Source organism: Phyllobates terribilis, unplaced genomic scaffold, assembly GCF_046119375.1.
Source record: "Phyllobates terribilis strain yellow unplaced genomic scaffold, ASM4611937v1 Scaffold_8__6_contigs__length_399053987, whole genome shotgun sequence".
Classification (NCBI taxonomy): Eukaryota; Metazoa; Chordata; class Amphibia; order Anura; family Dendrobatidae; genus Phyllobates; species Phyllobates terribilis.
The window spans coordinates 73,921,854-74,066,032 of record NW_027362768.1 but is presented as its reverse complement, the minus strand read 5'-3'; positions in this window follow the sequence as shown (position 1 = coordinate 74,066,032).

Here is a 144,179-nt window from a genome sequence, read left to right as displayed (position 1 = left end):
CAATTTTACCCCCATGGGATATATATTCTACCCACACGCATTTGGAACTCTCCTGGGGTACCCTCACACATATTATTCCCTCATTTAGTGGATATTTTCACAAAAAAGTGAAATTTTCAAAAATTCTGAAAATTGGCTGAAAACAACTAAATATGAAGGATTCATCGGGGGAATCGCTCTGGAGCTGAAATCGGAACTCTCACTGACATTTCCCCTATCTGAAAGTCTGATAAACGCCAGAAAAATGACTAAGTCCAAAAAAAAATTTTTTTAAACTTTTTTCAATTTTACCCCCGTGGGATATATATTCTACCCACACACATGTGGAACTCTCCTGGGGTACCCTCACACATATTATTCCCTCATTTAGTGGATATTTTCACAAAAAAGTGAAATTTTCAAAAATTCTGAAAATTGGCTGAAAACGACTAAATATGAAGGACTCATCGGGCGAATCACTCTGGAACTGAAATCGGAATGCTCACTGACATTTCCCCTAGCTGAAAGTCTGATAAACGCCGGAAAAATGACTAAGTCTAAAAAAAAATGTTTTTAAACTTTTTTCAATTTAACCCCCGTGGGATATATATTCTACCCACACACATTTGGAACTCTCCTGGGGTACCCTCATACACATTATTCCCTCATTTAGTGGATATTTTCCCAAAAAAGTGAAATTTTCAAAATTTCAGAAAATTGGCTGAAAACGACTAAATATGAAGGATTCATCGGGCGAATCGCTCTGGAACTGAAATCGGAACGCTCACTAAAATTTCCCCTATCTGAAAGTCTGACAAATGCTGAAAACATGACTAAGTCCAAAAAAAAATTTTTTTTCAACTTTTTTCAATTTTACCCCCATGGGATATATATTCTACCCACACGCATTTGGAACTCTCCTGGGGTACCCTCACACATATTATTCCCTCATTTAGTGGATATTTTCACAAAAAAGTGAAATTTTCAAAAATTCTGAAAATTGGCTGAAAACGACTAAATATGAAGGACTCATCGGGCGAATCACTCTGGAACTGAAATCGGAACGCTCACTGACATTTCCCCTAGCTGAAAGTCTGATAAACGCCGGAAAAATGACTAAGTCTAAAAAAAAATTTTTTAAAACTTTTTTCAATTTAACCCCCGTGGGATATATATTCTACCCACACACATTTGGAACTCTCCTGGGGTACCCTCACACATATTATTCCCTCATTTAGTGGATATTTTCACAAAAAAGTGAAATTTTCAAAAATTCAGAAAATTGACTGAAAACGACTAAATATGAAGGACTCATCGGGCGAATCGCTCTGGAACTGAAATCGGAGCGCTCACTGACATTTCCCCTAGCTGAAAGTCTGATAAACGCCGGAAAAATGACTAAGTCTAAAAAAATTTTTTTTTAAACTTTTTTCAATTTAACCCCCGTGGGATATATATTCTACCCACACACATTTGGAACTCTCCTGGGGTACCCTCACACATATTATTCCCTCATTTAGTGGATATTTTCACAAAAAAGTGAAATTTTCAAAAATTCTGAAAATTGGCTGAAAACAACTAAATATGAAGGATTCATCGGGGGAATCGCTCTGGAACTGAAATCGGAACGCTCACTGACATTTCCCCTATCCGAAAGTCTGATAAACGCCAGAAAAATGACTAAGTCCAAAATAAAAATTTTTTAAACTTTTTTCAATTTTACCCCCGTGGGATATATATTCTACCCACACACATGTGGAACTCTCCTGGGGTACCCTCACACATTTTATTCCCTCATTTAGTGGATATTTTCACAAAAAAGTGAAATTTTCAAAAATTCTGAAAATTGGCTGAAAACGACTAAATATGAAGGACTCATCGGGCGAATCACTCTGGAACTGAAATCGGAATGCTCACTGACGTTTCCCCAAGCTGAAAGTCTGATAAACGCCGGAAAAATGACTAAGTCTAAAAAAAATTTTTTTTAAACTTTTTTCAATTTAACCCCCGTGGGATATATATTCTACCCACACACATTTGGAACTCTCCTGGGGTACCCTCATACACATTATTCCCTCATTTAGTGAATATTTTCCCAAAAAAGTGAAATTTTCAAAATTTCAGAAAATTGGCTGAAAACGACTAAATATGAAGGACTCATCGGGCGAATCGCTCTGGAACTGAAATCGGAACGCTCACTAAAATTTCCCCTATCTGAAAGTCTGACAAATGCTGAAAACATGACTAAGTCCAAAAAAAAAATTTTTTTCAACTTTTTTCAATTTTACCCCCATGGGATATATATTCTACCCACACACATTTGGAACTCTCCTGGGGTACCCTCACACATATTATTCCCTCATTTAGAGGATATTTTCACAAAAAAGTGAAATTTTCAAAAATTCAGAAAATTGGCTGAAATCAACTAAATATGAAGGATTCATCGGGGGAATCGCTCTGGAGCTGAAATCGGAACTCTCACTGACATTTCCCCTATCTGAAAGTCTGATAAACGCCAGAAAAATGACTAAGTCCAAAAAAAATTTTTTTTAAACTTTTTTCAATTTTACCCCCGTGGGATATATATTCTACCCACACACATGTGGAACTCTCCTGGGGTACCCTCACACATATTATTCCCTCATTTAGTGGATATTTTCACAAAAAAGTGAAATTTTCAAAAATTCTGAAAATTGGCTGAAAACGACTAAATATGAAGGACTCATCGGGCGAATCACTCTGGAACTGAAATCGGAATGCTCACTGACATTTCCCCTAGCTGAAAGTCTGATAAACGCCGGAAAAATGACTAAGTCTAAAAAAAAATGTTTTTAAACTTTTTTCAATTTAACCCCCGTGGGATATATATTCTACCCACACACATTTGGAACTCTCCTGGGGTACCCTCATACACATTATTCCCTCATTTAGTGGATATTTTCCCAAAAAAGTGAAATTTTCAAAATTTCAGAAAATTGGCTGAAAACGACTAAATATGAAGGACTCATCGGGCGAATCGCTCTGGAACTGAAATCGGAACACTCACTGAAATTTCCCCTATCTGAAAGTCTGACAAACGCTGAAAAAATGACTAAGTCCAAAAAAAATTTTTTTTAACTTTTTTCAATTTTACCCCCGTGGGATATATATTCTACGCACACACATTTGGAACTCTCCTGGGGTACCCTCACACATATTATTCCCTCATTTAGTGGATATTTTCACAAAAAAGTGAAATTTTCAAAAATTCTGAAAATTGGCTGAAAACAACAAATATGAAGGATTCATCGGGGGAATCGCTCTGGAACTGAAATCAGAACGCTCACTGACATTTCCCCTATCTGAAAGTCTGATAAACGCCAGAAAAATGACTAAGTCCAAAAAAAATTTTTTTTTCAACTTTTTTCAATTTTACCCCTGTGGGATATATATTCTACCAACACACATTTGGAACTCTCCTGGGGTACCCTCACACATATTATTCCCTCATTTAGAGGATATTTTCACAAAAAAGTGAAATTTTCAAAAATTCAGAAAATTGGCTGAAAACGACTAAATATGAAGGACTCATCGGGCGAATCGCTCTGGAACTGAAATCGGAATGCTCACTGACATTTCCCCTATCTGAAAGTCTGATAAACGCCAGAAAAATGACTAAGTCCAAAATAAATTTTTTTTCAACTTTTTTCAATTTTACCCCCGTGGGATATATATTCTACCCACACACATTTGGAACTCTCCTGGGGTACCCTCACACATATTATTCGCTCATTTAGAGGATATTTTCACAAAAAAGTGAAATTTTCAAAAATTCAGAAAATTGGCTGAAAACAACTAAATATGAAGGATTCATCGGGGGAATCGCTCTGGAGCTGAAATCGGAACACTCACTGACATTTCCCCTATCTGAAAGTCTGATAAACGCCAGAAAAATGACTAAGTCCAAAAAAAATTTTTTTTAAACTTTTTTCAATTTTACCCCCGTGGGATATATATTCTACCCACACACATGTGGAACTCTCCTGGGGTACCCTCACACATATTATTCCCTCATTTAGTGGATATTTTCACAAAAAAGTGAAATTTTCAAAAATTCTGAAAATTGGCTGAAAACGACTAAATATGAAGGACTCATCGGGCGAATCGCTCTGGAACTGAAATCGGAACGCTCACTAAAATTTCCCCTATCTGAAAGTCTGACAAATGCTGAAAACATGACTAAGTCCAAAAAAAAATTTTTTTTCAACTTTTTTCAATTTTACCCCCATGGGATATATATTCTACCCACACGCATTTGGAACTCTCCTGGGGTACCCTCACACATATTATTCCCTCATTTAGTGGATATTTTCACAAAAAAGTGAAATTTTCAAAAATTCTGAAAATTGGCTGAAAACAACTAAATATGAAGGATTCATCGGGGAAATCGCTCTGGAACTGAAATCAGAACGCTCACTGACATTTCCCCTATCTGAAAGTCTGATAAACGCCAGAAAAATGACTAAGTCCAAAATAAAAATTTTTTAAACTTTTTTCAATTTTACCCCCGTGGGATATATATTCTACCCACACACATGTGGAACTCTCCTGGGGTACCCTCACACATATTATTCCCTCATTTAGTGGATATTTTCACAAAAAAGTGAAATTTTCAAAAATTCTGAAAATTGGCTGAAAACGACTAAATATGAAGGACTCATCGGGCGAATCACTTTGGAACTGAAATCGGAACGCTCACTGACATTTCCCCTAGCTGAAAGTCTGATAAACGCCGGAAAAATGACTAAGTCTAAAAAAATTTTTTTTTAAACTTTTTTCAATTTAACCCCCGTGGGATATATATTCTACCCACACACATTTGGAACTCTCCTGGGGTACCCTCACACATATTATTCCATCATTTAGTGGATATTTTCACAAAAAAGTGAAATTTCCAAAAATTCTGAAAATTGGCTGAAAACGACTAAATATGAAGAATTCATCGGGGAATCGCTCTGGAACTGAAATCAGAACGCTCACTGAAAGTCTATCTGAACGCTATCTGAAAGTCTGATAAACGCCAGAAAAATGACTAAGTCCAAAAAAAAATTTTTTTCAACTTTTTTCAATTTTACCCCCGTGGGATATATATTCTACCCACACACATTTGGAACTCTCCTGGGATACCCTCACACATATTATTCCCTCATTTAGTGGATATTTTCACAAAAAAGTGAAATTTTCAAAAATTCAGAAAATTGGCTGCAAACAACTAAATATGAAGGATTCATCGGGGGAAGCGCTCTGGAACTGAAATCAGAACGCTCACTGACATTTCCCCTATCTGAAAGTCTGATAAACGCCAGAAAAATGACTAAGTCCAAAAAAAATTTTTTTCAACTTTTTTCAATTTTACCCCCGTGGGATATATATTCTACCCACACACATTTGGAACTCTCCTGGGTTACCCTCATACATATTATTCCCTCATTTAGTGGATATTTTCCCAAAAAAGTGAAATTTTCAAAAATTCAGAAAATTGGCTGAAAACGAATAAATATGAAGGACTCATCGGGCGAATCACTCTGGAACTGAAATCGGAACGCTCACTGACATTTCCCCTCTCTGAAAGTCTGATAAATGACGGAAAAATGACTAAGTCTAAAAAAAATTTTTTTAAAACTTTTTTCAATTTAACCCCCGTGGGATATATATTCTACCCACACACATTTGGAACTCTCCTGGGGTACCCTCACACATATTATTCCCTCATTTAGTGGATATTTTCACAAAAAAGTGAAATTTTCAAAAATTCAGAAAATTGGCTGAAAACGACTAAATATGAAGGACTCATCGGGCGAATCGCTCTGGAACTGAAATCGGAATGCTCACTGACATTTCCCCTATCTGAAAGTCTGATAAACGCCAGAAAAATGACTAAGTCCAAAATAAATTTTTTTTCAACTTTTTTCAATTTTACCCCCGTGGGATATATATTCTACCCACACACATTTGGAACTCTCCTGGGGTACCCTCACACATATTATTCCCTCATTTAGAGGATATTTTCACAAAAAAGTGAAATTTTCAAAAATTCAGAAAATTGGCTGAAAACAACTAAATATGAAGGATTCATCGGGGGAATCGCTCTGGAACTGAAATCGGAACGCTCACTGACATTTCCCCTCTCTGAAAGTCTGATAAATGACGGAAAAATGACTAAGTCTAAAAAAAATTTTTTTAAAACTTTTTTCAATTTAACCCCCGTGGGATATATATTCTACCCACACACATTTGGATCTCTCCTGGGGTACCCTCACACATATTATTCCCTCATTTAGTGGATATTTTCACAAAAAAGTGAAATTTTCAAAAATTCAGAAAATTGGCTGAAAACGACTAAATATGAAGGACTCATCGGGCGAATCGCTCTGGAACTGAAATCGGAACGCTCACTGACATTTCCCCTAGCTGAAAGTCTGATAAACGCCGGAAAAATGACTAAGTCTAAAAAAATTTTTTTTTAAACTTTTTTCAATTTAACCCCCGTGGGATATATATTCTACCCACAAACATTTGGAACTCTTCTGGGGTACCCTCATACATATTATTCCCTCATTTAGTGGATATTTTCCCAAAAAAGTGAAATTTTCAAAAATTCAGAAAATTGGCTGAAAACGACTAAATATGAAGGACTCATCGGGCGAATCGCTCTGGAACTGAAATCGGAACGCTCACTAAAATTTCCCCTATCTGAAAGTCTGACAAATGCTGAAAAAATGACTAAGTCCAAAAAAAAATTTTTTTTCAACTTTTTTCAATTTTACCCCCGTGGGATATATATTCTACGCACACACATTTGGAACTCTCCTGGGGTACCCTCACACATATTATTCCCTCATTTAGTGGATATTTTCACAAAAAAGTGAAATTTTCAAAAATTCAGAAAATTGGCTGAAAACAACTAAATATGAAGGATTCATCGGGGGAATCGCTCTGGAGCTGAAATCGGAACACTCACTGACATTTCCCCTATCTGAAAGTCTGATAAACGCCAGAAAAATGACTAAGTCCAAAAAAAATTTTTTTTCAACTTTTTTCAATTTTACCCCCATGGGATATATATTCTACCCACACACATTTGGAACTCTCCTGGGGTACCCTCACACATATTATTCCCTCATTTAGAGGATATTTTCACAAAAAAGTGAAATTTTCAAAAATTCAGAAAATTGGCTGAAAACGACTAAATATGAAGGACTCATCGGGCGAATCGCTCTGGAACTGAAATCGGAATGCTCACTGACATTTCCCCTATCTGAAAGTCTGATAAACGCCAGAAAAATGACTAAGTCCAAAATAAATTTTTTTTCAACTTTTTTCAATTTTACCCCCGTGGGATATATATTCTACCCACACACATTTGGAACTCTCCTGGGGTACCCTCACACATATTATTCCCTCATTTAGAGGATATTTTCACAAAAAAGTGAAATTTTCAAAAATTCAGAAAATTGGCTGAAAACAACTAAATATGAAGGATTCATCGGGGGAATCGCTCTGGAGCTGAAATCGGAACACTCACTGACATTTCCCCTATCTGAAAGTCTGATAAACGCCAGAAAAATGACTAAGTCCAAAAAAAATTTTTTTTCAACTTTTTTCAATTTTACCCCCATGGGATATATATTCTACCCACACACATTTGGAACTCTCCTGGGGTACCCTCACACATATTATTCCCTCATTTAGAGGATATTTTCACAAAAAAGTGAAATTTTCAAAAATTCAGAAAATTGGCTGAAAACGACTAAATATGAAGGACTCATCGGGCGAATCGCTCTGGAACTGAAATCGGAATGCTCACTGACATTTCCCCTATCTGAAAGTCTGATAAACGCCAGAAAAATGACTAAGTCCAAAATAAATTTTTTTTCAACTTTTTTCAATTTTACCCCCGTGGGATATATATTCTACCCACACACATTTGGAACTCTCCTGGGGTACCCTCACACATATTATTCCCTCATTTAGAGGATATTTTCACAAAAAAGTGAAATTTTCAAAAATTCAGAAAATTGGCTGAAAACAACTAAATATGAAGGATTCATCGGGGGAATCGCTCTGGAGCTGAAATCGGAACACTCACTGACATTTCCCCTATCTGAAAGTCTGATAAACGCCAGAAAAATGACTAAGTCCAAAAAAAATTTTTTTTCAACTTTTTTCAATTTTACCCCCATGGGATATATATTCTACCCACACACATTTGGAACTCTCCTGGGGTACCCTCATACATATTATTCCCTCATTTAGTGGATATTTTCCCAAAAAAGTGAAATTTTCAAAAATTCAGAAAATTGGCTGAAAACGACTAAATATGAAGGACTCATCGGGCGAATCGCTCTGGAACTGAAATCGGAACGCTCACTAAAATTTCCCCTATCTGAAAGTCTGATAAACGCCAGAAAAATGACTAAGTCCCAAAAAAATTTTTTTTCAACTTTTTTCAATTTTACCCCCGTGGGATATATATTCTACCCACACACATTTGGAACTCTCCTGGGGTACCCTCACACATATTATTCCCTCATTTAGAGGATATTTTCACAAAAAAGTGAAATTTTCAAAAATTCAGAAAATTGGCTGAAAACGACTAAATATGAAGGACTCATCGGGCGAATCGCTCTGGAACTGAAATCGGAATGCTCACTGACATTTCCCCTATCTGAAAGTCTGATAAACGCCAGAAAAATGACTAAGTCCAAAATAAATTTTTTTTCAACTTTTTTCAATTTTACCCCCGTGGGATATATATTCTACCCACACACATTTGGAACTCTCCTGGGGTACCCTCACACATATTATTCCCTCATTTAGAGGATATTTTCACAAAAAAGTGAAATTTTCAAAAATTCAGAAAATTGGCTGAAAACAACTAAATATGAAGGATTCATCGGGGGAATCGCTCTGGAGCTGAAATCGGAACACTCACTGACATTTCCCCTATCTGAAAGTCTGATAAACGCCAGAAAAATGACTAAGTCCAAAAAAATTTTTTTTTAAACTTTTTTCAATTTAACCCCCGTGGGATATATATTCTACCCACACACATTTGGAACTCTCCTGGGGTACCCTCACACATATTATTCCCTCATTTAGTGGATATTTTCACAAAAAAGTGAAATTTTCAAAAATTCTGAAAATTGGCTGAAAACGACTAAATATGAAGGACTCATCGGGCGAATCACTCTGGAACTGAAATCGGAATGCTCACTGACATTTCCCCTAGCTGAAAGTCTGATAAACGCCGGAAAAATGACTAAGTCTAAAAAAAATTTTTTTTTAACTTTTTTCAATTTAACCCCCGTGGGATATATATTCTACCCAAACACATTTGGAACTCTCCTGGGGTACCCTCACACATATTATTCCCTCATTTAGTGGATATTTTCACAAAAAAGTGAAATTTTCAAAAATTCTGAAAATTGGCTGAAAACGACTAAATATGAAGGACTCATAGGCGAATCGCTCTGGAACTGAAATCGGAACGCTCACTGACATTTCACCTAGCTGAAAGTCTGATAAACGCCGGAAAAAAGACTAAGTCTAAAAAAATTTTTTTTTAAACTTTTTTCAATTTAACCCCCGTGGGATATATATTCTACCCACACACATTTGGAACTCTCCTGGGGTACCCTCACACATATTATTCCCTCATTTAGTGGATATTTTCACAAAAAAGTGAAATTTTCAAAAATTCAGAAAATTGGCTGAAAACGACTAAATATGAAGGACTCATCGGGCTAATCGCTCTGGAACTGAACTCGGAACGCTCACTGACATTTCCCCTATCTAAAAGTCTGATAAACGGCGGAAAAATGACTAAGTCCAAAAAAAAATTTTTTTAAACTTTTTTCAATTTTACCCCCGTGGGATATATATTCTACCCACACATGTGGAACTCTCCTGGGGTACATATTATTCCCTCATTTAGTGGATATTTTCACAAAAAAGTGAAATTTTCAAAAATTCTGAAAATTGGCTGAAAACGACTAAATATGAAGGACTCATCGGGCGAATCGCTCTGGAACTGAAATCGGAACGCTCACTGACATTTCCCCTAGCTGAAAGTCTGATAAACGCCGGAAAAATGACTAAGTCTAAAAAAAATTTTTTAAAAACTTTTTTCAATTTAACCCCCGTGGGATATATATTCTACCAACACACATTTGGAACTCTCCTGGGGTACCCTCACCCATATTATTCCCACATTTTGTGGATATTTTCACAAAAAAGTGAAATTTTCAAAAATTCTGAAAATTGGCTGAAAACGACTAAATATGAAGGACTCATCGGGCGAATCACTCTGGAACTGAAATCGGAATGCTCACTGACATTTCCCCTAGCTGAAAGTCTGATAAACGCCGGAAAAATGACTAAGTCTAAAAAAAATTTTTTTTTAACTTTTTTCAATTTAACCCCCGTGGGATATATATTCTACCCAAACACATTTGGAACTCTCCTGGGGTACCCTCACACATATTATTCCCTCATTTAGTGGATATTTTCACAAAAAAGTGAAATTTTCAAAAATTCTGAAAATTGGCTGAAAACGACTAAATATGAAGGACTCATAGGCGAATCGCTCTGGAACTGAAATCGGAACGCTCACTGACATTTCACCTAGCTGAAAGTCTGATAAACGCCGGAAAAAAGACTAAGTCTAAAAAAATTTTTTTTTAAACTTTTTTCAATTTAACCCCCGTGGGATATATATTCTACCCACACACATTTGGAACTCTCCTGGGGTACCCTCACACATATTATTCCCTCATTTAGTGGATATTTTCACAAAAAAGTGAAATTTTCAAAAATTCAGAAAATTGGCTGAAAACGACTAAATATGAAGGACTCATCGGGCTAATCGCTCTGGAACTGAACTCGGAACGCTCACTGACATTTCCCCTATCTGAAAGTCTGATAAACGGCGGAAAAATGACTAAGTCCAAAAAAAAATTTTTTTAAACTTTTTTCAATTTTACCCCCGTGGGATATATATTCTACCCACACACATGTGGAACTCTCCTGGGGTACATATTATTCCCTCATTTAGTGGATATTTTCACAAAAAAGTGAAATTTTCAAAAATTCTGAAAATTGGCTGAAAACGACTAAATATGAAGGACTCATCGGGCGAATCGCTCTGGAACTGAAATCGGAACGCTCACTGACATTTCCCCTAGCTGAAAGTCTGATAAACGCCGGAAAAATGACTAAGTCTAAAAAAAATTTTTTAAAAACTTTTTTCAATTTAACCCCCGTGGGATATATATTCTACCCACACACATTTGGAACTCTCCTGGGGTACCCTCACCCATATTATTCCCACATTTTGTGGATATTTTCACAAAAAAGTGAAATTTTCAAAAATTCAGAAAATTGGCTGAAAATGACTAAATATGAAGGATTCATCGGGCGAATCGCTCTGGAACTGAAATCGGAACACTCACTGACATTTCCCCTATCTGAAAGTCTGATAAACGCCAGAAAAATGACTAAGTCCCAAAAAAATTTTTTTTCAACTTTTTTCAATTTTACCCCCGTGGGATATATATTCTACCCACACACATTTGGAACTCTCCTGGGGTACCCTCACACATATTATTCCCTCATTTTGTGGATATTTTCACAAAAAAGTGAAATTTCCAAAAATTCTGAAAATTGGCTGAAAACGACTAAATATGTAGGACTCATCGGGCGAATCACTCTGGAACTGAAATCGGAACGCTCACTGACATTTCCCCTAGCTGAAAGTCTGATAAACGTCGGAAAAATGACTACGTCTAAAAAAATTTTTTTTTAAACTTTTTTCAATTTAACCCCCGTGGGATATATATTCTACCCACACACATTTGGAACTCTCCTGGGGTACCCTCACACATATTATTCCCTCATTTAGTGGATATTTTCACAAAAAAGTGAAATTTTCAAAAATTCAGAAAATTCGCTGAAAACGACTAAATATGAAGGACTCATCGGGCTAATCGCTCTGGAACTGAACTCGGAACGCTCACTGACATTTCCCCTATCTGAAAGTCTGATAAACGGCGGAAAAATGACTAAGTCCAAAAAAAAATTTTTTTAAACTTTTTTCAATTTTACCCCCGTGGGATATATATTCTACCCACACACATGTGGAACTCTCCTGGGGTACCCTCACACATATTATTCCCTCATTTAGTGGATATTTTCACAAAAAAGTGAAATTTTCAAAAATTCTGAAAATTGGCTGAAAACGACTAAATATGAAGGACTCATCGGGCGAATCGCTCTGGAACTGAAATCGGAACGCTCACTGACATTTCCCCTAGCTGAAAGTCTGATAAACGCCGGAAAAATGACTAAGTCTAAAAAAAATTTTTTAAAAACTTTTTTCAATTTAACCCCCGTGGGATATATATTCTACCCACACACATTTGGAACTCTCCTGGGGTACCCTCACCCATATTATTCCCACATTTTGTGGATATTTTCACAAAAAAGTGAAATTTTCGAAAATTGGCTGAAAATGACTAAATATGAAGGATTCATCGGGCGAATCGCTCTGGAACTGAAATCGGAACACTCACTGACATTTCCCCTATCTGAAAGTCTGATAAACGCCAGAAAAATGACTAAGTCCCAAAAAAATTTTTTTCAACTTTTTTCAATTTTACCCCCGTGGGATATATATTCTACCCACACACATTTGGAACTCTCCTGGGGTACCCTCACACATATTATGCCCTCATTTTGTGGATATTTTCACAAAAAAGTGAAATTTCCAAAAATTCTGAAAATTGGCTGAAAACGACTAAATATGAAGGACTCATCGGGCGAAACGCTCTGGAACTGAAATCGGAACGCTCACTGACATTTCCCCTAGCTGAAAGTCTGATAAACGCCGGAAAAATGACTAAGTCTAAAAAAATTTTTTTTTAAACTTTTTTCAATTTAACCCCCGTGGGATATATATTCTACCCACACACATTTGGAACTCTCCTGGGGTACCCTCACACATATTATTCCCTCATTTAGTGGATATTTTCACAAAAAAGTGAAATTTTCAAAAATTCAGAAAATTGGCTGAAAACGACTAAATATGAAGGACTCATCGGGCTAATCGCTCTGGAACTGAAATCGGAACGCTCACTGACATTTCCCCTATCTGAAAGTCTGATAAACGGCGGAAAAATGACTAAGTCCAAAAAAAAATTTTTTTAAACTTTTTTCAATTTTACCCCCGTGGGATATATATTCTACCCACACACATGTGGAACTCTCCTGGGGTACCCTCACACATATTATTCCCTCATTTAGTGGATATTTTCACAAAAAAGTGAAATTTTCAAAAATTCTGAAAATTGGCTGAAAACGACTAAATATGAAGGACTCATCGGGCGAATCGCTCTGGAACTGAAATCGGAACGCTCACTGACATTTCCCCTAGCTGAAAGTCTGATAAACGCCGGAAAAATGACGAAGTCTAAAAAAAATTTTTTAAAAACTTTTTTCAATTTAACCCCCGTGGGATATATATTCTACCCACACACATTTGGAACTCTCCTGGGGTACCCTCACCCATATTATTCCCACATTTTGTGGATATTTTCACAAAAAAGTGAAATTTTCAAAAATTCAGAAAATTGGCTGAAAATGACTAAATATGAAGGATTCATCGGGCGAATCGCTCTGGAACTGAAATCGGAACACTCACTGACATTTCCCCTATCTGAAAGTCTGATAAACGCCAGAAAAATGACTAAGTCCCAAAAAAATTTTTTTCAACTTTTTTCAATTTTACCCCCGTGGGATATATATTCTACCCACACACATTTGGAACTCTCCTGGGGTACCCTCACACATATTATGCCCTCATTTTGTGGATATTTTCACAAAAAAGTGAAATTTCCAAAAATTCTGAAAATTGGCTGAAAACGACTAAATATGAAGGACTCATCGGGCGAAACGCTCTGGAACTGAAATCGGAACGCTCACTGACATTTCCCCTAGCTGAAAGTCTGATAAACGCCGGAAAAATGACTAAGTCTAAAAAAATTTTTTTTTAAACTTTTTTCAATTTAACCCCCGTGGGATATATATTCTACCCACACACATTTGGAACTCTCCTGGGGTACCCTCACACATATTATTCCCTCATTTAGTGGATATTTTCACAAAAAAGTGAAATTTTCAAAAATTCAGAAAATTGGCTGAAAACGACTAAATATGAAGGACTCATCGGGCTAATCGCTCTGGAACTGAAATCGGAACGCTCACTGACATTTCCCCTATCTGAAAGTCTGATAAACGGCGGAAAAATGACTAAGTCCAAAAAAAAATTTTTTTAAACTTTTTTCAATTTTACCCCCGTGGGATATATATTCTACCCACACACATGTGGAACTCTCCTGGGGTACCCTCACACATATTATTCCCTCATTTAGTGGATATTTTCACAAAAAAGTGAAATTTTCAAAAATTCAGAAAATTGGCTGAAAACGACTAAATATGAAGGACTCATCGGGCGAAACGCTCTGGAACTGAAATCGGAACGCTCACTGACATTTCCCCCAGCTGAAAGTCTGATAAACGCAGGAAAAATGACTAAGTCCAAAAAAAAATTTTTTTTCAACTTTTTTCAATTTTACCCCCGTGGGATATATATTCTACCCACACACATTTGGAACTCTCCTGGCGTACCCTCACACATATTATTCCCTCATTTAGTGGATATTTTCACAAAAAAGTGAAATTTTCAAAAATTCAGAAAATTGGCTGAAAATGACTAAATATGAAGGACTCATAGGGCGAATCGCTCTGGAACTGAAATCGGAACGCTCACTGACATTTCACCTAGCTGAAAGTCTGATAAACGCCGGAAAAAAGACTAAGTCTAAAAAAATTTTTTTTAAAACTTTTTTCAATTTAACCCCCGTGGGATATATATTCTACCCACACACATTTGGAACTCTCCTGGGGTACCCTCACACATATTATTCCCTCATTTAGTGGATATTTTCACAAAAAAGTGAAATTTTCAAAAATTCAGAAAATTGGCTGAAAACGACTAAATATGAAGGACTCATCGGGCGAATCGCTCTGGAACTGAAATCGGAATGGTCACTGAAATTTCCCCTATCTGAAAGTCTGACAAACGCTGAAAAAATGACTAAGTCCAAAAAAAATTTTTTTTTAACTTTTTTCAATTTTAGCCCCGTGGGATATATATTCTACCCACACACATTTGGAACTTTCCTGGGGTACCCTCACGCATATTATTCCCTCATTTAGTGGATATTTTCACAAAAAAGTGAAATTTTCAAAAATTCAGAAAATTGGCTGAAAACGACTAAATATGAAGGATTCATAGCGCGAATCGCTCTGGAACTGAAATCGGAACACTCACTGACATTTCCCCTATCTGAAAGTCTGATAAACGCCAGAAAAATGACTAAGTCCCAAAAAAATTTTTTTCAACTTTTTTCAATTTTACCCCCGTGGGATATATATTCTACCCACACACATTTGGAACTCTCCTGGGGTACCCTCACACATATTATGCCCTCATTTTGTGGATATTTTCACAAAAAAGTGAAATTTCCAAAAATTCTGAAAATTGGCTGAAAACGACTAAATATGAAGGACTCATCGGGCGAAACGCTCTGGAACTGAAATCGGAACGCTCACTGACATTTCCCCTAGCTGAAAGTCTGATAAACGCCGGAAAAATGACTAAGTCTAAAAAAATTTTTTTTTAAACTTTTTTCAATTTAACCCCCGTGGGATATATATTCTACCCACACACATTTGGAACTCTCCTGGGGTACCCTCACACATATTATTCCCTCATTTAGTGGATATTTTCACAAAAAAGTGAAATTTTCAAAAATTCAGAAAATTGGCTGAAAACGACTAAATATGAAGGACTCATCGGGCTAATCGCTCTGGAACTGAAATCGGAACGCTCACTGACATTTCCCCTATCTGAAAGTCTGATAAACGGCGGAAAAATGACTAAGTCCAAAAAAAAATTTTTTTAAACTTTTTTCAATTTTACCCCCGTGGGATATATATTCTACCCACACACATGTGGAACTCTCCTGGGGTACCCTCACACATATTATTCCCTCATTTAGTGGATATTTTCACAAAAAAAGTGAAATTTTCAAAAATTCAGAAAATTGGCTGAAAACGACTAAATATGAAGGACTCATCGGGCGAAACGCTCTGGAACTGAAATCGGAACGCTCACTGACATTTCCCCCAGCTGAAAGTCTGATAAACGCAGGAAAAATGACTAAGTCCAAAAAAAAATTTTTTTTCAACTTTTTTCAATTTTAGCCCCGTGGGATATATATTCTACCCACACACATTTGGAACTTTCCTGGGGTACCCTCACGCATATTATTCCCTCATTTAGTGGATATTTTCACAAAAAAGTGAAATTTTCAAAAATTCAGAAAATTGGCTGAAAACGACTAAATATGAAGGATTCATAGCGCGAATCGCTCTGGAACTGAAATCGGAATGCTCACTGACATTTCCCCTATCTGAAAGTCTGATAAACGCCGGAAAAATGACTAAGTCCAAAAAAAAAATTTTTTCAACTTTTTTCAATTTTACCCCCCGTGGGATATATATTCTACCCACACATATTTGGAACTCTCCTGGGGTACCCTCACACATATTATTCCCTCATTTAGTGGATATTTTCACAAAAAAGTGAAATTTTCAAAAATTCAGAAAATTGGCTGAAAACGACTAAATATGAAGGACTCATCGGGCGAATCGCTCTGGAACTGAAATCGGAACGCTCACTGACATTTCCCCTAGCTGAAAGTCTGATAAACGTCGGAAAAATGACTACGTCTAAAAAAATTTTTTTTTAAACTTTTTTCAATTTAACCCCCGTGGGATATATATTCTACCCACACACATTTGGAACTCTCCTGGGGTACCCTCACACATATTATTCCCTCATTTAGTGGATATTTTCACAAAAAAGTGAAATTTTCAAAAATTCAGAAAATTGGCTGAAAACGACTAAATATGAAGGACTCATCGGGCTAATCGCTCTGGAACTGAAATCGGAACGCTCACTGACATTTCCCCTATCTGAAAGTCTGATAAACGGCGGAAAAATGACTAAGTCCAAAAAAAAATTTTTTTAAACTTTTTTCAATTTTACCCCCGTGGGATATATATTCTACCCACACACATGTGGAACTCTCCTGGGGTACCCTCACACATATTATTCCCTCATTTAGCGGATATTTTCACAAAAAAGTGAAATTTTCAAAAATTCTGAAAATTGGCTGAAAACGACTAAATATGAAGGACTCATCGGGCGAAGCGCTCTGGAACTGAAATCGGAACGCTCACTGACATTTCCCCTAGCTGAAAGTCTGATAAACACCGGAAAAATGACTAAGTCTAAAAAAAATTTTTTAAAAACTTTTTTCAATTTAACCCCCGTGGGATATATATTCTACCCACACACATTTGGAACTCTCCTGGGGTACCCTCACCCATATTATTCCCACATTTAGTGGATATTTTCACAAAAAAGTGAAATTTTCAAAAATTCAGAAAATTGGCTGAAAACGACTAAATATGAAGGATTCATCGGGCGAATCGCTCTGGAACTGAAATCGGAACACTCACTGACATTTCCCCTATCTGAAAGTCTGATAAACGCCAGAAAAATGACTAAGTCCCAAAAAAATTTTTTTTCAACTTTTTTCAATTTTATCCCCGTGGGATATATATTCTACCCACACACATTTGGAACTCTCCTGGGGTACCCTCACACATATTATTCCCTCATTTAGTGAAATTTTTTCACAAAAAAGTGAAATTTTCAAAAATTCAGAAAATTGGCTGAAAACGACTAAATATGAAGGACTCATCGGGCGAATCGCTCTGGAACTGAAATCGGAGCGCTCACTGACATTTCCCCTAGCTGAAAGTCTGATAAACGCCGGAAAAATGACTAAGTCTAAAAAAATTTTTTTTTAAACTTTTTTCAATTTAACCCCCGTGGGATATATATTCTACCCACACACATTTGGAACTCTCCTGGGGTACCCTCACACATATTATTCCCTCATTTAGTGGATATTTTCACAAAAAAGTGAAATTTTCAAAAATTCTGAAAATTGGCTGAAAACAACTAAATATGAAGGATTCATCGGGCGAATCGCTCTGGAACTGAAATCGGAACGCTCACTGATATTTCCCCTATCTGAAAGTCTGACAAACGCTGAAAAAATGACTAAGTCCAAAAAAAATTTTTTTTTTAACTTTTTTCAATTTTACCCCCGTGGGATATATATTCTACCCACACACATTTGGAACTTTCCTGGGGTACCCTCACGCATATTATTCCCTCATTTAGTGGATATTTTCACAAAAAAGTGAAATTTTCAAAAATTCTTAAAATTGGCTGAAAATGACTAAATATGAAGGATTCATTGCGCGAATCGCTCTGGAACTGAAATCGGAATGCTCACTGACATTTCCCCCAGCTGAAAGTCTGATAAATGCAGGAAAAATGACTAAGTCCAAAAAAAAATTTTTTTCAACTTTTTTCAATTTTACCCCCGTGGGATATATATTCTACCCACACACATTTGGAACTCTCCTGGCGTACCCTCACACATATTATTCCCTCATTTAGTGGATATTTTCACAAAAAAGTGAAATTTTCAAAAATTCAGAAAATTGGCTGAAAACGACTAAATATGAAGGACTCGTCGGGCGAATTGCTCTGGAACTGAAATCAGAATGCTCACTGACATTTCCCCTAGCTGAAAGTCTGATAAACGCCGGAAAAATGACTAAGTCTAAAAAAAAATTTTTTTTAACTTTTTTCAATTTAACCCCCGTGGGATATATATTCTACCCACACACATTTGGAACTCTCCTGGGGTACCCTCACACATATTATTCCCTCATTTAGTGGATATTTTCACAAAAAAGTGAAATTTTCAAAAATTCTGAAAATTGGCTGAAAACGACTAAATATGAAGGACTCATCGGGCAAATCGCTCTGGAACTGAAATCGGAACGCTCACTGACATTTCCCCTAGCTGAAAGTCTGATAAACGCCGGAAAAATGACTAAGTCCAAAAAAAAAATTTTTTCAACTTTTTTCAATTTTACCCCCCGTGGGATATATATTCTAGCCACACATATTTGGAACTCTCCTGGGGTACCCTCACACATATTATTCCCTCATTTAGTGGATATTTTCACAAAAAAGTGAAATTTTCAAAAATTCAGAAAATTGGCTGAAAACGACTAAATATGAAGGACTCATCGGGCGAATCGCTCTGGAACTGAAATCGGAACGCTCACTGACATTTCCCCTAGCTGAAAGTCTGATAAACGTCGGAAAAATGACTACGTCTAAAAAAATTTTTTTTTAAACTTTTTTCAATTTAACCCCCGTGGGATATATATTCTACCCACACACATTTGGAACTCTCCTGGGGTACCCTCACACATATTATTCCCTCATTTAGTGGATATTTTCACAAAAAAGTGAAATTTTCAAAAATTCAGAAAATTGGCTGAAAACAACTAAATATGAAGGATTCATCGGGCGAATCGCTCTGGAACTGAAATCGGAACGCTCACTGACATTTCCCCTATCTGAAAGTCTGATAAACACCAGAAAAATGACTAAGTCCCTAAAAAAAATTTTTTCAACTTTTTTCAATTTTACCCCCGTGGGATATATATTCTACCCACACACATTTGGAACTCTCCTGGGGTACCCTCACACATATTATTCCCTCATTTAGTGGATATTTTCACAAAAAAGTGAAATTTCCAAAAATTCAGAAAATTGGGTGAAAACGACTAAATATGAAGGACTCATCGGGCGAATCGCTCTGGAACTGAAATCGGAATGCTCACTGAAATTTCCCCTATCTGAAAGTCTGACAAACGCTGAAAAAATGACTAAGTCCAAAAAAAATTTTTTTTTAACTTTTTTCAATTTTACCCCCGTGGGATATATATTCTACCCACACACATTTGGAACTTTCCTGGGGTACCCTCACGCATATTATTCCCTCATTTAGTGGATATTTTCACAAAAAAGTGAAATTTTCAAATATTCAGAAAATTGGCTGAAAACGACTAAATATGAAGGATTCATAGCGCGAATCGCTCTGGAACTGAAATCGGAATGCTCACTGACATTTCCCCTATCTGAAAGTCTGATAAACGCCGGAAAAATGACTAAGTCCAAAAAAAAAATTTTTTCAACTTTTTTCAATTTTACCCCCGTGGGATATATATTGTACCCACACACATTTGGAACTCTCCTGGGGTACCCTCACACATATTATTCCCTCATTTAGTGGATATTTTCACAAAAAAGTGAAATTTTCAAAAATTCAGAAAATTGGCTGAAAACGACTAAATATGAAGGACTCATCGGGCGAATCGCTCTGGAACTGAAATCAGAATGCTCACTGACATTTCCCCTAGCTGAAAGTCTGATAAACGCCGGAAAAATGACTAAGTCTAAAAAAAAATTTTTTTTAACTTTTTTCAATTTAACCCCCGTGGGATATATATTCTACCCACACACATTTGGAACTCTCCTGGGGTACCCTCACACATATTATTCCCTCATTTAGTGGATATTTTCACAAAAAAGTGAAATTTTCAAAAATTCTGAAAATTGGCTGAAAACGACTAAATATGAAGGACTCATCGGGCGAAACGCTCTGGAACTGAAATCGGAACGCTCACTGACATTTCCCCTAGCTGAAAGTCTGATAAACGCCGGAAAAATGACTAAGTCTAAAAAAAATTTTTTAAAAACTTTTTTCAATTTAACCCCCGTGGGATATATATTCTACCCACACACATTTGGAACTCTCCTGGGGTACCCTCACACATATTATTCCCTCATTTAGTGGATATTTTCACAAAAAAGTGAAATTTTCAAAAATTCAGAAAATTGGCTGAAAACAACTAAATATGTAGGATTCATCGGGCGAATCGCTCTGGAACTGAAATCGGAACGCTCACTGATATTTCCCCTATCTGAAAGTCTGACAAACGCTGAAAAAATGACTAAGTCCAAAAAAAATTTTTTTTTTAACTTTTTTCAATTTTACCCCCGTGGGATATATATTCTACCCACACACATTTGGAACTTTCCTGGGGTACCCTCACGCATATTATTCCCTCATTTAGTGGATATTTTCACAAAAAAGTGAAATTTTCAAAAATTCTTAAAATTGGCTGAAAACGACTAAATATGAAGGACTCGTCGGGCGAATCGCTCTGGAACTGAAATCAGAATGCTCACTGACATTTCCCCTAGCTGAAAGTCTGATAAACGCCGGAAAAATGACTAAGTCTAAAAAAAAATTTTTTTTAACTTTTTTCAATTTAACCCCCGTGGGATATATATTCTACCCACACACATTTGGAACTCTCCTGGGGTACCCTCACACATATTATTCCCTCATTTAGTGGATATTTTCACAAAAAAGTGAAATTTTCAAAAATTCTGAAAATTGGCTGAAAACGACTAAATATGAAGGACTCATCGGGCAAATCGCTCTGGAACTGAAATCGGAACGCTCACTGACATTTCCCCTAGCTGAAAGTCTGATAAACGCCGGAAAAATGACTAAGTCTAAAAAAAATTTTTTAAAAACTTTTTTCAATTTAACCCCCGTAGGATATATATTCTACCCACACACATTTGGAACTCTCCTGGGGTACCCTCACCCATATTATTCCCACATTTAGTGGATATTTTCACAAAAAAGTGAAATTTTCAAAAATTCAGAAAATTGGCTGAAAACGACTAAATATGAAGGATTCATCGGGCGAATCGCTCTGGAACTGAAATCGGAACACTCACTGACATTTCACCTATCTGAAAGTCTGATAAACGGCAGAAAAATGACTAAGTCCCAAAAAAATTTTTTTTCAACTTTTTTCAATTTTACCCCCGTGGGATATATATTCTACCCACACACATTTGGAACTCTCCTGGGGTACCCTCACACATATTATGCCCTCATTTTTTGGATATTTTCACAAAAAAGTGAAATTTCCGAAAATTCAGAAAATTGGGTGAAAACGACTAAATATGAAGGACTCATCGGGCGAATCGGTCTGGAACTGAAATCGGATTGCTCACTGAAATTTCCCCTATCTGAAAGTCTGACAAACGCTGAAAAAATGACTAAGTCCAAAAAAAATTTTTTTTTAACTCTTTTCAATTTTACCCCCATGGGATATATATTCTACCCACACACATTTGGAACTTTCCTGGGGTACCCTCATGCATATTATTCCCACATTTAGTGGATATTTTCACAAAAAAGTGAAATTTTCAAAAATTCAGAAAATTGGCTGAAAACGACTAAATATGAAGGATTCATCGGGCGAATCGCTCTGGAACTGAAATCGGAACGCTCAATGACATTTCCCCTACCTGAAAGTCTGATAAACGCCGGAAAAATGACTAAGTCCAAAAAAAAATTTTTTTAAACTTTTTTCAATTTTACCCCCGTGGGATATATATTCTACCCACACACATGTGGAACTCTCCTGGGGTACCCTCAAACATATTATTCCCTCATTTAGTGGATATTTTCACAAAAGAGTGAAATTTTCAAAAATTCAGAAAATTGGCTGAAAACGACTAAATATGAAGGATTCATCGGGCGAATCGCTCTGGAACTGAAATCGGAACACTCACTGCAATTTCCCCTATCTGAAAGTCTGATAAACGCTGAAAAAATGACTAAGTCCAAAAAAAAAATGTTTTAAACTTTTTTCAATTTTACCCCCGTGGGATATATATTCTACCCACACACATTTGGAACTCTCCTGGGGTACCCTCACACATATTATTCCCTCATTTAGTGGATATTTTCACAAAAGAGTCAAATTTTCAAAAATTCTGAAAATTGGCTGAAAACGACTAAATATGAAAGACACATCGGGCGAATCGCTCTGGAACTGAAATCGGAACGCTCACTGACATTTCCCCTGTCTGAAAGTCTGATAAACGGCGTAAAAATGACTAAGTCCAAAAAAAAACTTTTTAAACTTTTTTCAATTTTACCCCTGTGGGATATATATTCTACCCACACACATGTGGAACTCTCCTGGGGTACCCTCACGCATATTATTCCCTCATTTAGTGGAAGTGGATATTTTCACAAAAAAGTGAAATGTTCAAAAATTCTGAAAATTGGCAGAAAACAAATAAATATGAAGGATTCATCGGGCGAATCGCTCTGGAACTGAAATCGGAACGCTCACTGACATTTCCCCTATCTAAAAGTCTGATAAACGCCAGAAAAATGACTAAGTCCCTAAAAAAATTTTTTTCAACTTTTTTAAATTTTACCCCCGTGGGATATATATTCTACCCACACACATTTGGAACTTTCCTGGGGTACCCGCACACATATTATTCCCTCATTTAGTGGATATTTTCACAAAAGAGTGAAATTTTCAAAAATTCAGAAAATTGGCTGAAAACGACTAAATATGAAGGATTCATCGGGCGAATCGCTCTGGAACTGAAATCGGAACACTCACTGCAATTTCCCCTATCTGAAAGTCTGATAAACGCTGAAAAAATGACTAAGTCCAAAAAAAAAATGTTTTAAACTTTTTTCAATTTTACCCCCGTGGGATATATATTCTACCCACACACATTTGGAACTCTCCTGGGGTACCCTCACACATATTATTCCCTCATTTAGTGGATATTTTCACAAAAGAGTCAAATTTTCAAAAATTCTGAAAATTGGCTGAAAACGACTAAATATGAAAGACACATCGGGCGAATCGCTCTGGAACTGAAATCGGAACGCTCACTGACATTTCCCCTGTCTGAAAGTCTGATAAACGGCGTAAAAATGACTAAGTCCAAAAAAAAACTTTTTAAACTTTTTTCAATTTTACCCCTGTGGGATATATATTCTACCCACACACATGTGGAACTCTCCTGGGGTACCCTCACGCATATTATTCCCTCATTTAGTGGAAGTGGATATTTTCACAAAAAAGTGAAATTTTCAAAAATTCTGAAAATTGGCAGAAAACAAATAAATATGAAGGATTCATCGGGCGAATCGCTCTGGAACTGAAATCGGAACGCTCACTGACATTTCCCCTATCTGAAAGTCTGATAAACGCCAGAAAAATGACTAAGTCCCTAAAAAAATTTTTTTCAACTTTTTTAAATTTTACCCCCGTGGGATATATATTCTACCCACACACATTTGGAACTTTCCTGGGGTACCCGCACACATATTATTCCCTCATTTAGTGGATATTTTCACAAAAAAGTGAAATTTTCAAAAATTCAGAAAATTGGCTGAAAACGACTAAATATGAAGGACTCATCGGGCGAATCGCTCTGGAACTGAAATCGGAATGCTCACTGACATTTCCCCTCTCTGAAAGTCTGATAAACGGCGGAAAAATGACTAAGTGTAAAAAAAATTTTTTTTAACCTTTTTTCAATTTAACCCCCGTGGGATATATATTCTACCCACACACATTTGGAACTCTCCTGGGGTACCCTCACACATATTATTCCCTCATTTAGTGGATATTTTCACAAAAAAGTGAAATTTTCAAAAATTCGGAAAATTGGCTGAAAACGACTAAATATGAAGGACTCATGGGTCGAATCACTCTGGAACTGAAATCGGAACGCTCACTGAAATTTCCCCTATCTGAAAGTCTGACAAACGCTGAAAAAATGAGTAAGTCCAAAAAAAAATTTTTTTAAACTTTTTTCAATTTTACCCCCGTGGGATATATATTCTACCCACACACATTTGGAACTTTCCTGGAGTACCCTCACGCATATTATTCCCTCATTTAGTGGATATTTTCACAAAAAAGTGAAATTTTCAAAAATTCAGAAAATTGGCTGAAAACGACTAAATATGAAGGATTCAAAGGGCGAATCGCTCTGGAACTGAAATCGGAACGCTCACTGACATTTACCCTATCTGAAAGTCTGATAAACGCCGGAAAAATGACTAAGTCTAATAAAAAAAATTTTTAAACTTTTTTCAATTTAACCCCCGTGGGATATATATTCTACCCACACACATTTGGAACTCTCCTGGGGTACCCTCACACATATTATTCCCTCATTTAGTGGATATTTTCACAAAAAAGTGAAATTTTCAAAAATTCAGAAAATTGGCTGAAAACAACTAAATATGAAGGATTCATCAGGCGAATCATTCTGGAACTGAAATCGGAACGCTCACTGACATTTCCCCTATCTGAAAGTCTGATAAACGCCAGAAAAATGACTAAGTCCCTAAAAAAAATTTTTTCAACTTTTTTCAATTTTACCCCCGTTGGGATATATATTCTAACCACACACATTTGGAACTCTCCTGGGGTACCCTCACACATATTATTCCCTCATTTAGTGGATATTTTCACAAAAAAGTGAAATTTTCAAAAATTCAAAAAATTGGCTGAAAACGACTAAATATGAAGGACTCATCGGGCGAATCGCTCTGGAACTGAAATCGGAACGCTCACAAAAATTTCCCCTAGCTGAAAGTCTGATAAACGCCGGAAAAATGACTAAGTCTAAAAAAAAATTTTTTTAAACTTTTTTCAATTTAACCCCGTGGGATATATATTCTACCCACACACATTTGGAACTCACCTGGGGTACCCTCACACATATTATTCCCTCATTTAGTGGATATTTTCACAAAAAAGTGAAATTTTCAAAAATTCAGAAAATTGGCTGAAAACAACTAAATATGAAGGATTCATCGGGCGAATCGCTCTGGAACTGAAATCGGAACGCTCACTGACATTTCCCCTATCTGAAAGTCTGATAAAAGCCGGAAAAATGACTAAGTCCAAAGAAAAAATTTTTAAAACTTTTTTAAATTTTACCCCCGTGGGATATATATTCTACCCACACACATTTGGAACTTTCCTGGGGTACCCCCACACATATTATTCCCTCATTTAGTGGATATTTTCACAAAAAAGTGAAATTTTCAAAAATTCAGAAAATTGGCTGAAAACGACTAAATATGAAGGAATCATCGGGCGAATTGCTCTGGAACTGAAATCGGAACGCTCACTGACATTTCCCCTAGCTGAAAGTCTGAGAAACGCCGGAAAAATGACTAAGTCCAAAAAAAAATTTTTTAAAACTTTTTTAAATTTTACCCCGTGGGATATATATTCTACCCACACACATGTGGAACTCTCCTGGGGTACCCGCACACCTATTATTCCCTCATTTAGTGGATATTTTCACAAAAAAGTGAAATTTTCAAAAATTCAGAAAATTGGTTGAAAACGACTAAATATGAAGGACTCATCGGGCGAATCGCTCTGGAACTGAAATCGGAACGCTCACTGACATTTCCCCTAGCTGAAAGTCTGATAAACGCCGGAAAAATTACTAAGTCCAATAAAAAATTTTTTCAACTTTTTTCAATTTTACCCCCGTGGGATATATATGCTACCCACACACATTTTGAACTCTCCTGGGGTACCCTCACACATATTATTCCCTCATTTAGTGGATATTTTCACAAAAAAGTGAAATTTCCAAAAATTCAGAAAATTGGGTGAAAACGACTAAATATGAAGGACTCATCGGGCGAATCGCTCTGGAACTGAAATCGGAATGCTCACTGAAATTTCCCCTATCTGAAAGTCTGACAAATGCTGAAAAAATGACTAAGTCCAAAAAAAATTTTTTTTCAACTTTTTTCAATTTTACCCCCGTGGGATATATATTCTAACCACACACATTTGGAACTCTCCTGGGGTACCCTCACACATATTATTCCATCATTTAGTGGATATTTTCACAAAAAAGTGAAATTTTCAAAAATTCAGAAAATTGGCTGAAAACAACTATATATGAAGGATTCATCGGGGGAATCGCTCGGGAACTGAAATCGGAACGCTCACTGACATTTCCCCTATCTGAAAGTCTGATAAATGCCGGAAAAATGACTAAGTCCAAAAAAAAATTTTTTTAAACTTTTTTCAATTTTACCCCCGCGGGATATATATTCTACCCACACACATTTGGAACTCTCCTTGGGTACCCTCACACATATTATTCCCTCATTTAGTGGATATTTTCACAAAAAAGTGAAATTTTCAAAAATTCTGAAAATTGGCTGAAAACAACTATATATGAAGGATTCATCGGGGGAATCGCTCGGGAACTGAAATCGGAACGCTCACTGACATTTCCCCTAGCTGAAAGTCTGATAAACGCCAGAAAAATGACTAAGTACCCAAAAAAATTTTTTTCAACTTTTTTCAATTTTACCCCCGTGGGATATATATTCTACCCACACACATTTGGAACTCTCCTGGCGTACCCTCACACATATTATTCCCTTATTTAGTGGATATTTTCACAAAAAAGTGAAATTTTCAAAAATTCAGAAAATTGGCTGAAAACAACTAAATATGAAGGACTCATCGGACGAATCGCTCTGGAACTGAAATCGGAACGCTCACTAAAATTTCCCCTATCTGAAAGTCTGACAAATGCTGAAAAAATGACTAAGTCCAAAAAAAAATTTTTTTCAACTTTTTTCAATTTTACCCCCGTGGGATATATATTCTATCCACACACATTTGAAACTTTCCTGGGATACCCTCACACATATTATTCCCTCATTTAGTGGATATTTTCACAAAAAAGTGAAATTTTCAAAAATTCAGAAAATTGGCTGAAAACTACTAAATATGAAGGATTCATCGGGCGAATCGCTCTGGAACTGAAATCGGAACACTCACTGAAATTTCCCCTATCTGAAAGTCTGATAAACGCTGAAAAAATGACTAAGTCTAAAAAAAAATGTTTCAACTTTTTTCAATTTTACCGCCGTGGGATATATATTCTACCCACACCCATTTGGAACTCTCCTGGGATACCCTCACACATATTATTCCCTCATTTAGTGGATATTTTCACAAAAAAGTGAAATTTTCAAAAATTCTGAAAATTGGCTGAAAACAACTAAATATGAAGGATTCATCGGGGGAATCGCTCTGGAACTGAAATCGGAACGTTCACTGACATTTCCCCTAGCTGAAAGTCTGATAAACGCCGGAAAAATGACTAAGTCTAAAAAAATTTTTTTTTAAACTTTTTTCAATTTAACCCCCGTGGGATATATATTCTACCCAAACACATTTGTAACTCTCCTTGCGTACCCTCACACATATTATTCCCTCTTTTAGTGGATATTTTAACAAAAAAGTGAAATTTTCAAAAATTCAGAAAATTGGCTGAAAACGACTAAATATGAAGGATTCATAGGGTGAATCGCTCTGGAACTGAAATCAGAACGCTCACTGACATTTCCCCTATCTGAAAGTCTGATAAACGCCAGAAAAATGACTAATTTCCCAAAAAAATTTTTTTTAACTTTTTTCAATTTTACCCCCGTGGGATATCTATTCTACCCACACACATTTGGAACTCTCCTGGCGTACCCTCACACATATTATTCCCTCATTTAGTGGATATTTTCACAAAAAAGTGAAATTTTCAAAAATTCAGAAACTTGGCTGAAAACGACTAAATATGAAGGATTCATCAGGCGAATCGCTCTGGAATTGAAATCGGAACACTCACTGAAATTTCCCCTATCTGAAAGTCTGATAAACGCTGAAAAAATGACTAAGTCCATAAAAAAAATTTTTTCAACTTTTTTCAATTTTACCCCCGTGGGATATCTATTCTACCCACACACAATTGGAACTCTCCTGGGGTACCCTCACACATATTATTCCCTAATTTAGTGGATATTTTCACAAAAAAGTGAAATTTTCAAAAATTCGGAAAATTGGCTGAAAACGACTAAATATGAAGGACTCATTGGGCGAATTGCTCTGGAACTGAAATCGGAACGCTCACTGACATTTCCCCTATCTGAAAGTCTGAGAAACGCCGGAAAAATTACTAAGTCAAAAAAAAAATATTTTTTCAACTTTTTTCAATCTTACCCCCATGGGATATATATTCTACCCACACACATTTGGAACTCTCCTGGCGTACCCTCACACATATTATTCCCTCTTTTAGTGGATATTTTCACAAAAAAGTGAAATTTTCAAAAATTCTGAAAATTGGCTGAAAACGTCTAAATATGAAGGATTCATAGGGCGAATCTCTCTGGAACTGAAATCGGAACGCTCACTGACATTTCCCCTATCTGAAAGTCTGATAAACGCCGGAAAAATGACTAAGTCCCCAAAAAATTTTTTTTCAACTTTTTTCAATTTTACCCCCGTGGGATATATATTCTACCCACACACATTTGAAACTCTCCTGGGGTACCCTCACACATATTATTCCCTCATTTAGTGGATATTTTCACAAAAGAGTGAAATTTTCAAAAATTCAGAAAATTGGCTGAAAACGACTAAATATGAAGGATTCATAGGGCGAATCGCTCTGGAACTGAAAACGGAACACTCACTGAAATTTCCCCTATCTGAAAGTCTGATAAACGCTGAAAAAATGACTAAGTCCAAAAAAAAAATTTTTTCAACTTTTTTCAATTTTACCCCCGTGGGATATATATTCTACCCACACACATGTGGAACTCTCGTGGGGTACCCTCACACATATTATTCCCACATTTAGTGGATATTTTCACAAAAGAGTGAAATTTTCAAAAATTCAGAAAATTGGCTGAAAACGACTAAATATGAAGGATTCATCGGACGAAATGCTCTGGAACTGAAATCGGAACGCTCACTGACATTTCCCCTATCTGAAAGTCTGATAAATGCCGGAAAAATGACTAAGTCCAAAAAAAAATTTTTTAAACTTTTTTCAATTTTACCCCCGCGGGATATATATTCTACCCACACACATTTGGAACTCTCCTGGGGTACCCTCACACATATTATTCCCTAATTTAGTGGATATTTTCACAAAAAAGTGAAATTTTCAAAAATTCGGAAAATTGGCTGAAAACGACTAAATATGAAGGACTCATTGGGCGAATTGCTCTGGAACTGAAATCGGAACGCTCACTGACATTTCCCCTATCTGAAAGTCTGAGAAACGCCGGAAAAATTACTAAGTCAAAAAAAAAATATTTTTTCAACTTTTTTCAATCTTACCCCCATGGGATATATATTCTACCCACACACATTTGGAACTCTCCTGGCGTACCCTCACACATATTATTCCCTCTTTTAGTGGATATTTTCACAAAAAAGTGAAATTTTCAAAAATTCTGAAAATTGGCTGAAAACGTCTAAATATGAAGGATTCATAGGGCGAATCTCTCTGGAACTGAAATCGGAACGCTCACTGACATTTCCCCTATCTGAAAGTCTGATAAACGCCGGAAAAATGACTAAGTCCCCAAAAAATTTTTTTTCAACTTTTTTCAATTTTACCCCCGTGGGATATATATTCTACCCACACACATTTGAAACTCTCCTGGGGTACCCTCACACATATTATTCCCTCATTTAGTGGATATTTTCACAAAAGAGTGAAATTTTCAAAAATTCAGAAAATTGGCTGAAAACGACTAAATATGAAGGATTCATAGGGCGAATCGCTCTGGAACTGAAAACGGAACACTCACTGAAATTTCCCCTATCTGAAAGTCTGATAAACGCTGAAAAAATGACTAAGTCCAAAAAAAAAATTTTTTCAACTTTTTTCAATTTTACCCCCGTGGGATATATATTCTACCCACACACATGTGGAACTCTCGTGGGGTACCCTCACACATATTATTCCCACATTTAGTGGATATTTTCACAAAAGAGTGAAATTTTCAAAAATTCAGAAAATTGGCTGAAAACGACTAAATATGAAGGATTCATCGGACGAAATGCTCTGGAACTGAAATCGGAACGCTCACTGACATTTCCCCTATCTGAAAGTCTGATAAATGCCGGAAAAATGACTAAGTCCAAAAAAAAATTTTTTAAACTTTTTTCAATTTTACCCCCGCGGGATATATATTCTACCCACACACATTTGGAACTCTCCTGGGGTACCCTCACACATATTATTCCCTCATTTAGTGGATATTTTCACAAAAAAGTGAAATTTTCAAAAATTCAGAAAATTGGCTGAAAACGACTAAATATGAAGTATTCATAGGGCGAATCGCTCTGGAACTGAAATCGGAATGCTCACTGACATTTCCCCTATCTGAAAGTCTGATAAACGCCGGAAAAATGACTAAGTCCAAAAAAAAATTTTTTTCAACTTTTTTCAATTTTACCCCCGTGGGATATATATTCTACCCACACACATTTGGAACTCTCCTGGGGTACCCTCACACATATTATTCCCTCATTTATAGTGGATATTTTCACAAAAAAGTGAACTTTTCAAAAATTCAGAAAATTGGGTGAAAACGACTAAATATGAAGGACTCATCGGGCGAATCGCTCTGGAACTGAAATCGGAATGCTCACTGAAATTTCCGCTATCTGAAAGACTGACAAACGCTGAAAAAATGACTAAGTCCAAAAAAAAATTTTTTTAAACTTTTTTCAATTTTAGCCCCGTTGGATTTATATTCTACCCACAATTCAGAGCGATTCGACCGATGAATTCTTCATATTTAGTCGTTTTCAGCCAACTTTCTGAATTTTTGAAAATTTCAATTTTTGTGAAAATATCCACTAAATGAGGGAATAATATGTGTGAGGGTACCCCAGGAGAGTTCCAAATGTGTGTGGGTAGAATATATATCCCACAGGGGTAAAATTGAAAAAAGTTTAAAAAAATTTTTTTTTGGACTTAGTCATTTTTTCAGCGTTTATCAGACTTTCAGATAGGGGAAATGTCAGTGAGCGTTCCGATTTCAGTTCCAGAGCGATTCGCCCGATGATTACTTCATATTTAGTCGCTTTCAGCCAATTTTCTGAATTTTTGAAAATTTCACTTTTTTGTTAAAATATCCACTAAATGAGGGAATAATATGTCTGAGGGTACGCCAGGAGAGTTCCAAATGTGTGTGGGTAGAATATATATCCCACGGGGGTAAAATTGAAAAAAGTTTAAAAAAAAATTTTTTTGGACTTAGTCATTTTTATGGCGTTTATCAGACTTTCAGATAGGGGAAATGGCAGTGAGTCTTCCGATTTCAGTTCCAGAGCGATTCGCCCGATGAATCCTTCATATTTAGTCGTTTTCAGCCAATTTTCTGAATTTTTGAAAATTTCACTTTTTTGTGAAAATATCCACTAAATGAGGGAATAATATGTGTGAGGGTACGACAGGAGAGTTCCAAATGTGTGTGGGTAGAATATATATCCCACGGGGGTAAAATTGAAAAAAGTTGAAAAAAAATTTTTTTTGCCCCTAGTCATTTTTCCGGCGTTTATCAGACTTTCAGATAGGGGAAATGTCAGTGAGTGTTCCGATTTCAGTTCCAGAGCGATTCGCCCGATGAATCCTTCATATTTAGTCGTTTTCAGCCAATTTTCATAATTTTTGAAAATTTCACTTTTTTGTGAAAATATCCACTAAATGAGGGAATAATATGTGTGAGGGTACACCAGGAGAGTTCCAAATGTGTGTGGGTAGAATATATATCCCACGGGGGTAAAATTGAAAAAAGTTGAAATAAATTTTTTTTTGGACTTAGTCATTTTTCCGGCGTTTATCAGACTTTCAGATAGGGGAAATGTCAGTGAGCATTCCGATTTCAGTTCCAGAGCGATTTGCCCGATGAATCCTTCATATTTAGTTGTTTTCAGCCAATTTTCTGAATTTTACAAAATTTCACTTTTTTGTGAAAATATCCACTAAATGAGGGAATAATATGTGCGAGGGTACACCAGGAGAGTTCCAAATGTGTGTGGGTAGAATATATATCCCACGGGGGTAAAATTGAAAAAAGTTGAAAAAATTTTTTTTTTGGACTTAGTCATTTTTCCGGCGTTTATCAGACTTTCAGATTGGGGAAATGTCAGTGAGCGTTCCGATTTCAGTTCCAGAGCGATTCGCCCGATGAATCCTTCATATTTAGTCGCTTTCAGCCAATTTTCTGAATTTTTGAAAATTTCACTTTTTTGTGAAAATATCCACTAAATGAGGGAATAATATGTGTGAGGGTATGCCAGGAGAGTTCCAAATGTGTGTGGGTAGAATATATATCCCACGGGGGTAAAATTGAAAAAAGTTTAAAAAAAATTTTTTTTGGACTTAGTCATTTTTCCGGCGTTTATCAGACTTTCAGATAGGGGAAATGTCAGTGAGCGTTCCGATTTCAGTTCCAGAGCGATTCGCCCGATGAATCCTTCATATTTAGTCGTTTTCAGCCAATTTTCTGAATTTTTGAAAATTTCACTTTTTTGTGAAAATATCCACTAAATAAGGGAATAATATGTGTGAGGGTACGCCAGGAGAGTTCCAAATGTGTGTGGGTAGAATATATATCCCACGGGTGTAAAATTGAAAAAAGTTGAAAAAAATTTTTTTTTGCCCCTAGTCATTTTTCCGGCGTTTATCAGACTTTCAGATAGGGGAAATGTCAGTGAGTGTTCCGATTTCAGTTCCAGAGCGATTCGCCCGATGAATCCTTCATATTTAGTCGTTTTCAGCCAATTTTCATAATTTTTGAAAATTTCACTTTTTTGTGAAAATATCCACTAAATGAGGGAATAATATGTGTGAGGGTACACCAGGAGAGTTCCAAATGTGTGTGGGTAGAATATATATCCCACGGGGGTAAAATTGAAAAAAGTTGAAATAAATTTTTTTTTGGACTTAGTCATTTTTCCGGCGTTTATCAGACTTTCAGATAGGGGAAATGTCAGTGAGCGTTCCGATTTCAATTCCATAGCGATTCGCCCGATGAATCCTTCATATTTAGACGTTTTCAGCCAATTTTCTGAATTTTTGAAAATTTCACTTTTTTGTAAAAATATCCACTAAATGAGGGAATAATATGTGTGAGGGTATGCCAGGAGAGTTCCACATGTGTGTGGGTAGAATATATATCCCACGGGGGTAAAATTGAAAAAAGTTGAAAAAATTTTTTTTTTGCCCCTAGTCATTTTTCCGGCGTTTATCAGTCTTTCAGATAGGGGAAATGTCAGTGAGTGTTCCGATTTCAGTTCCAGAGCGATTCGCCCGATGAATCCTTCATATTTAGTCGTTTTCAGCCAATTTTCATAATTTTTGAAAATTTCACTTTTTTGTGAAAATATCCACTAAATGAGGGAATAATATGTGTGAGGGTACACCAGGAGAGTTCCAAATGTGTGTGGGTAGAATATATATCCCACGGGGGTAAAATTGAAAAAAGTTGAAATAAATTTTTTTTTGGACTTAGTCATTTTTCCGGCGTTTATCAGACTTTCAGATAGGGGAAATGTCAGTGAGCGTTCCGATTTCAATTCCATAGCGATTCGCCCGATGAATCCTTCATATTTAGACGTTTTCAGCCAATTTTCTGAATTTTTGAAAATTTCACTTTTTTGTAAAAATATCCACTAAATGAGGGAATAATATGTGTGAGGGTATGCCAGGAGAGTTCCAAATGTGTGTGGGTAGAATATATATCCCACGGGGGTAAAATTGAAAAAAGTTGAAAAAAATTTTTTTTTGGACTTAGTCATTTTTCCGGCGTTTATCAGACTTTCAGACAGGGGAAATGTCAGTGAGCATTCCGATTTCAGTTCCAGAGAGATTTGCCCGATGAATCCTTCATATTTAGTTGTTTTCAGCCAATTTTCTGAATTTTACAAAATTTCACTTTTTTGTAAAAATATACACTAAATGAGGGAATAATATGTGTGAGGGTACACCAGGAGAGTTCCAAATGTGTGTGGGTAGAATATATATCCCACGGGGGTAAAATTGAAAAAAGTTGAAAAAATTTTTTTTTTGGACTTAGTCATTTTTCCGGCGTTTATCAGACTTTCAGATTGGGGAAATGTCAGTGAGCGTTCCGATTTCAGTCCCAGAGCGATTCGCCCGATGAATCCTTCATATTTAGTCGCTTTCAGCCAATTTTCTGAATTTTTGAAAATTTCACTTTTTTGTGAAAATATCCACTAAATGAGGGAATAATATGTGTGAGGGTATGCCAGGAGAGTTCCAAATGTGTGTGGGTAAAATATATATCCCACGGGGGTAAAATTGAAAAAAGTTGAAATAATTTTTTTTTTGGACTTAGTCATTTTTCCGGCGTTTATCAGACTTTCAGATAGGGGAAATGTCAGTGAGAGTTCCGATTTCAGTTCCAGAGCGATTCGCCCGATGAATCCTTCATATTTAGTCGTTTTCAGCCAATTTTCTGAATTTTTGAAAATTTCACTTTTTTGTGAAAATATCCACTAAATGAGGGAATAATATGTGCGAGGGTACGCCAGGAGAGTTCTAAGCGTGTATGGGTACAATATATATCCCACGGGGGTAAAATTGAAAAAAGTTTAAAAAAAATTTTTTTTGGACTTAGTCATTTTTCCGGCGTTTATCAGACTTTCAGATAGGGGAAATTTCAGTGAGCGTTCCGATTTCAGTTCCAGAGCGATTCGCCCGATGAATCCTTCATATTTAGTCGTTTTCAGCCAATTTTCTGAATTTTTGAAAATTTCACTTTTTTGTGAAAATATCCACTAAATGAGGGAATAATATGTGTGAGGGTACACCAGGAGAGTTCCAAATGTGTGTGGGTAGAATATATATCCCACGGGGGTAAAATTGAAAAAAGTTGAAATAAATTTTTTTTTGGACTTAGTCATTTTTCCGGCGTTTATCAGACTTTCAGATAGGGGAAATGTCAGTGAGCATTCCGATTTCAGTTCCAGAGCGATTTGCCCGATGAATCCTTCATATTTAGTTGTTTTCAGCCAATTTTCTGAATTTTACAAAATTTCACTTTTTTGTGAAAATATCCACTAAATGAGGGAATAATATGTGCGAGGGTACACCAGAAGAGTTCCAAATGTGTGTGGGTAGAATATATATCCCACGGGGGTAAAATTGAAAAAAGTTGAAAAAATTTTTTTTTTGGACTTAGTCATTTTTCCGGCGTTTATCAGACTTTCAGATTGGGGAAATGTCAGTGAGCATTCCGATTTCAGTTCCAGAGCGATTCGCCCGATGAATCCTTCATATTTAGTCGCTTTCAGCCAATTTTCTGAATTTTTGAAAATTTCACTTTTTTGTGAAAATATCCACTAAATGAGGGAATAATATGTGTGAGGGTATGCCAGGAGAGTTCCAAATGTGTGTGGGTAGAATATATATCCCACGGGGGTAAAATTGAAAAAAGTTTAAAAAAAATTTTTTTTGGACTTAGTCATTTTTCCGGCGTTTATCAGACTTTCAGATAGGGGAAATGTCAGTGAGCGTTCCGATTTCAGTTCCAGAGCGATTCGCCCGATGAATCCTTCATATTTAGTCGTTTTCAGCCAATTTTCTGAATTTTTGAAAATTTCACTTTTTTGTGAAAATATCCACTAAATAAGGGAATAATATGTGTGAGGGAACGCCAGGAGAGTTCCAAATGTGTGTGGGTAGAATATATATCCCACGGGGGTAAAATTGAAAAAAGTTGAAAAAAATTTTTTTTTGCCCCTAGTCATTTTTCCGGCGTTTATCAGACTTTCAGATAGGGGAAATGTCAGTGAGTGTTCCGATTTCAGTTCCAGAGCGATTCGCCCGATGAATCCTTCATATTTAGTCGTTTTCAGCCAATTTTCATAATTTTTGAAAATTTCACTTTTTTGTGAAAATATCCACTAAATGAGGGAATAATATGTGTGAGGGTACACCAGGAGAGTTCCAAATGTGTGTGGGTAGAATATATATCCCACGGGGGTAAAATTGAAAAAAGTTGAAATAAATTTTTTTTTGGACTTAGTCATTTTTCCGGCGTTTATCAGACTTTCAGATAGGGGAAATGTCAGTGAGCGTTCCGATTTCAATTCCATAGCGATTCGCCCGATGAATCCTTCATATTTAGACGTTTTCAGCCAATTTTCTGAATTTTTGAAAATTTCACTTTTTTGTAAAAATATCCACTAAATGAGGGAATAATATGTGTGAGGGTATGCCAGGAGAGTTCCAAATGTGTGTGGGTAGAATATATATCCCACGGGGGTAAAATTGAAAAAAGTTGAAATAATTTTTTTTTTGGACTTAGTCATTTTTCCGGCGTTTATCAGACTTTCAGGTAGGGGAAATGTCAGTGAGCGTTCCGATTTCAGTTCCAGAGCGATTCGCCCGATGAATCCTTCATATTTAGTCGTTTTCAGCCAATTTTCTGAATTTTTGAAAATTTCACTTTTTTGTGAAAATATCCACTAAATGAGGAAATAATATGTGCGAGGGTACGCCAGGAGAGTTCTAAGCGTGTATGGGTACAATATATATCCCACGGGGGTAAAATTGAAAAAAGTTGAAAAAATTTTTTTTTTGGACTTAGTCATTTTTCCGGCGTTTATCAGACTTTCAGATTGGGGAAATGTCAGTGAGCGTTCCGATTTCAGTCCCAGAGCGATTCGCCCGATGAATCCTTCATATTTAGTCGCTTTCAGCCAATTTTCTGAATTTTTGAAAATTTCACTTTTTTGTGAAAATATCCACTAAATGAGGGAATAATATGTGTGAGGGTATGCCAGGAGAGTTCCAAATGTGTGTGGGTAAAATATATATCCCACGGGGGTAAAATTGAAAAAAGTTGAAATAATTTTTTTTTTGGACTTAGTCATTTTTCCGGCGTTTATCAGACTTTCAGATAGGGGAAATGTCAGTGTGAGTTCCGATTTCAGTTCCAGAGCGATTCGCCCGATGAATCCTTCATATTTAGTCGTTTTCAGCCAATTTTCTGAATTTTTGAAAATTTCACTTTTTTGTGAAAATATCCACTAAATGAGGGAATAATATGTGCGAGGGTACGCCAGGAGAGTTCTAAGCGTGTATGGGTACAATATATATCCCACGGGGGTAAAATTGAAAAAAGTTTAAAAAAAATTTTTTTTGGACTTAGTCATTTTTCCGGCGTTTATCAGACTTTCAGATAGGGGAAATTTCAGTGAGCGTTCCGATTTCAGTTCCAGAGCGATTCGCCCGATGAATCCTTCATATTTAGTCGTTTTCAGCCAATTTTCTGAATTTTTGAAAATTTCACTTTTTTGTGAAAATATCCACTAAATGAGGGAATAATATGTGTGAGGGTACACCAGGAGAGTTCCAAATGTGTGTGGGTAGAATATATATCCCACGGGGGTAAAATTGAAAAAAGTTGAAATAAATTTTTTTTTGGACTTAGTCATTTTTCCGGCGTTTATCAGACTTTCAGATAGGGGAAATGTCAGTGAGCATTCCGATTTCAGTTCCAGAGCGATTTGCCCGATGAATCCTTCATATTTAGTTGTTTTCAGCCAATTTTCTGAATTTTACAAAATTTCACTTTTTTGTGAAAATATCCACTAAATGAGGGAATAATATGTGCGAGGGTACACCAGAAGAGTTCCAAATGTGTGTGGGTAGAATATATATCCCACGGGGGTAAAATTGAAAAAAGTTGAAAAAATTTTTTTTTTGGACTTAGTCATTTTTCCGGCGTTTATCAGACTTTCAGATTGGGGAAATGTCAGTGAGCGTTCCGATTTCAGTTCCAGAGCGATTCGCCAGATGAATCCTTCATATTTAGTCGCTTTCAGCCAATTTTCTGAATTTTTGAAAATTTCACTTTTTTGTGAAAATATCCACTAAATGAGGGAATAATATGTGTGAGGGTATGCCAGGAGAGTTCCAAATGTGTGTGGGTAGAATATATATCCCACGGGGGTAAAATTGAAAAAAGTTTAAAAAAAATTTTTTTTGGACTTAGTCATTTTTCCGGCGTTTATCAGACTTTCAGATAGGGGAAATGTCAGTGAGCGTTCCGATTTCAGTTCCAGAGCGATTCGCCCGATGAATCCTTCATATTTAGTCGTTTTCAGCCAATTTTCTGAATTTTTGAAAATTTCACTTTTTTGTGAAAATATCCACTAAATAAGGGAATAATATGTGTGAGGGTACGCCAGGAGAGTTCCAAATGTGTGTGGGTAGAATATATATCCCACGGGGGTAAAATTGAAAAAAGTTGAAAAAAATTTTTTTTTGCCCCTAGTCATTTTTCCGGCGTTTATCAGACTTTCAGATAGGGGAAATGTCAGTGAGTGTTCCGATTTCAGTTCCAGAGCGATTCGCCCGATGAATCCTTCATATTTAGTCGTTTTCAGCCAATTTTCATAATTTTTGAAAATTTCACTTTTTTGTGAAAATATCCACTAAATGAGGGAATAATATGTGTGAGGGTACACCAGGAGAGTTCCAAATGTGTGTGGGTAGAATATATATCCCACGGGGGTAAAATTGAAAAAAGTTGAAATAAATTTTTTTTTGGACTTAGTCATTTTTCCGGCGTTTATCAGACTTTCAGATAGGGGAAATGTCAGTGAGCGTTCCGATTTCAATTCCATAGCGATTCGCCCGATGAATCCTTCATATTTAGACGTTTTCAGCCAATTTTCTGAATTTTTGAAAATTTCACTTTTTTGTAAAAATATCCACTAAATGAGGGAATAATATGTGTGAGGGTATGCCAGGAGAGTTCCACATGTGTGTGGGTAGAATATATATCCCACGGGGGTAAAATTGAAAAAAGTTGAAAAAATTTTTTTTTTGCCCCTAGTCATTTTTCCGGCGTTTATCAGTCTTTCAGATAGGGGAAATGTCAGTGAGTGTTCCGATTTCAGTTCCAGAGCGATTCGCCCGATGAATCCTTCATATTTAGTCGTTTTCAGCCAATTTTCATAATTTTTGAAAATTTCACTTTTTTGTGAAAATATCCACTAAATGAGGGAATAATATGTGTGAGGGTACACCAGGAGAGTTCCAAATGTGTGTGGGTAGAATATATATCCCACGGGGGTAAAATTGAAAAAAGTTGAAATAAATTTTTTTTTGGACTTAGTCATTTTTCCGGCGTTTATCAGACTTTCAGATAGGGGAAATGTCAGTGAGCGTTCCGATTTCAATTCCATAGCGATTCGCCCGATGAATCCTTCATATTTAGACGTTTTCAGCCAATTTTCTGAATTTTTGAAAATTTCACTTTTTTGTAAAAATATCCACTAAATGAGGGAATAATATGTGTGAGGGTATGCCAGGAGAGTTCCAAATGTGTGTGGGTAGAATATATATCCCACGGGGGTAAAATTGAAAAAAGTTGAAAAAAATTTTTTTTTGGACTTAGTCATTTTTCCGGCGTTTATCAGACTTTCAGACAGGGGAAATGTCAGTGAGCATTCCGATTTCAGTTCCAGAGAGATTTGCCCGATGAATCCTTCATATTTAGTTGTTTTCAGCCAATTTTCTGAATTTTACAAAATTTCACTTTTTTGTAAAAATATACACTAAATGAGGGAATAATATGTGTGAGGGTACACCAGGAGAGTTCCAAATGTGTGTGGGTAGAATATATATCCCACGGGGGTAAAATTGAAAAAAGTTGAAAAAATTTTTTTTTTGGACTTAGTCATTTTTCCGGCGTTCATCAGACTTTCAGATTGGGGAAATGTCAGTGAGCGTTCCGATTTCAGTCCCAGAGCGATTCGCCCGATGAATCCTTCATATTTAGTCGCTTTCAGCCAATTTTCTGAATTTTTGAAAATTTCACTTTTTTGTGAAAATATCCACTAAATGAGGGAATAATATGTGTGAGGGTATGCCAGGAGAGTTCCAAATGTGTGTGGGTAAAATATATATCCCACGGGGGTAAAATTGAAAAAAGTTGAAATAATTTTTTTTTTGGACTTAGTCATTTTTCCGGCGTTTATCAGACTTTCAGATAGGGGAAATGTCAGTGAGAGTTCCGATTTCAGTTCCAGAGCGATTCGCCCGATGAATCCTTCATATTTAGTCGTTTTCAGCCAATTTTCTGAATTTTTGAAAATTTCACTTTTTTGTGAAAATATCCACTAAATGAGGGAATAATATGTGCGAGGGTACGCCAGGAGAGTTCTAAGCGTGTATGGGTACAATATATATCCCACGGGGGTAAAATTGAAAAAAGTTTAAAAAAAATTTTTTTTGGACTTAGTCATTTTTCCGGCGTTTATCAGACTTTCAGATAGGGGAAATTTCAGTGAGCGTTCCGATTTCAGTTCCAGAGCGATTCGCCCGATGAATCCTTCATATTTAGTCGTTTTCAGCCAATTTTCTGAATTTTTGAAAATTTCACTTTTTTGTGAAAATATCCACTAAATGAGGGAATAATATGTGTGAGGGTACACCAGGAGAGTTCCAAATGTGTGTGGGTAGAATATATATCCCACGGGGGTAAAATTGAAAAAAGTTGAAATAAATTTTTTTTTGGACTTAGTCATTTTTCCGGCGTTTATCAGACTTTCAGATAGGGGAAATGTCAGTGAGCATTCCGATTTCAGTTCCAGAGCGATTTGCCCGATGAATCCTTCATATTTAGTTGTTTTCAGCCAATTTTCTGAATTTTACAAAATTTCACTTTTTTGTGAAAATATCCACTAAATGAGGGAATAATATGTGCGAGGGTACACCAGAAGAGTTCCAAATGTGTGTGGGTAGAATATATATCCCACGGGGGTAAAATTGAAAAAAGTTGAAAAAATTTTTTTTTTGGACTTAGTCATTTTTCCGGCGTTTATCAGACTTTCAGATTGGGGAAATGTCAGTGAGCGTTCCGATTTCAGTTCCAGAGCGATTCGCCCGATGAATCCTTCATATTTAGTCGCTTTCAGCCAATTTTCTGAATTTTTGAAAATTTCACTTTTTTGTGAAAATATCCACTAAATGAGGGAATAATATGTGTGAGGGTATGCCAGGAGAGTTCCAAATGTGTGTGGGTAGAATATATATCCCACGGGGGTAAAATTGAAAAAAGTTTAAAAAAAATTTTTTTTGGACTTAGTCATTTTTCCGGCGTTTATCAGACTTTCAGATAGGGGAAATGTCAGTGAGCGTTCCGATTTCAGTTCCAGAGCGATTCGCCCGATGAATCCTTCATATTTAGTCGTTTTCAGCCAATTTTCTGAATTTTTGAAAATTTCACTTTTTTGTGAAAATATCCACTAAATAAGGGAATAATATGTGTGAGGGTACGCCAGGAGAGTTCCAAATGTGTGTGGGTAGAATATATATCCCACGGGGGTAAAATTGAAAAAAGTTGAAAAAAATTTTTTTTTGCCCCTAGTCATTTTTCCGGCGTTTATCAGACTTTCAGATAGGGGAAATGTCAGTGAGTGTTCCGATTTCAGTTCCAGAGCGATTCGCCCGATGAATCCTTCATATTTAGTCGTTTTCAGCCAATTTTCATAATTTTTGAAAATTTCACTTTTTTGTGAAAATATCCACTAAATGAGGGAATAATATGTGTGAGGGTACACCAGGAGAGTTCCAAATGTGTGTGGGTAGAATATATATCCCACGGGGGTAAAATTGAAAAAAGTTGAAATAAATTTTTTTTTGGACTTAGTCATTTTTCCGGCGTTTATCAGACTTTCAGATAGGGGAAATGTCAGTGAGCGTTCCGATTTCAATTCCATAGCGATTCGCCCGATGAATCCTTCATATTTAGACGTTTTCAGCCAATTTTCTGAATTTTTGAAAATTTCACTTTTTTGTAAAAATATCCACTAAATGAGGGAATAATATGTGTGAGGGTATGCCAGGAGAGTTCCAAATGTGTGTGGGTAGAATATATATCCCACGGGGGTAAAATTGAAAAAAGTTGAAATAATTTTTTTTTTGGACTTAGTCATTTTTCCGGCGTTTATCAGACTTTCAGGTAGGGGAAATGTCAGTGAGCGTTCCGATTTCAGTTCCAGAGCGATTCGCCCGATGAATCCTTCATATTTAGTCGTTTTCAGCCAATTTTCTGAATTTTTGAAAATTTCACTTTTTTGTGAAAATATCCACTAAATGAGGAAATAATATGTGCGAGGGTACGCCAGGAGAGTTCTAAGCGTGTATGGGTACAATATATATCCCACGGGGGTAAAATTGAAAAAAGTTTAAAAAAAATTTTTTTTGGACTTAGTCATTTTTCCGGCGTTTATCAGACTTTCAGATAGGGGAAATGTCAGTGAGCGTTCCGATTTCAGTTCCAGAGCGATTCGCCCGATGAATCCTTCATATTTAGTCGTTTTCAGCCAATTTTCTGAATTTTTGAAAATTTCACTTTTTTGTGAAAATATCCACTAAATGAGGGAATAATATGTGTGAGGGTACACCAGGAGAGTTCCAAATGTGTGTGGGTAGAATATATATCCCACGGGGGTAAAATTGAAAAAAGTTGAAAAAATTTTTTTTTTGGACTTAGTCATTTTTCCGGCGTTTATCAGACTTTCAGATTGGGGAAATGTCAGTGAGCGTTCCGATTTCAGTCCCAGAGCGATTCGCCCGATGAATCCTTCATATTTAGTCGCTTTCAGCCAATTTTCTGAATTTTTGAAAATTTCACTTTTTTGTGAAAATATCCACTAAATGAGGGAATAATATGTGTGAGGGTATGCCAGGAGAGTTCCAAATGTGTGTGGGTAAAATATATATCCCACGGGGGTAAAATTGAAAAAAGTTGAAATAATTTTTTTTTTGGACTTAGTCATTTTTCCGGCGTTTATCAGACTTTCAGATAGGGGAAATGTCAGTGAGAGTTCCGATTTCAGTTCCAGAGCGATTCGCCCGATGAATCCTTCATATTTAGTCGTTTTCAGCCAATTTTCTGAATTTTTGAAAATTTCACTTTTTTGTGAAAATATCCACTAAATGAGGGAATAATATGTGCGAGGGTACGCCAGGAGAGTTCTAAGCGTGTATGGGTACAATATATATCCCACGGGGGTAAAATTGAAAAAAGTTTAAAAAAAATTTTTTTTGGACTTAGTCATTTTTCCGGCGTTTATCAGACTTTCAGATAGGGGAAATTTCAGTGAGCGTTCCGATTTCAGTTCCAGAGCGATTCGCCCGATGAATCCTTCATATTTAGTCGTTTTCAGCCAATTTTCTGAATTTTTGAAAATTTCACTTTTTTGTGAAAATATCCACTAAATGAGGGAATAATATGTGTGAGGGTACACCAGGAGAGTTCCAAATGTGTGTGGGTAGAATATATATCCCACGGGGGTAAAATTGAAAAAAGTTGAAATAAATTTTTTTTTGGACTTAGTCATTTTTCCGGCGTTTATCAGACTTTCAGATAGGGGAAATGTCAGTGAGCATTCCGATTTCAGTTCCAGAGCGATTTGCCCGATGAATCCTTCATATTTAGTTGTTTTCAGCCAATTTTCTGAATTTTACAAAATTTCACTTTTTTGTGAAAATATCCACTAAATGAGGGAATAATATGTGCGAGGGTACACCAGAAGAGTTCCAAATGTGTGTGGGTAGAATATATATCCCACGGGGGTAAAATTGAAAAAAGTTGAAAAAAATTTTTTTTTGCCCCTAGTCATTTTTCCGGCGTTTATCAGACTTTCAGATAGGGGAAATGTCAGTGAGTGTTCCGATTTCAGTTCCAGAGCGATTCGCCCGATGAATCCTTCATATTTAGTCGTTTTCAGCCAATTTTCATAATTTTTGAAAATTTCACTTTTTTGTGAAAATATCCACTAAATGAGGGAATAATATGTGTGAGGGTACACCAGGAGAGTTCCAAATGTGTGTGGGTAGAATATATATCCCACGGGGGTAAAATTGAAAAAAGTTGAAATAAATTTTTTTTTGGACTTAGTCATTTTTCCGGCGTTTATCAGACTTTCAGATAGGGGAAATGTCAGTGAGCGTTCCGATTTCAATTCCATAGCGATTCGCCCGATGAATCCTTCATATTTAGACGTTTTCAGCCAATTTTCTGAATTTTTGAAAATTTCACTTTTTTGTAAAAATATCCACTAAATGAGGGAATAATATGTGTGAGGGTATGCCAGGAGAGTTCCAAATGTGTGTGGGTAGAATATATATCCCACGGGGGTAAAATTGAAAAAAGTTGAAATAATTTTTTTTTTGGACTTAGTCATTTTTCCGGCGTTTATCAGACTTTCAGATAGGGGAAATGTCAGTGAGCGTTCCGATTTCAGTTCCAGAGCGATTCGCCCGATGAATCCTTCATATTTAGTCGTTTTCAGCCAATTTTCTGAATTTTTGAAAATTTCACTTTTTTGTGAAAATATCCACTAAATGAGGGAATAATATGTGCGAGGGTACGCCAGGAGAGTTCTAAGCGTGTATGGGTACAATATATATCCCACGGGGGTAAAATTGAAAAAAGTTTAAAAAAAATTTTTTTTGGACTTAGTCATTTTTCCGGCGTTTATCAGACTTTCAGATAGGGGAAATGTCAGTGAGCGTTCCGATTTCAGTTCCAGAGCGATTCGCCCGATGAATCCTTCATATTTAGTCGTTTTCAGCCAATTTTCTGAATTTTTGAAAATTTCACTTTTTTGTGAAAATATCCACTAAATGAGGGAATAATATGTGTGAGGGTACGACAGGAGAGTTCCAAATGTGTGTGGGTAGAATATATATCCCACGGGGGTAAAATTGAAAAAAGTTGAAAGAAAATTTTTTTTGCCCCTAGTCATTTTTCCGGCGTTTATCAGACTTTCAGATAGGGGAAATGTCAGTGAGTGTTCCGATTTCAGTTCCAGAGCGATTCGCCCGATGAATCCTTCATATTTAGTCGTTTTCAGCCAATTTTCATAATTTTTGAAAATTTCACTTTTTTGTGAAAATATCCACTAAATGAGGGAATAATATGTGTGAGGGTACACCAGGAGAGTTCCAAATGTGTGTGGGTAGAATATATATCCCACGGGGGTAAAATTGAAAAAAGTTGAAATAAATTTTTTTTTGGACTTAGTCATTTTTCCGGCGTTTATCAGACTTTCAGATAGGGGAAATGTCAGTGAGCATTCCGATTTCAGTTCCAGAGCGATTTGCCCGATGAATCCTTCATATTTAGTTGTTTTCAGCCAATTTTCTGAATTTTACAAAATTTCACTTTTTTGTGAAAATATCCACTAAATGAGGGAATAATATGTGCGAGGGTACGCCAGGAGAGTTCTAAGCGTGTATGGGTAGAATATATATCCCACGGGGGTAAAATTGAAAAAAGTTGAAAAAAATTTTTTTTTGGACTTAGTCATTTTTCCGGCGCTTATCAGACTTTCAGATAGGGGAAATGTCAGTGAGCGTTCCGATTTCAGTTCCAGAGCGATTCGCCCGATGAATCCTTCATATTTAGTCGTTTTCAGCCAATTTTCTGAATTTTTGAAAATTTCACTTTTTTGTGAAAATATCCACTAAATGAGGGAATAATATGTGTGCGGGTACGCCAGGAGAGTTCCACATGTGTGTGGGTAGAATATATATCCCACGTGGGTAAAATTGAAAAAAGTTGAAAAAAAAATTTTTTTGCACCTAGTCATTTTTCCGGCGTTTATCAGACTCTCAGATAGGGGAAATGTCAGTGAGCGTTCCGATTTCAGTTCCAGAGCGATTCGCCCGATGAATCCTTCATATTTAGTCGTTTTCAGCCAATTTTCTGAATTTTTGAAAATTTCACTTTTTTTCTGAAAATATCCACTAAATGAGGGAATAATATGTGTGAGGGTACACCAGGAGAGTTCCAAATGTGTGTGGGTAGAATATATATCCCACGGGGGTAAAATTGAAAAAAGTTGAAAAAAAAATTTTTTTGCACCTAGTCATTTTTCCGGCATTTATCAGACTTTCAGATAGGGGAAATGTCAGTGAGTGTTCCGATTTCAGGTCCAGAGCGATTCGCCCGATGAATCCTTCATATTTAGTCGTTTTCAGCCAATTTTCTGAATTTTTGAAAATTTCACTTTTTTGTGAAAATATCCACTAAATGAGGGAATAATATGTGCGAGGGTATGCCAGGAGAGTTCTAAGTGTGTATGGGTAGAATATATATCCCACGGGGGTAAAAATGAAAAAAGTTGAAAAAAAATTTTTTTTGGACTTAGTCATTTTTCCGGCGTTTATCAGACTTTCAGATAGGGGAAATGTCAGTGAGCGTTCCGATTTCAGTTCCAGAGCGATTCGCCCGATGAATCCTTCATATTTAGTCGTTTTCAGCCAATTTTCTGAATTTTTGAAAATTTCACTTTTTTTCTGAAAATATCCACTAAATGAGGGAATAATATGTGTGAGGGTATGCCAGGAGAGTTCCAAATGTGTGTGGGTAGAATATATATCCCACAGGGGTAAAATTGAAAAAAGTTGAAAAAAAATTTTTTTTGCACCTAGTCATTTTTCCGGCGTTTATCAGACTTTCAGATAGGGGAAATGTCAGTGAGTGTTCCGATTTCAGTTCCAGAGCGATTTGCCCGATGAATCCTTCATATTTAGTCGTTTTCAGCCAATTTTCTGAATTTTTGAAAATTTCACTTTTTTGTGAAAATATCCACTAAATGAGGGAATAATATGTGTGAGGGTACGCCAGGAGAGTTCTAAATGTGTGTGGGTAGAATATATATCCCACGGGGGTAAAATTGAAAAAAGTTTAAAAAAATTTTTTTTTGGACTTAGTCATTTTTCCGGCGTTTATCAGACTTTCAGATAGGGGAAATGTCAGTGAGCATTCCGATTTCAGTTCCAGAGCGATTCGCCCGATGAATCCTTCATATTTAGTCGTTTTCAGCCAATTTTCTGAATTTTTGAAAATTTCACTTTTTTGTGAAAATATCCACTAAATGAGGGAATAATATGTGTGAGGGTATGCCAGGAGAGTTCTAAGTGTGTATGGGTAGAATATATATCCCACGGGGGTAAAATTGAAAAAAGTTAAAAAAATTTTTTTTTGGGACTTAGTCATTTTTCCGGCGTTTATCAGACTTTCAGATAGGGGAAATGTCAGTGAGCGTTCCGATTTCAGTTCCAGAGCGATTCGCCCGATGAATCCTTCATATTTAGTCGTTTTCAGCCAATTTTCTGAATTTTTGAAAATTTCACTTTTTTGTGAAAATATCCACTAAATGAGGGAATAATATGTGTGAGGGTACGACAGGAGAGTTCCAAATGTGTGTGGGTAGAATATATATCCCACGGGGGTAAAATTGAAAAAAGTTGAAAGAAAATTTTTTTTGCCCCTAGTCATTTTTCCGGCGTTTATCAGACTTTCAGATAGGGGAAATGTCAGTGAGTGTTCCGATTTCAGTTCCAGAGCGATTCGCCCGATGAATCCTTCATATTTAGTCGTTTTCAGCCAATTTTCATAATTTTTGAAAATTTCACTTTTTTGTGAAAATATCCACTAAATGAGGGAATAATATGTGTGAGGGTACACCAGGAGAGTTCCAAATGTGTGTGGGTAGAATATATATCCCACGGGGGTAAAATTGAAAAAAGTTGAAATAAATTTTTTTTTGGACTTAGTCATTTTTCCGGCGTTTATCAGACTTTCAGATAGGGGAAATGTCAGTGAGCATTCCGATTTCAGTTCCAGAGCGATTTGCCCGATGAATCCTTCATATTTAGTTGTTTTCAGCCAATTTTCTGAATTTTACAAAATTTCACTTTTTTGTGAAAATATCCACTAAATGAGGGAATAATATGTGCGAGGGTACGCCAGGAGAGTTCTAAGCGTGTATGGGTAGAATATATATCCCACGGGGGTAAAATTGAAAAAAGTTGAAAAAAATTTTTTTTTGGACTTAGTCATTTTTCCGGCGCTTATCAGACTTTCAGATAGGGGAAATGTCAGTTAGCGTTCCGATTTCAGTTCCAGAGCGATTCGCCCGATGAATCCTTCATATTTAGTCGTTTTCAGCCAATTTTCTGAATTTTTGAAAATTTCACTTTTTTGTGAAAATATCCACTAAATGAGGGAATAATATGTGTGCGGGTACGCCAGGAGAGTTCCACATGTGTGTGGGTAGAATATATATCCCACGTGGGTAAAATTGAAAAAAGTTGAAAAAAAAATTTTTTTGCACCTAGTCATTTTTCCGGCGTTTATCAGACTCTCAGATAGGGGAAATGTCAGTGAGCGTTCCGATTTCAGTTCCAGAGCGATTCGCCCGATGAATCCTTCATATTTAGTCGTTTTCAGCCAATTTTCTGAATTTTTGAAAATTTCACTTTTTTTCTGAAAATATCCACTAAATGAGGGAATAATATGTGTGAGGGTACGCCAGGAGAGTTCCAAATGTGTGTGGGTAGAATATATATCCCACGGGGGTAAAATTGAAAAAAGTTGAAAAAAAAATTTTTTTGCACCTAGTCATTTTTCCGGCATTTATCAGACTTTCAGATAGGGGAAATGTCAGTGAGTGTTCCGATTTCAGGTCCAGAGCGATTCGCCCGATGAATCCTTCATATTTAGTCGTTTTCAGCCAATTTTCTGAATTTTTGAAAATTTCACTTTTTTGTGAAAATATCCACTAAATGAGGGAATAATATGTGCGAGGGTATGCCAGGAGAGTTCTAAGTGTGTATGGGTAGAATATATATCCCACGGGGGTAAAAATGAAAAAAGTTGAAAAAAAATTTTTTTTGGACTTAGTCATTTTTCCGGCGTTTATCAGACTTTCAGATAGGGGAAATGTCAGTGAGCGTTCCGATTTCAGTTCCAGAGCGATTCGCCCGATGAATCCTTCATATTTAGTCGTTTTCAGCCAATTTTCTGAATTTTTGAAAATTTCACTTTTTTTCTGAAAATATCCACTAAATGAGGGAATAATATGTGTGAGGGTATGCCAGGAGAGTTCCAAATGTGTGTGGGTAGAATATATATCCCACAGGGGTAAAATTGAAAAAAGTTGAAAAAAAATTTTTTTTGCACCTAGTCATTTTTCCGGCGTTTATCAGACTTTCAGATAGGGGAAATGTCAGTGAGTGTTCCGATTTCAGTTCCAGAGCGATTTGCCCGATGAATCCTTCATATTTAGTCGTTTTCAGCCAATTTTCTGAATTTTTGAAAATTTCACTTTTTTGTGAAAATATCCACTAAATGAGGGAATAATATGTGTGAGGGTACGCCAGGAGAGTTCTAAATGTGTGTGGGTAGAATATATATCCCACGGGGGTAAAATTGAAAAAAGTTTAAAAAAATTTTTTTTTGGACTTAGTCATTTTTCCGGCGTTTATCAGACTTTCAGATAGGGGAAATGTCAGTGAGCATTCCGATTTCAGTTCCAGAGCGATTCGCCCGATGAATCCTTCATATTTAGTCGTTTTCAGCCAATTTTCTGAATTTTTGAAAATTTCACTTTTTTGTGAAAATATCCACTAAATGAGGGAATAATATGTGTGAGGGTATGCCAGGAGAGTTCTAAGTGTGTATGGGTAGAATATATATCCCACGGGGGTAAAATTGAAAAAAGTTAAAAAAATTTTTTTTTGGGACTTAGTCATTTTTCCGGCGTTTATCAGACTTTCAGATAGGGGAAATGTCAGTGAGCGTTCCGATTTCAGTTCCAGAGCGATTCGCCAGATGAATCCTTCATATTTAGACGTTTTCAGCCAATTTTCAGAATTTTTGAAAATTTCACTTTTTTGTGAAAATATCCACTAAATGAGGGAATAATATGTGCGAGGGTATGCCAGGAGAGTTCTAAGTGTGCATGGGTAGAATATATATCCCACGGGGGTAAAATTGAAAAAAGTTGAAAAAAAATTTTTTTTGGACTTAGTCATTTTTCCGGCGTTTATCAGACTTTCAGATAGGGGAAATGTCAGTGAGCGTTCCGATTTCAGTTCCAGAGCGATTCGCCCGATGAATCCTTCATATTTAGTCGTTTTCAGCCAATTTTCTGAATTTTTGAAAATTTCACTTTTTTTCTGAAAATATCCACTAAATGAGGGAATAATATGTGTGAGGGTGCGCCAGGAGAGTTCCAAATGTGTGTGGGTAGAATATATATCCCACGGGGGTAAAATTGAAAAAAGTTTAAAAAAATTTTTTTTTGGACTTAGTCATTTTTCCGGCGTTTATCAGACTTTCAGATAGGGGAAATGTCAGTGAGCGTTCCGATTTCAGTTCGAGAGCGATTTGCCCGATGAATCCTTCATATTTAGTCGTTTTCAGCCAATTTTCTGAATTTTTGAAAATTTTGCTTTTTTGTGAAAATATCCACTAAATGAGGGAATAATATGTGTGAGGGTACGCCAGGAGAGTTCCAAATGTGTGTGGGTAGAATATATATCCCACGGTGGTAAAATTGAAAAAAGTTGAAAAAAATTTTTTTTTGGACTTAGTCATTTTTCCGGCGTTTATCAGACTTTCAGATAGGGGAAATGTCAGTGAGCGTTCCGATTTCAGTTCCAGAGCGATTCGCCCGATGAATCCTTCATATTTAGTCGTTTTCAGCCAATTTTCTGAATTTTTGAAAATTTCACTTTTTTTCTGAAAATATCCACTAAATGAGGGAATAATATGTGTGAGGGTACGCCAGGAGAGTTCCAAATGTGTGTGGGTAGAATATATATCCCACGGGGGTAAAATTGAAAAAAGTTGAAAAAAAATTTTTTTTGCACCTAGTCATTTTTCCGGCGTTTATCAGACTTTTAGATAGGGGAAATGTCAGTGAGTGTTCCGATTTCAGTTCCAGAGCGATTCGCCCGATGAATCCTTCATATTTAGTCGTTTTCAGCCAATTTTCTGAATTTTTGAAAATTTCACTTTTTTGTGAAAATATCCACTAAATGAGGGAATAATATGTGTGAGGGTACGCCAGGAGAGTTCCAAATGTGTGTGGGTAGAATATATATCCCACGGTGGTAAAATTGAAAAAAGTTGAAAAAAATTTTTTTTTGGACTTAGTCATTTTTCCGGCGTTTATCAGACTTTCAGATAGGGGAAATGTCAGTGAGCGTTCCGATTTCAGTTCGAGAACGATTTGCCCGATGAATCCTTCATATTTAGTCGTTTTCAGCCAATTTTCTGAATTTTTGAAAATTTCACTTTTTTGTGAAAATATCCACTAAATGAGGGAATAATATGTGTGAGGGTACGCCAGGAGAGTTCTAAATGTGTGTGGGTAGAATATATATCCCACGGGGGTAAAATTGAAAAAAGTTTAAAAAAATTTTTTTTTGGACTTAGTCATTTTTCCGGCGTTTATCAGACTTTCAGATAGGGGAAATGTCAGTGAGCGTTCCGATTTCAGTTCCAGAGCGATTCGCCCGATGAATCCTTCATATTTAGTCGTTTTCAGCCAATTTTCTGAATTTTTGAAAATTTCACTTTTTTGTGAAAATATCCACTAAATGAGGGAATAATATGTGTGAGGGTATGCCAGGAGAGTTCTAAATGTGTGTGGGTAGAATATATATCCCACGGGGGTAAAATTGAAAAAAGTTTAAAAAAAATTTTTTTTGGACTTAGTCATTTTTCCGGCGTTTATCAGACTTTCAGATAGGGGAAATGTCAGTGAGCGTTCCGATTTCAGTTCCAGAGCGATTCGCCAGATGAATCCTTCATATTTAGACGTTTTCAGCCAATTTTCAGAATTTTTGAAAATTTCACTTTTTTGTGAAAATATCCACTAAATGAGGGAATAATATGTGCGAGGGTATGCCAGGAGAGTTCTAAGTGTGTATGGGTAGAATATATATCCCACGGGGGTAAAATTGAAAAAAGTTGAAAAAAAATTTTTTTTGGACTTAGTCATTTTTCCGGCGTTTATCAGACTTTCAGATAGGGGAAATGTCAGTGAGCGTTCCGATTTCAGTTCCAGAGCGATTCGCCCGATGAATCCTTCATACTTAGTCGTTTTCAGCCAATTTTCTGAATTTTTGAAAATTTCACTTTTTTTCTGAAAATATCCACTAAATGAGGGAATAATATGTGTGAGGGTACGCCAGGAGAGTTCCAAATGTGTGTGGGTAGAATATATATCCCACGGGGGTAAAATTGAAAAAAGTTGAAAAAAAATTTTTTTTGCACCTAGTCATTTTTCCGGCGTTTATCAGACTTTCAGATAGGGGAAATGTCAGTGAGCGTTCCGATTTCAGTTCGAGAGCGATTCGCCCGATGAATCCTTCATATTTAGTCGTTTTCAGCCAATTTTCTGAATTTTTGAAAATTTCACTTTTTTGTGAAAATATCCACTAAATGAGGGAATAATATGTGTGAGGGTACGCCAGGAGAGTTCCAAATGTGTGTGGGTAGAATATATATCCCACGGTGGTAAAATTGAAAAAAGTTGAAAAAAATTTTTTTTTGGACTTAGTCATTTTTCCGGCGTTTATCAGACTTTCAGATAGGGGAAATGTCAGTGAGCGTTCCGATTTCAGTTCGAGAGCGATTTGCCCGATGAATCCTTCATATTTAGTCGTTTTCAGCCAATTTTCTGAATTTTTGAAAATTTCACTTTTTTGTGAAAATATCCACTAAATGAGGGAATAATATGTGTGAGGGTACGCCAGGAGAGTTCTAAATGTGTGTGGGTAGAATATATATCCCACGGGGGTAAAATTGAAAAAAGTTTAAAAAAAATTTTTTTTGGACTTAGTCATTTTTCCGGCGTTTATCAGACTTTCAGATAGGGGAAATGTCAGTGAGCGTTCCGATTTCAGTTCGAGAGCGATTCGCCCGATGAATCCTTCATATTTAGTCGTTTTCAGCCAATTTTCTGAATTTTTGAAAATTTCACTTTTTTGTGAAAATATCCACTAAATGAGGGAATAATATGTGTGAGGGTATGCCAGGAGAGTTCTAAATGTGTGTGGGTAGAATATATATCCCACGGTGGTAAAATTGAAAAAAGTTGAAAAAAATTTTTTTTTGGACTTAGTCATTTTTCCGGCGTTTATCAGACTTTCAGATAGGGGAAATGTCATTGAGCGTTCCGATTTCAGTTCCAGAGCGATTCGCCCGATGAATCCTTCATATTTAGTCGTTTTCAGCCAATTTTCTGAATTTTTGAAAATTTCACTTTTTTGTGAAAATATCCACTAAATGAGGGAATAATATGTGTGAGGGTATGCCAGGAGAGTTCTAAATGTGTGTGGGTAGAATATATATCCCACGGGGGTAAAATTGAAAAAAGTTTAAAAAAATTTTTTTTTGGACTTAGTCATTTTTCCGGCGTTTATCAGACTTTCAGATAGGGGAAATGTCAGTGAGCGTTCCAATTTCAGTTCGAGAGCGATTCGCCCGATGAATCCTTCATATTTAGTCGTTTTCAGCCAATTTTCTGAATTTTTGAAAATTTCACTTTTTTGTGAAAATATCCACTAAATGAGGGAATAATATGTGTGAGGGTACGCCAGGAGAGTTCCAAATGTGTGTGGGTAGAATATATATCCCACGGGGGTAAAATTGAAAAAAGTTTAAAAAAATTTTTTTTTGGACTTAGTCATTTTTCCGGCTTTTATCAGACTTTCAGATAGGGGAAATGTCATTGAGCGTTCCGATTTCAGTTCCAGAGCGATTCGCCCGATGAATCCTTTATATTTAGTCGTTTTCAGCCAATTTTCAGAATTTTTGAAAATTTCACTTTTTTGTGAAAATATCCACTAAATGAGGGAATAATATGTGTGAGGGTACGCCAGGAGAGTTCCAAATGTGTGTGGGTAGAATATATATCCCACGGGGGTAAAATTGAAAAAAGTTTAAAAAAATTTTTTTTTGGACTTAGTCATTTTTCCGGCGTTTATCAGACTTTCAGATAGGGGAAATGTCAGTGAGCGTTCCGATTTCAGTTCGAGAGCGATTTGCCCGATGAATCCTTCATATTTAGTCGTTTTCAGCCAATTTTCTGAATTTTTGAAAATTTCACTTTTTTGTGAAAATATCCACTAAATGAGGGAATAATATGTGTGAGGGTACGCCAGGAGAGTTCTAAATGTGTGTGGGTAGAATATATATCCCACGGGGGTAAAATTGAAAAAAGTTTAAAAAAAATTTTTTTTGGACTTAGTCATTTTTCCGGCGTTTATCAGACTTTCAGATAGGGGAAATGTCAGTGAGCATTCCGATTTCAGTTCGAGAGCGATTCGCCCGATGAATCCTTCATATTTAGTCGTTTTCAGCCAATTTTCAGAATTTTTGAAAATTTCACTTTTTTGTGAAAATATCCACTAAATGAGGGAATAATATGTGTGAGGGTATGCCAGGAGAGTTCTAAATGTGTGTGGGTAGAATATATATCCCACGGTGGTAAAATTGAAAAAAGTTGAAAAAAATTTTTTTTTGGACTTAGTCATTTTTCCGGCGTTTATCAGACTTTCAGATAGGGGAAATGTCATTGAGCGTTCCGATTTCAGTTCCAGAGCGATTCGCCCGATGAATCCTTCATATTTAGTCGTTTTCAGCCAATTTTCTGAATTTTTGAAAATTTCACTTTTTTGTGAAAATATCCACTAAATGAGGGAATAATATGTGTGAGGGTATGCCAGGAGAGTTCTAAATGTGTGTGGGTAGAATATATATCCCACGGGGGTAAAATTGAAAAAAGTTTAAAAAAATTTTTTTTTGGACTTAGTCATTTTTCCGGCGTTTATCAGACTTTCAGATAGGGGAAATGTCAGTGAGCGTTCCAATTTCAGTTCGAGAGCGATTCGCCCGATGAATCCTTCATATTTAGTCGTTTTCAGCCAATTTTCTGAATTTTTGAAAATTTCACTTTTTTGTGAAAATATCCACTAAATGAGGGAATAATATGTGTGAGGGTACGCCAGGAGAGTTCCAAATGTGTGTGGGTAGAATATATATCCCACGGGGGTAAAATTGAAAAAAGTTTAAAAAAATTTTTTTTTGGACTTAGTCATTTTTCCGGCTTTTATCAGACTTTCAGATAGGGGAAATGTCATTGAGCGTTCCGATTTCAGTTCCAGAGCGATTCGCCCGATGAATCCTTTATATTTAGTCGTTTTCAGCCAATTTTCAGAATTTTTGAAAATTTCACTTTTTTGTGAAAATATCCACTAAATGAGGGAATAATATGTGTGAGGGTACGCCAGGAGAGTTCCAAATGTGTGTGGGTAGAATATATATCCCACGGGGGTAAAATTGAAAAAAGTTTAAAAAAATTTTTTTTTTGGACTTAGTCATTTTTCCGGCGTTTATCAGACTTTCACATAGGGGAAATGTCAGTGAGCGTTCCAATTTCAGTTCGAGAGCGATTCGCCCGATGAATCCTTCATATTTAGTCGTTTTCAGCCAATTTTCTGAATTTTTGAAAATTTCACTTTTTTGTGAAAATATCCACTAAATGAGGGTATAATATGTGTGAGGGTACGCCAGGAGAGTTCCAAATGTGTGTGGGTAGAATATATATCCCACGGTGGTAAAATTGAAAAAAGTTGAAAAAAATTTTTTTTTGGACTTAGTCATTTTTCCGGCGTTTATCAGACTTTCAGATAGGGGAAATGTCAGTGAGCGTTCCAATTTCAGTTCGAGAGCGATTCGCCCGATGAATCCTTCATATTTAGTCGTTTTCAGCCAATTTTCTGAATTTTTGAAAATTTCACTTTTTTGTGAAAATATCCACTAAATGAGGGAATAATATGTGTGAGGGTACGCCAGGAGAGTTCCAAATGTGTGTGGGTAGAATATATATCCCACGGTGGTAAAATTGAAAAAAGTTTAAAAAAAATTTTTTTTGGACTTAGTCATTTTTCCGGCGTTTATCAGACTTTCACATAGGGGAAATGTCAGTGAGCGTTCCGATTTCAGTTCGAGAGCGATTCGCCCGATGAATCCTTCATATTTAGTTGTTTTCAGCCAATTTTCTGAATTTTACAAAATTTCACTTTTTTGTGAAAATATCCACTAAATGAGGGAATAATATGTGCGAGGGTACGCCAGGAGAGTTCTAAGCGTGTATGGGTAGAATATATATCCCACGGGGGTAAAATTGAAAAAAGTTGAAAAAAATTTTTTTTTGGACTTAGTCATTTTTCCGGCGCTTATCAGACTTTCAGATAGGGGAAATGTCAGTGAGCGTTCCGATTTCAGTTCCAGAGCGATTCGCCCGATGAATCCTTCATATTTAGTCGTTTTCAGCCAATTTTCTGAATTTTTGAAAATTTCACTTTTTTGTGAAAATATCCACTAAATGAGGGAATAATATGTGCGAGGGTACGCCAGGAGAGTTCTAAGCGTGTATGGGTACAATATATATCCCACGGGGGTAAAATTGAAAAAAGTTTAAAAAAAATTTTTTTTGGACTTAGTCATTTTTCCGGCGTTTATCAGACTTTCAGATAGGGGAAATGTCAGTGAGCGTTCCGATTTCAGTTCCAGAGCGATTCGCCCGATGAATCCTTCATATTTAGTCGTTTTCAGCCAATTTTCTGAATTTTTGAAAATTTCACTTTTTTGTGAAAATATCCACTAAATGAGGGAATAATATGTGTGAGGGTACGACAGGAGAGTTCCAAATGTGTGTGGGTAGAATATATATCCCACGGGGGTAAAATTGAAAAAAGTTGAAAGAAAATTTTTTTTGCCCCTAGTCATTTTTCCGGCGTTTATCAGACTTTCAGATAGGGGAAATGTCAGTGAGTGTTCCGATTTCAGTTCCAGAGCGATTCGCCCGATGAATCCTTCATATTTAGTCGTTTTCAGCCAATTTTCATAATTTTTGAAAATTTCACTTTTTTGTGAAAATATCCACTAAATGAGGGAATAATATGTGTGAGGGTACACCAGGAGAGTTCCAAATGTGTGTGGGTAGAATATATATCCCACGGGGGTAAAATTGAAAAAAGTTGAAATAAATTTTTTTTTGGACTTAGTCATTTTTCCGGCGTTTATCAGACTTTCAGATAGGGGAAATGTCAGTGAGCATTCCGATTTCAGTTCCAGAGCGATTTGCCCGATGAATCCTTCATATTTAGTTGTTTTCAGCCAATTTTCTGAATTTTACAAAATTTCACTTTTTTGTGAAAATATCCACTAAATGAGGGAATAATATGTGCGAGGGTACGCCAGGAGAGTTCTAAGCGTGTATGGGTAGAATATATATCCCACGGGGGTAAAATTGAAAAAAGTTGAAAAAAATTTTTTTTTGGACTTAGTCATTTTTCCGGCGCTTATCAGACTTTCAGATAGGGGAAATGTCAGTGAGCGTTCCGATTTCAGTTCCAGAGCGATTCGCCCGATGAATCCTTCATATTTAGTCGTTTTCAGCCAATTTTCTGAATTTTTGAAAATTTCACTTTTTTGTGAAAATATCCACTAAATGAGGGAATAATATGTGTGCGGGTACGCCAGGAGAGTTCCACATGTGTGTGGGTAGAATATATATCCCACGTGGGTAAAATTGAAAAAAGTTGAAAAAAAAATTTTTTTGCACCTAGTCATTTTTCCGGCGTTTATCAGACTCTCAGATAGGGGAAATGTCAGTGAGCGTTCCGATTTCAGTTCCAGAGCGATTCGCCCGATGAATCCTTCATATTTAGTCGTTTTCAGCCAATTTTCTGAATTTTTGAAAATTTCACTTTTTTTCTGAAAATATCCACTAAATGAGGGAATAATATGTGTGAGGGTACGCCAGGAGAGTTCCAAATGTGTGTGGGTAGAATATATATCCCACGGGGGTAAAATTGAAAAAAGTTGAAAAAAAAATTTTTTTGCACCTAGTCATTTTTCCGGCATTTATCAGACTTTCAGATAGGGGAAATGTCAGTGAGTGTTCCGATTTCAGGTCCAGAGCGATTCGCCCGATGAATCCTTCATATTTAGTCGTTTTCAGCCAATTTTCTGAATTTTTGAAAATTTCACTTTTTTGTGAAAATATCCACTAAATGAGGGAATAATATGTGCGAGGGTATGCCAGGAGAGTTCTAAGTGTGTATGGGTAGAATATATATCCCACGGGGGTAAAAATGAAAAAAGTTGAAAAAAAATTTTTTTTGGACTTAGTCATTTTTCCGGCGTTTATCAGACTTTCAGATAGGGGAAATGTCAGTGAGCGTTCCGATTTCAGTTCCAGAGCGATTCGCCCGATGAATCCTTCATCTTTAGTCGTTTTCAGCCAATTTTCTGAATTTTTGAAAATTTCACTTTTTTTCTGAAAATATCCACTAAATGAGGGAATAATATGTGTGAGGGTATGCCAGGAGAGTTCCAAATGTGTGTGGGTAGAATATATATCCCACAGGGGTAAAATTGAAAAAAGTTGAAAAAAAATTTTTTTTGCACCTAGTCATTTTTCCGGCGTTTATCAGACTTTCAGATAGGGGAAATGTCAGTGAGTGTTCCGATTTCAGTTCCAGAGCGATTTGCCCGATGAATCCTTCATATTTAGTCGTTTTCAGCCAATTTTCTGAATTTTTGAAAATTTCACTTTTTTGTGAAAATATCCACTAAATGAGGGAATAATATGTGTGAGGGTACGCCAGGAGAGTTCTAAATGTGTGTGGGTAGAATATATATCCCACGGGGGTAAAATTGAAAAAAGTTTAAAAAAATTTTTTTTTGGACTTAGTCATTTTTCCGGCGTTTATCAGACTTTCAGATAGGGGAAATGTCAGTGAGCATTCCGATTTCAGTTCCAGAGCGATTCGCCCGATGAATCCTTCATATTTAGTCGTTTTCAGCCAATTTTCTGAATTTTTGAAAATTTCACTTTTTTGTGAAAATATCCACTAAATGAGGGAATAATATGTGTGAGGGTATGCCAGGAGAGTTCTAAGTGTGTATGGGTAGAATATATATCCCACGGGGGTAAAATTGAAAAAAGTTAAAAAAATTTTTTTTTGGGACTTAGTCATTTTTCCGGCGTTTATCAGACTTTCAGATAGGGGAAATGTCAGTGAGCGTTCCGATTTCAGTTCCAGAGCGATTCGCCAGATGAATCCTTCATATTTAGACGTTTTCAGCCAATTTTCAGAATTTTTGAAAATTTCACTTTTTTGTGAAAATATCCACTAAATGAGGGAATAATATGTGCGAGGGTATGCCAGGAGAGTTCTAAGTGTGCATGGGTAGAATATATATCCCACGGGGGTAAAATTGAAAAAAGTTGAAAAAAAATTTTTTTTGGACTTAGTCATTTTTCCGGCGTTTATCAGACTTTCAGATAGGGGAAATGTCAGTGAGCGTTCCGATTTCAGTTCGAGAGCGATTTGCCCGATGAATCCTTCATATTTAGTCGTTTTCAGCCAATTTTCTGAATTTTTGAAAATTTTGCTTTTTTGTGAAAATATCCACTAAATGAGGGAATAATATGTGTGAGGGTACGCCAGGAGAGTTCCAAATGTGTGTGGGTAGAATATATATCCCACGGTGGTAAAATTGAAAAAAGTTGAAAAAAATTTTTTTTTGGACTTAGTCATTTTTCCGGCGTTTATCAGACTTTCAGATAGGGGAAATGTCAGTGAGCGTTCCGATTTCAGTTCCAGAGCGATTCGCCCGATGAATCCTTCATATTTAGTCGTTTTCAGCCAATTTTCTGAATTTTTGAAAATTTCACTTTTTTTCTGAAAATATCCACTAAATGAGGGAATAATATGTGTGAGGGTACGCCAGGAGAGTTCCAAATGTGTGTGGGTAGAATATATATCCCACGGGGGTAAAATTGAAAAAAGTTGAAAAAAAATTTTTTTTGCACCTAGTCATTTTTCCGGCGTTTATCAGACTTTTAGATAGGGGAAATGTCAGTGAGTGTTCCGATTTCAGTTCCAGAGCGATTCGCCCGATGAATCCTTCATATTTAGTCGTTTTCAGCCAATTTTCTGAATTTTTGAAAATTTCACTTTTTTGTGAAAATATCCACTAAATGAGGGAATAATATGTGTGAGGGTACGCCAGGAGAGTTCCAAATGTGTGTGGGTAGAATATATATCCCACGGTGGTAAAATTGAAAAAAGTTGAAAAAAATTTTTTTTTGGACTTAGTCATTTTTCCGGCGTTTATCAGACTTTCAGATAGGGGAAATGTCAGTGAGCGTTCCGATTTCAGTTCGAGAACGATTTGCCCGATGAATCCTTCATATTTAGTCGTTTTCAGCCAATTTTCTGAATTTTTGAAAATTTCACTTTTTTGTGAAAATATCCACTAAATGAGGGAATAATATGTGTGAGGGTACGCCAGGAGAGTTCTAAATGTGTGTGGGTAGAATATATATCCCACGGGGGTAAAATTGAAAAAAGTTTAAAAAAAATTTTTTTTGGACTTAGTCATTTTTCCGGCGTTTATCAGACTTTCAGATAGGGGAAATGTCAGTGAGCATTCCGATTTCAGTTCCAGAGCGATTCGCCCGATGAATCCTTCATATTTAGTCGTTTTCAGCCAATTTTCTGAATTTTTGAAAATTTCACTTTTTTGTGAAAATATCCACTAAATGAGGGAATAATATGTGTGAGGGTATGCCAGGAGAGTTCTAAATGTGTGTGGGTAGAATATATATCCCACGGGGGTAAAATTGAAAAAAGTTTAAAAAAAATTTTTTTTGGACTTAGTCATTTTTCCGGCGTTTATCAGACTTTCAGATAGGGGAAATGTCAGTGAGCGTTCCGATTTCAGTTCCAGAGCGATTCGCCAGATGAATCCTTCATATTTAGACGTTTTCAGCCAATTTTCAGAATTTTTGAAAATTTCACTTTTTTGTGAAAATATCCACTAAATGAGGGAATAATATGTGCGAGGGTATGCCAGGAGAGTTCTAAGTGTGTATGGGTAGAATATATATCCCACGGGGGTAAAATTGAAAAAAGTTGAAAAAAAATTTTTTTTGGACTTAGTCATTTTTCCGGCGTTTATCAGACTTTCAGATAGGGGAAATGTCAGTGAGCGTTCCGATTTCAGTTCCAGAGCGATTCGCCCGATGAATCCTTCATACTTAGTCGTTTTCAGCCAATTTTCTGAATTTTTGAAAATTTCACTTTTTTTCTGAAAATATCCACTAAATGAGGGAATAATATGTGTGAGGGTACGCCAGGAGAGTTCCAAATGTGTGTGGGTAGAATATATATCCCACGGGGGTAAAATTGAAAAAAGTTGAAAAAAAATTTTTTTTGCACCTAGTCATTTTTCCGGCGTTTATCAGACTTTCAGATAGGGGAAATGTCAGTGAGTGTTCCGATTTCAGTTCCAGAGCGATTCGCCCGATGAATCCTTCATATTTAGTCGTTTTCAGCCAATTTTCTGAATTTTTGAAAATTTCACTTTTTTTGTGAAAATATCCACTAAATGAGGGAATAATATGTGTGAGGGTGCGCCAGGAGAGTTCCAAATGTGTGTGGGTAGAATATATATCCCACGGGGGTAAAATTGAAAACAGTTTAAAAAAATTTTTTTTTGGACTTAGTCATTTTTCCGGCGTTTATCAGACTTTCAGATAGGGGAAATGTCAGTGAGCGTTCCGATTTCAGTTCGAGAGCGATTTGCCCGATGAATCCTTCATATTTAGTCGTTTTCAGCCAATTTTCTGAATTTTTGAAAATTTCACTTTTTTGTGAAAATATCCACTAAATGAGGGAATAATATGTGTGAGGGTACGCCAAGAGAGTTCTAAATGTGTGTGGGTAGAATATATAACCCACGGGGGTAAAATTGAAAAAAGTTTAAAAAAATTTTTTTTTGGACTTAGTCATTTTTCCGGCGTTTATCAGACTTTCAGATAGGGGAAATGTCAGTGAGCGTTCCGATTTCAGTTCGAGAGCGATTCGCCCGATGAATCCTTCATATTTAGTCGTTTTCAGCCAATTTTCTGAATTTTTGAAAATTTCACTTTTTTGTGAAAATATCCACTAAATGAGGGAATAATATGTGTGAGGGTACGCCAGGAGAGTTCCAAATGTGTGTGGGTAGAATATATATCCCACGGTGGTAAAATTGAAAAAAGTTGAAAAAAATTTTTTTTTGGACTTAGTCATTTTTCCGGCGTTTATCAGACTTTCAGATAGGGGAAATGTCAGTGAGCGTTCCGATTTCAGTTCGAGAGCGATTTGCCCGATGAATCCTTCATATTTAGTCGTTTTCAGCCAATTTTCTGAATTTTTGAAAATTTCACTTTTTTGTGAAAATATCCACTAAATGAGGGAATAATATGTGTGAGGGTACGCCAGGAGAGTTCTAAATGTGTGTGGGTAGAATATATATCCCACGGGGGTAAAATTGAAAAAAGTTTAAAAAAAATTTTTTTTGGACTTAGTCATTTTTCCGGCGTTTATCAGACTTTCAGATAGGGGAAATGTCAGTGAGCGTTCCGATTTCAGTTCGAGAGCGATTCGCCCGATGAATCCTTCATATTTAGTCGTTTTCAGCCAATTTTCTGAATTTTTGAAAATTTCACTTTTTTGTGAAAATATCCACTAAATGAGGGAATAATATGTGTGAGGGTACGCCAGGAGAGTTCCAAATGTGTGTGGGTAGAATATATATCCCACGGTGGTAAAATTGAAAAAAGTTGAAAAAAATTTTTTTTTGGACTTAGTCATTTTTCCGGCGTTTATCAGACTTTCAGATAAGGGAAATGTCAGTGAGCGTTCCGATTTCAGTTCGAGAGCGATTCGCCCGATGAATCCTTCATATTTAGTCGTTTTCAGCCAATTTTCAGAATTTTTGAAAATTTCACTTTTTTGTGAAAATATCCACTAAATGAGGGAATAATATGTGTGAGGGTATGCCAGGAGAGTTCTAAATGTGTGTGGGTAGAATATATATCCCACGGTGGTAAAATTGAAAAAAGTTGAAAAAAATTTTTTTTTGGACTTAGTCATTTTTCCGGCGTTTATCAGACTTTCAGATAGGGGAAATGTCATTGAGCGTTCCGATTTCAGTTCCAGAGCGATTCGCCCGATGAATCCTTCATATTTAGTCGTTTTCAGCCAATTTTCTGAATTTTTGAAAATTTCACTTTTTTGTGAAAATATCCACTAAATGAGGGAATAATATGTGTGAGGGTATGCCAGGAGAGTTCTAAATGTGTGTGGGTAGAATATATATCCCACGGGGGTAAAATTGAAAAAAGTTTAAAAAAATTTTTTTTTGGACTTAGTCATTTTTCCGGCGTTTATCAGACTTTCAGATAGGGGAAATGTCAGTGAGCGTTCCAATTTCAGTTCGAGAGCGATTCGCCCGATGAATCCTTCATATTTAGTCGTTTTCAGCCAATTTTCTGAATTTTTGAAAATTTCACTTTTTTGTGAAAATATCCACTAAATGAGGGAATAATATGTGTGAGGGTACGCCAGGAGAGTTCCAAATGTGTGTGGGTAGAATATATATCCCACGGGGGTAAAATTGAAAAAAGTTTAAAAAAATTTTTTTTTGGACTTAGTCATTTTTCCGGCTTTTATCAGACTTTCAGATAGGGGAAATGTCATTGAGCGTTCCGATTTCAGTTCCAGAGCGATTCGCCCGATGAATCCTTTATATTTAGTCGTTTTCAGCCAATTTTCAGAATTTTTGAAAATTTCACTTTTTTGTGAAAATATCCACTAAATGAGGGAATAATATGTGTGAGGGTACGCCAGGAGAGTTCCAAATGTGTGTGGGTAGAATATATATCCCACGGGGGTAAAATTGAAAAAAGTTTAAAAAAATTTTTTTTTGGACTTAGTCATTTTTCCGGCGTTTATCAGACTTTCAGATAGGGGAAATGTCAGTGAGCGTTCCGATTTCAGTTCGAGAGCGATTTGCCCGATGAATCCTTCATATTTAGTCGTTTTCAGCCAATTTTCTGAATTTTTGAAAATTTCACTTTTTTGTGAAAATATCCACTAAATGAGGGAATAATATGTGTGAGGGTACGCCAGGAGAGTTCCAAATGTGTGTGGGTAGAATATATATCCCACGGTGGTAAAATTGAAAAAAGTTGAAAAAAATTTTTTTTTGGACTTAGTCATTTTTCCGGCGTTTATCAGACTTTCAGATAAGGGAAATGTCAGTGAGCGTTCCGATTTCAGTTCGAGAGCGATTCGCCCGATGAATCCTTCATATTTAGTCGTTTTCAGCCAATTTTCAGAATTTTTGAAAATTTCACTTTTTTGTGAAAATATCCACTAAATGAGGGAATAATATGTGTGAGGGTATGCCAGGAGAGTTCTAAATGTGTGTGGGTAGAATATATATCCCACGGTGGTAAAATTGAAAAAAGTTGAAAAAAATTTTTTTTTGGACTTAGTCATTTTTCCGGCGTTTATCAGACTTTCAGATAGGGGAAATGTCATTGAGCGTTCCGATTTCAGTTCCAGAGCGATTCGCCCGATGAATCCTTCATATTTAGTCGTTTTCAGCCAATTTTCTGAATTTTTGAAAATTTCACTTTTTTGTGAAAATATCCACTAAATGAGGGAATAATATGTGTGAGGGTATGCCAGGAGAGTTCTAAATGTGTGTGGGTAGAATATATATCCCACGGGGGTAAAATTGAAAAAAGTTTAAAAAAATTTTTTTTTGGACTTAGTCATTTTTCCGGCGTTTATCAGACTTTCAGATAGGGGAAATGTCAGTGAGCGTTCCGATTTCAGTTCGAGTGCGATTCGCCCGATGAATCCTTCATATTTAGTCGTTTTCAGCCAATTTTCAGAATTTTTGAAAATTTCACTTTTTTGTGAAAATATCCACTAAATGAGGGAATAATATGTGTGAGGGTATGCCAGGAGAGTTCTAAATGTGTGTGGGTAGAATATATATCCCACGGGGGTAAAATTGAAAAAAGTTTAAAAAAATTTTTTTTTGGACTTAGTCATTTTTCCGGCGTTTATCAGACTTTCAGATAGGTGAAATGTCAGTGAGCATTCCGATTTCAGTTCGAGAGCGATTCGCCCGATGAATCCTTCATATTTAGTCGTTTTCAGCCAATTTTCAGAATTTTTGAAAATTTCACTTTTTTGTGAAAATATCCACTAAATGAGGGAATAATATGTGTGATTGTACGCCAGAAGAGTTCCAAATGTGTGTGGGTAGAATATATATCCCACGGTGGTAAAATTGAAAAAAGTTGAAAAAAATTTTTTTTTGGACTTAGTCATTTTTCCGGCGTTTATCAGACTTTCAGATAGGGGAAATGTCAGTGAGCATTCCAATTTCAGTTCGAGAGCGATTCGCCCGATGAATCCTTCATATTTAGTCGTTTTCAGCCAATTTTCTGAATTTTTGAAAATTTCACTTTTTTGTGAAAATATCCACTAAATGAGGGAATAATATGTGTGAGGGTACGCCAGGAGAGTTCCAAATGTGTGTGGGTAGAATATATATCCCACGGGGGTAAAATTGAAAAAAGTTTAAAAAAATTTTTTTTTGGACTTAGTCATTTTTCCAGCGTTTATCAGACTTTCAGATAGGGGAAATGTCAGTGAGCGTTCCGATTTCAGTTCGAGAGCGATTCGCCTGATGAATCCTTCATATTTAGTCGTTTTCAGCCAATTTTCTGAATTTTTGAAAATTTCACTTTTTGTGAAAATATCCACTAAATGAGGGAATAATATGTGTGAGGGTACGCCAGGAGAGTTCTAAATGTGTGTGGGTAGAATATATATCCCACGGGGGTAAAATTGAAAAAAGTTTAAAAAAAATTTTTTTTGGACTTAGTCATTTTTCCGGCGTTTATCAGACTTTCAGATAGGGGAAATGTCAGTGAGCGTTCCGATTTCAGTTCGAGAGCGATTCGCCCGATGAATCCTTCATATTTAGTCGTTTTCAGCCAATTTTCTGAATTTTTGAAAATTTCACTTTTTTGTGAAAATATCCACTAAATGAGGGAATAATATGTGTGAGGGTACGCCAGGAGAGTTCCAAATGTGTGTGGGTAGAATATATATCCCACGGTGGTAAAATTGAAAAAAGTTGAAAAAAATTTTTTTTTGGACTTAGTCATTTTTCCGGCGTTTATCAGACTTTCAGATAAGGGAAATGTCAGTGAGCGTTCCGATTTCAGTTCGAGAGCGATTCGCCCCATGAATCCTTCATATTTAGTCGTTTTCAGCCAATTTTCAGAATTTTTGAAAATTTCACTTTTTTGTGAAAATATCCACTAAATGAGGGAATAATATGTGTGAGGGTATGCCAGGAGAGTTCTAAATGTGTGTGGGTAGAATATATATCCCACGGTGGTAAAATTGAAAAAAGTTGAAAAAAATTTTTTTTTGGACTTAGTCATTTTTCCGGCGTTTATCAGACTTTCAGATAGGGGAAATGTCATTGAGCGTTCCGATTTCAGTTCCAGAGCGATTCGCCCGATGAATCCTTCATATTTAGTCGTTTTCAGCCAATTTTCTGAATTTTTGAAAATTTCACTTTTTTGTGAAAATATCCACTAAATGAGGGTATAATATGTGTGAGGGTACGCCAGGAGAGTTCTAAATGTGTGTGGGTAGAATATATATCCCACGGGGGTAAAATTGAAAAAAGTTTAAAAAAATTTTTTTTTGGACTTAGTCATTTTTCCGGCGTTTATCAGACTTTCACATAGGGGAAATGTCAGTGAGCGTTCCAATTTCAGTTCGAGAGCGATTCGCCCGATGAATCCTTCATATTTAGTCGTTTTCAGCCAATTTTCTGAATTTTTGAAAATTTCACTTTTTTGTGAAAATATCCACTAAATGAGGGTATAATATGTGTGAGGGTACGCCAGGAGAGTTCCAAATGTGTGTGGGTAGAATATATATCCCACGGTGGTAAAATTGAAAAAAGTTGAAAAAAATTTTTTTTTGGACTTAGTCATTTTTCCGGCGTTTATCAGACTTTCAGATAGGGGAAATGTCAGTGAGCGTTCCGATTTCAGTTCGAGTGCGATTCGCCCGATGAATCCTTCATATTTAGTCGTTTTCAGCCAATTTTCAGAATTTTTGAAAATTTCACTTTTTTGTGAAAATATCCACTAAATGAGTGAGCGTTCCGATTTCAGTTCGAGAGCGATTCGCCCGATGAATCCTTCATATTTAGTCGTTTTCAGCCAATTTTCAGAATTTTTGAAAATTTCACTTTTTTGTGAAAATATCCACTAAATGAGGGAATAATATGTGTGAGGGTATGCCAGGAGAGTTCCAAATGTGTGTGGGTAGAATATATATCCCACGGGGGTAAAATTGAAAAAAGTTTAAAAAAATTTTTTTTTGGACTTAGTCATTTTTCCGGCGTTTATCAGACTTTCAGATAGGGGAAATGTCAGTGAGCGTTCCGATTTCAGTTCGAGTGCGATTCGCCCGATGAATCCTTCATATTTAGTCGTTTTCAGCCAATTTTCAGAATTTTTGAAAATTTCACTTTTTTGTGAAAATATCCACTAAATGAGGGAATAATATGTGTGAGGGTATGCCAGGAGAGTTCTAAATGTGTGTGGGTAGAATATATATCCCACGGGGGTAAAATTGAAAAAAGTTTAAAAAAATTTTTTTTTGGACTTAGTCATTTTTCCGGCGTTTATCAGACTTTCAGATAGTTGAAATGTCAGTGAGCATTCCGATTTCAGTTCGAGAGCGATTCGCCCGATGAATCCTTCATATTTAGTCGTTTTCAGCCAATTTTCAGAATTTTTGAAAATTTCACTTTTTTGTGAAAATATCCACTAAATGAGGGAATAATATGTGTGATTGTACGCCAGAAGAGTTCCAAATGTGTGTGGGTAGAATATATATCCCACGGTGGTAAAATTGAAAAAAGTTGAAAAAAATTTTTTTTTGGACTTAGTCATTTTTCCGGCGTTTATCAGACTTTCAGATAGGGGAAATGTCAGTGAGCATTCCAATTTCAGTTCGAGAGCGATTCGCCCGATGAATCCTTCATATTTAGTCGTTTTCAGCCAATTTTCTGAATTTTTGAAAATTTCACTTTTTTGTGAAAATATCCACTAAATGAGGGAATAATATGTGTGAGGGTACGCCAGGAGAGTTCCAAATGTGTGTGGGTAGAATATATATCCCACGGGGGTAAAATTGAAAAAAGTTTAAAAAAATTTTTTTTTGGACTTAGTCATTTTTCCAGCGTTTATCAGACTTTCAGATAGGGGAAATGTCAGTGAGCGTTCCGATTTCAGTTCGAGAGCGATTCGCCTGATGAATCCTTCATATTTAGTCGTTTTCAGCCAATTTTCTGAATTTTTGAAAATTTCACTTTTTGTGAAAATATCCACTAAATGAGGGAATAATATGTGTGAGGGTACGCCAGGAGAGTTCCAAATGTGTGTGGGTAGAATAAATATCCCACGGTGGTAAAATTGAAAAAAGTTGAAAAAAATTTTTTTTTGGACTTAGTCATTTTTCCGGCTTTTATCAGACTTTCAGATAGGGGAAATGTCATTGAGCGTTCCGATTTCAGTTCCAGAGCGATTCGCCCGATGAATCCTTTATATTTAGTCGTTTTCAGCCAATTTTCTGAATTTTTGAAAATTTCACTTTTTTGTGAAAATATCCACTAAATGAGGGAATAATATGTGTGAGGGTACGCCAGGAGAGTTCCAAATGTGTGTGGGTAGAATATATATCCCACGGGGGTAAAATTGAAAAAAGTTAAAAAAAATTTTTTTTTGGACTTAGTCATTTTTCCGGCGTTTATCAGACTTTCACATAGGGGAAATGTCAGTGAGCGTTCCGATTTCAGTTCGAGAGCGATTCGCCCGATGAATCCTTCATATTTAGTCGTTTTCAGCCAATTTTCAGAATTTTTGAAAATTTCACTTTTTTGTGAAAATATCCACTAAATGAGGGAATAATATGTGTGAGGGTACGCCAGGAGAGTTCCAAATGTGTGTGGGTAGAATATATATCCCACGGGGGTAAAATTGAAAAAAGTTTAAAAAAATTTTTTTTTGGACTTAGTCATTTTTCCAGCGTTTATCAGACTTTCAGATAGGGGAAATGTCAGTGAGCGTTCCGATTTCAGTTCGAGAGCGATTCGCCTGATGAATCCTTCATATTTAGTCGTTTTCAGCCAATTTTCTGAATTTTTGAAAATTTCACTTTTTGTGAAAATATCCACTAAATGAGGGAATAATATGTGTGAGGGTACGCCAGGAGAGTTCCAAATGTGTGTGGGTAGAATAAATATCCCACGGTGGTAAAATTGAAAAAAGTTGAAAAAAATTTTTTTTTGGACTTAGTCATTTTTCCGGCTTTTATCAGACTTTCAGATAGGGGAAATGTCATTGAGCGTTCCGATTTCAGTTCCAGAGCGATTCGCCCGATGAATCCTTTATATTTAGTCGTTTTCAGCCAATTTTCTGAATTTTTGAAAATTTCACTTTTTTGTGAAAATATCCACTAAATGAGGGAATAATATGTGTGAGGGTACGCCAGGAGAGTTCCAAATGTGTGTGGGTAGAATATATATCCCACGGGGGTAAAATTGAAAAAAGTTAAAAAAAATTTTTTTTTGGACTTAGTCATTTTTCCGGCGTTTATCAGACTTTCACATAGGGGAAATGTCAGTGAGCGTTCCGATTTCAGTTCGAGAGCGATTCGCCCGATGAATCCTTCATATTTAGTCGTTTTCAGCCAATTTTCAGAATTTTTGAAAATTTCACTTTTTTGTGAAAATATCCACTAAATGAGGGAATAATATGTGTGAGGGTATGCCAGGAGAGTTCCAAATGTGTGTGGGTAGAATATATATCCCACGGGGGTAAAATTGAAAAAAGTTTAAAAAAATTTTTTTTTGGACTTAGTCATTTTTCCGGCGTTTATCAGACTTTCAGATAGGGGAAATGTCAGTGAGCGTTCCGATTTCAGTTCGAGTGCGATTCGCCCGATGAATCCTTCATATTTAGTCGTTTTCAGCCAATTTTCAGAATTTTTGAAAATTTCACTTTTTGTGAAAATATCCACTAAATGAGGGAATAATATGTGTGAGGGTACGCCAGGAGAGTTCCAAATGTGTGTGGGTAGAATAAATATCCCACGGTGGTAAAATTGAAAAAAGTTGAAAAAAATTTTTTTTTGGACTTAGTCATTTTTCCGGCTTTTATCAGACTTTCAGATAGGGGAAATGTCATTGAGCGTTCCGATTTCAGTTCCAGAGCGATTCGCCCGATGAATCCTTTATATTTAGTCGTTTTCAGCCAATTTTCTGAATTTTTGAAAATTTCACTTTTTTGTGAAAATATCCACTAAATGAGGGAATAATATGTGTGAGGGTACGCCAGGAGAGTTCCAAATGTGTGTGGGTAGAATATATATCCCACGGGGGTAAAATTGAAAAAAGTTAAAAAAAATTTTTTTTTGGACTTAGTCATTTTTCCGGCGTTTATCAGACTTTCACATAGGGGAAATGTCAGTGAGCGTTCCGATTTCAGTTCGAGAGCGATTCGCCCGATGAATCCTTCATATTTAGTCGTTTTCAGCCAATTTTCAGAATTTTTGAAAATTTCACTTTTTTGTGAAAATATCCACTAAATGAGGGAATAATATGTGTGAGGGTATGCCAGGAGAGTTCCAAATGTGTGTGGGTAGAATATATATCCCACGGGGGTAAAATTGAAAAAAGTTTAAAAAAATTTTTTTTTGGACTTAGTCATTTTTCCGGCGTTTATCAGACTTTCAGATAGGGGAAATGTCAGTGAGCGTTCCGATTTCAGTTCGAGTGCGATTCGCCCGATGAATCCTTCATATTTAGTCGTTTTCAGCCAATTTTCAAAATTTTTGAAAATTTCACTTTTTTGTGAAAATATCCACTAAATGAGGGAATAATATGTGTGAGGGTATGCCAGGAGAGTTCTAAATGTGTGTGGGTAGAATATATATCCCACGGGGGTAAAATTGAAAAAAGTTTAAAAAAATTTTTTTTTGGACTTAGTCATTTTTCCGGCGTTTATCAGACTTTCAGATAGGGGAAATGTCAGTGAGCGTTCCGATTTCAGTTCCAGAGCGATTCGCCCGATGAATCCTTCATATTTAGTCGTTTTCAGCCAATTTTCAGAATTTTTGAAAATTTCACTTTTTTGTGAAAATATCCACTAAATGAGGGAATAATATGTGTGAGGGTACGCCAGGAGAGTTCTAAATGTGTGTGGGTAGAATATATATCCCACGGGGGTAAAATTGAAAAAAGTTTAAAAAAATTTTTTTTTGGACTTAGTCATTTTTCCGGCGTTTATCAGACTTTCAGATAGGGGAAATGTCAGTGAGCGTTCCGATTTCAGTTCCAGAGCGATTCGCCCGATGAATCCTTCATATTTAGTCGTTTTCAGCCAATTTTCTGAATTTTTGAAAATTTCACTTTTTTGTGAAAATATCCACTAAATGAGGGAATAATATGTGTGAGGGTACGCCAGGAGAGTTCCAAATGTGTGTGGGTAGAATATATATCCCACGGGGGTAAAATTGAAAAAAGTTTAAAAAAATTTTTTTTTGGACTTAGTCATTTTTCCAGCGTTTATCAGACTTTCAGATAGGGGAAATGTCAGTGAGCGTTCCGATTTCAGTTCGAGAGCGATTCGCCTGATGAATCCTTCATATTTAGTCGATTTCAGCCAATTTTCTGAATTTTTGAAAATTTCACTTTTTGTGAAAATATCCACTAAATGAGGGAATAATATGTGTGAGGGTACGCCAGGAGAGTTCCAAATGTGTGTGGGTAGAATAAATATCCCACGGTGGTAAAATTGAAAAAAGTTGAAAAAAATTTTTTTTTGGACTTAGTCATTTTTCCGGCTTTTATCAGACTTTCAGATAGGGGAAATGTCATTGAGCGTTCCGATTTCAGTTCCAGAGCGATTCGCCCGATGAATCCTTTATATTTAGTCGTTTTCAGCCAATTTTCTGAATTTTTGAAAATTTCACTTTTTTGTGAAAATATCCACGAAATGAGGGAATAATATGTGTGAGGGTACGCCAGGAGAGTTCCAAATGTGTGTGGGTAGAATATATATCCCACGGGGGTAAAATTGAAAAAAGTTAAAAAAAATTTTTTTTTGGACTTAGTCATTTTTCCGGCATTTATCAGACTTTCACATAGGGGAAATGTCAGTGAGCGTTCCGATTTCAGTTCGAGAGCGATTCGCCCGATGAATCCTTCATATTTAGTCGTTTTCAGCCAATTTTCAGAATTTTTGAAAATTTCACTTTTTTGTGAAAATATCCACTAAATGAGGGAATAATATGTGTGAGGGTATGCCAGGAGAGTTCCAAATGTGTGTGGGTAGAATATATATCCCACGGGGGTAAAATTGAAAAAAGTTTAAAAAAATTTTTTTTTGGACTTAGTCATTTTTCCGGCGTTTATCAGACTTTCAGATAGGGGAAATGTCAGTGAGCGTTCCGATTTCAGTTCGAGTGCGATTCGCCCGATGAATCCTTCCTATTTAGTCGTTTTCAGCCAATTTTCAGAATTTTTGAAAATTTCACTTTTTTGTGAAAATATCCACTAAATGAGGGAATAATATGTGTGAGGGTATGCCAGGAGAGTCTAAATGTGTGTGGGTAGAATATATATCCCACGGGGGTAAAATTGAAAAAAGTTTAAAAAAATTTTTTTTTGGACTTAGTCATTTTTCCGGCGTTTATCAGACTTTCAGATAGGGGAAATGTCAGTGAGCGTTCCGATTTCAGTTCGAGTGCGATTCGCCCGATGAATCCTTCATATTTAGTCGTTTTCAGCCAATTTTCAGAATTTTTGAAAATTTCACTTTTTTGTGAAAATATCCACTAAATGAGGGAATAATATGTGTGAGGGTATGCCAGGAGAGTTCTAAATGTGTGTGGGTAGAATATATATCCCACGGGGGTAAAATTGAAAAAAGTTTAAAAAAATTTTTTTTTGGACTTAGTCATTTTTCCGGCGTTTATCAGACTTTCAGATAGGGGAAATGTCAGTGAGCGTTCCGATTTCAGTTCCAGAGCGATTCGCCCGATGAATCCTTCATATTTAGTCGTTTTCAGCCAATTTTCAGAATTTTTGAAAATTTCACTTTTTTGTGAAAATATCCACTAAATGAGGGAATAATATGTGTGAGGGTACGCCAGGAGAGTTCTAAATGTGTGTGGGTAGAATATATATCCCACGGGGGTAAAATTGAAAAAAGTTTAAAAAAATTTTTTTTTGGACTTAGTCATTTTTCCGGCGTTTATCAGACTTTCAGATAGGGGAAATGTCAGTGAGCGTTCCGATTTCAGTTCCAGAGCGATTCACCCGATGAATCCTTCATATTTAGTCGTTTTCAGCCAATTTTCTGAATTTTTGAAAATTTCACTTTTTTGTGAAAATATCCACTAAATGAGGGAATAATATGTGTGAGGGTACGCCAGGAGAGTTCCAAATGTGTGTGGGTAGAATATATATCCCACGGGGGTAAAATTGAAAAAAGTTAAAAAAAATTTTTTTTTGGACTTAGTCATTTTTCCGGCGTTTATCAGACTTTCAGATAGGGGAAATGTCAGTGAGCGTTCCGATTTCAGTTCGAGAGCGATTCGCCCGATGAATCCTTCATATTTAGTCGTTTTCAGCCAATTTTCAGAATTTTTGAAAATTTCACTTTTTTGTGAAAATATCCACTAAATGAGGGAATAATATGTGTGAGGGTATGCCAGGAGAGTTCCAAATGTGTGTGGGTAGAATATATATCCCACGGGGGTAAAATTGAAAAAAGTTTAAAAAAATTTTTTTTTGGACTTAGTCATTTTTCCGGCGTTTATCAGACTTTCAGATAGGGGAAATGTCAGTGAGCGTTCCGATTTCAGTTCGAGTGCGATTCGCCCGATGAATCCTTCATATTTAGTCGTTTTCAGCCAATTTTCAGAATTTTTGAAAATTTCACTTTTTTGTGAAAATATCCACTAAATGAGGGAATAATATGTGTGAGGGTATGCCAGGAGAGTTCTAAATGTGTGTGGGTAGAATATATATCCCACGGGGGTAAAATTGAAAAAAGTTTAAAAAAATTTTTTTTTGGACTTAGTCATTTTTCCGGCGTTTATCAGACTTTCAGATAGGGGAAATGTCAGTGAGCGTTCCGATTTCAGTTCCAGAGCGATTCGCCCGATGAATCCTTCATATTTAGTCGTTTTCAGCCAATTTTCAGAATTTTTGAAAATTTCACTTTTTTGTGAAAATATCCACTAAATGAGGGAATAATATGTGTGAGGGTACGCCAGGAGAGTTCTAAATGTGTGTGGGTAGAATATATATCCCACGGGGGTAAAATTGAAAAAAGTTTAAAAAAATTTTTTTTTGGACTTAGTCATTTTTCCGGCGTTTATCAGACTTTCAGATAGGGGAAATGTCAGTGAGCGTTCCGATTTCAGTTCCAGAGCGATTCGCCCGATGAATCCTTCATATTTAGTCGTTTTCAGCCAATTTTCAGAATTTTTGAAAATTTCACTTTTTTGTAAAAATATCCACTAAATGAGGGAATAATATGTGTGAGGGTATGCCAGGAGAGTTCTAAATGTGTGTGGGTAGAATATATATCCCACGGGGGTAAAATTGAAAAAAGTTTAAAAAAATTTTTTTTTTGGACTTAGTCATTTTTCCGGCGTTTATCAGACTTTCAGATAGGGGAAATGTCATTGAGCGTTCCGATTTCAGTTCCAGAGCGATTCGCCCGATGAATCCTTCATATTTAGTCGTTTTCAGCCAATTTTCTGAATTTTTGAAAATTTCACTTTTTTGTGAAAATATCCACTAAATGAGGGAATAATATGTGTGAGGGTATGCCAGGAGAGTTCTAAATGTGTGTGGGTAGAATATATATCCCACGGGGGTAAAATTGAAAAAAGTTTAAAAAAATTTTTTTTTGGACTTAGTCATTTTTCCGGCGTTTATCAGACTTTCAGATAGGGGAAATGTCAGTGAGCGTTCCGATTTCAGTTCCAGAGCGATTCGCCCGATGAATCCTTCATATTTAGTCGTTTTCAGCCAATTTTCAGAATTTTTGAAAATTTCACTTTTTTGTAAAAATATCCGCTAAATGAGGGAATAATATGTGTGAGGGTATGCCAGGAGAGTTCTAAATGTGTGTGGGTAGAATATATATCCCACGGGGGTAAAATTGAAAAAAGTTTAAAAAAAATTTTTTTTGGACTTAGTCATTTTTCCGGCGTTTATCAGACTTTCAGATAGGGGAAATGTCAGTGAGCGTTCCGATTTCAGTTCCAGAGCGATTCGCCCGATGAATCCTTCATATTTAGTCGTTTTCAGCCAATTTTCAGAATTTTTGAAAATTTCACTTTTTTGTGAAAATATCCACTAAATGAGGGAATAATATGTGTGAGGGTACGCCAGGAGAGTTCTAAATGTGTGTGGGTAGAATATATATCCCACGGGGGTAAAATTGAAAAAAGTTTAAAAAAATTTTTTTTTGGACTTAGTCATTTTTCCGGCGTTTATCAGACTTTCAGATAGGGGAAATGTCAGTGAGCGTTCCGATTTCAGTTCGAGAGCGATTCGCCCGATGAATCCTTCATATTTAGTCGTTTTTAGCCAATTTTCTGAATTTTTGAAAATTTCACTTTTTTTGTGAAAATATCCACTAAATGAGGGAATAATATGTGTGAGGGTATGCCAGGAGAGTTCTAAATGTGTGTGGGTAGAATATATATCCCACGGGGGTAAAATTGAAAAAAGTTTAAAAAAATTTTTTTTTGGACTTAGTCATTTTTCCGGCGTTTATCAGACTTTCAGATAGGGGAAATGTCAGTGAGCGTTCCGATTTCAGTTCCAGAGCGATTCGCCCGATGAATCCTTCATATTTAGTCGTTTTCAGCCAATTTTCAGAATTTTTGAAAATTTCACTTTTTTGTGAAAATATCCACTAAATGAGGGAATAATATGTGTGAGGGTACGCCAGGAGAGTTCTAAATGTGTGTGGGTAGAATATATATCCCACGGGGGTAAAATTGAAAAAAGTTTAAAAAAATTTTTTTTTGGACTTAGTCATTTTTCCGGCGTTTATCAGACTTTCAGATAGGGGAAATGTCAGTGAGCGTTCCGATTTCAGTTCGAGAGCGATTCGCCCGATGAATCCTTCATATTTAGTCGTTTTCAGCCAATTTTCTGAATTTTTGAAAATTTCACTTTTTTGTGAAAATATCCACTAAATGAGGGAATAATATGTGTGAGGGTATGCCAGGAGAGTTCTAAATGTGTGTGGGTAGAATATATATCCCACGGGGGTAAAATTGAAAAAAGTTTAAAAAAATTTTTTTTTGGACTTAGTCATTTTTCCGGCGTTTATCAGACTTTCAGATAGGGGAAATGTCAGTGAGCGTTCCGATTTCAGTTCCAGAGCGATTCGCCCGATGAATCCTTCATATTTAGTCGTTTTCAGCCAATTTTCAGAATTTTTGAAAATTTCACTTTTTTGTGAAAATATCCACTAAATGAGGGAATAATATGTGTGAGGGTACGCCAGGAGAGTTCAAAATGTGTGTGGGTAGAATATATATCCCACGGTGGTAAAATTGAAAAAAGTTGAAAAAAATTTTTTTTTGGACTTAGTCATTTTTCCGGCGTTTATCAGATTTTCAGATAGGGGAAATGTCAGTGAGTGTTCCGATTTCAGTTCCAGAGCGATTCGCCCGATGAATCCTTCATATTTAGTCGTTTTCAGCCAATTTTCTGAATTTTTGAAAATTTCACTTTTTTGTGAAAATATCCACTAAATGAGGGAATAATATGTGTGAGGGTACGCCAGGAGAGTTCTAAATGTATGTGGGTAGAATATATATCCCACGGGGGTAAAATTGAAAAAAGTTTAAAAAAATTTTTTTTTGGACTTAGTCATTTTTCCGGCGTTTATCAGACTTTCAGATAGGGGAAATGTCAGTGAGCGTTCCGATTTCAGTTCGAGAGCGATTCGCCCGATGAATCCTTCATATTTAGTCGTTTTCAGCCAATTTTCTGAATTTTTGAAAATTTCACTTTTTTGTGAAAATATCCACTAAATGAGGGAATAATATGTGTGAGGGTACGCCAGAAGAGTTCTAAATGTGTGTGGGTAGAATATATATCCCACGGGGGTAAAATTGAAAAAAGTTTAAAAAAATTTTTTTTTGGACTTAGTCTTTTTTCCGGCGTTTATCAGACTTTCAGATAGGGGAAATGTCAGTGAGCGTTCCGATTTCAGTTCGAGAGCGATTCGCCCGATGAATCCTTCATATTTAGTCGTTTTCAGCCAATTTTCTGAATTTTTGAAAATTTCACTTTTTTTGTGAAAATATCCACTAAATGAGGGAATAATATGTGTGAGGGTACGCCAGGAGAGTTCCAAATGTGTGTGGGTAGAATATATATCCCACGGTGGTAAAATTGAAAAAAGTTGAAAAAAATTTTTTTTTGGACTTAGTCATTTTTCCGGCGTTTATCAGACTTTCAGATAGGGGAAATGTCAGTGAGCGTTCCGATTTCAGTTCCAGAGCGATTCGCCCGATGAATCCTTCATATTTAGTCGTTTTCAGCCAATTTTCAGAATTTTTGAAAATTTCACTTTTTTGTGAAAATATCCACTAAATGAGGGAATAATATGTGTGAGGGTACGCCAGGAGAGTTCTAAATGTGTGTGGGTAGAATATATATCCCAAGGGGGTAAAATTGAAAAAAGTTGAAAAAAATTTTTTTTTGGACTTAGTCATTTTTCCAGCGTTTATCAGACTTTCAGATAGGGGAAATGTCAGTGAGCATTCCGATTTCAGTTCCCGAGCGATTCGCCCGATGAATCCTTCATATTTAGTCGTTTTCAGCCAATTTTCTGAATTTTTGAAAATTTCACTTTTTTGTGAAAATATCCACTAAATGAGGGAATAATATGTGTGAGGGTACGCCAGGAGAGTTCCAAATGTGTGTGGGTAGAATATATATCCCACGGGGGTAAAATTGAAAAAAGTTGAAAAAAAATTTTTTTTTGACTTAGTCATTTTTCCGGCGTTTATCAGACTTTCAGATAGGGGAAATGTCAGTTAGCGTTCCGATTTCAGTTCCAGAGCGATTCGCCCGATGAGTCCTTCATATTTAGTCGTTTTCAGCCAATTTTCAGAATTTTTGAAAATTTCACTTTTTTGTGAATATATCCACTAAATGAGGGAATAATATGTGTGAGGGTACGCCAGGAGAGTTCCAAATGTGTGTGGGTAGAATATATATCCCACGAGGGTAAAATTGAAAAAAGTTGAAAAAAATTTTTTTTTGGACTGTCATTTTTCCAGCGTTTATCAGACTTTCAGATAGGGGAAATGTCAGTTAGCGTTCCGATTTCAGTTCCAGAGTCATTCGCCCGATGAGTCCTTTATATTTAGTCGTTTTCAGCCAATTTTCTGAATTTTTGAAAATTTCAATTTTTGTGAAAATATCCACTAAATGAGGGAATAATATGTGTGAGGGTACACCAGGAGAGTTCCAAATGTGTGTGGGTAGAATATATATCCCACGGGGGTACAATTGAAAAAAGTTGAAAAAAATTTTTTTTTGAACTTAGTCATTTATCCGGCGTTTATCAGACTTTCAGATAGGGGAAATGTCAGTGAGCATTCCGATTTCAGTTCCAGAGCGATTCGCCCGATGAATCCTTCATATTTAGTCGTTTTCAGCCAATTTTCTGAATTTTTGAAAATTTCACTTTTTTGTGAAAATATCCACTAAATGAGGGAATAATATGTGTGAGGGTACACCAGGAGAGTTCCAAATGTGTGTGGGTAGAATATATATCCCCCGGGGGTAAAATTGAAAAAAGTTGAAAAAAATTTTTTTTGGACTTAGTCATTTTTCCAGCCTTTATCAGGCTTTCAGATAGGGGAAATGTCAGTTAGCGTTCCGATTTCAGTTCCAGAGCGATTCGCCTGATGAGTCCTTCATATTTAGTCATTTTCAGCCAATTTTCTGAATTTTTGAAAATTTCAATTTTTGTGAAAATATCCACTAAATGAGGGAATAATATGTGTGAGGGTACCCCAGGAGAGTTCCAAATGTGTGTGGGTAGAATATATATCCCACGGGGGTAAAATTGAAAAAAGTTGAAAAAAATTTTTTTTTTGACTTAGTCATTTTTCCGGCATTTATCAGACTTTCAAGATAGGGGAAATGTCAGTTAGCGTTCCGATTTCAGTTCCAGAGCGATTCGCCCGATGAGTCCTTCATATTTAGTCGTTTTCAGCCAATTTTCTGAATTTTTGAAAATTTCACTTTTTTGTGAAAATATCCACTAAATGAGGGAATAATATGTGTGAGGGTACGCCAGGAGAGTTCCAAATGTGTGTGGGTAGAATATATATCCCACGAGGGTAAAATTGAAAAAAGTTGAAAAAAATTTTTTTTTGGACTGTCATTTTTCCGGCGTTTATCAGACTTTCAGATAGGGGAAATGTCAGTGAGCGTTCCGATTTCAGTTCCAGAGCGATTCGCCCGATGAATCCTTCATATTTAGTCGTTTTCAGCCAATTTTCTGAATTTTTGAAAATTTCGCTTTTTTGTGAAAATATCCACTAAATGAGGGAATAATATGTGTGAGGGTACGCCAGGAGAGTTCCAAATGTGTGTTGGTAGAATATATATCCCACGAGGGTAAAATTGAAAAAAGTTTAAAAAAATTTTTTTTTGGACTGTCATTTTTCCAGCGTTTATCAGACTTTCAGATAGGGGAAATGTCAGTTAGCGTTCCGATTTCAGTTCCAGAGTCATTCGCCCGATGAGTCCTTTATATTTAGTCGTTTTCAGCCAATTTTCTGAATTTTTGAAAATTTCGCTTTTTTGTGAAAATATCCACTAAATGAGGGAATAATATGTGTGAGGGTACACCAGGAGAGTTCCAAATGTGTGTGGGTAGAATATATATCCCCCGGGGGTAAAATTGAAAAAAGTTGAAAAAAATTTTTTTTGGACTTAGTCATTTTTCCGGCCTTTATCAGACTTTCAGATAGGGGAAATGTCAGTTAGCGTTCCGATTTCAGTTCCAAAGCGATTCGCCTGTTGAGTCCTTCATATTTAGTAGTTTTCAGCCAATTTTCTGAATTTTTGAAAATTTCAATTTTTGTGAAAATATCCACTAAATGAGGGAATAATATGTGTGAGGGTACCCCAGGAGAGTTCCAAATGTGTGTGGGTAGAATATATATCCCACGGGGGTAAAATTGAAAAAAGTTGAAAAAAATTTTTTTTTGAACTTAGTCATTTATCCGGCGTTTATCAGACTTTCAGATAGGGGAAATGTCAGTGAGCATTCCGATTTCAGTTCCCGAGCGATTCGCCCGATGAATCCTTCATATTTAGTCGTTTTCAGCCAATTTTCTGAATTTTTGAAAATTTCACTTTTTTGTGAAAATATCCACTAAATGAGGGAATAATACAGTACAGACCAAAAGTTTGGACACACCTTCTCATTTAAAGATTTTTCTGTATTTTCATGACTATGAAAATTGTACATTCACACTGAAGGCATCAAAGCTGTGAATTAACACATGTGGAATTATATACTTAACAAAAAAGTGTGAAACAACTGAAAATATGTCTTATATTCTAGGTTCTTCAAAGTAGCCACCTTTTGCTTTGATGACTGCTTTGCACACTCTTGGCATTCTCTTGATGAGCTTCAAGAGGTAGTCACCGAAAATGGTTTTCACTTCACAGGTGTGCCTGTCAGGTTTAATAAGTGGGATTTCTTGGCTTATAAATGGGGTTGGGACCATCAGTTCTGTTGTGCAGAAGTCTGGTGGATACACAGCTGATAGTCCTACTGAATAGACTGTTAGAATTTGTATTATGGCAAGAAAAAAGCAGCTAAGTAAAGAAAAACGAGTGGCCATCATTACTTTACGAAATGAAGGTCAGTCAGTGCGAAAAATTGGGAAAACTTTGAAAGTGTCCCCAAGTGCAGTTGCAAAAACCATCAAGCGCTACAAAGAAACTGGCTCACATGAGGACCGCCCGAGGAAAGGAAGACCAAGAGTCACCTCTGCTTCTGAGGATAAGTTTATCCGAGTCACCAGCCTCAGAAATCGCAGGTTAACAGCAGCTCAGATTAGAGACCAGGTTAATGCCACACAGAGTTCTAGTAGCAGACACATCTCTTCAACAACTGTTAAGAGGAGACTTTGTGCAGCAGGCCTTCATGGTAAAATAGCTGCTAGGAAACCACTGCTAAGGACAGGCAACAAGCAGAAGAGACTTGTTCGGGCTAAAGAACACAAGTAATGGACATTAGACCAGTGGAAATCTGTGCTTTGGTATGATGAGTCCAAATTTGAGATCTTTGGTTCCAACCACCGTGTCTTTGTGCGACGCAGAAAAGGGTGAATGGATGGACTCTACATGCCTGGTTCCCACCGTGAAGCAAGGAGGAGGAGGTGTCATGGTGTGGGGGTGCTTTGCTGGTGACACTGTTGGGGATTTATTTAAAATTTAAGGCATACTGTACCAGCATGGCTACCAAAGCATCTTGCAGCGGCATGCTATTCCATCCGATTTGCCTTTAGATGGACCATCATTTATTTTTCAACAGGACAATGACCCCAAACAAACCTCCAGGCTGTGTAAGGGCTATTTGACCAAGAAGGAGAGTGATGGGGTGCTACGCCAAATGACCTGGCCTCCACAGTCACAAGACCTGAACCCAATCGAGATGGTTTGGGGTGAGCTGGCAAAAAGGGCCAACAAGTGCTAAGCATCTCTGGGAACTCCTTCAAGATTGTTGGAAGACCATTTCCGGTGACTACCTCTTGAAGTTCATCAAGAGAATGCCAAGAGTGTGCAAAGCAGTCATCAAAGCAAACGGTGGCTACTTTGAAGAACCTAGAATATAAGACATATTTTCAGTTGTTTCACACTTTTTTGTTAAGTATATCATTCCACATGTGTTAATTCATAGATTTGATGCCTTCAGTGTGAATATACAATTTTCATAGTCATGAAAATACAGAAAAATCTTTAAATGAGAAGGTGTGTCCAAACTTTTGGTCTGTACTGTATGTGTGAGGGTACGCCAGGAGAGTTCCAAATGTGTGTGGGTAGAATATATATCCCACGAGGGTAAAATTGAAAAAAGTTTAAAAAAATTTTTTTTTGGACTGTCATTTTTCCAGCGTTTATCAGACTTTCAGATAGGGGAAATGTCAGTTAGCGTTCCGATTTCAGTTCCAGAGTGATTCGCCCGATGAGTCGTTTATATTTAGTCGTTCTCAGCCAATTTTCTGAATTTTTGAAAATTTCAATTTTTGTGAAAATATCCACTAAATGAGAGAATAATATGTGTGAGGGTACGCCAGGAGAGTTCCAAATGTGTGTGGGTAGAATATATATCCCACGGGGGTACAATTGAAAAAAGTTGAAAAAAATTTTTTTTTAGACTTAGTCATTTTTTCAGCGTTTATCAGACTTTCAGATAGGAGAAATGTCAGTGAGCATTCCTATTTCAGTTCCAGAGCGATTCGCCCGATGAATCTTTCATATTTAGTCGTTTTCAGCCAATTTTCAGAATTTTTGAAAATTTCACTTTTTTGTGAATATATCCACTAAATGAGGGAATAATATGTGTGAGGGTATGCCAGGAGAGTTCCAAATGTGTGTGGGTAGAATATATATCCCACGGGGGTACAATTGAAAAAAGTTTTAAAAAATTTTTTTTTGGACTTAGTCATTTTTCTGGCGTTTATCAGACTTTCAGATAGGGGAAATGTCAGTGAGCATTAAGATTTCAGTTCCAGAGCGATTTGCCTTATGAATTCTTCATATTTAGTCGTTTTCAGCCGACTTTCTAAATTTTTGAAAATTTCACTTTTTTGTGAAAATATCCACTAAATGAGGGAATAATATGTGTGAGGGTACCCCAGGAGAGTTCCAAATGTGTGTGGGTAGAATATATATCCCACGGGGGTAAAATTGAAAAAAGTTTTAAAAAATTTTTTTTTGGACTTAGTCATTTTTTCAGCGTTTATCAGACTTTCAGATAGGAGAAATGTCAGTGAGCGTTCCGATTTCAGTTCCAGAGCAATTCGCCCGATGAATCTTTCATATTTAGTCGTTTTCAGCCAATTTTCAGAATTTTTGAAATTTCACTTTTTTGTGAATATATCCACTAAATGAGGAAATAATATGTGTGAGGGTATGCCAGGAGAGTTCCAAATGTGTGTGGGTAGAATATATATCCCACGGGGGTAAAATTGAAAAAAGTTTAAAAAAAATTTTTTTTTAGCTTAGTCATTTTTCTGGCGTTTATCAGAATTTCAGATAGGGGAAATGTCAGTGAGCGTTCCGATTTCAGTTCCAGAGCGATTCGCCCGATAAATCCTTCATATTTAGTCGTTTTCATCCGACTTTCTAAATTTTTGAAAATTTCACTTTTTTCTGAAAATATCCACTAAATGAGGGAATAATATGTGTGAGGGTACACCAGGAGAGTTCCAAATGTGTGTGGGTAGAATATATATCCCACGGGGGTAAAATTGAAAAAAGGTGAAAAAATTTTTTTTTGGACTTAGTCATTTTTTCAGCGTTTATCAGACTTTCAGATAGGAGAAATGTCAGTGAGCGTTCCGATTTCAGTTCCAGAGCGATTCGCCCGATGAATCTTTCATATTTAGTCGTTTTCAGCCAATTTTCAGAATTTTTGAAATTTCACTTTTTTGTGAATATATCCACTAAATGAGGAAATAATATGTGTGAGGGTATGCCAGGAGAGTTCCAAATGTGTGAGGGTAGAATATATATCCCACAGGGGTAAAATTGAAAAAAGTTGAAAAAAATTTTTTTTTTAACTTAGTCATTTTTCTGGCGTTTATCAGAATTTCAGATAGGGGAAATGTCAGTGAGCATTCCGATTTCAGTTCCAGAGCGATTCGCCCGATAAATCCTTCACATTTAGTCGTTTTCATCCGACTTTCTAAATTTTTGAAAATTTCACTTTTTTCTGAAAATATCCACTAAATAAGGGAATAATATGTGTGAGGGTACCCCAGGAGAGTTCCAAATGTGTGTGGGTAGAATATATATCCCACTCGGTAAAATTGAAAAAAGTTTTAAAAAATTTTTTTTTGGACTTAGTCATTTTTCTGGTGTTTATCAGACTTTCAGATAGGGGAAATGTCAGTGAGCATTACGATTTCAGTTCCAGAGCGATTCGCCCTATGAATCCTTCATATTTAGTCGTTTTCAGCCGACTTTCTAAATTTTTGAAAATTTCACTTTTTTGTGAAAATATCCACTAAATGAGGGAATAATATGTGTGAGGGTACCCCAGGAGAGTTCCAAATGTGTGTGGGTAGAATATATATCCCACGGGGGTAAAATTGAAAAAAGTTTAAAAAAATTTTTTTTTGAACTTAGTCATTTTTTCAGCGTTTATCAGACTTTCAGATAGGAGAAATGTCAGTGAGCGTTCCGATTTCAGTTCCAGAGCGATTCGCCCGATGAATCTTTCATATTTAGTCGTTTTCAGCCAATTTTCAGAATTTTCGAAATTTCACTTTTTTGTGAATATATCCACTAAATGAGGAAATAATATGTGTGAGGGTATGCCAGGAGAGTTCCAAATGTGTGTGGGTAGAATATATATCCCACGGGGGTAAAATTGAAAAAAGTTGAAAAAAATTTTTTTTTTAGCTTAGTCATTTTTCTGGCATTTATCAGAATTTCAGATAGGGGAAATGTCAGTGAGCATTCCGATTTCAGTTCCAGAGCGATTCGCCCGATAAATCCTTCATATTTAGTCGTTTTCATCCGACTTTCTAAATTTTTGAAAATTTCACTTTTTTCTGAAAATATCCACTAAATGAGGGAATAATATGTGTGAGGGTACCCCAGGAGAGTTCCAAATGTGTGTGGGTAGAATATATATCCCACGGGGGTAAAATTGAAAATAGTTTTAAAAAATTTTTTTTTGGACTTAGTCATTTTTCTGGCGTTTATCAGACTTTCAGATAGGGGAAATGTCAGTGAGCATTACGATTTCAGTTCCAGAGCGATTCGCCCTATGAATCCTTCATATTTAGTCGTTTTCAGCCGACTTTCTAAATTTTTGAAAATTTCACTTTTTTGTGAAAATATCCACTAAATGAGGGAATAATATGTGTGAGGGTACCCCAGGAGAGTTCCAAATGTGTGTGGGTAGAATATATATCCCACGGGGGTAAAATTGAAAAAAGTTTTAAAAAATTTTTTTTTGGACTTAGTCATTTTTCTGGCGTTTATCAGACTTTCAGCTAGGGGAAATGTCAGTGAGCGTTACGATTTCAGTTCCAGAGCGATTCGCCCTATGAATCCTTCATATTTAGTTGTTTTCAGCCAATTTTCTGAATTTTTGAAAATTTCACTTTTTTGTGAAAATATCCACTAAATGAGGGAATAATATGTGTGAGGGTACCCCAGGAGAGTTCCAAATGTTTGTGGATAGAATATATATCCCACGGGGGTAAAATTGAAAAAAGTTGAAAACATTTTTTTTTTGGACTTAGTCATTTTTCCAGCGTTTATCAGACTTTCAGATAGGGGAAATGTCAGTGAGCATTCCGATTTCAGTTCCTAAGCGATTCGCCCGATGAGTCCTTCATATTTAGTCGTTTTCAGCCAATTTTCTGAATTTTTGAAAATTTCACTTTTTTGTGAAAATATCCACTAAATGAGGGAATAATATGTGTGAGGGTAACCCAGGAGAGTTCCAAATGTGTGTGGGTAGAATATATATCCCACGGGGGTAAAATTGAAAAAAGGTGAAAAAATTTTTTTTTGGACTTAGTCATTTTTTCAGCGTTTATCAGACTTTCAGATAGGAGAAATGTCAGTGAGCGTTCCGATTTCAGTTCCAGAGCGATTCGCCCGATGAATCTTTCACATTTAGTCGTTTTCAGCCAATTTTCAGAATTTTTGAAATTTCACTTTTTTGTGAATATATCCACTAAATGAGGAAATCATATGTGTGAGGGTATGCCAGGAGAGTTCCAAATGTGTGTGGGTAGAATATATATCCCACAGGGGTAAAATTGAAAAAAGTTGAAAAAAATTTTTTTTTTAACTTAGTCATTTTTCTGGCGTTTATCACAATTTCAGATAGGGGAAATGTCAGTGAGCATTCCGATTTCAGTTCCAGAGCGATTCGCCCGATAAATCCTTCATATTTAGTCGTTTTCATCCGACTTTCTAAATTTTTGAAAATTTCACTTTTTTCTGAAAATATCCACTAAATGAGGGAATAATATGTGTGAGGGTACCCCAGGAGAGTTCCAAATGTGTGTGGGTAGAATATATATCCCACGGGGGTAAAATTGAAAAAAGTTTAAAAAAATTTTTTTTTGGACTTAGTCATTTTTTCAGCGTTTATCAGACTTTCAGATAGGAGAAATGTCAGTGAGCGTTCCGATTTCAGTTCCAGAGCGATTCGCCCGATGAATCTTTCATATTTAGTCGTTTTCAGCCAATTTTCAGAATTTTTGAAATTTCACTTTTTTGTGAATATATCCACTAAATGAGGAAATAATATGTGTGAGGGTATGCCAGGAGAGTTCCAAATGTGTGTGGGTAGAATATGTATCCCACAGGGGTAAAATTGAAAAAAGTTGAAAAAAATTTTTTTTTTAACTTAGTCATTTTTCTGGCGTTTATCAGAATTTCAGATAGGGGAAATGTCAGTGAGCATTCCGATTTCAGTTCCAGAGCGATTCGCCCGATGAATCCTTCAAATTTAGTCGTTTTCAGCCAATTTTCAGAATTTTTGAAAATTTCACTTTTTTGTGAAAATATCTACTAAATGAGGGAATAATATGTGTGAGGGTACGCCAGGAGAGTTCCAAATGTGTGTGGGTAAAATATATATCCCACGGGGTAAAATTGAAAAAAGTTTAAAAAAATTTTTTTTTGGACTTAGTCATTTTTCTGGCGTTTATCAGACTTTCAGATAGGGTAAATGTCAGTGAGCGTTACGATTTCAGTTCCAGAGCGATTCGCCCTATGAATCCTTCATATTTAGTCGTTTTCAGCCAATTTTCTGAATTTTTGAAAATTTCACTTTTTTGTGAAAATATCCACTAAATGAGGGAATAATATGTGTGAGGGTACGCCAGGAGAGTTCCAAATGTTTGTGGGTAGAATATATATCCCACGGGGTAAAATTGAAAAAAGTTGAAAACATTTTTTTTTTGGACTTAGTCATTTTTCCAGCGTTTATCAGATTTTCAGATAGGGGAAATGTCAGTGAGCGTTCCGATTTCAGTTCCTGAGCGATTCGCCCGATGAGTCCTTCATATTTAGTCGTTTTCAGCCAATTTTCTGAATTTTTGAAAATTTCACTTTTTTGTGAAAATATCCACTAAATGAGGGAATAATATGTGTGAGGGTATGCCAGGAGAGTTCCAAATGTGTGTGGGTAGAATATATATCCCACGGGGGTACAATTGAAAAAAGTTGAAAAAAAATTTTTTTTGGACTTAGTCATTTTTTCAGCGTTTATCAGACTTTCAGATAGGGGAAACATCAGTGAGCGTTCCAATTTCAGTTCCAGAGCGATTCGCCCGATGAATCTTTCATATTTAGTCGTTTTCAGCCAATTTTCTGAATTTTTGAAAATTTCACTTTTTTGTGAAAATATCCACTAAATGAGGGAATAATATGTGTGAGGGTATGCCAGGAGAGTTCCAAATGTGTGTGGGTAGAATATATATCCCACGGGGGTTAAATTGAAAAAAGTTTAAAAAATTTTTTTTTGGACTTAGTCATTTTTCTGGCATTTATCAGACTTTCAGATAGGGGAAATGTCAGTGAGCGTTCCGATTTCAGTTCCAGAGCGATTCGACCTATGAATCGTTCATATTTAGTCGTTTTCAGCCAATTTTCTGAATTTTTGAAAATTTCACTTTTTTGTGAAAATATCCACTAAATGAGGGAATAATATGTGTGAGGGTACGCCAGGAGAGTTCCAAATGTGTGTGGGTAGAATATATATCCCACGGGGGTAAAATTGAAAAAAGTTGAAAAAAATTTTTTTCTGAACTTAGTCATTTTTCCGGCGTTTATCAGACTTTCAGATAGGGGAAATGTCAGTGAGCGTTCCGATTTCAGTTCCAGAGGGATTCGCCCGATGAATCCCTCATATTTAGTTGTTTTCAGCCAATTTTCTGAATTTTTGAAAATTTCACTTTTTTGTGAAAATATCCAGTAAATGAGGGAATAATATGTGTGAGTGTATGCCAGGAGAGTTCCAAATGTGTGTCGGTAGAATATATATCCCACGGGGGTAAAATTGAAAAAAGTTGAAAAAAATTTTTTTTTGGACTTAGTCATTTTTTCAGCGTTTATCAGACTTTCAGATAGGAGAAATGTCAGTGAGCGTTCCGATTTCAGTTCGAGAGCGATTCGCCCGATGAATCTTTCATATTTAGTCGTTTTCAGCCAATTTTCAGAATTTTTGAAAATTTCACTTTTTTTGAATATATCCACTAAATGAGGGAATAATATGTGTGAGGGTATGCCAGGAGAGTTCCAAATGTGTGTGGGTAGAATATATATCTCACGGGGGTAAAATTGAAAAAAGTTGAAAAAAATATTTTTTTTAACTTAGTCATTTTTCTGGCGTTTATCAGAATTTCAGATAGGGGAAATGTCAGTGAGCATTCCGATTTCAGTTCCAGAGCGATTCGCCCGATAAATCCTTCATATTTAGTCGTTTTCAGCCAATTTTCTGAATTTTTGAAAATTTCACTTTTTTGTGAAAATATCCACTAAATGAGGGAATAATATGTGTGAGTGTACGCCAGGAGAGTTCCAAATGTGTGTGGGTAGAATATATATCCCACGGGGGTAAAATTGAAAAAAGTTGAAAAAAATTTTTTTTGGCACTTAGTCATTTTTCTGGCGTTTATCAGACTTTCAGATAGGGGAAATGTCAGTGAGCATTACGATTTCAGTTCCAGAGCGATTCGCCCTATTAATCCTTCATATTTAGTCGTTTTCATCCGACTTTCTAAATTTTTGAAAATTTCACTTTTTTCTGAAAATATCCACTAAATGAGGGAATAATATGTGTGAGGGTACCCCAGGAGAGTTCCAAATGTGTGTGGGTAGAATATATCCCACGGGGGTAAAATTGAAAAAAGTTGAAAAAAATTTTTTTTTGGACTTAGTCATTTTTTCAGCGTTTATCAGACTTTCAGATAGGAGAAATGTCAGTGAGCGTTCCGATTTCAGTTCGAGAGCGATTCGCCCGATGAATCTTTCATATTTAGTCGTTTTCAGCCAATTTACAGAATTTTTGAAAATGTCACTTTTTTTGAATATATCCACTAAATGAGGGAATAATATGTGTGAGGGTATGCCAGGAGAGTTCCAAATGTGTGTGGGTAGAATATATATCCCACGGGGGTAAAATTGAAAAAAGTTGAAAAAAATTTTTTTTTTAACTTAGTCATTTTTCTGGCGTTTATCAGACTTTCAGATAGGGGAAATGTCAGTGAGCATTACGATTTCAGTTCCAGAGCGATTCGCCCTATATATCCTTCATATTTAGTCGTTTTCATCCGACTTTCTAAATTTTTGAAAATTTCACTTTTTTCTGAAAATATCCACTAAATGAGGGAATAATATGTGTGAGGGTACCCCAGGAGAGTTCCAAATGTGTGTGGGTAGAATATATATCCCACGGGGGTAAAATTGAAAAAAGTTTAAAAAAATTTTTTTTTCGTCTTAGTCATTTTTCTGGCGTTTATCAGACTTTCAGCTAGGGGAAATGTCAGTGAGCGTTACGATTTCAGTTCCAGAGCGATTCGCCTTATGAATCCTTCATATTTAGTCGTTTTCAGCCAATTTTCTGAATTTTTGAAAATTTCACTTTTTTGTGAAAATATCCACTAAATGAGGGAATAATATGTGTGAGGGTACGCCAGGAGAGTTCCAAATGTTTGTGGGTAGAATATATATCCCACGGGGGTAAAATTGAAAAAAGGTGAAAAAATTTTTTTTTTGGACTTAGTCATTTTTCTGGCGTTTATCAGACTTTCAGATAGGGGAAATGTCAGTGAGCATTACGATTTCAGTTCCAGAGCGATTCGCCCTATGAATCCTTCATATTTAGTCGTTTTCATCCGACTTTCTAAATTTTTGAAAATTTCACTTTTTTCTGAAAATATCCACTAAATGAGGGAATAATATGTGTGAGGGTACCCCAGGAGAGTTCCAAATGTGTGTGGGTAGAATATATATCCCACGGGGGTAAAATTGAAAAAAGTTTTAAAAAATTTTTTTTTGGACTTAGTCATTTTTCTTTCGTTTATCAGACTTTCAGATAGGGTAAATGTCAGTGAGCGTTACGATTTCAGTTCCAGAGCGATTCGCCCTATGAATCGTTCATATTTAGTCGTTTTCAGCCAATTTTCAGAATTTTTGAAAATTTCACTTTTTTGTGAAAATATCCACTAAATGAGGGAATAATATGTGTGAGTGTACGCCAGGAGAGTTCCAAATGTTTGTGGGTAGAATATATATCCCATGGGGGTAAAATTGAAAAAAGTTTAAAAAAATTTTTTTTTGGTCTTAGTCATTTTTCTGGCGTTTATCAGACTTTCAGCTAGGGGAAATGTCAGTGAGCGTTACGATTTCAGTTCCAGAGCGATTCGCCTTATGAATCCTTCATATTTAGTCGTTTTCAGCCAATTTTCTGAATTTTTGAAAATTTCACTTTTTTGTGAAAATATCCACTAAATGAGGGAATAATATGTGTGAGGGTACCCCAGGAGAGTTCCAAATGTGTGTGGGTAGAATATATATCCCACGGGGTAAAACTGAAAAAAGTTTTAAAAAATTTTTTTTTGGTCTTAGTCATTTTTCTGGCGTTTATCAGACTTTCAGCTAGGGGAAATGTCAGTGAGCGTTACGATTTCAGTTCCAGAGCGATTCGCCTTATGAATCCTTCATATTTAGTCGTTTTCAGCCAATTTTCAGAATTTTTGAAAATTTCACTTTTTTGTGAAAATATCTACTAAATGAGGGAATAATATGTGTGAGGGTACGCCAGGAGAGTTCCAAATGTGTGTGGGTAGAATATATATCCCACGGGGGTAAAATTGAAAAAAGGTGAAAAAAAATTTTTTTTGGACTTAGTCATTTTTACGGCGTTTATCAGACTTTCAGATTAGGGAAATGTCAGTGAGCGTTCCGATTTCAGTTCCAGAGCGATTCGCCCGATGAATCCTTCAAATTTAGTCGTTTTCAGCCAATTTTCAGAATTTTTGAAAATTTCACTTTTTTGTGAAAATATCTACTAAATGAGGGAATAATATGTGTGAGGGTACGCCAGGAGAGTTCCAAATGTGTGTGGGTAAAATATATATCCCACGGGGGTAAAATTGAAAAAAGTTTAAACATTTTTTTTTTTGGAGTTAGTCATTTTTCTGGCGTTTATCAGACTTTCAGATAGGGTAAATGTCAGTGAGCGTTCCGATTTCAGTTCCAGAGCGATTCGCCCGATGAATCTTTCATATTAGTCGTTTTCAGCCAATTTTCAGAATTTTTGAAAATTTCACTTTTTTGTGAATATATCCACTAAATGAGGGAATAATATGTGTGAGGGTATGCCAGGAGAGTTCCAAATGTGTGTGGGTAGAATATATATCCCACGGGGGTAAAATTGAAAATAGTTGAAAACATTTTTTTTTTTAACTTAGTCATTTTTCTGGCGTTTATCAGAATTTCAGATAGGGGAAATGTCAGTGAGCATTACGATTTCAGTTCCAGAGTGATTCGCCCTATGAATCCTTCATATTTAGTTGTTTTCATCCGACTTTCTAAATTTTTGAAAATTTCACTTTTTTCTGAAAATATCCACTAAATGAGGGAATAATATGTGTGAGGGTACCCCAGGAGAGTTCCAAATGTGTGTGGGTAGAATATATATCCCACGGGGGTAAAATTGAAAAAAGTTTAAAAAAATTTTTTTTTGGACATAGTCATTTTTCTGGTGTTTATCAGACTTTCAGCTAGGGGAAATATCAGTGAGCGTTCCAATTTCAGTTCCATAGCGATTCGCCCGATGAATCCTTCATATTTAGTCGTTTTCAGCCAATTTTCAGAATTTTTGAAAATTTCACTTTTTTGTGAAAATATCCACTAAATGAGGGAATAATATGTGTGAGGGTACCCCAGGAGAGTTCCAAATGTGTGTGGGTAGAATATATATCCCACGGGGGTAAAAGTGAAAAAAGGTGAAAAATTTTTTTTTTTGAACTTAGTCATTTTTCCGGCGTTTATCAGACTTTCAGATTGGGAAAATGTCAGTGAGCATTCCGATTTCAGTTCCAGAGCGATTCGCTCGATGAGTCTTTCATATTTAGTCATTTTTAGCCAATTTTCTGAATTTTTGAAAATTTTACTTTTTTGTGAAAATATCCACTAAATGAGGGAATAATATGTGTGAGGGTACCCCAGGAGAGTTCCAAATGTGTGTGGGTAGAATATATATCCCATGGGGGTAAAATTGAAAAAAGTTTAAAAAATTTTTTTTTGGACTTAGTCTTTTTTCTGTCATTTATCAGACTTTCAGATAGGGGAAATGTCAGTGAGCGTTCCGATTTCAGTTCCAGAGCGATTCGACCTATGAATCCTTCATATTTAGTCGTTTTCAGCCAATTTTCTGAATTTTTGAAAATTTCACTTTTTTGTGAAAATATCCACTAAATGAGGGAATAATATGTGTGAGGGTACGCCAGGAGAGTTCCAAATGTTTGTGGATAGAATATATATCCCACGGGGGTAAAATTGAAAAAAGTTGAAAACATTTTTTTTTTGGACTTAATCATTTTTCCAGCGTTTATCAGACTTTCAGATAGGGGAAATGTCAGTGAGCGTTCCGATTTCAGTTCCTAAGCGATTCGCCCGATGAGTCCTTCATATTTAGTCGTTTTCAGCCAATTTTCTGAATTTTTGAAAATTTCACTTTTTTGTGAAAATATCCACTAAATGAGGGAATAATATGTGTGAGGGTAACCCAGGAGAGTTCCAAATGTGTGTGGGTAGAATATATATCCCACGGGGGTAAAATTGAAAAAAGGTGAAAAAATATTTTTTTGGACTTAGTCATTTTTTCAGCGTTTATCAGACTTTCAGATAGGAGAAATGTCAGTGAGCGTTCCGATTTCAGTTCCAGAGCGATTCGCCCGATGAATCTTTCATATTTAGTCGTTTTCAGCCAATTTTCAGAATTTTTGAAATTTCACTTTTTTGTGAATATATCCACTAAATGAGGAAATAATATGTGTGAGGGTATGCCAGGAGAGTTCCAAATGTGTGTGGGTAGAATATATATCCCACAGGGGTAAAATTGAAAAAAGTTGAAAAAATTTTTTTTTTTAACTTAGTCATTTTTCTGGCGTTTATCACAATTTCAGATAGGGGAAATGTCAGTGAGCATTCCGATTTCAGTTCCAGAGCGATTCGCCCGATAAATCCTTCATATTTAGTCGTTTTCATCCGACTTTCTAAATTTTTGAAAATTTCACTTTTTTGTGAAAATATCCACTAAATGAGGGAATAATATGTGTGAGGGTACCCCAGGAGAGTTCCAAATGTGTGTGGGTAGAATATATATCCCACGGGGTAAAATTGAAAAAAGTTTTAAAAAATTTTTTTTTGGACTTAGTCATTTTTCTGGCGTTTATCAGACTTTCAGCTAGGGGAAATGTCAGTGAGCGTTACGATTTCAGTTCCAGAGCGATTCGCCCTATGAATCCTTCATATTTAGTCGTTTTCAGCCAATTTTCTGAATTTTTGAAAATTTCACTTTTTTGTGAAAATATCCACTAAATGAGGGAATAATATGTGTGAGGGTACCCCAGGAGAGTTCCAAATGTTTGTGGATAGAATATATATCCCACGGGGGTAAAATTGAAAAAAGTTGAAAACATTTTTTTTTTGGACTTAGTCATTTTTCCAGCGTTTATCAGACTTTCAGCTAGGGGAAATGTCAGTGAGCGTTATGATTTCAGTTCCAGAGCGATTCGCCCGATGAGTCTTTCATATTTAGTCATTTTCAGCCAATTTTCTGAATTTTTGAAAATTTTACTTTTTTGTGAAAATATCCACTAAATTAGGGAAAAATATGTGTGAGGGTACCCCAGGAGAGTTCCAAATGTGTGTGGGTAGAATATATATCCCACGGGGGTAAAATTGAAAAAAGGTGAAAAAAAATTTTTTTTGGACTTAGTCATTTTTACGGCGTTTATCAGACTTTCAGATTAGGGAAATGTCAGTGAGCGTTCCGATTTCAGTTCCAGAGCGATTCGCCCGATGAATCCTTCAAATTTAGTCGTTTTCAGCCAATTTTCAGAATTTTTGAAAATTTCACTTTTTTGTGAAAATATCTACTAAATGAGGGAATAATATGTGTGAGGGTACGCCAGGAGAGTTCCAAATGTGTGTGGGTAAAATATATATCCCACGGGGGTAAAATTGAAAAAAGTTTAAAAAAATTTTTTTTTGGACTTAGTCATTTTTCTGGCGTTTATCAGACTTTCAGATAGGGTAAATGTCAGTGAGCGTTACGATTTCAGTTCCAGAGCGATTCGCCCTATGAATCCTTCATATTTAGTCGTTTTCAGCCAATTTTCTGAATTTTTGAAAATTTCACTTTTTTGTGAAAATATCCACTAAATGAGGGAATAATATGTGTGAGGGTACGCCAGGAGAGTTCCAAATGTTTGTGGGTAGAATATATATCCCACGGGGTAAAATTGAAAAAAGTTGAAAACATTTTTTTTTTGGACTTAGTCATTTTTCCAGCGTTTATCAGATTTTCAGAGAGGGGAAATGTCAGTGAGCGTTCCGATTTCAGTTCCTGAGCGATTCGCCCGATGAGTCCTTCATATTTAGTCGTTTTCATCCGACTTTCTAAATTTTTGAAAATTTCACTTTTTTCTGAAAATATCCACTAAATGAGGGAATAATATGTGTGAGGGTACCCCAGGAGAGTTCCAAATGTGTGTGGGTAGAATATATATCCCATGGGGGTAAAATTGAAAAAAGTTTAAAAAAATTTTTTTTTGGTCTTAGTCATTTTTCCAGCGTTTATCAGACTTTCAGCTAGGGGAAATGTCAGTGAGCGTTACGATTTCAGTTCCAGAGCGATTCGCCTTATGAATCCTTCATATTTAGTCGTTTTCAGCCAATTTTCTGAATTTTTGAAAATTTCACTTTTTTGTGAAAATATCCACTAAATGAGGGAATAATATGTGTGAGGGTACCCCAGGAGAGTTCCAAATGTGTGTGGGTAGAATATATATCCCACGGGGGTAAAATTGAAAAAAGTTTTAAAAAATTTTTTTTTGGACTTAGTCATTTTTCTTTCGTTTATCAGACTTTCAGATAGGGTAAATGTCAGTGAGCGTTACGATTTCAGTTCCAGAGCGATTCGCCCTATGAATCGTTCATATTTAGTCGTTTTCAGCCAATTTTCTGAATTTTTGAAAATTTCACTTTTTTGTGAAAATATCCACTAAATGAGGGAATAATATGTGTGAGGGTACGCCAGGAGAGTTCCAAATGTTTGTGGGTAGAATATATATCCCACGGGGGTAAAATTGAAAAAAGGTGAAAAAATTTTTTTTTTGGACTTAGTCATTTTTCTGGCGTTTATCAGACTTTCAGATAGGGGAAATGTCAGTGAGCATTACGATTTCAGTTCCAGAGCGATTCGCCCTATGAATCCTTCATATTTAGTCGTTTTCATCCGACTTTCTAAATTTTTGAAAATTTCACTTTTTTCTGAAAATATCCACTAAATGAGGGAATAATATGTGTGAGGGTACCCCAGGAGAGTTCCAAATGTGTGTGGGTAGAATATATATCCCACGGGGGTAAAATTGAAAAAAGTTTAAAAAAATTTTTTTTTGGTCTTAGTCATTTTTCTGGCGTTTATCAGACTTTCAGCTATGGGAAATGTCAGTGAGCGTTACCATTTCAGTTCCAGAGCGATTCGCCTTATGAATCCTTCATATTTAGTCGTTTTCAGCCAATTTTCTGAATTTTTGAAAATTTCACTTTTTTGTGAAAATATCCACTAAATGAGGGAATAATATGTGTGAGGGTACCCCAGGAGAGTTCCAAATGTGTGTGGGTAGAATATATATCCCACGGTGGTAAAATTGAAAAAAGTTTTAAAAAATTTTTTTTTGGACTTAGTCATTTTTCTTTCGTTTATCAGACTTTCAGATAGGGTAAATGTCAGTGAGCGTTACGATTTCAGTTCCAGAGCGATTCGACCTATGAATCGTTCATATTTAGTCGTTTTCAGCCAATTTTCTGAATTTTTGAAAATTTCACTTTTTTGTGAAAATATCCACTAAATGAGGGAATAATATGTGTGAGGGTACGCCAGGAGAGTTCCAAATGTTTGTGGGTAGAATATATATCCCACGGGGGTAAAATTGAAAAAAGGTGAAAAAATTTTTTTTTTGGACTTAGTCATTTTTTCAGCGTTTATCAGACTTTCAGATAGGAGAAATGTCAGTGAGCGTTCCGATTTCAGTTCCAGAGCGATTCGCCCGATGAATCTTTCATATTTAGTCGTTTTCAGCCAATTTTCAGAATTTTTGAAATTTCACTTTTTTGTGAATATATCCACTAAATGAGGAAATAATATGTGTGAGGGTATGCCAGGAGAGTTCCAAATGTGTGTGGGTAGAATATATATCCCACAGGGGTAAAATTGAAAAAAGTTGAAAAAAATTTTTTTTTTAACTTAGTCATTTTTCTGGCGTTTATCACAATTTCAGATAGGGGAAATGTCAGTGAGCATTCCGATTTCAGTTCCAGAGCAATTCGCCCGATAAATCCTTCATATTTAGTCGTTTTCATCCGACTTTCTAAATTTTTGAAAATTTCACTTTTTTGTGAAAATATCCACTAAATGAGGGAATAATATGTGTGAGGGTACCCCAGGAGAGTTCCAAATGTGTGTGGGTAGAATATATATCCCACGGGGGTAAAATTGAAAAAAGTTTAAAAAAATTTTTTTTTGGACTTAGTCATTTTTTCAGCGTTTATCAGACTTTCAGATAGGAGAAATGTCAGTGAGCGTTCAGATTTCAGTTCCAGAGCGATTCGCCCGATGAATCTTTCATATTTAGTCGTTTTCAGCCAATTTTCAGAATTTTTGAAATTTCACTTTTTTGTGAATATATCCACTAAATGAGGAAATAATATGTGTGAGGGTATGCCAGGAGAGTTCCAAATGTGTGTGGGTAGAATATATATCCCACAGGGGTAAAATTGAAAAAAGTTGAAAAAAATTTTTTTTTTAACTTAGTCATTTTTCTGGCGTTTATCAGAATTTCAGATAGGGGAAATGTCAGTGAGCATTCCGATTTCAGTTCCAGAGCGATTCGCCCGATAAATCCTTCATATTTAGTCGTTTTCATCCGACTTTCTAAATTTTTGAAAATTTCACTTTTTTCTGAAAATATCCACTAAATGAGGGAATAATATGTGTGAGGGTACCCCAGGAGAGTTCCAAATGTGTGTGGGTAGAATATATATCCCACGGGGTAAAATTGAAAAAAGTTTTAAAAAATTTTTTTTTGGACTTAGTCATTTTTCTGGCGTTTATCAGACTTTCAGCTAGGGGAAATGTCAGTGAGCGTTACGATTTCAGTTCCAGAGCGATTCGCCCTATGAATCCTTCATATTTAGTCGTTTTCAGCCAATTTTCTGAATTTTTGAAAATTTCACTTTTTTGTGAAAATATCCACTAAATGAGGGAATAATATGTGTGAGGGTACCCCAGGAGAGTTCCAAATGTTTGTGGAGAGAATATATATCCCACGGGGGTAAAATTGAAAAAAGTTGAAAACATTTTTTTTTTGGACTTAGTCATTTTTCCAGCGTTTATCAGACTTTCAGATAGGGGAAATGTCAGTGAGCGTTCCGATTTCAGTTCCAGAGCGATTCGCCCGATGAATCTTTCATATTTAGTCGTTTTCAGCCAATTTTCAGAATTTTTGAAATTTCACTTTTTTGTGAATATATCCACTAAATGAGGAAATAATATGTGTGAGGGTATGCCAGGAGAGTTCCAAATGTGTGTGGGTAGAATATATATCCCACGGGGGTAAAATTGAAAAAAGGTGAAAAAAAATTTTTTTTGGACTTAGTCATTTTTACGGCGTTTATCAGACTTTCAGATTAGGGAAATGTCAGTGAGCGTTCCGATTTCAGTTCCAGAGCGATTCGCCCGATGAATCCTTCAAATTTAGTCGTTTTCAGCCAATTTTCAGAATTTTTGAAAATTTCACTTTTTTGTGAAAATATCCACTAAATGAGGGAATAATATGTGTGAGGGTACCCCAGGAGAGTTCCAAATGTGTGTGGGTAGAATATATATCCCACGGGGGTAAAATTGAAAAAAGTTTTAAAAAATTTTTTTTTGGACTTAGTCATTTTTCTTTCGTTTATCAGACTTTCAGATAGGGTAAATGTCAGTGAGCGTTACGATTTCAGTTCCAGAGCGATTCGCCCTATGAATCGTTCATATTTAGTCGTTTTCAGCCAATTTTCTGAATTTTTGAAAATTTCACTTTTTTGTGAAAATATCCACTAAATGAGGGAATAATATGTGTGAGGGTACGCCAGGAGAGTTCCAAATGTTTGTGGGTAGAATATATATCCCACGGGGGTAAAATTGAAAAAAGGTGAAAAAATTTTTTTTTTGGACTTATTCATTTTTCTGGCGTTTATCAGACTTTCAGATAGGGGAAATGTCAGTGAGCATTACGATTTCAGTTCCAGAGCGATTCGCCCTATGAATCCTTCATATTTAGTCGTTTTCATCCGACTTTCTAAATTTTTGAAAATTTCACTTTTTTCTGAAAATATACACTAAATGAGGGAATAATATGTGTGAGGGTACGCCAGGAGAATTCCAAATGTGTGTGGGTAGAATATATATCCAACGGGGCTAAAATTGAAAAAAATTCAAAAAAATTTTTTTTTAGACTTAGTCATTTTTTCAGCGTTTATCAGACTTTCAGATAGGGGAAATTTCAGTGAGTGTTCCAATTTCAGTTCCAGAGCGATTCGCCCTATGAATCCTTCATATTTAGTCGTTTTCAGCCAATTTTCTGAATTTTTGAAAATTTCACTTTTTTTGAATATATCCACTAAATGAGGGAATAATATGTGTGAGGGTATGCCAGGAGAGTTCCAAATGTGTGTGGGTAGAATATATATCCCATGGGGGTAAAATTGAAAAAAGTTGAAAAAAATTTTTTTTTGGACTTAGTCATTTTTTCAGCGTTTATCAGACTTTCAGATAGGAGAAATGTCAGTGAGCGTTCCGATTTCAGTTCGAGAGCGATTCGCCCGATGAATCTTTCATATTTAGTCGTTTTCAGCCAATTTTCAGAATTTTTGAAAATTTCACTTTTTTTGAATATATCCACTAAATGAGGGAATAATATGTGTGAGGGTATGCCAGGAGAGTTCCAAATGTGTGTGGGTAGAATATATATCCCACGGGGGTAAAATTGAAAAAAGTTGAAAAAAATTTTTTTTTTAACTTAGTCATTTTTCTGGCGTTTATCAGAATTTCAGATAGGGGAAATGTCAGTGAGCATTCCGATTTCAGTTCCAGAGCGATTTGCCCGATAAATCCTTCATATTTAGTCGTTTTCAGCCAATTTTCTGAATTTTTGAAAATTTCACTTTTTTGTGAAAATATCCACTAAATGAGGGAATAATATGTGTGAGGGTACGCCAGGAGAGTTCCAAATGTTTGTGGGTAGAATATATATCCCACGGGGGTAAAATTGAAAAAAGGTGAAAAAATTTTTTTTTTGGACTTAGTCATTTTTCTGGCGTTTATCAGACTTTCAGATAGGGGAAATGTCAGTGAGCATTACGATTTCAGTTCCAGAGCGATTCGCCCTATGAATCCTTCATATTTAGTCGTTTTCATCCGACTTTCTAAATTTTTGAAAATTTCACTTTTTTCTGAAAATATCCACTAAATGAGGGAATAATATGTGTGAGGGTACCCCAGGAGAGGTCCAAATGTGTGTGGGTAGAATATATATCCCACGGGGGTAAAATTGAAAAAAGTTTAAAAAAATTTTTTTTTGGTCTTAGTCATTTTTCTGGCGTTTATCAGACTTTCAGCTAGGGGAAATGTCAGTGAGCGTTACCATTTCAGTTCCAGAGCGATTCGCCTTATGAATCCTTCATATTTAGTCGTTTTCAGCCAATTTTCTGAATTTTTGAAAATTTCACTTTTTTGTGAAAATATCCACTAAATGAGGGAATAATATGTGTGAGGGTACCCCAGGAGAGTTCCAAATGTGTGTGGGTAGAATATATATCCCACGGGGGTAAAATTGAAAAAAGTTTTAAAAAATTTTTTTTTGGACTTAGTCATTTTTCTTTCGTTTATCAGACTTTCAGATAGGGTAAATGTCAGTGAGCGTTACGATTTCAGTTCCAGAGCGATTCGCCCTATGAATCGTTCATATTTAGTCGTTTTCAGCCAATTTTCTGAATTTTTTAAAATTTCACTTTTTTGTGAAAATATCCACTAAATGAGGGAATAATATGTGTGAGGGTACGCCAGGAGAGTTCCAAATGTTTGTGGGTAGAATATATATCCCACGGGGGTAAAATTGAAAAAAGGTGAAAAAATTTTTTTTTTGGACTTAGTCATTTTTCCGGCGTTTATCAGACTTTCAGATTGGGGAAATGTCAGTGAGCGTTCCGATTTCAGTTCCAGAGCGATTCGCCCGATGAGTCTTTCATATTTAGTCATTTTCAGCCAATTTTCTGAATTTTTGAAAATTTCACTTTTTTGTGAAAATATCCACTAAATGAGGGAATAATATGTGTGAGGGTACCCCAGGAGAGTTCCAAATGTGTGTGGGTAGAATATATATCCCATGGGGGTAAAATTGAAAAAAGTTTAAAAAATTTTTTTTTGGACTTAGTCATTTTTGTGGCGTTTATCAGACTTTCAGATAGGGGAAATGTCAGTGAGCGTTCCGATTTCAGTTCCAGAGTGATTTGCCTGAGGATTCCTTCATATTTAGTCGTTTTCAGCCAATTTTCTGAATTTTTGAAAATTTTACTTTTTTGTGAAAATATCCACTAAATGAGGGAATAATATGTGTGAGGGTACGCCAGGAGAATTCCAAATGTGTGTGGGTAGAATATATATCCAACGGGGCTAAAATTGAAAAAAATTCAAAAAAATTTTTTTTTAGACTTAGTCATTTTTTCAGCGTTTATCAGACTTTCAGATAGGAGAAATGTCAGTGAGCGTTCCGATTTCAGTTCGAGAGCGATTCGCCCGATGAATCTTTCATATTTAGTCGTTTTCAGCCAATTTTCAGAATTTTTGAAAATTTCACTTTTTTTGAATATATCCACTAAATGAGGGAATAATATGTGTGAGGGTATGCCAGGAGAGTTCCAAATGTGTGTGGGTAGAATATATATCCCACGGGGGTAAAATTGAAAAAAGTTGAAAAAATTTTTTTTTTTAACTTAGTCATTTTTCTGGCGTTTATCAGAATTTCAGATAGGGGAAATGTCAGTGAGCATTCCGATTTCAGTTCCAGAGCGATTCGCCTGATAAATCCTTCATATTTAGTCGTTTTCAGCCAATTTTCTGAATTTTTGAAAATTTCACTTTTTTGTGAAAATATCCACTAAATGAGGGAATAATATGTGTGAGTGTACGCCAGGAGAGTTCCAAATGTGTGTGGGTAGAATATATATCCCACGGGGGTAAAATTGAAAAAAGTTGAAAAAAATTTTTTTTTGGACTTAGTCATTTTTCTGGCGTTTATCAGACTTTCAGATAGGGGAAATGTCAGTGAGCATTACGATTTCAGTTCCAGAGCGATTTGCCCTATGAATCCTTCATATTTAGTCGTTTTCATCCGACTTTCTAAATTTTTGAAAATTTCACTTTTTTCTGAAAATATCCACTAAATGAGGGAATAATATGTGTGAGGGTACCCCAGGAGAGTTCCAAATGTGTGTGGGTAGAATATATATCCCACGGGGGTAAAATTGAAAAAAGTTTAAAAAAATTTTTTTTTGGTCTTAGTCATTTTTCTGGCGTTTATCAGACTTTCAGCTAGGGGAAATGTCAGTGAGCGTTACGATTTCAGTTCCAGAGCGATTCGCCTTATGAATCCTTCATATTTAGTCATTTTCAGCCAATTTTCTGAATTTTTGAAAATTTCACTTTTTTGTGAAAATATCCACTAAATGAGGGAATAATATGTGTGAGGGTACCCCAGGAGAGTTCCAAATGTGTGTGGGTAGAATATATATCCCACGGGGGTAAAATTGAAAAAAGTTTTAAAAAATTTTTTTTTGGACTTAGTCATTTTTCTTTCGTTTATCAGACTTTCAGATAGGGTAAATGTCAGTGAGCGTTACGATTTCAGTTCCAGAGCGATTCGCCCAATGAATCGTTCATATTTAGTCGTTTTCAGCCAATTTTCTGAATTTTTGAAAATTTCACTTTTTTGTGAAAATATCCACTAAATGAGGGAATAATATGTGTGAGGGTACGCCAGGAGAGTTCCAAATGTTTGTGGGTAGAATATATATCCCACGGGGGTAAAATTGAAAAAACGTGAAAAAATTTTTTTTTTGGACTTAGTCATTTTTCCGGCGTTTATCAGACTTTCAGATTGGGGAAATGTCAGTGAGCGTTCCGATTTCAGTTCCAGAGCGATTCGCCCGATGAGTCTTTCATATTTAGTCATTTTCAGCCAATTTTCTGAATTTTTGAAAATTTCACTTTTTTGTGAAAATATCCACTAAATGAGGGAATAATATGTGTGAGGGTACCCCAGGAGAGTTCCAAATGTGTGTGGGTAGAATATATATCCCACGGGGGTAAAATTGAAAAAAGTTGAAAAATTTTTTTTTGGACTTAGTCATTTTTCCGGCGTTTATCAGACTTTCAGATAGGGTAAATATCAGTGAGCGTTCCGATTTCAGTTCCAGAGCGATTTGCCTGAGGATTCCTTCATATTTAGTCGTTTTCAGCCAATTTTCTGAATTTTTGAAAATTTCACTTTTTTGTGAAAATATCCACTAAATGAGGGAATAATATGTCTGAGGGTACGCCAGGAGAGTTCCAAATGTGTGTGGGTAGAATATATATCCAACGGGGCTAAAATTGAAAAAAGTTGAAAAATTTTTTTTTAGACTTAGTCATTTTTTCAGCGTTTATCAGACTTTCAGATAGGGGAAATTTCAGTGAGTGTTCCAATTTCAGTTCCAGAGCGATTCGCCCTATGAATCCTTCATATTTAGTCGTTTTCAGCCAATTTTCTGAATTTTTGAAAATTTCACTTTTTTGTGAAAATATCCACTAAATGAGGGAATAATATGTGTGAGGGTACCCCAGGAGAGTTCCAAATGTGTGTGGGTAGAATATATATCCCACGGGGGTACAATTGAAAAAAGTTGAAAAAAAATTTTTTTTGGACTTAGTCATTTTTCCGGCTTTTATCAGACTTTCAGATAGGGGAAATGTCAGTGAGCATTCCGATTTCAGTTCCAGAGCGATTCGCCCGATGAGTCCTTCATATTTAGTCGTTTTCAGCCAATTTTCTGAATTTTTGAAAATTTCACTTTTTTGTGAAAATATCCACTAAATGAGGGAATAATATGTGTGAGGGTACCCCAGGAGAGTTCCAAATGTGTGTGGGTAGAATATATATCCCACGGGGGGTAAAAGTGAAAAAAGGTGAAAAAATTTTTTTTTTGGACTTAGTCATTTTTCCGGCGTTTATCAGACTTTCAGATTGGGGAAATGTCAGTGAGCATTCCGATTTCAGTTCCAGAGCGATTCGCTCGATGAGTCTTTCATATTTAGTCATTTTTAGCCAATTTTCTGAATTTTTGAAAATTTTACTTTTTTGTGAAAATATCCACTAAATGAGGGAATAATATGTGTGAGGGTACGCCAGGAGAGTTCCAAATGTGTGTGGGTAGAATATATATCCCACGGGGGTAAAATTGAAAAAAGTTGAAAAAATTTTTTTTCTGGACTTAGTCATTTTTCCGGCGTTTATCAGACTTTCAGATAGGGGAAATGTCAGTGAGCGTTCCGATTTCAGTTCCAGAGGGATTCGCCCGATGAATCCCTCATATTTAGTCGTTTTCAGCCAATTTTCTGAATTTTTGAAAATTTCACTTTTTTGTGAAAATATCCACTAAATGAGGGAATAATATGTGTGAGGGTACGCCAGGAGAGTTCCAAATGTTTGTGGGTAGAATATATTTCCCACGGGGGTAAAATTGAAAAAAGTTGAAAACATTTTTTTTTTGGACTTAGTCATTTTTCCGGCGTTTATCAGACTTTCAGATTGGGGAAATGTCAGTGAGCGTTCCGATTTCAGTTCCAGAGCGATTCGCCCGATGAGTCTTTCATATTTAGTCATTTTCAGCCAATTTTCTGAATTTTTGAAAATTTCACTTTTTTGTGAAAATATCCACTAAATGAGGGAATAATATGTGTGAGGGTACCCCAGGAGAGTTCCAAATGTGTGTGGGTAGAATATATATCCCACGGGGGTAAAATTGAAAAAAGTTGAAAAATTTTTTTTTGGACTTAGTCATTTTTCCGGCGTTTATCAGACTTTCAGATAGGGTAAATATCAGTGAGCGTTCCGATTTCAGTTCCAGAGCGATTTGCCTGAGGATTCCTTCATATTTAGTCGTTTTCAGCCAATTTTCTGAATTTTTGAAAATTTCACTTTTTTGTGAAAATATCCACTAAATGAGGGAATAATATGTCTGAGGGTACGCCAGGAGAGTTCCAAATGTGTGTGGGTAGAATATATATCCAACGGGGCTAAAATTGAAAAAAGTTGAAAAATTTTTTTTTAGACTTAGTCATTTTTTCAGCGTTTATCAGACTTTCAGATAGGGGAAATTTCAGTGAGTGTTCCAATTTCAGTTCCAGAGCGATTCGCCCTATGAATCCTTCATATTTAGTCGTTTTCAGCCAATTTTCTGAATTTTTGAAAATTTCACTTTTTTGTGAAAATATCCACTAAATGAGGGAATAATATGTGTGAGGGTACCCCAGGAGAGTTCCAAATGTGTGTGGGTAGAATATATATCCCACGGGAGTACAATTGAAAAAAGTTGAAAAAAAATTTTTTTTGGACTTAGTCATTTTTCCGGCTTTTATCAGACTTTCAGATAGGGGAAATGTCAGTGAGCATTCCGATTTCAGTTCCAGAGCGATTCGCCCGATGAGTCCTTCATATTTAGTCGTTTTCAGCCAATTTTCTGAATTTTTGAAAATTTCACTTTTTTGTGAAAATATCCACTAAATGAGGGAATAATATGTGTGAGGGTACCCCAGGAGAGTTCCAAATGTGTGTGGGTAGAATATATATCCCACGGGGGGTAAAAGTGAAAAAAGGTGAAAAAATTTTTTTTTTGGACTTAGTCATTTTTCCGGCGTTTATCAGACTTTCAGATTGGGGAAATGTCAGTGAGCATTCCGATTTCAGTTCCAGAGCGATTCGCTCGATGAGTCTTTCATATTTAGTCATTTTTAGCCAATTTTCTGAATTTTTGAAAATTTTACTTTTTTGTGAAAATATCCACTAAATGAGGGAATAATATGTGTGAGGGTACGCCAGGAGAGTTCCAAATGTGTGTGGGTAGAATATATATCCCACGGGGGTAAAATTGAAAAAAGTTGAAAAAAATTTTTTTCTGGACTTAGTCATTTTTCCGGCGTTTATCAGACTTTCAGATAGGGGAAATGTCAGTGAGCGTTCCGATTTCAGTTCCAGAGGGATTCGCCCGATGAATCCCTCATATTTAGTCGTTTTCAGCCAATTTTCTGAATTTTTGAAAATTTCACTTTTTTGTGAAAATATCCACTAAATGAGGGAATAATATGTGTGAGGGTACGCCAGGAGAGTTCCAAATGTTTGTGGGTAGAATATATTTCCCACGGGGGTAAAATTGAAAAAAGTTGAAAACATTTTTTTTTTGGACTTAGTCATTTTTCCGGCGTTTATCAGACTTTCAGATTGGGGAAATGTCAGTGAGCGTTCCGATTTCAGTTCCAGAGCGATTCGCCCGATGAGTCTTTCATATTTAGTTATTTTCAGCCAATTTTCTGAATTTTTGAAAATTTCACTTTTTTGTGAAAATATCCACTAAATGAGGGAATAATATGTGTGAGGGTACCCCAGGAGAGTTCCAAATGTGTGTGGGTAGAATATATATCCCACGGGGGTAAAATTGAAAAAAGTTGAAAAATTTTTTTTTGGACTTAGTCATTTTTCCGGCGTTTATCAGACTTTCAGATAGGGTAAATATCAGTGAGCGTTCCGATTTCAGTTCCAGAGCGATTTGCCTGAGGATTCCTTCATATTTAGTCGTTTTCAGCCAATTTTCTGAATTTTTGAAAATTTCACTTTTTTGTGAAAATATCCACTAAATGAGGGAATAATATGTCTGAGGGTACGCCAGGAGAGTTCCAAATGTGTGTGGGTAGAATATATATCCAACGGGGCTAAAATTGAAAAAAGTTGAAAAATTTTTTTTTAGACTTAGTCATTTTTTCAGCGTTTATCAGACTTTCAGATAGGGGAAATTTCAGTGAGTGTTCCAATTTCAGTTCCAGAGCGATTCGCCCTATGAATCCTTCATATTTAGTCGTTTTCAGCCAATTTTCTGAATTTTTGAAAATTTCACTTTTTTGTGAAAATATCCACTAAATGAGGGAATAATATGTGTGAGGGTACCCCAGGAGAGTTCCAAATGTGTGTGGGTAGAATATATATCCCACGGGGGTACAATTGAAAAAAGTTGAAAAAAAATTTTTTTTGGACTTAGTAATTTTTCCGGCTTTTATCAGACTTTCAGATAGGGGAAATGTCAGTGAGCATTCCGATTTCAGTTCCAGAGCGATTCGCCCGATGAGTCCTTCATATTTAGTCGTTTTCAGCCAATTTTCTGAATTTTTGAAAATTTCACTTTTTTGTGAAAATATCCACTAAATGAGGGAATAATATGTGTGAGGGTACCCCAGGAGAGTTCCAAATGTGTGTGGGTAGAATATATATCCCACGGGGGGTAAAAGTGAAAAAAGGTGAAAAAATTTTTTTTTTGGACTTAGTCATTTTTCCGGCGTTTATCAGACTTTCAGATTGGGGAAATGTCAGTGAGCATTCCGATTTCAGTTCCAGAGCGATTCGCTCGATGAGTCTTTCATATTTAGTCATTTTTAGCCAATTTTCTGAATTTTTGAAAATTTCACTTTTTTGTGAAAATATCCACTAAATGAGGGAATAATATGTGTGAGGGTACGCCAGGAGAGTTCCAAATGTTTGTGGGTAGAATATATTTCCCACGGGGGTAAAATTGAAAAAAGTTGAAAACATTTTTTTTTTGGACTTAGTCATTTTTCCAGCGTTTCTCAGACTTTCAGATAGGGGAAATGTCAGTGAGCGTTCCGATTTCAGTTCCAGAGCGCTTCGCCCTATGAATCCTTCATATTTAGTCGTTTTCAGCCAATTTTCTGAATTTTTGAAAATTTCACTTTTTTGTGAAAATATCCACTAAATGAGGGAATAATATGTGTGATGGTACACCAGGAGAGTTCCAAATGTGTGTGGGTAGAATATATATCCCACGGGGGTAAAATTGAAAAAAGTTGAAAAAATTTTTTTTCTGGACTTAGTCATTTTTCCGGCGTCTATCAGACTTTCAGATAGGGGAAATGTCAGTGAGCGTTCCGATTTCAGTTCCAGAGGGATTCGCCCGATGAATCCCTCATATTTAGTCGTTTTCAGCCAATTTTCTGAATTTTTGAAAATTTCACTTTTTTGTGAAAATATCCACTAAATGAGGGAATAATATGTGTGAGGGTACGCCAGGAGAGTTCCAAATGTGTGTGGGTAAAATATATATCCCACGGGGGTAAAATTGAAAAAAGTTGAAAAAATTTTTTTTTGGACTTAGTCATTTTTTCAGCGTTTATCAGACTTTCAGATAGGAGAAATGTCAGTGAGCGTTCCGATTTCAGTTCCAGAGCGATTCGCCCGATGAATCTTTCATATTTAGTCGTTTTCAACCAATTTTCAGAATTTTTGAAAATTTCACTTTTTTTGAATATATCCACTAAATGAGGGAATAATATGTGTGAGGGTATGCCAGGAGAGTTCCAAATGTGTGTGGGTAGAATATATATCCCACGGGGGTAAAATTGAAAAAAGTTGAAAAACATTTTTTTTTTAACTTAGTCATTTTTCTGGCGTTTATCAGAATTTCAGATAGGGGAAATGTCAGTGAGCATTCCGATTTCAGTTCCAGAGCGATTCGCCCGATAAATCCTTCATATTTAGTCGTTTTCAGCCAATTTTCTGAATTTTTGACAATTTCACTTTTTTTGTGAAAATATCCACTAAATGAGGGAATAATATGTGTGAGGGTACCCCAGGAGAGTTCCAAATGTGTGTGGGTAGAATATATATCCCACGGGGGTAAAATTGAAAAAAGTTTAAAAAAATTTTTTTTTGGTCTTAGTCATTTTTCTGGCGTTTATCAGACTTTCAGCTAGGGGAAATGTCAGTGAGCGTTACGATTTCAGTTCCAGAGCGATTCGCCTTATGAATCCTTCATATTTAGTCGTTTTCAGCCAATTTTCTGAATTTTTGAAAATTTCACTTTTTTGTGAAAATATCCACTAAATGAGGGAATAATATGTGTGAGGGTACCCCAGGAGAGTTCCAAATGTGTGTGGGTAGAATATATATCCCACGGGGGTAAAATTGAAAAAAGTTTTAAAAAAATTTTTTTTGGACTTAGTCATTTTTCTTTCGTTTATCAGACTTTCAGATAGGGTAAATGTCAGTGAGCGTTACGATTTCAGTTCCAGAGCGATTCGCCCTATGAATCGTTCATATTTAGTCATTTTCAGCCAATTTTCAGAATTTTTGAAAATTTCACTTTTTTGTGAAAATATCCACTAAATGAGGGAATAATATGTGTGAGGGTACGCCAGGAGAGTTCCAAATGTGTGTGGGTAGAATATATATCCCACGGGGGTAAAATTGAAAAAAGTTGAAAAAAATTTTTTTCTGGACTTAGTCAATTTTCTGGCGTTTATCAGACTTTCAGATAGGGGAAATGTCAGTGATCGTTCCGATTTCAGTTCCAGAGCGATTCGCCCGATGAGTCCTTCATATTTAGTCGTTTTCAGCCAATTTTCAGAATTTTTGAAAATTTCACTTTTTTGTGAAAATATCCACTAAATGAGGGAATAATATGTGTGAGGGTACGCCAGGAGAGTTCCAAATGTGTGTGGGTAGAATATATATCCCACGGGGGTAAAATTGAAAAAACGTGAAAAAATTTTTTTTTTGGACTTAGTCATTTTTCCGGCGTTTATCAGACTTTCAGATTGGGGAAATGTCAGTGAGCGTTCCGATTTCAGTTCCAGAGCGATTCGCCTTATGAATCCTTCATATTTAGTCGTTTTCAGCCAATTTTCTGAATTTTTGAAAATTTCACTTTTTTGTGAAAATATCCACTAAATGAGGGAATAATATGTGTGAGGGTACCCCAGGAGAGTTCCAAATGTGTGTGGGTAGAATATATATCCCACGGGGGTAAAATTGAAAAAAGTTTTAAAAAAATTTTTTTTGGACTTAGTCATTTTTCTTTCGTTTATCAGACTTTCAGATAGGGTAAATGTCAGTGAGCGTTACGATTTCAGTTCCAGAGCGATTCGCCCTATGAATCGTTCATATTTAGTCATTTTCAGGCAATTTTCAGAATTTTTGAAAATTTCACTTTTTTGTGAAAATATCCACTAAATGAGGGAATAATATGTGTGAGGGTACGCCAGGAGAGTTCCAAATGTGTGTGGGTAGAATATATATCCCACGGGGGTAAAATTGAAAAAAGTTGAAAAAAATTTTTTTCTGGACTTAGTCAATTTTCTGGCGTTTATCAGACTTTCAGATAGGGGAAATGTCAGTGAGCGTTCCGATTTCAGTTCCAGAGCGATTCGCCCGATGAGTCCTTCATATTTAGTCGTTTTCAGCCAATTTTCAGAATTTTTGAAAATTTCACTTTTTTGTGAAAATATCCACTAAATGAGGGAATAATATGTGTGAGGGTACGCCAGGAGAGTTCCAAATGTGTGTGGGTAGAATATATATCCAACGGGGCTAAAATTGAAAAAAGTTGAAAAATTTTTTTTTAGACTTAGTCATTTTTTCAGCGTTTATCAGACTTTCAGATAGGGGAAATTTCAGTGAGTGTTCCAATTTCAGTTCCAGAGCGATTCGCCCTATGAATCCTTCATATTTAGTCGTTTTCAGCCAATTTTCTGAATTTTTGAAAATTTCACTTTTTTGTGAAAATATCCACTAAATGAGGGAATAATATGTGTGAGGGTACCCCAGGAGAGTTCCAAATGTGTGTGGGTAGAATATATATCCCACGGGGGTACAATTGAAAAAAGTTGAAAAAAAATTTTTTTTGGACTTAGTCATTTTTCCGGCTTTTATCAGACTTTCAGATAGGGGAAATGTCAGTGAGCATTCCGATTTCAGTTCCAGAGCGATTCGCCCGATGAGTCCTTCATATTTAGTCGTTTTCAGCCAATTTTCTGAATTTTTGAAAATTTCACTTTTTTGTGAAAATATCCACTAAATGAGGGAATAATATGTGTGAGGGTACCCCAGGAGAGTTCCAAATGTGTGTGGGTAGAATATATATCCCACGGGGGTAAAAGTGAAAAAAGGTGAAAAAATTTTTTTTTTGGACTTAGTCATTTTTCCGGCGTTTATCAGACTTTCAGATTGGGGAAATGTCAGTGAGCATTCCGATTTCAGTTCCAGAGCGATTCGCTCGATGAGTCTTTCATATTTAGTCATTTTTAGCCAATTTTCAGAATTTTTGAAAATTTTACTTTTTTGTGAAAATATCCACTAAATGAGGGAATAATATGTGTGAGGGTACGCCAGGAGAGTTCCAAATGTGTGTGGGTAGAATATATATCCCACGGGGGTAAAATTGAAAAAAGTTGAAAACATTTTTTTTTTGGACTTAGTCATTTTTCCAGCGTTTCTCAGACTTTCAGATAGGGGAAATGTCAGTGAGCGTTCCGATTTCAGTTCCAGAGCGATTCGCCCTATGAATCCTTCATATTTAGTCGTTTTCAGCCAATTTTCTGAATTTTTGAAAATTTCACTTTTTTGTGAAAATATCCACTAAATGAGGGAATAATATGTGTGAGGGTACACCAGGAGAGTTCCAAATGTGTGTGGGTAGAATATATATCCCATGGGGGTAAAATTGAAAAAAGTTGAAAAAATTTTTTTTCTGGACTTAGTCATTTTTCCGGCGTTTATCAGACTTTCAGATAGGGGAAATGTCAGTGAGCGTTCCGATTTCAGTTCCAGAGGGATTCGCCCGATGAATCCCTCATATTTAGTCGTTTTCAGCCAATTTTCTGAATTTTTGAAAATTTCACTTTTTTGTGAAAATATCCACTAAATGAGGGAATAATATGTGTGAGTGTACGCCAGGAGAGTTCCAAATGTGTGTGGGTAGAATATATATCCCACGGGGGTAAAATTGAAAAAAGTTGAAAAACATTTTTTTTTTAACTTAGTCATTTTTCTGGCGTTTATCAGAATTTCAGATAGGGGAAATGTCAGTGAGCATTCCGATTTCAGTTCCAGAGCGATTCGCCCGATAAATCCTTCATATTTAGTCGTTTTCAGCCAATTTTCTGAATTTTTGACAATTTCACTTTTTTTGTGAAAATATCCACTAAATGAGGGAATAATATGTGTGAGTGTACGCCAGGAGAGTTCCAAATGTGTTTGGGTAGAATATATATCCCACGGGGGTAAAATTGAAAAAAGTTGAAAAAAATTTTTTTTTGGACTTAGTCATTTTTCTGGCGTTTATCAGACTTTCAGATAGGGGAAATGTCAGTGAGCATTACGATTTCAGTTCCAGAGCGATTCGCCCTATGAATCCTTCATATTTAGTCGTTTTCATCCGACTTTCTAAATTTTTGAAAATTTCACTTTTTTCTGAAAATATCCACTAAATGAGGGAATAATATGTGTGAGGGTACCCCAGGAGAGTTCCAAATGTGTGTGGGTAGAATATATATCCCACGGGGGTAAAATTGAAAAAAGTTTTAAAAAATTTTTTTTTGGACTTAGTCATTTTTCTTTCGTTTATCAGACTTTCAGATAGGGTAAATGTCAGTGAGCGTTACGATTTCAGTTCCAGAGCGATTCGCCCTATGAATCGTTCATATTTAGTCATTTTCAGCCAATTTTCTGAATTTTTGAAAATTTCACTTTTTTGTGAAAATATCCACTAAATGAGGGAATAATATGTGTGAGGGTACGCCAGGAGAGTTCCAAATGTGTGTGGGTAGAATATATATCCCACGGGGGTAAAATTGAAAAAAGTTGAAAAAAATTTTTTTCTGGACTTAGTCAATTTTCTGGCGTTTATCAGACTTTCAGATAGGGGAAATGTCAGTGAGCGTTCCGATTTCAGTTCCAGAGCGATTCGCCCGATGAGTCCTTCATATTTAGTCGTTTTCAGCCAATTTTCAGAATTTTTGAAAATTTCACTTTTTTGTGAAAATATCCACTAAATGAGGGAATAATATGTGTGAGGGTATGCCAGGAGAGTTCCAAATGTGTGTGGGTAGAATATATATCCAACGGGGCTAAAATTGAAAAAAAATTTAAAAACATTTTTTTTAGTCTCAGTCATTTTTTCAGCGTTTATCAGAATTTCAGATAGGGGAAATTTCAGTGAGTGTTCCAATTTCAGTTCCAGAGCGATTCGCCCTATGAATCCTTCATATTTAGTCGTTTTCAGCCAATTTTCAGAATTTTTGAAAATTTCACTTTTTTGTGAAAATATCCACTAAATCAGGGAATAATATGTGTGAGGGTACCCCAGGAGCGTTCCAAATGTGTGTGGGTAGAATATATATCCCACGGGGGTACAATTGAAAAAAGTTGAAAAAAATATTTTTTTGGACTTAGTCATTTTTCCGGCTTTTCTCAGACTTTCAGATAGGGGAAATGTCAGTGAGCATTCCGATTTCAGTTCCAGAGCGATTCGCCTGATGAGTCCTTCATATTTAGTCGTTTTCAGCCAACTTTCTACATTTTTGAAAATTTCACTTTTTTGTGAAAATATCCACTAAATCAGGGAATAATATGTGTGAGGGTACCCCAGGGAGTTCCAAATGTGTGTGGGTAGAATATATATCCCACGGGGGTAAAATTGAAAAAAGTTTAAAAAAATTTTTTTTTTGGACTTAGTCATTTTTCTGGCATTTATCAGACTTTCAGATAGGGGAAATGTCAGTGAGCGTTCCGATTTCAGTTCCAGAGCAATTCGCCCGATGAGTCCTTCATATTTAGTCGTTTTCAGCCAACTTTCTACATTTTTGAAAATTTCACTTTTTTGTGAAAATATCCACTAAATGAGGGAATAATATGTGTGAGGGTACGCCAGGAGAGTTCCAAAAGTGTGTGGGTAGAATATATATCCAACGGGGCTAAAATTGAAAAAAATTTAAAAAAATTTTTTTTTAGACTTAGTCATTTTTTCAGCGTTTATCAGACTTTCAGATAGGGGAAATTTCAGTGAGTGTTCCAATTTCAGTTCCAGAGCGTTTCGCCCGATGAATCCTTCATATTTAGTCGTTTTCAGCCAATTTTCAGAAATTTTGAAAATTTCACTTTTTTTGTGAAAATATCCACTAAATGAGGGAATAATATGTGTGAGGGTACCCCAGGAGAGTTCCAAATGTGTGTGTGTAGAATATATATCCCACGGGGGTAAAATTTAAAAAAGTTGTAAAAATTTTTTTTTTGGACTTAGTCATTTTTCCGGCGATTATCAGACTTTCAGATAAGGGAAATGTCAGTGAGCGTTCCGATTTCAGTTCCAGAGAGATTCGCCCTATGAATCGTTCATATTTAGTCATTTTCAGCCAATTTTCAGAATTTTTGAAAATTTCACTTTTTTTGTGAAAATATCCACTAAATGAGGGAATAATATGTGTGAGGGTACCCCAGGAGAGTTCCAAATGTGTGTGGGTAGAATATATATCCCACGGGGGTAAAATTGAAAAAAGTTGAAACATTTTTTTTTGGACTTAGTCATTTTTCCGGCGTTTATCAGACTTTCAGATAGGGTAAATATCAGTGAGCGTTCCGATTTCAGTTCCAGAGCGATTTGCCTGAGGAGTCCTTCATATTTAGTCGTTTTCAGCCAATTTTCTGAATTTTTGAAAATTTCACTTTTTTGTGAAAATATCCACTACATGAGGGAATAATATGTGTGAGGGTACGCCAGGCGAGTTCCAAATGTGTGTGGGTAGAATATATATCCAACGGGGCTAAAATTGAAAAAAATTAAAAAAAATTTTTTTTTAGACTTAGTCATTTTTTCAGCGTTTATCAGACTTTCAGATAGGGGAAATTTCAGTGAGTGTTCCAATTTCAGTTCCAGAGCGATTCGCCCCATGAATCCTTCATATTTAGTCGTTTTCAGCCAATTTTCTGAATTTTTGAAAATTTCACTCTTTTGTGAAAATATCCACTAAATGAGGGAATAATATGTGTGAGGGTACCCCCGGAGAGTTCCAAATGTGTGTGGGTAGATTATATATCCCACGGGGGTAAAATTGAAAAAAGTTGAAAAATTTTTTTTTTTTGGACTTAGTCATTTTTCCGGCGTTTATCAGACTTTCAGATAGGGGAAATGTCAGTGAGCGTTCCGATTTCAGTTCCAGAGCGATTCGCCCGATGAGTCCTTCATATTTAGTCGTTTTCAGCCAATTTTCTGAATTTTTGAAAATTTCACTTTTTTCTGAAAATATCCACTAAATGAGGGTATGTGTGAGGGTATGCCAGAAGAGTTCTAAATGTGTGTGGGTAGAATATATATCCAACGGGGCTAAAATTGAAAAAAGTTTAAACAAATTTTTTTTTAGACTGTCATTTTTTCAGCGTTTATCAGACTTTCAGATAGGCGAAATTTCAGTGAGTGTTCCGATTTCAGTTCCAGAGCGATTCGCCCGATGAATCCTTCATATTTAGTCGTTTTCAGCCAATTTTCTGAATTTTTGAAAATTTCACTTTTTTTGTGAAAATATCCACTAAATGAGGGAATAATATGTGTGAGGGTACCCCAGGAGAGTTCCAAATGTGTGTGGGTAGAATATATATCCCACGGGGGTAAAATTGAAAAAAGTTTAAAAAATTTTTTTTTTAGACTTACTCATTTTTCCAGCGTTTATCAGACTTTCAGATAGGGGAAATGTCAGTGAGCGTTCCGATTTCAGTTCCAGAGCGATTCGCCCGATGAGTCCTTCATATTTAGTCGTTTTCAGTCAATTTTCTGAATTTTTGAAAATTTCACTTTTTTTGTGAAAATATCCACTAAATGAGGGAATACTATGTGTGAGGGTACCCCAGGAGAGTTCCAAATGTGTGTGGGTAGAATATATATCCCACGGGGGTAAAATTGGAAAAAGTTGAAAAAAATTTTTTTCTGGACTTAGTCAATTTTCTGGCGTTTATCAGACTTTCAGATAGGGGAAATGTCAGTGAGCGTTCCGATTTCAGTTCCAGAGCGCTTCGCCCGATGAGTCCTTCATATTTAGTCGTTTTCAGCCAATTTTCAGAATTTTTGAAAATTTCACTTTTTTGTGAAAATATCCACTAAATGAGGGAATAATATGTGTGAGGGTACGCCAGGAGAGTTCCAAATGTGTGTGGGTAGAATATATATCCAACGGGGCTAAAATTGAAAAAAATGTTAAAAACATTTTTTTTAGTCTCAGTCATTTTTTCAGCGTTTATCAGAATTTCAGATAGGGGAAATTTCAGTGAGTGTTCCAATTTCAGTTCCAGAGCGATTCGCCCTATGAATCCTTCATATTTAGTCATTTTCAGCCAATTTTATGAATTTTTGAAAATTTCACTTTTTTGTGAAAATATCCACTAAATGAGGGAATAATATGTGTGAGGGTACCCCAGGAGAGTTCCAAATGTGTGTGGGTAGAATATATATCCCACGGGGGTACAATTGAAAAAAGTTGAAAAAAATTTTTTTTTGGACTTAGTCATTTTTCCGGCTTTTGTCAGACTTTCAGATAGGGGAAATGTCAGTGAGCGTTCCGATTTCAGTTCCAGAGCGATTCGCCCGATGAGTCCTTCATATTTAGTCGTTTTCAGCCAACTTTCTACATTTTTGAAAATTTCACTTTTTTGTGAAAATATCCACTAAATGAGGGAATAATATGTGTGAGGGTACGCCAGGAGAGTTCCAAATGTGTGTGGGTAGAATATATATCCAACGGGGCTAAAATTGAAAAAAATTAAAAAAAATTTTTTTTTAGACTTAGTCATTTTTTCAGCGTTTATCAGACTTTCAGATAGGGGAAATTTCAGTGAGTGTTCCAATTTCAGTTCCAGAGCGATTCGCCCGATGAGTCCTTCATATTTAGTCGTTTTCAGCCAACTTTCTACATTTTTGAAAATTTCACTTTTTTGTGAAAATATCCACTAAATCAGGGAATAATATGTGTGAGGGTACCCCAGGGAGTTCCAAATGTGTGTGGGTAGAATATATATCCCACGGGGGTAAAATTGAAAAAAGTTTAAAAAAATTTTTTTTTTGGACTTAGTCATTTTTCTGGCGTTTATCAGACTTTCAGATAGGGGAAATGTCAGTGAGCATTCCGATTTCAGTTCCAGAGCGATTCGCTCAATGAGTCCTTCATATTTAGTCGTTTTCAGCCAATTTTCTGAATTTTTGAAAATTTCACTTTTTTGTGAAAATATCCACTAAATGAGGGAATAATATGCGTGAGGGTACGCCAGGAGAGTTCCAAATGTGTGTGGGTAGAATATGTATCCCACGGGGGTAAAATTGAAAAAAGTTGAAAAAAAATTTTTTCTGGACTTAGTCAATTTTCTGACGTTTATCAGACTTTCAGATAGGGGAAATGTCAGTGAGCATTCCGATTTCAGTTCCAGAGCGATTCGCCCGATGAGTCCTTCATATTTAGTCGTTTTCAGCCAATTTTCAGAATTTTTGAAAATTTCACTTTTTTGTGAAAATATCCACTAAATGAGGGAATAATATGTGTGAGGGTACGCCAGGAGAGTTCCAAATGTGTGTGGGTAGAATATAAATCCAACGGGGCTAAAATTGAAAAAAATGTTAAAAACATTTTTTTTAGTCTCAGTCATTTTTTCAGCGTTTATCAGAATTTCAGATAGGGGAAATTTCAGTGAGTGTTCCAATTTCAGTTCCAGAGCGATTCGCCCTATGAATCCTTCATATTTAGTCGTTTTCAGCCAATTTTCTGAATTTTTGAAAATTTCACTTTTTTGTGAAAATATCCACTAAATGAGGGAATAATATGTGTGAGGGTACCCCAGGAGAGTTCCAAATGTGTGTGTGTAGAATATATATCCCACGGTGGTAAAATTTAAAAAACTTGTAAAAATTTTTTTTTTGGACTTAGTCATTTTTCCGGCGTTTATCAGACTTTCAGATAGGGGAAATGTCAGTGAGCGTTCCGATTTCAGTACCAGAGCGATTCGCTCAATGAGTCCTTCATATTTAGTCGTTTTCAGCCAATTTTCTGAATTTTTGAAAATTTCACTTTTTTGTGAAAATATCCACTAAATGAGGGAATAATATGCGTGAGGGTACGCCAGGAGAGTTCCAAATGTGTGTGGGTAGAATATATATCCCACGGGGGTAAAATTGAAAAAAGTTGAAACATTTTTTTTTGGACTTAGTCATTTTTCCGGCGTTTATCAGACTTTCAGATAGGGTAAATATCAGTGAGCGTTCCGATTTCAGTTCCAGAGCGATTTGCCTGAGGAGTCCTTCATATTTAGTCGTTTTCAGCCAATTTTCTGAATTTTTGAAAATTTCACTTTTTTGTGAAAATATCCACTAAATGAGGGAATAATATTTGTGAGGGTACGCCAGGAGAGTTCCAAATGTGTGTGGGTAGAATATATATCCAACGGGGCTAAAATTGAAAAAAATTAAAAAAAATTTTTTTTTAGACTTAGTCATTTTTCCGGCTTTTGTCAGACTTTCAGATAGGGGAAATGTCAGTGAGCGTTCCGATTTCAGTTCCAGAGCGATTCGCCCGATGAGTCCTTCATATTTAGTCGTTTTCAGCCAACTTTCTACATTTTTGAAAATTTCACTTTTTTGTGAAAATATCCACTAAATCAGGGAATAATATGTGTGAGGGTACCCCAGGGAGTTCCAAATGTGTGTGGGTAGAATATATATCCCACGGGGGTAAAATTGAAAAAAGTTTAAAAAAATTTTTTTTTTGGACTTAGTCATTTTTCTGGCGTTTATCAGACTTTCAGATAGGGGAAATGTCAGTGAGCATTCCGATTTCAGTTCCAGAGCGATTCGCTCAATGAGTCCTTCATATTTAGTCGTTTTCAGCCAATTTTCTGAATTTTTGAAAATTTCACTTTTTTGTGAAAATATCCACTAAATGAGGGAATAATATGTGTGAGGGTACCCCAGGAGAGTTCCAAATGTGTGTGGGTAGAATATATATCCCACGGGGGTACAATTGAAAAAAGTTGAAAAAAATTTTTTTTTGGACTTAGTCATTTTTCCGGCTTTTGTCAGACTTTCAGATAGGGGAAATGTCAGTGAGCGTTCCGATTTCAGTTCCAGAGCGATTCGCCCGATGAGTCCTTCATATTTAGTCGTTTTCAGCCAACTTTCTACATTTTTGAAAATTTCACTTTTTTGTGAAAATATCCACTAAATGAGGGAATAATATGTGTGAGGGTACGCCAGGAGAGTTCCAAATGTGTGTGGGTAGAATATATATCCAACGGGGCTAAAATTGAAAAAAATTAAAAAAAATTTTTTTTTAGACTTAGTCATTTTTTCAGCGTTTATCAGACTTTCAGATAGGGGAAATTTCAGTGAGTGTTCCAATTTCAGTTCCAGAGCGATTCGCCCTATGAATCCTTCATATTTAGTCGTTTTCAGCCAATTTTCTGAATTTTTGAAAATTTCACTCTTTTGTGAAAATATCCACTAAATGAGGGAATAATATGTGTGAGGGTACCCCCGGAGAGTTCCAAATGTGTGTGGGTAGAATATATATCCCACGGGGGTACAATTGAAAAAAGTTGAAAAAAATTTTTTTTTGGACTTAGTCATTTTTCCGGCTTTTGTCAGACTTTCAGATAGGGGAAATGTCAATGAGCGTTCCGATTTCAGTTCCAGAGCGATTCGCCCGATGAGTCCTTCATATTTAGTCGTTTTCAGCCAACTTTCTACATTTTTGAAAATTTCACTTTTTTGTGAAAATATCCACTAAATCAGGGAATAATATGTGTGAGGGTACCCCAGGGAGTTCCAAATGTGTGTGGGTAGAATATATATCCCACGGGGGTAAAATTGAAAAAAGTTTAAAAAAATTTTTTTTTTGGACTTAGTCATTTTTCTGGCGTTTATCAGACTTTCAGATAGGGGAAATGTCATTGAGCATTCCGATTTCAGTTCCAGAGCGATTCGCTCAATGAGTCCTTCATATTTAGTCGTTTTCAGCCAATTTTCTGAATTTTTGAAAATTTCACTTTTTTGTGAAAATATCCACTAAATGAGGGAATAATATGCGTGAGGGTACGCCAGGAGAGTTCCAAATGTGTGTGGGTAGAATATATATCCCACGGGGGTAAAATTGAAAAAAGTTGAAAAAAATTTTTTTCTGGACTTAGTCAATTTTCTGGCGTTTATCAGACTTTCAGATAGGGGAAATGTCAGTGAGCGTTCCGATTTCAGTTCCAGAGCGATTCGCCCGATGAGTCCTTCATATTTAGTCGTTTTCAGCCAATTTTCAGAATTTTTGAAAATTTCACTTTTTTGTGAAAATATCCACTAAATGAGGGAATAATATGTGTGAGGGTACGCCAGGAGAGTTCCAAATGTGTGTGGGTAGAATATATATCCAACGGGGCTAAAATTGAAAAAAATGTTAAAAACATTTTTTTTAGTCTCAGTCATTTTTTCAGCGTTTATCAGAATTTCAGATAGGGGAAATTTCAGTGAGTGTTCCAATTTCAGTTCCAGAGCGATTCGCCCTATGAATCCTTCATATTTAGTCGTTTTCAGCCAATTTTCTGAATTTTTGAAAATTTCACTTTTTTGTGAAAATATCCACTAAATGAGGGAATAATATGTGTGAGGGTACCCCAGGAGAGTTCCAAATGTGTGTGTGTAGAATATATATCCCACGGTGGTAAAATTTAAAAAACTTGTAAAAATTTTTTTTTTGGACTTAGTCATTTTTCCGGCTTTTGTCAGACTTTCAGATAGGGGAAATGTCAGTGAGCGTTCCGATTTCAGTTCCAGAGCGATTCGCCCGATGAGTCCTTCATATTTAGTCGTTTTCAGCCAACTTTCTACATTTTTGAAAATTTCACTTTTTTGTGAAAATATCCACTAAATGAGGGAATAATATGTGTGAGGGTACGCCAGGAGAGTTCCAAATGTGTGTGGGTAGAATATATATCCAACGGGGCTAAAATTGAAAAAAATTAAAAAAAATTTTTTTTTAGACTTAGTCATTTTTTCAGCGTTTATCAGACTTTCAGATAGGGGAAATTTCAGTGAGTGTTCCAATTTCAGTTCCAGAGCGATTCGCCCTATGAATCCTTCATATTTAGTCGTTTTCAGCCAATTTTCTGAATTTTTGAAAATTTCACTCTTTTGTGAAAATATCCACTAAATGAGGGAATAATATGTGTGAGGGTACCCCCGGAGAGTTCCAAATGTGTGTGGGTAGAATATATATCCCACGGGGGTACAATTGAAAAAAGTTGAAAAAAATTTTTTTTTGGACTTAGTCATTTTTCCGGCTTTTGTCAGACTTTCAGATAGGGGAAATGTCAGTGAGCGTTCCGATTTCAGTTCCAGAGCGATTCGCCCGATGAGTCCTTCATATTTAGTCGTTTTCAGCCAACTTTCTACATTTTTGAAAATTTCACTTTTTTGTGAAAATATCCACTAAATGAGGGAATAATATGTGTGAGGGTACCCCAGGGAGTTCCAAATTTGTGTGGGTAGAATATATATCCCACGGGGGTAAAATTGAAAAAAGTTTAAAAAAATTTTTTTTTTGGACTTAGTCATTTTTCTGGCGTTTATCAGACTTTCAGATAGGGGAAATGTCAGTGAGCATTCCGATTTCAGTTCCAGAGCGATTCGCTCAATGAGTCCTTCATATTTAGTCGTTTTCAGCCAATTTTCTGAATTTTTGAAAATTTCACTTTTTTGTGAAAATATCCACTAAATGAGGGAATAATATGCGTGAGGGTACACCAGGAGAGTTCCAAATGTGTGTGGGTAGAATATATATCCCACGGGGGTAAAATTTAAAAAAGTTGTGAAAATTTTTTTTTTTGGACTTAGTCATTTTTTCAGCGTTTATCAGATTTTCAGATAGGAGAAATGTGAGTGAGCGTTCCGATTTCAGTTCCAGAGCGATTCACCCGATGAATCCTTCATATTTAGTCGTTTTCAGCCAATTTTCTGAATTTTTGAAAATTTCACTCTTTTGTGAAAATATCCACTAAATGAGGGAATAATATGTGTGAGGGTACGCCAGGAGAGTTCCAAATGTGTGTGGGTAGAATATATATCCAACGGGGCTAAAATTGAAAAAAATTGAAAAAAATTTTTTTTTAGACTTAGTCATTTTTTCAGCGTTTATCAGACTTTCAGATAGGGGAAATTTCAGTGAGTGTTCCATTTTCAGTTCCAGAGCGATTCGCCCTATGAATCCTACATATTTAGTCATTTTCAGCCTATTTTCTGAATTTTTGAAAATTTCACTCTTTTGTGAAAATATCCACTAAATGAGGGAATAATATGTGTGAGGGTACCCCCGGAGAGTTCCAAATGTGTGTGGGTAGAATATATATCCCACGGGGGTAAAATTGAAAAATATTGTAAAAATTTTTTTTTGGACTTAGTCATTTTTTCAGCGTTTATCAGACTTTCAGATAGGAGAAATGTCAGTGAGCGTTCCGATTTCAGTTCCAGAGCGATTCGCCCGATGAATCCTTCATATTTAGTCGTTTTCAGCCAATTTTCTGAATTTTTGAAAATTTCACTTTTTTGTGAAAATATCCAGTAAATGAGGGAATAATATGTGTGAGTGTACGCCAGGAGAGTTCCAAATGTGTGTGGGTAGAATATATATCCAACGGGGCTAAAATTGAAAAAAAATGTAAAAAAATTTTTTTTTATACTTAGTCATTTTTTCAGCGTTTATCAGACTTTCAGATAGGGTAACTTTCAGTGAGTGTTCCGATTTCAGTTCCAGAGCGATTCGCCCTATGAATCCTTCATATTTAGTCGTTTTCAGCCAATTTTCTGAATTTTTGAAAATTTCACTTTTTTGTGAAAATATCCACTAAATGAGGGAATAATATGTGTGAGGGTACCCCAGGAGAGTTCCAAATGTGTGTGTGTAGAATATATATCCCACGGGGGCAAAATTTAAAAAAGTTGTAAAAATTTTTTTTTTTGGACTTAGTCATTTTTCCGGCGTTTATCAGACTTTCAGATAGGGGAAATGTCAGTGAGCGTTCCGATTTCAGTTCCAGAGCGATTCGCCCGATGAGTCCTTCATATTTAGTCGTTTTCAGCCAATTTTCTGAATTTTTGAAAATTTCACTTTTTTGTGAAAATATCCAATAAATGAGGGAATAATATGTGTGAGGGTACGCCAGGAGAGTTCTAAATGTGTGTGGGTAGAATATATATCCAACGGGGCTAAAATTGAAAAAGTTTAAACAAATTTTTTTTTAGACTTAGTCATTTTTTCAGCGTTTATCAGACTTTCAGATAGGCGAAATTTCAGTGAGTGTTCCGATTTCAGTTCCAGAGCGATTCGCCCGATGAATCCTTCATATTTAGTCGTTTTCAGCCAATTTTCTGAATTTTTGAAAATTTCACTTTTTTTGTGAAAATATCCACTAAATGAGGGAATAATATGTGTGAGGGTACCCCAGGAGAGTTCCAAATGTGTGTGGGTAGAATATATATCCCACGGGGGTAAAATTGAAAAAAGTTGAAACATTTTTTTTTGGACTTAGTCATTTTTCCGGCGTTTATCAGACTTTCAGATAGGGTAAATATCAGTGAGCGTTCCGATTTCAGTTCCAGAGCGATTTGCCTGAGGAGTCCTTCATATTTAGTCGTTTTCAGCCAATTTTCTGAATTTTTGAAAATTTCACTTTTTTGTGAAAATATCCACTAAATGAGGGAATAATATGTGTGAGGGTACGCCAGGAGAGTTCCAAATGTGTGTGGGTAGAATATATATCCAACGGGGCTAAAATTGAAAAAAATTAAAAAAAATTTTTTTTTAGACTTAGTCATTTTTTCAGCGTTTATCAGACTTTCAGATAGGGGAAATTTCAGTGAGTGTTCCAATTTCAGTTCCAGAGCGATTCGCCCTATGAATCCTTCATATTTAGTCGTTTTCAGCCAATTTTCTGAATTTTTGAAAATTTCACTCTTTTGTGAAAATATCCACTAAATGAGGGAATAATATGTGTGAGGGTACCCCCGGAGAGTTCCAAATGTGTGTGGGTAGAATATATATCCCACGGGGGTAAAATTGAAAAAAGTTGAAAAATTTTTTTTTTTTTGGACTTAGTCATTTTTCCGGCGTTTATCAGACTTTCAGATAGGGGAAATGTCAGTGAGCGTTCCGATTTCAGTTCGAGAGCGATTCGCCTGATGAATCCTTCATATTTAGTCGTTTTCAGCCAATTTTCTGAATTTTTGAAAATTTCACTTTTTTGTGAAAATATCCACTAAATGAGGGAATAATATGTGTGAGGGTATGCCAGGAGAGTTCCAAATGTGTGTGGGTAGAATATATATCCCACGGTGGTAAAATTGAAAAAAGTTGAAAAAAATTTTTTTTTGGACTTAGTCATTTTTCCGGCGTTTATCAGACTTTCAGATAGGGGAAATGTCAGTGAGCATTCCGATTTCAGTTCCAGAGCGATTCGCCCGATGAATCCTTCATATTTAGTCGTTTTCAGCCAATTTTCAGAATTTTTGAAAATTTCACTTTTTTGTGAAAATATCCACTAAATGAGGGAATAATATGTGTGAGGGTACGCCAGGAGAGTTCCAAATGTGTGTGGGTAGAATATATATCCCACGGTGGTAAAATTGAAAAAAGTTGAAAAAAATTTTTTTTTGGACTTAGTCATTTTTCCGGCGTTTATCAGACTTTCAGATAGGGGAAATGTCAGTGAGTGTTCCGATTTCAGTTCCAGAGCGATTCGCCTGATGAATCCTTCATATTTAGTCGTTTTCAGCCAATTTTCTGAATTTTTGAAAATTTCACTTTTTTGTGAAAATATCCACTAAATGAGGGAATAATATGTGTGAGGGTACGCTAGGAGAGTTCCAAATGTGTGTGGGTAGAATATATATCCCACGAGGGTAAAATTGAAAAAAGTTAAAAAAAAATTTTTTTTGGACTTAGTCATTTTTCCGGCGTTTATCAGACTTTCAGATAGGGTAAATATCAGTGAGCGTTCCGATTTCAGTTCCAGAGCGATTTGCCTGAGGAGTCCTTCATATTTAGTCGTTTTCAGCCAATTTTCTGAATTTTTGAAAATTTCACTTTTTTGTGAAAATATCCACTAAATGAGGGAATAATATGTGTGAGGGTACGCCAGGAGAGTTCCAAATGTGTGTGGGTAGAATATATATCCAACGGGGCTAAAATTGAAAAAAATGTTAAAAACATTTTTTTTAGTCTCAGTCATTTTTTCAGCGTTTATCAGAATTTCAGATAGGGGAAATTTCAGTGAGTGTTCCAATTTCAGTTCCAGAGCGATTCGCCCTATGAATCCTTCATATTTAGTCGTTTTCAGCCAATTTTCTGAATTTTTGAAAATTTCACTTTTTTGTGAAAATATCCACTAAATGAGGGAATAATATGTGTGAGGGTACCCCAGGAGAGTTCCAAATGTGTGTGGGTAGAATATATATCCCACGGGGGTACAATTGAAAAAAGTTGAAAAAAATTTTTTTTTGGACTTAGTCATTTTTCCGGCTTTTGTCAGACTTTCAGATAGGGGAAATGTCAGTGAGCGTTCCGATTTCAGTTCCAGAGCGATTCGCCCGATGAGTCCTTCATATTTAGTCGTTTTCAGCCAACTTTCTACATTTTTGAAAATTTCACTTTTTTGTGAAAATATCCACTAAATGAGGGAATAATATGTGTGAGGGTACCCCAGGGAGTTCCAAATTTGTGTGGGTAGAATATATATCCCACGGGGGTAAAATTGAAAAAAGTTTAAAAAAATTTTTTTTTTGGACTTAGTCATTTTTCTGGCGTTTATCAGACTTTCAGATAGGGGAAATGTCAGTGAGCATTCCGATTTCAGTTCCAGAGCGATTCGCTCAATGAGTCCTTCATATTTAGTCGTTTTCAGCCAATTTTCTGAATTTTTGAAAATTTCACTTTTTTGTGAAAATATCCACTAAATGAGGGAATAATATGCGTGAGGGTACACCAGGAGAGTTCCAAATGTGTGTGGGTAGAATATATATCCCACGGGGGTAAAATTTAAAAAAGTTGTGAAAATTTTTTTTTTTGGACTTAGTCATTTTTTCAGCGTTTATCAGATTTTCAGATAGGAGAAATGTGAGTGAGCGTTCCGATTTCAGTTCCAGAGCGATTCACCCGATGAATCCTTCATATTTAGTCGTTTTCAGCCAATTTTCTGAATTTTTGAAAATTTCACTCTTTTGTGAAAATATCCACTAAATGAGGGAATAATATGTGTGAGGGTACGCCAGGAGAGTTCCAAATGTGTGTGGGTAGAATATATATCCAACGGGGCTAAAATTGAAAAAAATTGAAAAAAATTTTTTTTTAGACTTAGTCATTTTTTCAGCGTTTATCAGACTTTCAGATAGGGGAAATTTCAGTGAGTGTTCCATTTTCAGTTCCAGAGCGATTCGCCCTATGAATCCTACATATTTAGTCATTTTCAGCCTATTTTCTGAATTTTTGAAAATTTCACTCTTTTGTGAAAATATCCACTAAATGAGGGAATAATATGTGTGAGGGTACCCCCGGAGAGTTCCAAATGTGTGTGGGTAGAATATATATCCCACGGGGGTAAAATTGAAAAATATTGTAAAAATTTTTTTTTGGACTTAGTCATTTTTTCAGCGTTTATCAGACTTTCAGATAGGAGAAATGTCAGTGAGCGTTCCGATTTCAGTTCCAGAGCGATTCGCCCGATGAATCCTTCATATTTAGTCGTTTTCAGCCAATTTTCTGAATTTTTGAAAATTTCACTTTTTTGTGAAAATATCCAGTAAATGAGGGAATAATATGTGTGAGTGTACGCCAGGAGAGTTCCAAATGTGTGTGGGTAGAATATATATCCAACGGGGCTAAAATTGAAAAAAAATGTAAAAAAATTTTTTTTTATACTTAGTCATTTTTTCAGCGTTTATCAGACTTTCAGATAGGGTAACTTTCAGTGAGTGTTCCGATTTCAGTTCCAGAGCGATTCGCCCTATGAATCCTTCATATTTAGTCGTTTTCAGCCAATTTTCTGAATTTTTGAAAATTTCACTTTTTTGTGAAAATATCCACTAAATGAGGGAATAATATGTGTGAGGGTACCCCAGGAGAGTTCCAAATGTGTGTGTGTAGAATATATATCCCACGGGGGCAAAATTTAAAAAAGTTGTAAAAATTTTTTTTTTTGGACTTAGTCATTTTTCCGGCGTTTATCAGACTTTCAGATAGGGGAAATGTCAGTGAGCGTTCCGATTTCAGTTCCAGAGCGATTCGCCCGATGAGTCCTTCATATTTAGTCGTTTTCAGCCAATTTTCTGAATTTTTGAAAATTTCACTTTTTTGTGAAAATATCCAATAAATGAGGGAATAATATGTGTGAGGGTACGCCAGGAGAGTTCTAAATGTGTGTGGGTAGAATATATATCCAACGGGGCTAAAATTGAAAAAGTTTAAACAAATTTTTTTTTAGACTTAGTCATTTTTTCAGCGTTTATCAGACTTTCAGATAGGCGAAATTTCAGTGAGTGTTCCGATTTCAGTTCCAGAGCGATTCGCCCGATGAATCCTTCATATTTAGTCGTTTTCAGCCAATTTTCTGAATTTTTGAAAATTTCACTTTTTTTGTGAAAATATCCACTAAATGAGGGAATAATATGTGTGAGGGTACCCCAGGAGAGTTCCAAATGTGTGTGGGTAGAATATATATCCCACGGGGGTAAAATTGAAAAAAGTTGAAACATTTTTTTTTGGACTTAGTCATTTTTCCGGCGTTTATCAGACTTTCAGATAGGGTAAATATCAGTGAGCGTTCCGATTTCAGTTCCAGAGCGATTTGCCTGAGGAGTCCTTCATATTTAGTCGTTTTCAGCCAATTTTCTGAATTTTTGAAAATTTCACTTTTTTGTGAAAATATCCACTAAATGAGGGAATAATATGTGTGAGGGTACGCCAGGAGAGTTCCAAATGTGTGTGGGTAGAATATATATCCAACGGGGCTAAAATTGAAAAAAATTAAAAAAAATTTTTTTTTAGACTTAGTCATTTTTTCAGCGTTTATCAGACTTTCAGATAGGGGAAATTTCAGTGAGTGTTCCAATTTCAGTTCCAGAGCGATTCGCCCTATGAATCCTTCATATTTAGTCGTTTTCAGCCAATTTTCTGAATTTTTGAAAATTTCACTCTTTTGTGAAAATATCCACTAAATGAGGGAATAATATGTGTGAGGGTACCCCCGGAGAGTTCCAAATGTGTGTGGGTAGAATATATATCCCACGGGGGTAAAATTGAAAAAAGTTGAAAAATTTTTTTTTTTTTGGACTTAGTCATTTTTCCGGCGTTTATCAGACTTTCAGATAGGGGAAATGTCAGTGAGCGTTCCGATTTCAGTTCGAGAGCGATTCGCCTGATGAATCCTTCATATTTAGTCGTTTTCAGCCAATTTTCTGAATTTTTGAAAATTTCACTTTTTTGTGAAAATATCCACTAAATGAGGGAATAATATGTGTGAGGGTATGCCAGGAGAGTTCCAAATGTGTGTGGGTAGAATATATATCCCACGGTGGTAAAATTGAAAAAAGTTGAAAAAAATTTTTTTTTGGACTTAGTCATTTTTCCGGCGTTTATCAGACTTTCAGATAGGGGAAATGTCAGTGAGCATTCCGATTTCAGTTCCAGAGCGATTCGCCCGATGAATCCTTCATATTTAGTCGTTTTCAGCCAATTTTCAGAATTTTTGAAAATTTCACTTTTTTGTGAAAATATCCACTAAATGAGGGAATAATATGTGTGAGGGTACGCCAGGAGAGTTCCAAATGTGTGTGGGTAGAATATATATCCCACGGTGGTAAAATTGAAAAAAGTTGAAAAAAATTTTTTTTTGGACTTAGTCATTTTTCCGGCGTTTATCAGACTTTCAGATAGGGGAAATGTCAGTGAGTGTTCCGATTTCAGTTCCAGAGCGATTCGCCTGATGAATCCTTCATATTTAGTCGTTTTCAGCCAATTTTCTGAATTTTTGAAAATTTCACTTTTTTGTGAAAATATCCACTAAATGAGGGAATAATATGTGTGAGGGTACGCTAGGAGAGTTCCAAATGTGTGTGGGTAGAATATATATCCCACGAGGGTAAAATTGAAAAAAGTTAAAAAAAAATTTTTTTTGGACTTAGTCATTTTTCCGGCGTTTATCAGACTTTCAGATAGGGTAAATATCAGTGAGCGTTCCGATTTCAGTTCCAGAGCGATTTGCCTGAGGAGTCCTTCATATTTAGTCGTTTTCAGCCAATTTTCTGAATTTTTGAAAATTTCACTTTTTTGTGAAAATATCCACTAAATGAGGGAATAATATGTGTGAGGGTACGCCAGGAGAGTTCCAAATGTGTGTGGGTAGAATATATATCCAACGGGGCTAAAATTGAAAAAAATTAAAAAAAATTTTTTTTTAGACTTAGTCATTTTTTCAGCGTTTATCAGACTTTCAGATAGGGGAAATTTCAGTGAGTGTTCCAATTTCAGTTCCAGAGCGATTCGCCCTATGAATCCTTCATATTTAGTCGTTTTCAGCCAATTTTCTGAATTTTTGAAAATTTCACTTTTTTGTGAAAATATCCACTAAATGAGGGAATAATATGTGTGAGTGTACGCCAGGAGAGTTCCAAATGTGTGTGGGTAGAATATATATCCCACGGGGGCAAAATTTAAAAAAGTTGTAAAAATTTTTTTTTTTGGACTTAGTCATTTTTCCGGCGTTTATCAGACTTTCAGATAGGGGAAATGTCAGTGAGCGTTCCGATTTCAGTTCCACAGCGATTCGCCCGATGAGTCCTTCATATTTAGTCGTTTTCAGCCAATTTTCAGAATTTTTGAAAATTTCACTTTTTTGTGAAAATATCCACTAAATGAGGGAATAATATGTGTGAGGGTACGCCAGGAGAGTTCCAAATGTGTGTGGGTGGAATATATATCCAAAGGGCTAAAATTGAAAAAAAATTTAAAAACATTTTTTTTAGTCTCAGTCATTTTTTCAGCGTTTATCAGACTTTCAGATAGGGGAAATTTCAGTGAGTGTTCCAATTTCAGTTCCAGAGCGATTCGCCCTATGAATCCTTCATATTTAGTCGTTTTCAGCCAATTTTCTGAATTTTTGAAAATTTCACTTTTTTGTGAAAATATCCACTAAATGAGGGAATAATATGTGTGAGGGTACCCCAGGAGAGTTCCAAATGTGTGTGTGTAGAATATATATCCCACGGGGGTAAAATTTAAAAATATTGTAAAAATTTTTTTTTTGGACTTAGTCATTTTTCCGGCTTTTATCAGACTTTCAGATAGGGGAAATGTCAGTGAGCGTTCCGATTTCAGTTCCAGAGCGATTCGCCCGATGAGTCCTTCATATTTAGTCGTTTTCAGCCAACTTTCTACATTTTTGAAAATTTCACTTTTTTGTGAAAATATCCACTAAATGAGGGAATAATATGTGTGAGGGTACCCCAGGGAGTTCCAAATGTGTGTGGGTAGAATATATATCCCACGGGGTAAAATTGAAAAAAGTTTAAAAAAATTTTTTTTTTGGACTTAGTCATTTTTCTGGCGTTTATCAGACTTTCAGATAGGGGAAATGTCAGTGAGCATTCCGATTTCAGTTCCAGAGCGATTCGCCCGATGAGTCCTTCATATTTAGTCGTTTTCAGCCAACTTTCTGAATTTTTGAAAATTTCACTTTTTTGTGAAAATATCCACTAAATGAGGGAATAATATGTGTGAGGGTACCCCAGGGAGTTCCAAATGTGTGTGGGTAGAATATATATCCCACGGGGTAAAATTGAAAAAAGTTTAAAAAAATTTTTTTTTTGGACTTAGTCATTTTTCTGGTGTTTATCAGACTTTCAGATAGGGGAAATGTCAGTGAGCATTCCGATTTCAGTTCCAGAACGATTCGCCCGATGAGTCCTTCATATTTAGTCGTTTTCAGCCAACTTTCTGAATTTTTGAAATTTTCACTTTTTTGTGAAAATATCCACTAAATGAGGGAATAATATGCGTGAGGGTACGCCAGGAGAGTTCCAAATGTGTGTGGGTAGAATATATATCCCACGGGGGCAAAATTTAAAAAAGTTGTAAAAATTATTTTTTTTGGACTTAGTCATTTTTCCGGCGTTTATCAGACTTTCAGATAGGGGAAATGTCAGTGAGCGTTCCGATTTCAGTTCCAGAGCGATTCGCCCGATGAGTCCTTCATATTTAGTCGTTTTCAGCCAACTTTCTACATTTTTGAAAATTTCACTTTTTTGTGAAAATATCCACTAAATGAGGGAATAATATGTGTGAGGGTACCCCAGGGAGTTACAAATGTGTGTGGGTAGAATATATATCCCACGGGGGTAAAATTGAAAAAAGTTTAAAAAAAATTTTTTTTTGGACTTAGTCATTTTTCTGGCGTTTATCAGACTTTCAGATATGGGAAATGTCAGTGAGCGTTCCGATTTCAGTTCCAGAGCGATTCGCCCGATGAGTCCTTCATATTTAGTCGTTTTCAGCCAATTTTCTGAATTTTTGAAAATTTCACTTTTTTGTGAAAATATCCACTAAATGAGGGAATAATATGTGTGAGGGTACCCCAGGAGAGTTCCAAATGTGTGTGTGTAGAATATATATCCCACGGGGGTAAAATTTAAAAAAGTTGTAAAAATTTTTTTTTTGGACTTAGTCATTTTTCCGGCTTTTATCAGACTTTCAGATAGGGGAAATGTCAGTGAGCGTTCCGATTTCAGTTCCAGAGCGATTCGCCCGATGAGTCCTTCATATTTTGTCGTTTTCAGCCAACTTTCTACATTTTTGAAAATTTCACTTTTTTGTGAAAATATCCACTAAATGAGGGAATAATATGCGTGAGGGTACGCCAGGAGAGTTCCAAATGTGTGTGGGTAGAATATATATCCCACGGGGGCAAAATTTAAAAAAGTTGTAAAAATTTTTTTTTTTGGACTTAGTCATTTTTCCGGCGTTTATCAGACTTTCAGATAGGGGAAATGTCAGTGAGCGTTCCGATTTCAGTTCCAGAGCGATTCGCCCGATGAGTCCTTCATATTTAGTCGTTTTCAGCCAACTTTCTACATTTTTGAAAATTTCACTTTTTTGTGAATATATCCACTAAATGAGGGAATATTATGTGTGAGGGTACGCCAGGAGAGTTCCAAATGTGTGTGGGTAGAATATATATCCAAAGGGCTAAAATTGAAAAAAATTTTAAAAACATTTTTTTTAGTCTGTCATTTTTTCAGCGTTTATCAGACTTTCAGATAGGGGAAATTTCAGTGAGTGTTCCAATTTCAGTTCCAGGGCGATTCGCCCTATGAATCCTTCATATTTAGTCGTTTTCAGCCAATTTTCTGAATTTTTGAAAATTTCACTTTTTTGTGAAAATATCCACTAAATGAGGGAATAATATGTGTGAGGGTACCCCAGGAGAGTTCCAAATGTGTGTGTGTAGAATATATATCCCACGGGGGTAAAATTTAAAAAAGTTGTAAAAATTTTTTTTTTGGACTTAGTCATTTTTCCGGCTTTTATCAGACTTTCAGATAGGGGAAATGTCAGTGAGCGTTCCGATTTCAGTTCCAGAGCGATTCGCCCGATGAGTCCTTCATATTTTGTCGTTTTCAGCCAACTTTCTACATTTTTGAAAATTTCACTTTTTTGTAAAAATATCCACTAAATAAGGGAATAATATGTGTGAGGGTACCCCAGGGAGTTCCAAATGTGTGTGGGTAGAATATATATCCCACGGGGTAAAATTGAAAAAAGTTTAAAAAAATTTTTTTTTTGGACTTAGTCATTTTTCTGGCGTTTATCAGACTTTCAGATAGGGGAAATGTCAGTGAGCATTCCGATTTCAGTTCCAGAGCGATTCGCCCGATGAGTCCTTCATATTTAGTCGTTTTCAGCCAACTTTCTGAATTTTTGAAAATTTCACTTTTTTGTGAAAATATCCACTAAATGAGGGAATAATATGCGTGAGGGTACGCCAGGAGAGTTCCAAATGTGTGTGGGTAGAATATATATCCCACGGGGGCAAAATTTAAAAAAGTTGTAAGAATTTTTTTTTTTGGACTTAGTCATTTTTCCGGCGTTTATCAGACTTTCAGATAGGGGAAATGTCAGTGAGCGTTCCGATTTCAGTTCCAGAGCGATTCGCCCGATGAGTTCTTCATATTTAGTCGTTTTCAGCCAACTTTCTACATTTTTGAAAATTTCACTTTTTTGTGAATATATCCACTAAATGAGGGAATATTATGTGTGAGGGTACGCCAGGAGAGTTCCAAATGTGTGTGGGTAGAATATATATCCAACGGGGCTAAAATTGAAAAAAATTTTAAAAACATTTTTTTTAGTCTCAGTCATTTTTCCGGCGTTTATCAGACTTTCAGATAGGGGAAATGTCAGTGAGCGTTCCGATTTCAGTTCCAGAGCGATTCGCCCGATGAGTCCTTCATATTTAGTCGTTTTCAGCCAATTTTCAGAATTTTTGAAAATTTCACTTTTTTGTGAAAATATCCACTAAATGAGGGAATAATATGTGTGAGAGTACGCCAGGAGAGTTCCAAATGTGTGTGGGTAGAATATATATCCAACGGGGCTAAAATTGAAAAAAATTTTAAAAACATTTTTTTTAGTCTCTGTCATTTTTCCGGCGTTTATCACACTTTCAGATAGCGGAAATGTCAGTGAGCGTTCCGATTTCAGTTCCAGAGCGATTCGCCCGATGAGTCCTTCATATTTAGTCGTTTTCAGACAATTTTCAGAATTTTTGAAAATTTCACTTTCTTTGTGAAAATATCCACTAAATGAGGGAATAATATGTGTGAGGGTACCCCAGGAGAGTTCCAAATGTGTGTGGGTAGAATATATATCCCACGGGGGTAAAATTGAAAAAAGTTGAAAAAAATTTTTTTTTGGACTTAGTCATTTTTCCGGCGTTTATCAGACTTTCAGATAGGGGAAATGTCAGTGACCGTTCCGATTTCAGTTCCAGAGCGATTCGCCCGATGAGTCCTTCATATTTAGTCGTTTTCAGCCAATTTTCAGAATTTTTGAAAATTTCACTTTTTTGTGAAAATATCCACTAAATGAGGGAATAATATGTGTGAGGGTACACCAGGAGAGTTCCAAATGTGTGTGTGTAGAATATATATCCCACGGGGTAAAATTTAAAAAAGTTGTAAAAATTTTTTTTTTGGACTTAGTCATTTTTCCGGCGTATATCAGACTTTCAGATAGGGGAAATGTCAGTCAGCGTTCCGATTTCAGTTCCAGAGAGATTCGCCCGATGAGTCCTTCATATTTAGTCGTTTTCGGCCAATTTTCAGAATTTTTGAAAATTTCACTTTTTTGTGAAAATATCCACTAAATGAGGGAATAATATGTGTGAGGGTACGCCAGGAGAGTTCCAAATGTCTGTGGGTAGAATATATATCCAACGGGGCTAAAATTGAAAAACATTGAAAAAAATTTTCTTTTAGACTTAGTCATTTTTTCAGCGTTTATCAGACTTTCAGATAGGGGAAATTTCAGTGCGTGTTCAGATTTCAGTTCCAGAGCGATTCGCCCGATGAGTCCTTCATATTTAGTCGTTTTCAGCCAATTTTCAGAATTTTTAAAAATTTCACTTTTTTGTGAAAATATCCACTAAATGAGGGAATAATATGTGTGAGGGTACGCCAGGAGAGTTCCAAATGTCTGTGGGTAGAATATATATCCAACGGGGCTAAAATTGAAAAACATTGAAAAAAATTTTCTTTTAGACTTAGTCATTTTTTCAGCGTTTATCAGACTTTCAGATAGGGGAAATTTCAGTGCGTGTTCAGATTTCAGTTCCAGAGCGATTCGCCCGATGAGTCCTTCATATTTAGTCGTTTTCAGCCAATTTTCAGAATTTTTAAAAATTTCACTTTTTTTTGAAAATATCCACTAAATGAGGGAATAATATGTGTGAGGGTACGCCAGGAGAGTTCCAAATGTGTGTGGGTAGAATATATATCCAACGGGGCTAAAATTTAAAAAAGTTTAAACAAATTTTTTTTAGACTGTCATTTTTTCAGCGTTTATCAGACTTTCAGATAGGGGAAATTTCAGTGAGTGTTCCGATTTCAGTTCCAGAGCGATTCGCCCGATGAATCCTTCATATTTAGTCGTTTTCAGCCAACTTTCTAAATTTTTGAAAATTTCACTTTTTTGTGAAAATATCCACTAAATGAGGGAATAACATGTGTGAGGGTACCCCAGGAGAGTTCCAAATGTGTGTGGTTAGAATATATATCCCACGGGGGTAAAATTGAAAAAAGTTGAAAAAAAATTTTTTTTGGACTTAGTCATTTTTTCAGCGTTTGTCAGACTTTCAGATAGGAGAAATTTCAGTGAGCATTCCGATTTCAGTTCCAGAGCGATTCGTCCGATGAGTCCTTCATATTTAGTCGTTTTCAGCCAATTTTCTGAATTTTTGAAAATTTCACTTTTTTGTGAAAATATCCACTAAATGAGGAAATAATATGTGTGAGGGTACCCCAGGAGAGTTCCAAATGTGTGTGGGTAGAATATATATCCCACGGGGGTAAAATTGAAAAAAGTTGAAAAAAAATTTTTTTTGGACTTAGTCATTTTTCCGGCGTTTATCAGACTTTCAGATAGGGGAAATGTCAGTGAGCATTCCGATTTCAGTTCCAGAGCGATTCGCCCGATGAGTCCTTCATATTTAGTCGTTTTCTGCCAATTTTGTAAATTTTTAAAAATTTCACTTTTTTGTGTAAATATCCACTAAATGAGGGAATAATATGAGTGAGGGTACGCCAGGAGAGTTCCAAATGTGTGTGGGTAGAATATATATCCAACGGGGCTAAAATTGAAAAAAGTTAAAAAAATTTTTTTTTTGGACTCAGTCATTTTTTCAGCGTTTGTCAGACTTTCAGATAGGGGAAATTTCAGTGAGCATTCCGATTTCAGTTCCAGAGCCATTCGCCCGATGAGTCCTTCATATTTAGTCGTTTTCAGCCAATTTTCTGAATTTTTGAAAATTTCACTTTTTTGCGAAAATATCCACTAAATGAGGGAATAATATGTGTGAGGGTACCCCAGGAGAGTTCCAAATGTGTGTGGGTAGAATACATATCCCACGGGGGTAAAATTGAAAAAAGTTGAAAAATTTTTTTCTTTGGATTTAGTCATTTTTCCGGCGTTTATCAGACTTTCAGATAGGGGAAATGTCAGTGAGCGTTCCGATTTCAGTTCCAGAGCGATTCGCCCGATGAGTTCTTCATATTTAGTCGTTTTCTGCCAATTTTCTAAATTTTTGAAAATTTCACTTTTTTGTGTAAATATCCACTAAATGAGGGAATAATATGTGTGAGGGTACGCCAGGAGAGTTCCAAATGTGTGTGGGTAGAATATATATCCAACGGGGCTAAAATTGTAAAAAGTTTAAAAAAATTTTTTTTTGGACTCAGTCATTTTTTCAGCGTTTGTCAGACTTTCAGATAGGGGAAGTTTCAGTGCGTGTTCCGATTTCAGTTCCAGAGCGATTCGCCCGATGAGTCCTTCATATTTAGTCATTTTCAGCCAATTTTCAGAATTTTAAAAATTTCACTTTTTTTTGAAAATATCCACTAAATGAGGGAATAATATGTGTGAGGGTACGCCAGGAGAGTTCCAAATATGTGTGGGTAGAATATATATCCAACGGGGCTAAAATTGAAAAAATTTAAACAAATTTTTTTTAGACTGTCATTTTTTCAGCGTTTATCAGACTTTCAGATAGGGGAAATTTCAGTGAGTGTTCCGATTTCAGTTCCAGAGCGATTCACCCGATGAATCCTTCATATTTAGTCGTTTTCAGCCAATTTTCTGAATTTTTGAATATTTCACTTTTTTGTGAAAATATCCACTAAATGAGGGAATAATATGTGTGAGCGTACCCCAGGAGAGTTCCAAATGTGTGTGTGTAGAATATATATCCCACGGGGGTAACATTTAAAAAAGTTGTAAAAATTTTTTTTTTGGACTTAGTCATTTTTCCGGCGTTTATCAGACTTTCAGATAGGGGAAATGTCAGTGAGCGTTCCGATTTCAGTTCCAGAGAGATTCGCCCGATGAGTCCTTCATATTTAGTCGTTTTCAGCCAATTTTCAGAATCTGAAAATTTCACTTTTTTGTGAAAATATCCACTAAATGAGGGAATAATATGTGTGAGGGTACACCAGGAAAATTCCAAATGTGTGTGGGTAGAATTTATATCCCATGGGGGTAAAATTGAAAAAAGTTGAAAAAAATTTTTTTTTGGACTTAGTCATTTTTTCAGCGTTTGTCAGACTTTCAGATAGGGGAAATTTCAGTGAGCATTCCGATTTCAGTTCCAGAACGATTCGCCCGATGAGTCCTTCATATTTAGTCGTTTTCAGCCAATTTTCTGAATTTTTGAAAATTTCACTTTTTTGTGAAAATATCCACTAAATGAGGGAATAATATGTGTGAGGGTACCCCAGGAGAGTTCCAAATGTGTGTGGGTAGAATATATATCCCACGGGGGTAAAATTGAAAAAAGTTGAAACATTTTTTTTTGGACTTAGTCATTTTTCCGGCGTTTATCAGACTTTGAGATAGGGGAAATGTCAGTGAGCGTTCCGATTTCAGTTCCAGAGCGATTCGCCCGATGAGTCCTTCATATTTAGTCGTTTTCAGCCAATTTTCTGAATTTTTGAAAATTTCACTTTTTTGTGAAAATATCCACTAAATGAGGGAATAATATGTGTGAGGGTACGCCAGGAGAGTTCCAAATGTGTGTGGGTAGAATATATATCCCACGGGGGTAAAATTGAAAAAAGTTTAAAAAAAATTTTTTTTAGACTTAGTCATTTTTTCAGCGTTTATCAGACTTTCAGATAGGGGAAATTTCAGTGAGTGTTCCGATTTCAGTTCCAGAGCGATTCGCCCGATGAATCCTTCATATTTAGTCGTTTTCAGCCAATCTTCTGTATTTTTGAAAATTTCACTTTTTTTGTGAAAATATCCACTAAATGAGGGAATAATATGTGTGAGGGTACCCCAGGAAAGTTCCAAATGTGTGTGTGTAGAATATATATCCCACGGGGGTAAAATTGAAAAAAATTTTAAAAACATTTTTTTTAGTCTCAGTCATTTTTCCGGCGTTTATCAGACTTTCAGATAGCGGAAATGTCAGTGAGCGTTCCGATTTCAGTTCCAGAGCGATTCGCCCGATGAGTCCTTCATATTTAGTCGTTTTCAGCCAATTTTCAGAATTTTTGAAAATTTCACTTTTTTTGTGAAAATATCCACTAAATGAGGGAATAATATGTGTGAGGGTACCCCAGGAGAGTTCCAAATGTGTGTGGGTAGAATATATATCCCACGGGGGTACAATTGAAAAAAGTTTAAAAAAATTTTTTTTTGGACTTAGTCATTTTTCCGGCTTTTATCAGACTTTCAGATAGGGGAAATGTCAGTGAGCGTTCCGATTTCAGTTCCAGAGCGATTCGCCCGATGAGTCCTTCATATTTAGTCGTTTTCAGCCAACTTTCTACATTTTTGAAAATTTCACTTTTTTGTGAAAATATCCACTAAATGAGGGAATAATATGCGTGAGGGTACCCCAGGGAGTTCCAAATGTGTGTGGGTAGAATATATATCCCACGGGGGTAAAATTTAAAAAAGTTGTAAAAATTTTTTTTTTGGACTTAGTCATTTTTCCGGCGTTTATCAGACTTTCAGATAGGGGAAATGTCAGTGAGCGTTACGATTTCAGTTCCAGAGCGATTCGCCCGATGAGTCCTTCATATTTAGTCGTTTTCAGCCAATTTTCAGAATTTTTGAAAATTTCACTTTTTTTGTGAAAATATTCACTAAATGAGGGAATAATATGTGTGAGGGTACCCCAGGGAGTTCCAAATGTGTGTGGGTAGAATATATATCCCACGGGGGTAAAATTGAAAAAAGTTTAAAAAAATTTTTTTTTTGGACTTAGTCATTTTTTCAGCATTTATCAGACTTTCAGATAGGGGAAATTTCAGTGAGTGTTCCGATTTCAGTTCCAGAGCGATTCGCCCGATGAATCCTTCATATTTAGTCGTTTTCAGCCAACTTTCTAAATTTTTGAAAATTTCACTTTTTTGTGAAAATATCCACTAAATGAGGGAATAACATGTGTGAGGGTACCCCAGGAGAGTTCGAAATGTGTGTGGGTAGAATATATATCCCACGGGGGTAAAATTGAAAAAAGTTTAAAAAAATTTTTTTTTTGGACTTAGTCATTTTTCTGGCGTTTATCAGACTTTCAGATAGGGGAAATGTCAGTGAGCATTCCGATTTCAGTTCCAGAGCGATTCGCCCGATGAGTCCTTCATATTTAGTCGTTTTCAGCCAATTTTCTGAATTTTTGAAAATTTCACTTTTTTGTGAAAATATCCACTAAATGAGGGAATAATATGTGTGAGGGTACGCCAGGAGAGTTCCAAATGTGTGTGGGTAGAATATATATCCAACGGGGCTAAAATTGAAAAAAATTTTAAAAACATTTTTTTTAGTCTCAGTCATTTTTCCGGCGTTTATCAGACTTTCAGATAGCGGAAATGTCAGTGAGCGTTCCGATTTCAGTTCCAGAGCGATTCGCCTGATGAGTCCTTCATATTTAGTCGTTTTCAGCCAATTTTCAGAATTTTTGAAAATTTCACTTTTTTTGTGAAAATATCCACTAAATGAGGGAATAATATGTGTGAGGGTACCCCAGGAGAGTTCCAAATGTGTGTGGGTAGAATATATATCCCACGGGGGTAAAATAGAAAAAAGTTTAAAAAAATTTTTTTTTTGGACTTAGTCATTTTTCTGGCGTTTATCAGACTTTCAGATAGGGTAAATGTCAGTGAGCATTCCGATTTCAGTTCCAGAGCGATTCGCCCGATGAGTCCTACATATTTAGTCGTTTTCAGCCAATTTTCTGAATTTTTGAAAATTTCACTTTTTTGTGAAAATATCCACTAAATGAGCGAATAATATGTGTGAGGGTACCCCAGGAGAGTTCCAAATGTGTGTGGGTAGAATATATATCCCACGGGGGTACAATTGAAAAAAGTTGAAAAAAATTTTTTTTTGGACTTAGTCATTTTTCCGGCTTTTATCAGACTTTCAGATAGGGGAAATGTCAGTGAGCGTTCCGATTTCAGTTCCAGAGCGATTCGCCCGATGAGTCCTTCATATTTAGTCATTTTCAGCCAACTTTCTACATTTTTGAAAAATTTCACTTTTTTGTGAAAATATCCACTAAATGAGGGAATAATATGTGTGAGGGTACCCCAGGGAGTTCCAAATGTGTGTGGGTAGAATATATATCCCACGGGGGTAAAATTGAAAAAAGTTTAAAAAAATTTTTTTTTTGGACTTAGTCATTTTTCTGGCGTTTATCAGACTTTCAGATAGGGGAAATGTCAGTGAGCGTTCCGATTTCAGTTCCAGAGCGATTCGCCCGATGAGTCCTTCATATTTAGTCGTTTTCAGCCAATTTTCAGAATTTTTGAAAATTTCACTTTTTTTGTGAAAATATTCACTAAATGAGGGAATAATATGCGTGAGGGTACGCCAGGAGAGTTCCAAATGTGTGTGGGTAGAATATATATCCCACGGGGGTAAAATTTAAAAAAGTTGTAAAAATTTTTTTTTTTGGACTTAGTCATTTTTCCGGCGTTTATCAGACTTTCAGATATGGGAAATGTCAGTGAGCGTTCCGATTTCAGTTCCAGAGCGATTCGCCCGATGAGTCCTTCATACTTAGTCGTTTTCAGCCAATTTTCAGAATTTTTGAAAATTTCACTTTTTTGTGAAAATATCCACTAAATGAGGGAATAATATGTGTGAGGGTACACCAGGAGAGTTCCAAATGTGTGTGGGTAGAATATATATCCCACGGGGGTAAAATTGAAAAAAGTTGAAAAATTTTTTTTTGGACTTAGTCATTCTTCCGGCGTTTATCAGACTTTCAGATAGGGGAAATGTCAGTGAGCGTTCCGATTTCAGTTCCAGAGCGATTCGCCCGATGAGTCCTTCATATTTAGTCGTTTTCAGCCAATTTTCAGAATTTTTGAAAATTTCACTTTTTTTGTGAAAATATTCACTAAATGAGGGAATAATATGCGTGAGGGTACGCCAGGCGAGTTCCAAATGTGTGTGGGTAGAATATATATCCCACGGGGGTAAAATTTAAAAAAGTTGTAAAAATTTTTTTTTTGGACTTAGTCATTTTTCCGGCGTTTATCAGACTTTTAGATAGGGGAAATGTCAGTGAGCGTTCCGATTTCAGTTCCAGAGCGATTCGCCCGATGAGTCCTTCATACTTAGTCGTTTTCAGCCAATTTTCAGAATTTTTGAAAATTTCACTTTTTTGTGAAAATATCCACTAAATGAGGGAATAATATGTGTGAGGGTACCCCAGGAGAGTTCCAAATGTGTGTGGGTAGAATATATATCCCACGGGGGTAAAATTGAAAAAAGTTTAAAAAAATTTTTTTTTTGGACTTAGTCATTTTTCTGGCGTTTATCAGACTTTCAGATAGGGGAAATGTCAGTGAGCATTCCGATTTCAGTTCCAGAGCGATTCGCCCGATGAGTCCTTCATATTTAGTCGTTTTCAGCCAATTTTCTGAATTTTTGAAAATTTCACTTTTTTGTGAAAATATCCACTAAATGAGGGAATAATATGTGTGAGGGTACGCCAGGAGAGTTCCAAATGTGTGTGGGTAGAATATATATCCAACGGGGCTAAAATTGAAAAACATTGAAAAAAATTTTCTTTTAGACTTAGTCATTTTTTCAGCGTTTATCAGACTTTCAGATAGGGGAAATTTCAGTGCGTGTTCCGATTTCAGTTCCAGAGCGATTCGCCCGATGAGTCCTTCATATTTAGTCATTTTCAGCCAATTTTCAGAATTTTAAAAATTTCACTTTTTTTTGAAAATATCCACTAAATGAGGGAATAATATGTGTGAGGGTACGCCAGGAGAGTTCCAAATATGTGTGGGTAGAATATATATCCAACGGGGCTAAAATTGAAAAAATTTAAACAAATTTTTTTTAGACTGTCATTTTTTCAGCGTTTATCAGACTTTCAGATAGGGGAAATGTCAGTGAGCGTTCCGATTTCAGTTCCAGAGAGATTCGCCCGATGAGTCCTTCATATTTAGTCGTTTTCAGCCAATTTTCAGAATCTGAAAATTTCACTTTTTTGTGAAAATATCCACTAAATGAGGGAATAATATGTGTGAGGGTACACCAGGAAAATTCCAAATGTGTGTGGGTAGAATTTATATCCCATGGGGGTAAAATTGAAAAAAGTTGAAAAAAATTTTTTTTTGGACTTAGTCATTTTTTCAGCGTTTGTCAGACTTTCAGATAGGGGAAATTTCAGTGAGCATTCCGATTTCAGTTCCAGAACGATTCGCCCGATGAGTCCTTCATATTTAGTCGTTTTCAGCCAATTTTCTGAATTTTTGAAAATTTCACTTTTTTGTGAAAATATCCACTAAATGAGGGAATAATATGTGTGAGGGTACCCCAGGAGAGTTCCAAATGTGTGTGGGTAGAATATATATCCCACGGGGGTAAAATTGAAAAAAGTTGAAACATTTTTTTTTGGACTTAGTCATTTTTCCGGCGTTTATCAGACTTTGAGATAGGGGAAATGTCAGTGAGCGTTCCGATTTCAGTTCCAGAGCGATTCGCCCGATGAGTCCTTCATATTTAGTCGTTTTCAGCCAATTTTCTGAATTTTTGAAAATTTCACTTTTTTGTGAAAATATCCACTAAATGAGGGAATAATATGTGTGAGGGTACGCCAGGAGAGTTCCAAATGTGTGTGGGTAGAATATATATCCCACGGGGGTAAAATTGAAAAAAGTTTAAAAAAAATTTTTTTTAGACTTAGTCATTTTTTCAGCGTTTATCAGACTTTCAGATAGGGGAAATTTCAGTGAGTGTTCCGATTTCAGTTCCAGAGCGATTCGCCCGATGAATCCTTCATATTTAGTCGTTTTCAGCCAATCTTCTGTATTTTTGAAAATTTCACTTTTTTTGTGAAAATATCCACTAAATGAGGGAATAATATGTGTGAGGGTACCCCAGGAAAGTTCCAAATGTGTGTGTGTAGAATATATATCCCACGGGGGTAAAATTGAAAAAAATTTTAAAAACATTTTTTTTAGTCTCAGTCATTTTTCCGGCGTTTATCAGACTTTCAGATAGCGGAAATGTCAGTGAGCGTTCCGATTTCAGTTCCAGAGCGATTCGCCCGATGAGTCCTTCATATTTAGTCGTTTTCAGCCAATTTTCAGAATTTTTGAAAATTTCACTTTTTTTGTGAAAATATCCACTAAATGAGGGAATAATATGTGTGAGGGTACCCCAGGAGAGTTCCAAATGTGTGTGGGTAGAATATATATCCCACGGGGGTACAATTGAAAAAAGTTTAAAAAAATTTTTTTTTGGACTTAGTCATTTTTCCGGCTTTTATCAGACTTTCAGATAGGGGAAATGTCAGTGAGCGTTCCGATTTCAGTTCCAGAGCGATTCGCCCGATGAGTCCTTCATATTTAGTCGTTTTCAGCCAACTTTCTACA